The sequence below is a fragment of the Spea bombifrons genome, chromosome 1, assembly GCF_027358695.1.
Source record: "Spea bombifrons isolate aSpeBom1 chromosome 1, aSpeBom1.2.pri, whole genome shotgun sequence".
Lineage (NCBI taxonomy): Eukaryota > Metazoa > Chordata > Amphibia > Anura > Pelobatidae > Spea > Spea bombifrons.
Window position 1 is genome coordinate 59,738,460 of NC_071087.1, and position 119,490 is coordinate 59,857,949.

Below are 119,490 nucleotides of genomic sequence, written 5' to 3' on the forward strand. Positions count from 1 at the left end.
TAATTATGAATTTTGATTACCTTAAAAGTAGAGCAATGTGAGTCTTGATTCTATCTTCAAATGTATGATCTTGTTTCATATGTACATGCCTGGTGATACGCCTCGGTGCTGTAGTTGGCATATAACTCCATCTTCATTCCTGTGGCGCCAAGATGATGGAAATGCCAGCTTCTTGGGGTTTACAGTGCCCATAGGATAAAAAGTTAAGCTCTCCATATGGTATGAAGTTATGGTATGTGCAAAATAAATGGCTATTCACTTGAAAAATATGCTGCACTCAACATGCTGTTTAATCGCAGTTCAAACTTGGTGTGTACCAGTTAAATAAGAACAGAATGCTTTAACTGTATTGTGTACCATGTATAATTACCCATGTTAGCATGATGTTGACTGTACAATAAATATCTTTGACAATGGTCCTTGAAAGGGACATTTCAGGTGGATGATCATGCGTATACTCATATAATATAGGTGCTGTTAAATTGTTCTATAATGGTACAAGTGAAAAGGTAAACCGACCTGTGGAGTTTTAGCTGGTTCCTGTTCCCAAATGTTAACCATGCTAAGGGCATTCATCTTGAGCTGATTTGCATGATTGTCTCCTTGTTAATTTTATTTTTACCCCAAGCAGATATATCTTGGCAGCCTGATAAGACATGAGGTCAGTAGTTTGACAAGAAAGCCAAGCTCTGCACAGGCATTACACAAGCTTAAAATAAAACCCAAGATCTTCATTTTCTAAGAGTATGTTGTTGCGCAAGAAATGTCGAAAGTGACAGATCCAATGTAAACTTTAGAAATTTACACCCCACCTCAAAAAAAAAAAAAAAATGAACACGTGTTTTTGGACTCTTCCCTTCAGCTAATTAGGAATACAGCTATGTGGGCTAACTAAAAAGCTTAATGGAGCTAATTCAAGACATACTGTTTTTTTTTTTTTATAGAAGTTTGCATTTAGTCAAATTTAGATAATTCCATTGTTTTGTGTTTTAAGTATGCTGTATGTATTTAATTCTGTATTTTTTTCTTTACCTCCTCTTCGGACAGCACTGTTTTGTGTGTATTTTTTTTCTTTGTGTAAATATTAAATATTCTTAAGAAACTATGAAATTCACTGCCTGGTTTCCTGAGCACTGAATAAATTGAATGAACCAATACCTACAAATAACTTAACTTAACAAGGTATGTGTGTACATGTGAAAGTGGTTTCTAACAGCAGCACATGCTATTAATAAATATATATATATATATATATGAAAGAAATGACAAATGGAATGGGGTAACACTTACAAATATGAAGAAGAGGACACTCTGTTATATCTGTTTGTTAATGAAGTGTTTATCAACCTTTGTTTCTTAACCAAATGAAGTCAATTTATTCAAGCAAGATTTTTCCTTAGGCACCTGAAGGGAGAGGTGAGGAAGGATGGCAAAGAGGTAGAAATGCTAAGCGTAAATGCTGACAGAGAAAGATAACGAGGAAACAGGGAAAAGATAGGCTAGATACATTTATTTATTATTTTGGACACTGTCTCACGTATATTTTATCTAGCACTGTCACTTAGTAACTCATGCAAGATACCTTTTTATTTTCTTAATTCGAATACACAAAGTACTGCTTGGTCCCCTTACACAGATAAATGTAAGGTTATGCACATGGGGATGAAAAATCCAGGCTGGGAATATGTATTAAATGGGAAAACACTGGGGACGACTGACATGAAAAAGGACTTAGGAGTCTTGGTTAACAGTAAATTTACCTGTAGCGACCAGAGTCAGGCAGCTGCTGCTAAGGCAAATAAAATCATGGGGTGCATCAAAAGGGGCATAGATGCCCACGACAAGGAAATAATTCTACCACTGTACAAGTCACTAGTCAGACCACACATGGAATACTGTGTACAGTACTGGGCACCAGTGTACAAGAAAGATATGGTGGAGCTGGAGAGGGTTCAAAGATGGGCAACCAGAGTAATAAGGGGAATGGAAGGACTACAGTACCCAGAAAGATTATCAGAATTAGGGTTATTTAGTTTGGAAAAAAGACGGCTTAGGGGGGACTTAATAACTATGTATAAATATATAAGGGGGCAGTACAGAGATCACTCCCAGGACCTATTTATACCCAGGACTGTATCTATAACAAGGGGACATCCTCTACGGCTGGAGGAAAGAAGGTTTCTACACCAGCACAGACGGGGGTTCTTTACAGTAAGAGCGGTGAGACTATGGAACTCTGCCAGAGGAAGTGGTAATGGTAAACTCAATAAAAGAGTTTAAAAGGAGCCTGGACGTGTTTCTTGAAAGCAATAATATTACAAGTTATGGATATTAGATTAATAGGGACAGAACGTTGATCCAGGGATTTATTCTGATTGCCATATTTGGAGTCGGGAAGGAATGTTCCCCCTGGTATGGGGCAATTGGCATCTGCTTCATAAGGGTTTTTTGCCTTCCTCTGGATCAACACAGTAGGGACACAATATGTATATAGGTTGAACTTGATGGACTTTGGTCTTTTTTCAACCTTATGAACTATGTTACTATGTCCCACTAGAATTACCCCTAGTAATGCATACTACAGGTTGAGAAAACCTATTGTAAATGTGCCAATGTTTAGCTACTGAATCTGAAGAATAAACTACTTTGATAATTTTAGTTTCACAATTGTTTTTAAACATCTGAATGTTGTATTGAACTTTAATATGGTTAAAGATAAACTTCCAACAGATAAATTGCCAAACCAACACAAAATTGAACCACTTGATTAATACTTATACAAGAATAAAATGAGGTTTACTAAATAGTGAATAGATGGTAGAGTTGTGGTGTCGACTCCCTTACTTCACTATTCATTAAAAAGCGTTTACCCCGCTTCTCTGGTAAGAGCTGGTTGCCCTGTATAAGTTAATGTGTAATCAAAGGTCTCCTCACCCATCGAAATACATTTTACAGGGCTAGCTCAGCCCTTCTTCCTATAGAAATATCACAATTAACTGGGGCATCCTACAGGTGAGGGCAGGAGCAGGCTAGGAGGGGTTACCTGGGCAAATTTTAGTTCAGAGGGAACAAGCACTGAACTGCAGCCAGAGGCAATTAACAACAACTGAGCATCTTGAGAAAGGTGGCCCAGTGGCTTAAATAGTCTCAGCCCATCCTCCATTAATCCTATATATTCCCTGGATGTAGTCTATTTAAGAGATCCTACTGTGCAAGGAATGCATCGGGAAGGCTGCAGACCACGCGGATGACAGAGCAACGGGTACACGGCTACCTGCTGCTTGGGTAAGTAGTAATCTTAACAGTATTGCTGTCATCAGAAGATACTAGGTACGTTGGCTTGTTGGGACAAATAGTGTGGGACGATTTTGGTGGGTGATGTGATTTTGAATGTAATTTATATAGAAGAGTGAGCGCACTGTTGATGTCTAAGTACATACTAAATGCATCCTACAAAGCTTGGTCCTTGAGGACCGTTTACATATATGAATACATCTTAGTTAAAAAATGTCCCCACCGCTACATTCGTGGCAATCGCGTGGGCACTGCTGCTGCTGTCTGCCCAGAGGTCAGAGTAGATCAGTAATAGCAAGAAAGAGCCCTCCGAGCCCCTGGTCACTCATACAGGTTAAAAAAGTGTCTTCAACAGCAATGACCTGGAAGTCAAAGGTCCTTCCAGGGCAATTGTCAGTTACATTTTTTTCCTGTTTTGGTTACTGTCCCAGGTATAACGGTGTGCAGTATCCATCCCAAAATGTGCCAAGCATTTGTGTTTCCGTTAGATTTGTGTCTGCAGTAAGCCACCTAGACTGGTTAGTGGCGTTTCTTTGAAATTCTCAGGTGATGTGTTTTTAAGGGAATGTGTAGCTTATTTTTGTGTTTAGGGGTAGTTCTACCCACAAAATCATGAGTTGCTCCTTCCTTATTCAGCTGTAAAAAAGGGGAAACCTCTTTGCACTCTTATGAGTTGGGGGTCACTTACTCAGGTAGCGGTTCGGCTATGCTTACCTCCGTTTTTTTCTTTTCTCACGGAGCCCCGGGGGGCGTCCTCCTTATGCATCCCGGTAGCGATCCTGTGTGGATCCAGGGTTGTGCGGCAGCTTCGGCTGCAGTAATTCCGCGGTCTTCGCGGAGGTGCTTACGAGGCTCCTCGTTCCCGGCCCACAGCCCAGGGGGCTCACTGGGTTGTTTCGCCTTGGGCTCCGGTTCCTTCCGTCCCGGGGGATCCTCAGAGAAGAGGCACGGCAGGGTCAGACCCTAACCGGCTCTGCCGGTTCGCGCCACCCGGTCTTGTATACTTCCGGGGTTTACACTGCTGCATCACTTCCGACGCTACGGGCAGGTCACGGGAGGTAAATTTTGCAGAGATTCCTGTCCCGTACACCTAAATGCCTCTATAAGAACGCCAGAATGGGTGAGATCTTTCTTTGCTCTCTGTTTTTTGCTTATATTGGACTGTATTTTGCCTTTTCAAGTAGGTGTTGGGCCTCTCTGTTTGGAGGGAGATTTTGGAGGGAGATTTCCTTGTATTATTTTCATTTGCTTTCTGTGCTTATATCTTTGTGTTTTTTCTCTGTCATGTCAGACAAAAATCCGGACATCCCTCCTGAGGCCTCCCCACATAAGAAATCTGTGGGGAAAACGAAACACAAAGCCTGCTCGTCTTGCAAAAAGACTCTGCATGACCCATCGGCCAAAATATGCAGCTCCTGCTCTCGGCCTAAAGAGGTTTCCACGTCCGAATTTACCTCCTGGTTGAAGGGGGAACTTCAGTCTACCTTTGACTGTTTTCGAGCCATGGCAAGCTCCACTCAGGTGCCCCAGCAACATCCGTACCAGCAAGGTCCACCTGTTTTCCTTCCAGATACTCGAATGACCCCCAGTCCTCGGATGAAGAGGGGGAGATTAAAGAGGAAACATTTTTCTTCCCAGTTGAAGAAACAGGGAAACTCATCTCTGCTGTCAGATCTACTCTGAACCTACAGGATGACTTACCAGCTTCAAAACCAGATCCTTTTCAGGGTCACTTTAGGAAGCCGCAGACTGGAAGCCCAGTACACGATTCACTTTCTGCCATTATGACGGAGCAGTGGAAATACCCCGACAGGAGATTCTTCACATCCTCCAGAATCAAGAAGCTTTTTCCTTTTGATAATAGGGATTCTGATGCCTGGGAAGTTCAGAAGGTGGATGCCGCAATAGCCAAGGCCACAAAAAAAACAGCCACTCCTTAGGAAGACCCGTCCCATTTCAAGGATCCCATGGACAGGAGGGCTGAAAATGCCGCCAAAAGATCATTTAAAGCCGCGGCGGCGAACTTTCGTCCAGCTATTGCCATTGCGTCAACTTCTAGAGCAATTAAAGTCTGGCTCCAACAGGCGGTGGAAGACCTCGCAGCTATTCCAGGGGCTGAGCAGGTTGCAAGAAACTTGTCTGACACCTGCTTAGCAGTTGATTTCATATCCGATGCCTCTATTGAATCAGTTCGTTCTTCTGCTAAAGCCACCGCGCTATCGGCAGTTTCTAGACGAGCTCTCTGGCTTAAATCGTGGGCTGCAGATAATGCCTCAAAACATAAGCTGTGCAGCATTCCATTCCAGGGGAACCACCTCTTCGGCAGCGATCTAGATACAATTCTGGAGTCCACTACGGGGGACAAGCACTGGTTACCTCAGAGGAGAGGACTACCTCATTTCTGGTCAAATTATTACAGAGCTCTGAGAGACAGAGAGTCCTACAGGCCTTCATCCTCCAATCAAGACTACCAGTCCTTTCGGGGTAAACCCTACGCAAGAGGTAGATTCCAGAGAGGTATAGGAAGAGGCAAGGACGGTAAAGCAGGGAAGTTCTGATGCCAGCCCGCTTCGAGTAGGGGGCAGGTTAACCTTTTTCATTCATGCCTGGGAAGAGATAACTTCAGACCCCTGGGTTCTTCGCATCATCAAGCAAGGCTATGCATTGGAGCTTACTCACCTATCTGCCCAGAAGTTCCTGCTGTCCATGCCCCCTGCAGATCCTTGGAAAAGATCAGGGTTTTTCTCCACACTCAACGACTTCATCCACGAGAGGGCTCTGGTTCCGGTTGCTCATCGAGAAATAGGAGAGGGAACCTACTCCCACGTTTTTGTCGTGCCAAAGCCATCGGGGAAATTCAGGCTGATCATCAACCTACAGTCGGTGAACACCTGCATAAAATACAACAGGTTTCGGATAGACCTTCGGGATGCCTATTTACATGTTCCCATCAGGAAACTGGGTCTCCTCAAGAATCAAAGCTGCACATCAATCTTCTAGAACTGTTGGCGGTCTGGAGGGCTCTAAGGTTCTGGTCTCCAATCCTGCGCCGCAAGTCTATCAGGATCCTCTCGACAACAACACCGTTGTGGCCTACCTCTCCAAACAAGGTGGCACCAGAAGCAGGCGCCTGCAGACCCTGACCACTCAGATCTGCCGTCCCAGGCTCCGTCTGTTGGTTCCGCCTTGGGACTTTAATCTCGTATTGCACCAACTCACCACTTCTCCTTTTGAGCCTCTAGATGATACCTCGCTGAAGCTGCTTACCTACAAAGTTGTCCTCCTAGTGGCCCTCACTTACGCTAGGAGGGTGAGTGAGCTCCAGGCTCTCTCCAGAGTGGAACCTTTCCTCCGGATTCTGCCTGACTGCATTATCCTCCGTTTACCACCGGAGTTTCTCCCTAAAGTGGTTTCAACTTTCCATTCGGATCAGGATATCGTCTTACCTACCTTATGTCCGGATCCCAAAAATCCGAAAGAGCTGGAACTCCACTCGCTAGACCTGCGGAGGTGTATCCTGTCTTATCTCTCTCGTACGTCTGCTTGGAGGAAATCAGACTCCCTCTTTCTGTCCTTTGCGGGGACCCGCAAGGGCAGATCAGTGTCCAGGGCTTCCATTAGTCGCTGGCTTAAAGACGCTATCACCATATGCTCCATGGGAAGAGTACCTCCCTCCGGCCTGAAGGCACACTCGACCAGATCTGTCTCGACTTCCTGGGCTGAACTCTCCAGGGTGAATCCGTCTCTCATTTGCAAGGCAGCGACCTGGAGGTCGATCCATACATTCGTAAGGCACTACAGGCTGAATCTTTATCTCTCTGACGAGTCTCAATTTGGTCGTCATGTCCTGCAGACTGGAATCCTTCCCTCCCTATCTTGCTAATTCTTCTCCTGTGCCACCTGGAATGGCAAGGAAAGTGAGAATTCTTACCTGGGAATTCCTTTTCCTTGTCCATTTCCAAGGTGGCACACTTTTTCTCCCACCCATTAAATTTGCTTTTGCTTGGCTATTGTTTGTCTGAGTCTATCTTTTTAACCACACTGGGGAGGAAGGGGGAGGTCTCCTTTTTTTATAGTGTCTCCTGCCCTACCTGGTAGGCGGAGCCTTCTCTTCTCCTGTGCCACCTTAGAAATGGACAAGGAAAAGGAATTCCCAGGTAAGAATTCTCACTTTGTGTTTCCTTACTTGTCCCAGGTAGCCCAGCATGCAGCATTCATCCCAATTTAAATTCAATTTATTGAAGGTAAAGAGTTAATCAAAATCTAAATCACCCATGTGAAAAACAAATTGCCCCCTTAACCTAATAACTGGTTGTGCCACCTGTTGCGATCGTTGTCGATTAATTTTTGCCCACTCTTCTTGGGAGAGTATAACCCATTTAAAAATAATTATGCAGTGATGTCACCATCAGAGGCATCATCCAGTTCCAGGAAAATGTTAAAAAAGTCCAAAAAGAATAAAATACAAAATAATAAATTATTAAAATAGCAAGTGCTAAAATTAGCACAGTATCTTCCTTGACATGGAAAGAGTTAAAATAAAAGCATTTCAAATACCCAAGGGGTGTCTAATTAAAAAAAAAAAAATAATGAATGGTTTCATGGGGTAAATTGGAGTGGCCGGGTTCAAAGATAGGGCATAGGCACAGACTGTCCTGATGTGTGCGTTTGGATGTTGGTGTGGCAGAACCTGTCCTGGTGTGTGTGTTTGCTGTGTCAGTGTTGCAGGGTCTGTCCTGGTGTGTGTGTTTGGCTGTCGGTGTGGCAGAACCTGTCCTGGTGTGTGTGTTTGGTGTGTCCATGTTGCAGAGCCTGTCCTGGTGTGTGTGTGTGTGTCGGTGTTGTCCTGGTGTGTGTGTTTGGTGTGTCGGTGTTGCTGGTGTGTGTTTGGGTAATTTTTGTTTATCCAGAGATAAAATGCTCTCCTAACTTTGTAGTCACTTCAGAGGACAAAACTTTCTAGGCCCAGAAATCACTGGGAGGAAAAGTGACGGTTTTGTGTTATTTACTCTATTTCAATCTGCATATTTTATTAAAAAGGATAAGTGGCACTAAATTGTGGCTTCAGGCATTACATGTATGATTACTTTTTTTTAAATTGTACTGATGTACTCCCAATCCCATCACATTACATCAATATGCGTTAGAAAATCAGAAAAAGATGGGCATGGATTGTGGGCTGATTCAGTGGCACAACGGGCCACTTGACTAGACTTGCCCCCCAGGCCTTAGGCTGCCAGCCCTCCCCTGTCCACCCCACCTTACACTGACCAGCCCCGCCATTGACCCTCAATCATCCTACTAATAACAGGCAGGGAGGGAGGGTGGGAAATTCAGGTAAGAAAAACTAATTAAAAATGGAGGGACCTATTTATACAGGACCTCCCAAAGTCCCCTAACCAATGTCCTGTAACGCCATTATCCTAAGCCCACCTCCTCACCCAGTCAAGGCCCCTTTCACTTAGCTACGCTGGTTCCATGGGCTACAATATTCATGTGATCTCATCCAGAGTGTCCCTATCTTCACTGAAAAGCTTATTGAAACCATTTATTAGGATAACTGTTCCTTTTTCAAATTTTAACAATTTAGCCTGCATTAGAAACTCGTTGATAAAACTACAGTTACTTCTTACAGAGTAAGTATTAGTATACTGGGAGAAAAGCGCTATATAAATGCCTGTTTTTGTTGTTGTTATACCCCATATTAACCCCTTCAGTCCCAGGGGTTTTTGGTACCTCAAATCCTGGAGCAATTTGGCAATTTTTGCGTTATGCCGGTTCAGCATTTATTCCCCTTTCCTTCGAATAGTGTACCCAAGTAAACTATATATTGTTTTTTAAAGGAGAGAGAGGGCTTTCTTTTGAAACCATAGTTAGCTGAAAATGTAGGATGAGAAATTGACGAAAACCTGAAAAAAAAAAATGTTTTTATATTTTCCTCACAAAATTAGCACTTATAGGGAACTTACCATAAGGTGTACATTATGTTTTACAAAGCCGTAGATTTTTTACATTAGGTATGATGGGATTGCAACTCTATTTTTAAACAAATAAACCAAAAATACCCACAAAAGTATATATTTCTGTAAAGCAGACAACCCAGACTATCCTATCAGCGGTATTTGGGCACTCTTCATGCAGCCATTTGACCACCAATCACTGTCAAAGGTGGCCACAGAAATTATTTCCTGCGCTTTTTTCACCAACACTTCTTAGTGTTTTGTAGGGTTTTTGGCACAGGGTATGTGTTACGGCAGAAAAATACAGCCTAAATTGTTCAGCCGCTTCTCCTGATTATGGCAATACCCCACATGCGAAGTTCTTTGGTGGTTTTCTGGACATTACAGGGCACAAATTGCACCATGCGCGTTATAGATTCCAAACGTGAAATTTTCACATTTTGCTTTAGTTGCCCTATGTTTTATTTGGGCCTGTTTAGCACCCCCTAATTATAAATACCCCCATAAAAGTATAGCTTTCTGTAAAACAGACAACTCAGAGTATCTCATTAGGACCATTTGGCCACAGGGTATGAGTTACGGCAGAGAAATGCAGCCTAAATTGTTCAGCCGCTTCTCCTGATTACGGAAATACCCCACATGCATAGGATTTTTATGCATATGGTTATTTATGTTTTTTGGCATTTGCAGGTCAAAAACATATGGAATTGTGCCAATTGAAAATAACCTTAATAACCAAAATAACCTTAATTCAAAATGCATTTTCAAGATTTATTTGGGCTTCTAAAAGACCAAGGCTAAATTCTCACTTATTAGCTAAAAATAGACAAAATGGCGGCTTGGGAATGCCAATTATCAAAGATTATGTTTATGCTGCGCAACTGTCTCATATTCTATTGACCCTAAATGAAAAGGCAATTCATGAAACCTGGTATGACTTAGAATGTAAAGATATTCCAGTGAGAGATCTTCAATCTCTTTTTTGGATCCCCAGAAGGAAATCTAAAGAATTTATAAAAACCACAAACAATCCAGTTCTTTTACAATTACTTAAGAGTTGGGAATATATAAAAAAAGATTAGGTTTGGAGACAAAATTATCCCATGCCTACCGTTAAAAATAATTCAAAATCTAAACGAAGATCTAAATTTATCAGACTGGGAGAAAGCAGGCATAAACACGATAGCAGAGTTATACGATAATATAAATATTAAAAGTTTTGCTACGTTACAATTTTCTTTGTCTTCAGTGAACTGCTTTAAATATTTGATGGTAAAAAGTTATCTATCCAACAATTATATATAGAGGATAATAAATCCATAGGACTCCTCATAAAAATATTAAAAGCCAAAGATTATAGGAAAATCCTTAAAAAGTCTATGATGTTGATAAATTCATATAAAAAAGAACTAATTCCCCCAGCACTCAAAAAATGGGAAAAAGACTTGAATAGGGAAATTGATATATCAGATTGGGATCAGGCTCTGAATCTCACTAATAAACATATTCATAATCTCAATTTGAATGAATTACAGTTCAAATTAATGAACAGGTGGTACAGAGTACCAACAATTCTAACAAAAATGTATAAAAACAATATTCTAAATTGCTGGAGGTGTGGAGCATCGAGAGGGGATGTGCTCCATATCTGGTGGAGTTGCTCCCCTATTTATAGATTTTGGAAAAGGATTTCCTTTCGTTTGGAAGGGATTTTTGGTTCCGAATGGAGATTGACCTCAGATTTGGCATTATTACATTTAAATCCCCCTAATTCAAATAATAAAGATCTCCGATTTCTCTTACATTTATTACTATCTATTAAAATAGATGACATCACTTCCTGTGTCTGTGAATCGCAGCCATCTTGTGGATGGCGTAATCTCCCTTCATAAATTCCCGCAGTATGCGAGTTCGCCACTAGAGGGCGCGCGCGAGCAGCAGCAGGACGCCGTGTACCAGGAGGTCTGCCTCTCCTGCGCTTCAGAGGAAGGCAGTGGAAGCGGCCTTGCGGTGGAGGAGGGTCTCCCTCTCCCTCGTGGCGGCTGCTGCGGTGGAGGGGGGTCTCCCTCTCCCTCGTGGTGGCTGCTGCGGAGGTGGCCGTGCGTTGGAGGGGGGTCTCCCTCTCCCTCGTGGAGGCTGCTGCGGAGGTGGCCGTGCGTGGGAGGGGGGTCTCCCTCTCCTGCGTGGCGGCTGCTGCGGCAACATGGGAGCCGAGGGCAGGTGAGTAACAGTACCCCCTCTCAAAAGGGCGCCCTCAGGGCAACCACCGGGGCGAGAAGGGCGTCTAGCGTGAAACGCGCATATCAATCGCGGAACGGAGAGTCGTGCCGCTGGTATCCAGGAACGCTCCTCAGGACCGAGACCTCTCCATTGCACCAAATACTGTAGGCTGCCTTGCTGCCGCCAGGAATCGAGGATGACCTGAGGAGTGCGCCCCTCCGAAGCCCTCCTGGCAGTCTCAGCCGTGGGACGTGCACCTCGGGTAAACCGGTTGCAGACCAGAGATTTCAATAGCGAGGCGTGAAATACCCGAGGAATGCGAAGCGTTCTGGGTAGTGAGAGCTCGTAAGCCACTGGATTAATCCGACGTAAAACCGGAAATGGCCCAATAAACCGTGGAGCCAACTTCATGGAAGGGACCCGGAGTCTCAGGAACCGCGTAGACAGCCAAACCCTATCGCCAGGCCGATACGAGGGGTTGGGAGAACGTTTCTTGTTGGCCTGACGTTGCTGGAGCTGAGCGGTGCGGTCCAGTGCAGAGTGAACCGAAGCCCAGGTGGCACGGATGGAAGCAAGCCTCTCTTCCAGATCTGGAACAGGAGAAACTGGCAACGTCTCTGGGAGAGACTGTGGATGGAGACCATACAGGCAAAAAAACGGAGAGATCCTGGTAGACTCCTGGAGCGTGTTATTCCGTGCGAATTCTGCGAACGGCAGCAGATTGACCCAATTATCCTGATGGTCATTGATGAAGAGACTCAGGTACTGCTCCAGATGTTGATTCGCTCTCTCCACTAGACCATTCGTCTGAGGGTGATAAGCCGAGGAGAAGGCCAAGGTGATGCCCAAGGACTTAGTAAATTCGCGCCAGAACCTTGCTACGAATTGGGTGCCTCTGTCCGACACGATTTCAGACGGCACTCCGCGGAGCCGAACAATCTCTCGGATGAAGATATCAGCCAAGGTGGAGGCATTGGGTAACTTCCGTAGTGGAATGAAGTGCGCCATCTTCGAGAAACGGTCCACCACCACAAGGATCACAGTATGTCCCCTGGACGGAGGCAACTCAACAATAAAGTCCATGGCCACATGAGTCCAGGGAACCGAGGGACAAGGAAGAGGTCGAAGGAGGCCAGCAGGACGAGTACGAGAGGACTTGTTGGCTGCGCACCTAGTACAGGACTGGACGAAAGCTGTAACTTCCCTGCCCCAGTGAGGCCACCAAAAGGTCCGAGAAAGTAAGTCCTTGGTGCGTGCCACTCCCACATGTCCCGAGGTTCTGGCACCATGAAGCGTGCGTAGGATAGGGAGCCGCAAGCTGGGAGGAACATACAATCTCCCTGGAGGCAAGGAATCCGGAGCTTGACCTTGAGAGCGGGTGATGCGATCCAGCAGGGGAGCATACCCCCGCAACCGAATGATGGCAACGACCTTGGTAGAGGGGACAATGGGTTCAGGTGCTCTATTCTCCTCGTCTGGTCGTGTATACATGCGGGATAGCGCGTCCGCTTTAGCGTTCTTTGAACCGGGACGGTAAGTCAGCACAAAGGGAAAGCGGGAGAGGAAGAGAGCCCACCTGGCCTGACGAGGGTTGAGACACTTGGCCGACTCCATATATTGGAGATTCTTATGATCAGTCAGGATCAACGTAGGTACAGAAGCCCCCTCCAGCAGGTGACGCCACTCCTCCAAGGCCAGGATAACCGCCAACAGTTCCTTGTTCCCGACATCGTAATTCCGTTCAGCTGCGGAAAAGTGCCTGGAGAAGTAGCCACACGGATGCAGTGGTCCGCTGTAGGAAGCCCGTTGGGAGAGTATAGCTCCAACTCCCGACTCAGAAGCATCCACCTCCAAAACAAACGGCAGAAGAGGATTGGGATGCCGTAACACCGGGGCTGTCGTGAACTTCTCTTTGAGAAGAGCAAACGCAGAGATGGCCTCGGAGGACCACTCTGAGACATTGGCCCCTTTCTTGGTTAAGTCTGAGAGAGGTGCAACAATCCTTGAGTAATTACAGATGAAGCGTCTGTAGTAGTTGGCGAAACCAAGGAAACGCTGAAGTGCCTTGAGGCCTATAGGCCGTGGCCAGTCCTTAATCGCCAGTACCTTAGATGGGTCCATATCGAACCCCTCAGGAGTGATAACGTATCCCAGGAAAGTCACTTTGCGGGTCTCAAAGATGCACTTGTCCAATTTGGCAAACAGGCCGTGATGTCGCAGACGACTCAATACTTGACGAACCTGTTCGCGATGGGTGGGTAAGTCCGCAGAGTAAATGAGGATGTCGTCCAGATAAACAACGACAAATTGTTGAAGGACGTCCCGAAGACAGTCGTTGATCAACTCCTGAAACACCCCCGGAACATTGCACAGACCGTACGGCATGACTAGGTACTCGTAGTGTCCGGAACGTGTGTTGAATGCTGTTCTCCATTCATGGCTGGCACGGATACGAACCAAGTTATAGGCCCCATGAAGATCCAACTTGGTAAAGATCTGGGCCTCACGTAACCTATCGAAGAGTTCGGAGATGAGGGGAAAAGGATACGAATTGCATCTCGTAATCCTATTCAGACTCCTATAGTCGATACATGGCCTCAGCTCCCTGTTCTTCTTGACAAAAAAAAAAACCAGCGCCCGCCGGGGAGGTTGACCGACGGATGAAACCCCGCTTCAGATTCTCCTTGATGTATGTCTCCATGCCCCTTAGTCTCAGGAACAGACAAGGGGTAGACTCGGCCTCTGGGTGGCATGGTACCTGGAAAGAGATCGATGGGACAATCGTAAGGTCTGTGCGGGGGCAACTTTCAGGCTCCTTCTTGTCAAACACATCTGCAAAGTCTCGGTATTGACTGGGAAGGGCTGTCGCGACAATCTCCGGCATATTAGACACCATGGCCAGTCTAATGGGTTCGGTGCGGTGTTCCCCACAGGTTCGACTCCAAGAAGTGATCTCTCCTGTCGTCCAATCGATGGTAGGATTGTGTGTCTGCAACCACGGGAAACCCAAAACGACTGGAGTAGAGGGAGAGCAGATAACTAGGAACTGAAGTCTCTCGTTGTGAAGCATGCCTACGGAGAGTCTCACCGGTATAGCAGTCTGAGTAACCTGAGCCGGATGAAGCGGTCTGCCATCAATGGCCGTTGAAAAAAGTCTGACAGGCGTGTCTTTAGGCATGGTGGGAATGAGTTGCTGTACACAAAAACGGGCATCGATAAAGTTCTCTGCAGCTCCCGAGTCCAAAAAAGCCTCTGTGCAAACGGATCCCTCAGGCCAGGATACTCGAATCGGCACCGTCATCCGAGTGCCGGTAGAAACAGAGGACAGACCCAGCATACCCAAAGCAGGTGTTACACTATCAGCAGTTGTGTGAATAAATATGTATATGGACACGTGTATGCGGGTGTATGGATGTACATGTGTGTAGATATGCATATGTAGGTATGTATGTGTATGTGTGTATATATATATATATATATCATGTTTCTGTTAATACTAGTTAAATCAAGATGCATGGGAGGTGGCCGGGAATGATAAATATTTGGGAAACCTTTTGTCTTAGTTTAGATAACACTGATATGCGTGATGAAGGGTGTGTGGAAGAAAGACAGGTTTTCGCATAAAATAGAGTGTCATGTCAATAATCAGGTCAGGAGATCTTTGGGTTTTACTGCCCCATGATTGTAAAGACCCCAGGGTGTGGTGTTGGCCAAAGGGAATAACTTCAAAGGGTAACTACGGCAACCACAGGGTCCAATCAGGGATCTCCCACTAGATTCAATTGGGACCCTCTAGTATATCAAGGGACAGGTAGTGAAAGTAAGTAGGAGAGGAGGAGGAGAGAAAGTAAAGAGACAAAGTAACATCACTAACCTGGAGCTCTCAGGGAAGGTAACTATGAACATGCATGTTTGAATATTGTAAATAGGAACTTATATATAGGTATTTGTTGTAAGTCTGTCAATTAATGTGGGGATTATTGTTATTGTACCGTTATTTGTATTGTTTTATATTTGGAACGTTCTAGTAAAAGTTGGTATTGTTGTATCATAGCCGCATTGTGGATTCTTGGATATCCTGTTGTTGTTTCAAAATATTCTGTTGTATTCTGGAAGAAGCGAAAGTTTTCAGTTCAAAAACCTTAAAAGTTAGAAGAGATAGAACAGGGATTGTTTAACTTAATAAGCCAGTGGGTGGGTTTATCGGTGCATATTTCATAAGTGTATCCATATACCCATTCACCTGGATAAGTGTAGTTATTGTAGCTAGAAGACACATTAGCCTTCAGGAGATATATCCGAATACATATTGTGATTTCATTGATATGTGTTTGGATGTATCTGTTGTTGGATCAGTTGTAATCTTAAGCACATAACACATTGATAAGTCTTTTAGATGGTATGCTGTAGATAAAGCATTAATCCATCTGATTGATATTTTAATGACGCAATTCCCTAGTTCCCTCAAAAGAAAACTTAACATTGGCGACCACGAAGGGACTGAAAATCTTTTGTATTTTTCCAGGATCAACACCTAGCTTTGTTGTATGACATTGAAGGGTTTTGGAGGGTTTCAGGCTGAAGCAGCCGACCACCAGTAACAGGGTCACTTTGTTGGTTTATGGTTTAAAATATTAAAAGAAGCAGCTGCATTAAGTTTTGAAGGTGGCAAATGTTGGATAATTTCAGAAGAGCTAGCGAACACTGAAAAGAGGACAGTAAGACCACTGGATGTTTTGTTTTATTTTTGTTAAAAACCCAAAGGTCAAGAGAGCCTGGTTTTTAGTTTTATTTTAAAAGGTGAAAGAACCTATTTTTTTTGTTGATGTTTTGTTTTATTTTGTTAAAAGCCAAAGGTAAAACCCCTGGTTTTTAGTTTTATTTTTTATTTTAAAAGGTGAAAGAACCTATTTTTTTTTTTTTTTGTTGATGTTTTGTTTTATTTTGTTAAAAACCCAAAGGTAAAACCCCTGGGTTTTAGTTTTATTTTTTATTTTAAAGGTGAAACAGCCTATTTTTGTTTTTTTTTTAAAAAGTGAAAGAACCTATTTTTGTTTTAAAGGTAAAAGCCTATTTTTGTTTTATTTTGTTTTGTTGCTTAAAGGAAAAAGCATATTTTTGTTTTATTTTGTTTTGTTGCTTAAAGGTAAAAGCCTATTTTTGTTTTATTTTGATTTTGTTATCCGTAAAGTTAAAAGGACTTATGGTTTTGTTTTATTTGGTTTCTATTGGTTAGCCTATAATCTTGTAACTTTGGAGTAATTGATTTGGTTTTATTTTGATCTTAAATTCGGATTTTGGTTTTAATGCCAGTGTAATCTGGTTGAATAATTAGTTTAAAAAAATTAGTTTGGCGGTAGCTTTGATTTGAGTAAATATGGAAGCAGTTTCACAATTAGAAAGTTTTGTTATCAAATATATTGATGAACACAAAAGTTCAGAGTTTGCTTGTGAGACAAAATTACAAAATGATCCTTGGGCCTATGTCCAGGAGCTTTTTGATACAGAGGTTACTACCTCAAAGAAATTGAAAAAGAAAAATAAGAAAGGCATGGCAGTGGCTAGTCTCTTTGCTGCATGCCTCGCAATGAAGGGCAGATTAAGTGAGTGTCAGCGAACCCTTCAAGAAGTAAAAAAAGAAAATGAAATTGTTAAAAAAGAAAATAGTGATTATAAAGTAATGCTGACAGAGAGCCAGACTGAGCAGAAACGTCTTAAAGACATGCACATCCAGCTCAGTTCTGCGGGGCAAGATAAGTCTATAGACCATGCCCCATGTAGAGAAAGAGAGATTGAGTTGTTAAAATCACTTGTTGTTTTAAAAGAACAAAACATGATGATTCAGGAATTGAAATGTAAACCATCTGTTCCTACGTGTGCATACGTAATGAATGATTGGGAGGAGCCCTACCCAGACACCTGGGACAATGATTCTCCTGAATCAAACAATTGTGTACCAATTGCATTAGGGGAAGTTGTTGACCCGCACAGCAGGGGAGAATGTGCCATATTGATAGAACAACAGAATGTTGAGAATGGGCAGGCTGAGACAATGAAAACCCCTGTCTCCGTAAGAACATGTCTGTTTCCTTCTACAGGAGGAGATGATACAATGTTGGGTTATGACAGGGCAGGAAGAACATTATATAATGCACCAATTCATAATCAACCCTTACAACCTTTAGAAGTAGAAGGCCCATACTGCCCAGGGGAAGATAACACTCCCAACAATCCAAAGTGGGTAAAAAGGTCACAGCCTCAAAACAGGTTTTTCTGGGTTAGACTTGAATGGAAAGGAGGAGGAAGGGACTTTGATCATACCGGGTATCAAAACACTCCTTCCTACTTTGAATTAAAAAAACAATTAAGGGAACTGCAATTGCAAATGCAATCAGAGCAGGAGAGAACAGATAGTACCCACAATGCAGTTCCATCTTACAAACAATTAAGAGAACAATTAAAAGAGATGGAATTAAAAACCCAGGACCAGGCAGGTGATTTAAAGGCTTCCCAGAATCACCTGGTCCCAGATAATCAATGACGGGAACAGGCCCCAAATATGTCACACCTATAACTCTGGATAGGTGTGGGCACCCTCAAGTATCAGCAGTGATAAGGGGCCATCAGTGCAAAATGATACTTGACACAGGAGCTGCCATTTCCATTTTCATACTCCAGAATCACCAGTATCATCAGGGGAACCATTATGTACAAGTCTGCTAGGATCTGATTTTTTTGGTAACCAATGATTGTATGTTGGATTTTACTAACCTCATGTTGTTACAAAGTTCTCCCAACACAGGTACGAAGACCGTGGTAATTCCAGATTCACATGCAATAGCATCCATCAAACTAAATGATGTTAAATATGATTTGTTAAAACTAACAGAGAGCCATCCAGGCAAAGAAGTGTTAGAAGCCATTTTAGGAAAACATTCCAAAATGGGGGATCACTTAACCAAATTCTCTTCCCGCAAGAATCTTTTGCAAAATGTGCATGATTTACTCCTAGCGACTAGGTATAAACAGCAACGTATACAACTGGATGAACTTCAAGGAATCCTGAAAGAGGCTGGAGTGAAGGGTAACCCTACAAAAGCTCAGATATCACGTGAGTCTGTATCATTTTTAGGAATTTCCATCACATCAGATGGTCGAGCAGTGGCGTCAGACAAGGTAAAATCCATCCTTTGTTTACCTCTACCTGTCAGTATTCCTACTATAAGATCTTTTCTAAGACTAGTAAACTACTTGATATGTTTTATTATCAATGGCGCAAAAGTTTTCACACGTACCTGGAGTATGCAAGATAAAGGCACATTCAACAAGTTCACCACATTGGAAACTAAATGTAACTGCTGACTTACTAGCAAAACAGGGAGCACAAGGGGGCGACGTGTGGGAAATGCCAGAAACAAATACTGTGTGCCCGCTGTTTGTGCCGTAACTAAGCTAGCAATTGTAACACCAGATATATCGGGAGTTCAAATACAGGACCCCGAGATTAAAAAAAAAAAAAAATTGACAAATTAACAGTCTGACGTAACAGAAAGGAAAATATAGAAGAGATATAGGACATGGTGATCATATGTCTGCCTGAAAATTTTTGTTTGTCTCATATACAGGAAGATGAGAGCCGTGTGCATCCTGGTCATATACGTGGGCGTGGTCGTATGTCAACAACCCGTCATAAGAATCAATAAAGACAAAGATCCAGTATTCTGCAATGAGGAAGAAGCAGTCTTCCTCCCTGTCTATGTGGAAGGAACAAGAGATCACAAAATCTCTTGGTGGGGGCCTGCTGACAAGGAGATGGCGTGGACCAATGGAAAGGTTGGGGAAGCTTCGACCTACAAAGAGTCACCGTTTTTCCGAATGGGTCACTGTTGCTCCATGACGCACGCCTTGAGGATACTGGGAAGTGGGCATATTATTTTATCGTGAACCTTGGCTCACAAAACGCAGAGCCTCAGGTACCTGGAACGATTTATCTCAGGGTATACCCTAGAGCAAAGTCATCAACTGTCCATGCAACGGTGGCAACAACAACCATGGGACATAAAACAAACAGATCCATGGAATGCCCGGTAACACAGGAAGGGTCCACAAGTGGCCTCACGGCTACCTCCATTCCTGGAACTTTGTATAATAATGTGAAATTCATACATGTACCGGTGGTGTTAAATTTGTCTAAGTGGGATATGGCGGAATTCGGGTTTTGTGAAAGAAGTAATGTGTCTTTGTTTTATTCGTCATTATTAGCCGATTTAGTTTTATCCTATGCACGCAGGACTCAAGATCCCTTCACAGGGCAGGAGGTTTCCCATCTAAAAGGTACTCATAGGCTGAGGAGAGTAAGGAGTCTGGAGGGAATAATTGGGACAGCCACGGGACTTTTTGGGTCAGGGATGTCCATTTGGAATAGGGCAGATTTAAAGGCAATACGGGCTGATATCAATAAATTTGAACAACAAGAAGGAAAGCACGTTTTGAAACCTGTCCTGCAGGGGATCGAGGGTCTTGCAGCAGAGGAAACTTTTACAATATTGAACATGCATGACATAGCAAAATTGTTTTCCAGAACGCAAGTAAAACTGAATGCGCTCATAGAAGAAAACAATCAGAGAGTTACAGAAAACAAAGAAGGGCGAGAGATTGTATGTACAGCCTATGGGAGCTTTGTTTTGAATAAAATAAGTAATATTATAAGGGATATACAGTCAGGGAAAATTCCAGATATATTGAAGGATAGGGACCTCACCCGCTGGTACTGTCCTCAGGGGTACTATAGCAACGGGAACTGTACACCTCTACCGGTAACAGTAATCCGTAATCTGGGTATTGTCACGCCGCATCCGATTGGAGGTGCGCACCCTTGCAGTGGAAATCATACCAATTGTTCAATTAACGGCTTGTATGTGTCTTTTACCATGTCAATACCGATCTTCAACCCAAGCGAAGATATGGTCAGCACGCTGGCATCTGTAAGATCTATCGGATATTTGGAGAAGAATATTTACAAGGAAAGATTGAATGTGCCAAAACTATTGGCGAAAGTTCAAGGGAATTGGAAGGTGCCGAACACAGCATGCTGTGTTAGTAAAAACAATCAGTACTTGTGTCCCTGTGATGTATTCAAGATCATCACTCCAATATGTGGCCTAAGTCAAAGTGAGGTCATAACAGAAGAAGAAAAGATAAAGGGCACCAACAATCCAGTTCCAGAACCCAGAACCAAAACCAGGACGGAAACCAGCACGACAACAAAGATAACCAATACTATAACCGGGAACGGATGCCCAATCCAACTGACCAAATGGAGAACACCAACGGTAAAAGTCACATACAACCATGAAGGGCAATATTGTGTGGTGACCAATGTCGGGGAGTATCTCTATGGGGATCAGCGGTGTCCTATACACAGACCAAATTTTTTCTTTACACCTCATGAGTACACTAGCATTGGGGGGGTCGTTATTACACCAATCCCTATCTATAAGAATGATATGTACCTCGACAGTGTACCAGACAATATCCTACCAAGAAGATATGTCCCTGTATTTAACATCCACATAGACCCACTGTCCCTGAATTTACATAAATTGTTAGAAAGAAAGGATACCCATCTAATCCAAATAAGCAATAATATAGAGAAGGCAGGAGTGGAGTTGAATGAATTGTTACATGATGGTGATGTGAGCTTGGTTTTAACAAATACGTGGATGGAAGTTGGTTTGCGAGGACTGCTAATAGGACAAGTGGTTGTGTTAATGGTGGTAATCGGTATGGTCATCTATTTAAACAAGGTTTTTAAAATCCAAAGACAGAAGATGCAAATGTTAAATGAATTTAGGCAGAAACAATTATTGTCTAATGTGTGACCATGCATCAAGTTGAATGGTCACAAGGGGGCGACTGTTACACTATCAGCAGTTGTGTGAATAAATATGTATATGGACACGTGTATGCGGGTGTATGGATGTACATGTGTGTAGATATGCATATGTAGGTATGTATGTGTATGTGTGTATATATATATATATATATCATGTTTCTGTTAATACTAGTTAAATCAAGATGCATGGGAGGTGGCCGGGAATGATAAATATTTGGGAAACCTTTTGTCTTAGTTTAGATAACACTGATATGCGTGATGAAGGGTGTGTGGAAGAAAGACAGGTTTTCGCATAAAATAGAGTGTCATGTCAATAATCAGGTCAGGAGATCTTTGGGTTTTACTGCCCCATGATTGTAAAGACCCCAGGGTGTGGTGTTGGCCAAAGGGAATAACTTCAAAGGGTAACTACGGCAACCACAGGGTCCAATCAGGGATCTCCCACTAGATTCAATTGGGACCCTCTAGTATATCAAGGGACAGGTAGTGAAAGTAAGTAGGAGAGGAGGAGGAGAGAAAGTAAAGAGACAAAGTAACATCACTAACCTGGAGCTCTCAGGGAAGGTAACTATGAACATGCATGTTTGAATATTGTAAATAGGAACTTATATATAGGTATTTGTTGTAAGTCTGTCAATTAATGTGGGGATTATTGTTATTGTACCGTTATTTGTATTGTTTTATATTTGGAACGTTCTAGTAAAAGTTGGTATTGTTGTATCATAGCCGCATTGTGGATTCTTGGATATCCTGTTGTTGTTTCAAAATATTCTGTTGTATTCTGGAAGAAGCGAAAGTTTTCAGTTCAAAAACCTTAAAAGTTAGAAGAGATAGAACAGGGATTGTTTAACTTAATAAGCCAGTGGGTGGGTTTATCGGTGCATATTTCATAAGTGTATCCATATACCCATTCACCTGGATAAGTGTAGTTATTGTAGCTAGAAGACACATTAGCCTTCAGGAGATATATCCGAATACATATTGTGATTTCATTGATATGTGTTTGGATGTATCTGTTGTTGGATCAGTTGTAATCTTAAGCACATAACACATTGATAAGTCTTTTAGATGGTATGCTGTAGATAAAGCATTAATCCATCTGATTGATATTTTAATGACGCAATTCCCTAGTTCCCTCAAAAGAAAACTTAACACAGGTCTTCTCTCATGTGCTCTCAAACTGTCCCGTTGCACCTGACGCTCGCAGAGACAAAGGTCTATCTGAGTCACGTATGAAATTACAGAATCCAGATCGGAGGGAAGATCTCGAGCAGCGATCTCGTCCTTCAAAGTCTCTGATCATCCATTCAGAAAAGCTGCAATAAGTGCCTCACCAGTCCAGTTCACCTCCGCCATAAGGGTGCGACATTCAATAGCATAGTCCATCAGAGGACGCTCCCCTTGACGAATGTTAAACAGAGAGGAAGAAGCGGTAGACCTCCTGCCTGGCACGTCGAATACGGAGCGTAGTGCGGAGACAAATTCCGAGTAGGAGCAAACTACTGGAGTACTCCTCTCCCATAAAGGAGATGCCCATGCCAGAGCCTTGTCGGTGAGGAGCGAAATAATGTACCCAACCTTAGCCCGGTCAGAAGCAAAGGCGTAAGGGGAAAGTTCGAAATGTATTTCGCACTGATTCAGGAACCCCCGACAGGTAGCAGGATCTCCTCCGTAACGTAAGATTCATAGGAACATGAACCACAGGAACTGGAGTCGGAGAAGGAACCAGTGGGGGCGCTACTGCTGGAGAATACATCTGTAGTCCGGGATCAGTGCGCTGAAGAAGAGTCTGGAGCGCCTGGGCAAACTGATCCAGACGACGATCCATCTCATCCAGACGATTCTCACAGGAACCTTGAAGTCCCACCGAAGCGGGTCTCGTGATGGCCTTCTGATTCTGTCACGTACAAGTAGTTTGGAGACACCGTGGTCAGGTAGGACTCCAGGACAGAACGGTTCAGACAAGCCGAGGTCAGGATTCCGGAGAACAGGATAGCCGGTATACGTAGCCGAGGTCAGCATTAAGGAGATCAGGATAAACGATAAACAAGCCGAGGTCAGGATACAGGATAACAACGTAGTCAGGCAAGCCGAGGTCAAACACAGGAATCAAGAAGGTAAACGCTTTCTGGGTGCTAGCACAAGGCATAGATGACCATCAGAAGGCAAGGTGAAACTGGTCTGAGGGGTTTAAATGGAGAACCGCGGAGGAAGTCTGAATCTCCCATCAGCCCCTCATGACATCACTTCCTGTGTCTGTGAATCGCGGCCATCTTGTGGATGGCGTAATCTCCCTTCATAAATTCCCGCAGTATGCGAGTTCGCCACTAGAGGGCACGCACGCGCAGCAGCAGGACGCCGTGTACCAGGAGGTCTGCCTCTCCTGCGCGGCACTTCAGAGGAAGGCAGTGGAAGCAGCCTTGCGGTGGAGGGGGGTCTCCCTCTCCCTCGTGGTGGCTGTGCGGTGGAGGGGGGTCTCCCTCTCCTTCGTGGCGGCTGCTGCGGAGGTGGCCGTGCGGTGGAGGGGGGTCTCCCTCTCCTTCGTGGTGGCCGTGCGTTGGAGGGGGGTCTCCCTCTCCCTCGTGGAGGCTTCTCCGGAGGCGGCCGTGCTCGGGAGGGGGTTCTCCCTCTCCTGCGTGGCGGCTGCTGCGGCAACATGGGAGCCGAGGGCAGGTGAATAACAGTCTGAAGGAATTACCTGGAATAAAGTTAAAACCCAACTGATTTATCAACTCCAGATGGAAAAAGGAATTCTATCCCAATCAATCTGGAACCAAAATAGATATCATTTTTGGAGCCTATGGATAGACCAAATACAACAAGGCAGGTTAGACTGATAGACGGTCTAAATTAGTAATGTTGATGGCAAACTACTCAATAGATAATATTAAATATTAATCTTGGTGACATTATTTAAGTATAATTAAGGATATGGTCGCAGCAGGGGAATTTTTAACATGTCTGATATGTTTTTGTACTTGTATGTTCTTATTCGTTGGTCTAGTGATAAACGAATATAAAAGAAATGTATTTTTGTATTTTGTTATAAAAAAAAAAAAAAAAAAAGGTATATTTAAAACCCCCTAAATTACAGGCATAGATCACAGGTTGCACACCCCAAAACCAGCCCTGGCGTCCACACTGCCCACACAGCAATCACACTCCTATCATACCCAGGCAACCAGTAAATGCTGGTACCTAGGCATGATGGGACTGTGCTTGCTGTAAGCAATCACACTCCTATCATGCCAGGTCAGCCAGTACATGCTGGTACAGGGTGGCTGTAAGTGATGTGTAGACCCTATACTGCTGGCAGCATCAATACACAAGGAGGGCAGCTAGCTAGGTTTCAGCATGTATTGGCTGACTTGGCATGATAGGAGTGTGATTGCTAACAGCAATCAAAGTCCCATCATGCCTAGGTTCCAGCACCTACACATCCAACCAGTAAATGCTGGAACCTAGGCATGATGGGACTGTGTTAGCAATCACACTCCTATCATGCCAAGTCAGCCAGTACATGCTGGTACAGGGTGGCTGTAAGGGATGTGCAGACCCCATACTGCTGGCAGCATCAATACACAAGGGGGGCAGCTAGCTAGGTTTCAGCATGTACTGGCTGACTTGGCATGATAGGAGTGTGATTGCTAACAGCAATCACAGTCCCATCATGCCTAGGTTCCAGCACTTACACATCCATGCTATCACACACACTCATTCATTCATATACTCATTCATTCACAGATTAATTTCCTCAATCATGCATACTCATTCAAACACCCTCCCCACCCCCTTACCTGCACTGCAGCTCCTCGATGCTGCTCACAGACTTCAGCAGAGGGCGCGGCCCCCTCTGCGTTCTCTGGTACTGCACAGAGGAAGCAAGACTGGAGAGTGATGTCACGTGAACTCTGCTAGGTTCTGCTTCCTCTATGCAGTACAGAAGACCCTCCCACAGGTAAGTAGCAGGGCTCGAGGTGCGGCCCGTGTAAGATCGGTTGCCCTGGCTGCCGATCTTACACCGGCCGCACCCTCTCTCTCCTCCGCATTAAAAATAAATTTCAAAAAAAAGACGCGATTTAAAGTCGCATTGCGACTTTATTCCGAATTCGGCAGGGGGGGCAAGGATTAACCTAGGGGGGGCAACCCCCTGTAGCGACGCCACTGCACAAAGGTCATTGAGCTGTGCTGGCGCCGCCCACGAAAGCTATTGAGCGGCACCAGCTGACTCAATTGTATTTCAAATCTACAGGGGCGGCAGTTTAAGAAGCCGTCCCCGTTGATCCAAAATAGAATTGAGTCAGCTGGCCGGTGTGGCTCAACGACCTCCGTGGGCGGTGACAGTCCCGTTCAGTGAGGAGGAGGATCCAGGACCCCTGCAGCTCTGCGGGGGATCTGGATCCTAACCCTGCTGCTTGGCCGCAAACCGACTGCGCTTGGGCCCCCCGTGACTGGCAGAAATCCAGGGCCTGGTCGCAGTCGCGACCCTGGATGTTCCGCCACTGGCAGGGACTCATCAATGGCAACATTTTTTCTGGGGTATAAATTTCAGGTAATTTACTACAAAAAAAAAAAAATAATGGGCCTCAATTTATATACATGGTGAGATTGGGGGGTGCTCTCTAGGGGGGAATTATCGCCAAAATGTAAAGTGTTAACACGTCAAAGTACCTGGTCTGGGTCATTATTTGGGGAAAAACAAGGTGGATAGAGCAGGATCTGAGCTCCAATAGAAGCGCATAGTGGGCTACTTTACTATGCCCATCATTAGGTCAGGGCCCCAATTTTTTTTATTTCATGGGGGCCAGTGGGGTGCCAGGCCTGGCTTCTGCCGCCTTGGTGAGCTGCCTGACACTGGGCCACATAAACGCTTGTTTGAGCTGCTAGCAGCTCAAAAAAGTCAGGGGTGAACATAGCATTAAAAAAAAATGGGATCACTGGCATCAATGGCCATTGATGCCAGGAGTCCCAATGAAAGCAGGGATTACTGGATCTGCCATATTTGGGGGGACCCAACTTTGTTTAGCGGCAGGTTCTCCACACCTGGATTTAGGAGGTGAAACCTGGTCATCATCATCTGACTTGTCAGATATTGACGCATTATCTGAAGCTGAGCTAGATACATCACATATTGGGTCAATATCTGATGCAGTCAGAGTGGCTTCTTCATCAGAGTCAGTCAGGAAGGTGTAAGCCTCCTCGGCGCTGAACACACACATTATTGATCTAAAAAAAAACTACACTACCTACCCAGTTGCTAAAACCTGACACAATTCCCTCCAAACTGATCTAAACTAACCCTATCACTATATATGTCACGGAGCTGGATAGTCCGACCGAATACCTCCGCTGACTTGTGTTCCCTTAGCCTGGGACAACACACTTTCCCCGGTTTTCCAGTCACTAGCCGAGATTCAGTGTAGGGTATAACCAAAACCGCCCCCTTTATCTGACACCCAGATACAACAGGGTCAGTAAAGGGATTAACAATACAATGGGGTCCCAATCTCCAATATCTATTACTGGCCGAAATCAGTTCCAAGGTTTGGCCGGGGTAAATGTCTGTAGTGGTGGAACTGGGGGAGGGGGAGGACGACATAGTAATGCACCGTGGGGTGGGGTCTGATATTAAAGTAAAACAATGGCGGTCTCTCCCTGGTTGCAGATCCTGGCTGTCTGCCAGGGATAATCACCTCATCAAGTAATGAGATGATATACTGCTGGGGGTAGCCACAGAAGTCAGTCGATAGGGAGGAGGCTGGCTGTCAGGCCTCTCCAGTGGCCCCAGTGATGGGGGGTTCCATCACAATATACAACTCTCTTTTTTTGGTCCCTACCTATTACCTAAAACCCTACTCTATCCTCAATTCCCTCTAACCACCCAACAAACTAATCTAAACTAACCCTAACTGTATATATATATATTTTCATATGATCGTGGGGAGGAAAGTGTTAATTTGGGGTAAAATGCGTAGTGGGGGTACTGGATGAGGTGTTTTTGAATGATTTCAGCAGGAAACACTAAGATGATGATCCGTCTCTCTCTTCCAGATCACAACTACGGAGGAGAGAGACAGAACATCTGCAGCAACAGTCACACAATCAATGTGATTGGTCTTAACAGCGATCGTGTGACTTGGCTGCTGAATAGGTGGCACTCAGGGACTGCCTCAGATGTGGGGCAGTCCCCGAAGGCGGAAGCGGGCCGTTTGCTGCGCACACGGGAGCGCGGCGCACAGGGGAGCACGCCGCTTTGTTTTGTCCAGGATGTACCGTTGCGTCTATAGGTGATCCTTGAGATGCGTTTTATGGATGTACCGGTACGTCTATAGGGGGCTGAAGGGGTTAATGTACTAGGATTAAAAACAGTAATACAGTAAATAATTACTGATGTTGTCCTTCCAAAATAAAATTGTGTTGCCCATTTTACTTTTCGTTATTTTCAAATATAAATGGATTCTGTTCATTGGTAGTTTGAACTGACAATTGACAATAAAGTTGCAAAGGTCCATCTAAAATTAAGAAAACAGCATCATTACAGCATCCTCATTTAACAATGTAATATGTAAATTTTACCATTATTTCAATGAAGCTTTGCGTGTACTCCCACCACCCCTATTATTATTATTATCTTTTATTTATATAGCACCAACAATTTATGCAGCACTTCTTACAATACATATTTTCAAGGGGTATGACAAGACTGGAAATGACAGACTAAGATTAAATGATACAGCAAGAAATAAACAGATATGGGAAAGCTGAACTTGATGGACACGTCTTTTTTTCTAACTATGTAACTATGATACATCAAGTGGGGAGAGTCCTGCTCGCAGGCTTACAATCTTGAGGGAATGGGGTGAGGACAAACAGTGTGGTGGTTGTATCAGGCACAGGGAAGTTCTAGCAACTAAGGTGGTATGCATCGCTGAAGAAGTGGGTTTTAAGATTTTTCTTGAATGTTGGAGGGAGGGTGAAAGCTGAAGGTTTGGTGGAAGTAGGCTCCAGAGAAATGGGGCAGCACGAGTGAAATCTTGTAGATGTGAAAAGGAAGAGGTGATAAGTGAGCAGCAGAGCCTTAGCCCATGGGAAGAATGTAACGATTGAGTAGGGGAGTATTTGTTTATGAGTGCAGAAATGTATGGAGGAGCAGTGTTATGGAGGGCCTTATATGTTAGTACCGGGATTTTAAATTTAATTTTAAAGGTAATAGAGAGCCAGTGGAGCATTTAACAGAGTAGGGAAGCATAAGAGGAGTGGCGTGCTAGGAAGATAAGCCTAGCAGCAGCATTTAAGACAGACAGCAGAGGAGAGAGTCGAGACAGCGGAATGTCAACCAGAAGAGTGCAGTAGTCAAGACTGGAAATGATAAGTGAATGAACAAGAGTTTCTGTGGATTCTTGGGTGAGGAATTGGTGGATGCGAGAGATGTTTTTTAGGTGCAAGCGTCAGGATCTGTCGAGGGACTGAATGTGGGGTATAAAGGAGAAATTTGAGTCAAGGATGGCCCCAGTTATCGGGCCTGTTTAGTAGGAGAGATAGTCATGTTGTTGATAGGCATAGAGAATTCAGGTAGTGGGGTGGAGATGGAAGGAGGGAAGTTTCAGTTAGCGTGACATCCATGAAGAAATATTAGACAAGCAGTTTGTAATACGGGCCATGAGAAACGGAGAGAGATTTGGAAAAGACGGGTAGATTTGGGTATCATCTGAATACAGATGATACTGGAGGCCAAATTAGTTAATTAGATTGCCAAAAGATGAAGTACAAAGAGAACAGCAAAGGGCCAAGGACTGAACCTTGGGGGATGGCAGCCGAAGGTAGAAGTGGTGATGATGTCTTGCCATAGAAGCTGACAGAGAAGGAACAATTAGACAGGTATGAGGAGATCCAGGAGAGAGCTGTATCTCGAATGCCTGTAGAAGCAAGTGAGTCAAGAAGAAGGCGGTGATCAAAAGTATCAAAAGCAGTAGAGAGATCCAAGAGTATTAGAATGGAGAAGTGACCTTTTGCTCTGGCAGAGAGCAAGTCATTGGAGACATTTGTTGGAGCCATTTCAGTAGCGTGAGAGGTTTGAAACCAGACTGTAGAGGGTCAAGGAGGGAATAAGGAAGTTAGTAAGGCGATTGTACACAAACTGTCCAAGCAACTTTGAGGTAAAAGGTAGTAGAGAGATAGGGCGGTAGTTAGTCAGACAAGTGGGATCTAAAGAAGGATTTTTTAGAATGAGTGTGATTAGCTCATGCTTGAAGGTTGTTGGTACAGTTCCAGATAATAGAGAAAAATTAAATAGGTGGGTAAGTGATGGACCAAGGGATGGACATAGAGACTTTGTGAGATGGGGGACCAGAAGTAGCAGAGGTGTACACAAGAGCAAATACAGGCAGGCTTCACATATAAGGGTTTGTTGCTGAGGTACTGGGGTAGCCATGGATGGGGAAAGATACAGAAGAAAAAGATTTGGAATAGTTTAATGGATCAGTGAAAAATTGCCACATAACCCAGTATGGGCATTCCTGGGCTATCAAGCACAGACAGACACGGGGAAATAGGCAATCCTGGCACAGAAACAGGAAATATATACTACAGAAAAAAATAAAAGATCATTATGGAGATCTCTTGGTCCACTCTGTATACCTTTTTGTAATAGTTTGCTGGTTTGCTTGGGCTTCAGTTATTGTTGGGAAGATGGAGGAGTGTATTGCAGGCTTTGAGGGATAATGCAGATTGGCATAGTTTGAGGCAGGTCTCCATTGCTGTTCCTCTTATCTCTAAATAGTACTTGCCACAGAACAAAAAGTAATTATGTGTGAAAATTGATTGCCTCCTATCCAACACAATGTATCATGCATTTGTTGTATATTTAGGGTGTCTACTAATAAAAATAGGTAAATTCATGTCACCCTTCTTGGTGTGGTATGCTGTATAACAAGACCACATCTAGACCTGGAAGATAAGCAGTGAGAGGAAACCTGAAGTAGCAACTCTCTAAATTCATGTTTGGTATCACACATAACATATGAAAGGCCTAAAACTAAGGAATAGAGAGTTTGATTGACATAGTAGCTCAAACTGCCTGTCAAGCTCTTCATCCCAGATATAACAGGATGCACAAGGGGACTGTGAATGCTTTTAATTACTTTTAGGAAACAGTAAGGCATAGCAGTCACAGGAAAGGAAGGTAACATAAACATACATTCTTTATCACTAAATGTTCTCATGCACAGCTTTAGTCAACAGATGGTACCATAATTTGTGGTTAAGATTCCTAGTTGATCTGATATAAACTCAACCTTCATCCAAAGTACCCCGACACATTTCTGTATATTGACATTTTTTTCTTAACTACAATGTCATGGTCATTATCTCAGTGCTTTCGCACAGTACTAGCTTTTGATGGAAAGGCCCTGTTAGCCTACCTCTTATGATAGATGAGATCATCTGGCAGTTGCTCGACATACCATAGATTTTGTGTCTTCTAACTTGTTACCAACTCAATCGCATAATCTGAAATATATGGGCTATATGCTGCAACCCGTGGGATTAACGTATCTAAATTATAATTTTTGGCATTCAGCTCGGGTAATAAACGTATTATGTAAAGTACTTAGTAGACAAATTCCAAGCTTAAGTTTCTTCTATTTATTTAAAATAATGTAACTAATGCTAACTTATGTCCAAACAGCTGTCTTTTACCCAGTTCCAAGTATTGTAAATTTTAGTTGTGATAAAGGAAAAACCCTTACTACGTACTGAAGCCACGCATTACGTTTTTATGCTCAGGAAGTGTGTGGCCAGGCATTTCTATCCAGTGGCCACACGCTGTAGCAGATCGGGTGTTTATGGAGCAATGTTGAGCAGAGGCCCGCCAGTCATTTACCCCGTGTGCCAGATGGCAAGTCTGGTGCTGAGGTTCAATAATTCAACCCCTTAAGGGCAAAGGATGTAGCATTACATCCCAGAGTCTCCTTTCCTTAAACACCATGGATGTAATAGTGTCTTCTGCCTCCTTCTTGTTCTAGGTATCCCAGTGTGAAGCATTAATCTGTGTTCTCGTTAGATTTGTGGTTACAGTGAGCACCTTGAAAGGCAAGTAGAGTGTCTTTGAAATATTCAAGGCGTGTGCTTTTTTAGGGAATATATAGTTTTATGGGGTTAATGGAAATGTGGGACCTCTACTGTGCCTCAAATGATACATGGACAAGTAAGGCGTCAAAACCCAAGTTTGAAAACAGAAATGCACATGTTCTTTCGCCTATCTACTAGACATGTGCAAAAGCAGAGCTATGAGTCATGGTCGCTAACACACAATCACACTAACACACAGACATGTTGTGGAACTAAGTGAAACCTCAGTTTATCTCTCTCGCTCCCCTCTTGTAGCTTCTTTATAACATCTCCACTAGCCACATCTGAAGAGAGGCCCTTGCAAGAATCAAAAGGTATTCAACCTCATTTGGACTTTGCCAGATCATTTTCCTGTATATGTATTTTGAGAACATTGTTTCCTTTTTGGCTAAATGTTGTTATTCTCACCAAGCTTCTTGGTGATGGTCTTGTAGTCCATTCCAGCCTTATCTAGGTCTACAAACGTGTCCCTGACATCCGTGGACAGCTCTCTTGTCTTGGCCATGGTGGAGAGTTTTAAATCTGATTGATTGCTTCTGTGGACAGGGATCTTTTCTAACAAACTGAGATTAGGAGCACTAAGATGTTTAAGATGTTACCTGTATAAAAGACACCTGGGAGCCAGACATCTTGCTGATTGATCAAATACTTATTTTACTGAGTAAAATTAAAATCAATTTATAATTTATTTGAAATGCATTATTCTGGATTTTTTGTTGTTATTCTGTCTCTCACTGTTCAAATAAACCTACCATTAAAATAAGACTGATCATGTCATTGTCAGTTGGGAAAAGTACAAACTCAGCAGGGGATTACATTTTTTTCCTCCACTGTAACTGTATGAACAAAATGAAAAATAACTAAGGTTGCACATATTCGAAGACTGCAGGTGCCTTATGGTAAAGGGTTTTGTCTTATCTCAAAAATATAGGAAAGGTACTATTGGGTGTTTTAATTGCTGCAATAATCAGAAAACTTCATGGATTGGATCAGGGACGTAACTAATAAACACGGGGTCCTGGTGCCAAAATTACCCTCCACACAACTGGTGACACAAGTACACATCCATGCTCACACACATACAATAACATATCCACGCTTACACACACACACATATATATATATATATATATTTATATATATATATATATACACATATATTTTGTATTCATGTATGTATGTAAGCATGGATGTGTACGTACGTGTGTGTAATTGTGTGTGTTTAAATATGTTGTATGTTGGAAAGGGACAAAGAAGGCACAGACCAGTTGTGTGGGGGCAATGATGGCACAGACTAGCTGTTGAAGTTAGGGGGCCCAGGGATTCTTGTTACGCCCCTGATATTTAGTATTGATAATACTTATTATAATTAGGGACCTACTCCACCTTTGGTGCAACCAGGAAATAGGTTTTCACATATGAATTATACATTTTGTACACCTTTTAGAGGATCTGAGGAGAACTGAGCTCATGAAAGCTTAGGTGACATTTTTTTACCACAATTATTTTCAGGGTAGGCGTGTCCCGCCTAGTCAGGGCAGCCCGTCACCGCCATTGTTAGCTATGACATCACATGCCGGCCGGCTTCTTCAGGGGTACCGCTTTTGTTCTTTCCCTCACATTTCCATGCTCGCGTGCAGACCGGGGGCGTGTTCAAGCGAGACCGACCGCCTTCCGTTTTCATTAGCAAATCAGAAGCGTAGACATACATTTGAATGACAGGACGAGGAAACGCAGCCCCGGCTGCTCTTGTCTGCCAATCCCGTCTTATGAAGGAAGACCGTCCGGCCGCCTTCCAAGCCAATGCCGACTGTGTGGAACTTGCGTACAGCGGTGAAGGGGTTGGGCTTGGCATACAACGCGCGCACGCTGTACAACAGACAAAGGGGTTGGTCAGCGGGATAGTAGACGGCTCGTGTGCGACCAGGGGAGGCTGTGGCAGCATGCAAGAGCCCCGGGGGGAGGAGGAGCTGGGAGCACAAGGCCCCCGGGGGCCACCGGTTGGAGGATACACAGAAGAAGGTTCGAGTTCCCGGGGGCCACAGGAAAACTACTTGAAACAAAAGGCTACACATGGTTGCGCCCCCCAGCTGTCTGCACAGGTCCCCCAAGAGCTTAATCTATGCCAGGAGCCAAATATAGCTTCTACAGATGAACAACCTACAGCCATAACCGAAGCCGTAGAAAAGACCGTGAGCCAGGAGTTGCCAGAGACTAAAACTGAGGATTCGGGCACCCCGGGTCCCCAAGAGCCAAGCAATAGACTAATGCATCCTAACCCATGGGCTCTCACGCACATTCTGCCTATAGGTATTCAGGAACACTGCCCGGGACCACATAGCCATGAGTCGGACGCCGACCATATCCACTACCGATCAGGCCAAGATGCTTTAAGTTCACAAGAGCCATCTCATGATGTGGGCCCCCAGGCAACAGGTGTGCACCTAGACTCCCTGGAGCCTCATGTTATGCTAGACTTCCTGGACCTGGTGCAGAAACAACCCAGCATCCCAGAATTGACTCTCTCTGATTCTGTACATCCGGTTGCAAATGAAATTTTGGCCCCGGCAGCTCCGTGCGCTTTGTGTCCTCCTGAAATCCCCGTTTTTTATAGGCCCAGCCCAAAGGAGTCACATGTGCAGCTGGGCCCTGAGGAGCTTCCCGATGAGGAATTCCCTTTGCTCGTGGATCCAATATCTGTTTTGGGGCTACAAGGTGATCTGCAGGAAGTGCCCGACTTTGAAGATGTTGTGTCGGAGACCCCAAGCCCAGAGCCAGAGGACATGTTTGGTGGTATCCCTGCCGGACACCTGCTGCTGCCGGGAGTGCAGAGAAGAGGGGTGAATATGACTGAAGCTGTCCCGGTCCCCAGCTCTGAGCATGTGGCGGAGATTGTTGGGAGGCAGGGTATGTATTTACACGTTTGTGTATTTGGACCCAATACGTTGCCTTTGTGTTGTGAATAGATTGCACGTGGACGTGCTGGATTTTTGTTTAAACAATGTAATATATATAAATAATATACTTTTAACAACACCCCTTTTCTTAAATAAAGTTTGGTCCTGGATCTTGGTTACCATGGTACCCAGCTACTTGTCTAATATCTGCTTATATCACTTCACTTTTACATTTTAGCTCAACTCACGTAGTAGAGAGTAGGAAGTATGGCAATATAAACACTCAATGAATAGGCATGTGTTTTACCAAAATGTATGAGTGCACAGTATAGATGAAGGGAACATATCTCTCTATTATTAATACGATTAATCATAGGAATCTTTACAAGATGTAAAGATTCCTATGGTTATTACATCACGAGTAGTGTATCAAATGCATTAAAGCAGTATCTTTTTTGTTATTGTTTATCAATTATGCTGCTTTATGGAACATGATTTATTTACACAGTCTTTTATAATAGGTGACATATGGGTGGTATGGGTACACATTTCTCTTATGCCTATATGGACCTTTCTGATAAAGAATGGCGTAACTGGATTAACTCACCACACTGGGAGTTAAGTGATTACAGGATGCAATCTTTTCAACACGAGCAGTTTGCATTAAATGTTATTTCAGTTGTAGGGCTATATGAAGTAAATGCTATACACATCTGTATTGCACTTTTATTTTGTTTAAAACGATGGCAAGTTACTATGTATCCAACTGGCAGTGATTGTCTAGAAATTATTTCAGTTCATTAGAGTCCATTGAGCACATGTTTATACAGTAACCATTTCTGCCCACAAATATTTATTTTTTTTTGTTTTTTTTCTTCCTTAATGCATGTTACTAAGTTATGCATAGACTGTCTGTTTTGTGCATGTATATACAGTTATCAACACTTCTCTTCTACGTCTGTTGCTACTTTCATCGGAAAGTAGTTTACACACCTAATAATTTCCTGTTCAATCCCCTAGGGTGCAAAATTAAAGCTCTGCGAGCCAAGACTAATACTTATATCAAGACCCCAGTTCGTGGAGAGGAACCCATCTTTATAGTGACTGGCCGAAAAGAGGATGTTGAAATGGCCAAACGAGAAATCCTGGCAGCGGCAGATCACTTCTCTGTCATCAGGGCAAGCAGAAACAAGAATTTGATTCTTGGGTCCACTCAGGGACCCCCAAACTTGCCAGGTCAGACCACAATTCAGGTCCGTGTACCCTACAGGGTGGTGGGTTTGGTAGTCGGCCCCAAGGGTGCAACCATAAAGAGAATCCAACAGAGTACCCACACTTACATTGTAACCCCCAGCAGAGATAAAGAGCCAGTTTTTGAAGTCACAGGGATGCCAGAAAATGTAGACAGAGCACGGGAAGAGATTGAGGCTCACATCACGATGCGGACAGGTTCCTTGGTGGACATAAATCCAGATAATGATTTCCACAGAAATGGCACAGATGTTTGCACTGATCTTCTTGGTGGTGGACCCTCTAGTATTTGGGCCAAAGTACCAGCTCCTCGCAGAGGTTCTGCAGCATCGCGCAGTGAAATAGGCAGCTCTTCAGAAATCACATACTTTGCAACAGCAAGCAGGGAACAGGACCCAGCAAGCCCTTTCAGGCCAATACTAGGAGGTGGCTTTTCCCTGGGAGAACCACACACTGTTTCTCCTGCTCTAGGTACTGATGATTGTGACTTTGGCTTTGATTTTATGGCCCTGGATCTGAACACACCCACTACAATTTGGTCTCCATTTGAAACACCCAGCGGGAAGCATCAGAACTTTAGTGCTTGCAATACTCAGAGGAGGAACAGTGTTGTGAGTGGTAGCACTATCTCGCCTACACTGCCTGAACCAAATATTGGGTTGGAACATCCACTTGCACGTAGAATACACAGTGACCCAATGAGTGCTACCCCTTGGTTGCCAATGCAAGGCTCGCTTTCCTCCTTCTCCAACAGCACTGGTTATTCCTCGTCTTCCTCTCTGCTTGGCAGCTCTTCTGTGGCATCTGGCTCTCCCACAGACTCCACCAGCTCTGATGGGCAGCGCAAAAGTGCCCGCGATTGTGTTATATGCTATGAGAGTGAGGTCATAGCAGCATTGGTGCCGTGTGGCCATAATCTCTTTTGCATGGAATGTGCTATTAAAATCTGTGAGCGGGTACTACCAGAGTGCCCAGCCTGCCATGCACCCGCCACGCAGGCCATTCGCATTTTTTCCTAGCTGCACATCCGATCCATGATAATAGCCCGCGGAAGCACCTTAGCCTAACTCTGTAACGCTTCTGGATCATACATCTATAAAAACAATTATTTAGCTTTCAGGGTGTAGAAACCAAGACAGACAAAAATAAAGTTGTGAGCTGCATCTTGTGTATTTGAGAAAGTGGAGATTATTACTGTAAGAGATCTATCAAATCATTTAAACTGTTTACAAAACTCCTCTGACATTTTAACAGACACATGTTGATCAAATTGCTCACATTAATTTCTTCCATTTATTTTACACTCCTTAACAGTATTCAGTTTTAAACACGATTAATAAATGGAAAGAGCAAGTTGCACTTATCCTTCTCTAAAGACACACAAAATATGTGCTTTTTATTTTGGAATTGAAACCTGCATGGGGGAAAGGGTGACTCTCTTTACAATGTTATATACCCCTTATCATAGTGCTTTAGAACACTAAGAACCTCAAAAGAAGGTACCTTTATAACACTAGATTCTTAAACATGCTTATCTATGTGGGGGGATGGTAAGACCATTTTTTTAGCTTAAGAAATTCCAGCATTCCACATTGCATATAGGGAATCTGTTATTTAAATTGCATGGTTCATACGTGCCTTACGTGTTTATGGCAAAATAAACCCTTGTGGTCCTATCAAGCAGCCTTAAAAATAAAACTGGCTGGTCCATGCACTAAATCGTGTCATCTTAGAACAGTTTGGAGAATGCTGATTTGTAAGCTTTCACTGAATCTGCTTCACTTCCATGATTGGAATTAAGGGAAAAGCAACACCATTAGAAACCACACTGCCTACCCTTTCCCTGGAGTGATGTTTGACAATTTTGTCTTTGATGTCATGTGGCTAATCAAGTCCACATAACCCAGAAAGGGAAAAACATCTGCTTAAAAGAAGCTGGTATATTAGGATTTACGAAGCATAAGTTGGTGTATCCATAACCTGAACTACAATAATCGGTACATGACATTGTCCAGATATTATTTTTTTATATTTTGATATATTTTATAGTGTTTTTAAGGCAAAAATAGTATTTTTTAAAAATAGAAAAAGCTAGGGGATTTGTGTTGATGGTTAAACTCTTCCGTTTTTTTTTTTTTTTTTTTTTCTTTCAGACTTATAACCTAACCCTAATATGTCTTTAAATATAGCCGCACAGCATAAGTCTCCGTGAGAACTGTAGGCAAGGTGAAGTAAAAGCAAAAGTGTTTGTCTCGCAAATATGAACAAAAACATATACATATACAGGGCAAATATATAGAAGTGGTGATGGTCTTGCTGTAAAAGGTGTCAAATAATGTTATGGAATTTGATGCCTATTTAAAATGTAGAGGAAGGTTATCCGAATAAGATGTGGATAAATGCTTTCTATTAACAAAATAACATGGACCCCTCCTAGGGATATGGTACATAAATATGGTACTTGCAATAGTGTGGTTATAAGGTAGGTTACCAATTATAAACAGATCTTTCTCAATGCCACTTATTCCTTATTGAACAATCTGCTGTACAAACAATAACTTTTAAATAAAAGTAAACTTCAGAGTCGTAATTAAGTTTTAAGCAGTGGATATATTGCAGGTTGTACTACGGAATTTTTGTTTATATATGATCTGAAGATGTGTTATATAAATTTGGGATGTCTCTTGCGGACGAGATCTTGTTTTTGCAGACCACGTTTCATGATCTCACATAGTTTTTAAAATGTAGATAAACAAAGGTGGCCTGGTTCATTTGTATAAAGCCATATTAACCATCTCCAAATTGGACCAATTTTGTTGCGCTGTATTTATGAAGGAGAAATCATTTTGAAAAAAAAATATATTTGAATCAAATGACTGAAGGGTACAAGTTATTTCTCCCCACCTTGAATTGTAACTTTTTTTTTCTTCTCTATAGTGTGTTTGCCCTAACATTAAGTAATATGCATTACTATTACATTGTATATAGGTACATATATATTTAAATAGCCTATTTACATTGACAAAACCCCGGTCTGGGATATACTGTACAAAGAGTTTTATTTTTTGTATTGTTGAAGATTTCTTTAAATAAAATAAATTTACAAAATGTTTTGCGTTTCAGGCACAAGTGATTACAAGTGATGTTATTGAATGTGTGTTACTAACATAATTAGTAAATTTCACAAGAAATACAATTGGGGCCATGTGGGTTTGGTAAAAACACAATGCCGTTTAAAACTCACAAACACAGAGCCTTGTAATGTGTCGTACTGGATCATTTTGCAAGTTTGGACTTGTCCGTCATTTATAGATACTGAATCTTCTGCTCCTGTGACATCTATAGTCTTAGTAGAAATCAAAAGCGGGTCTGTGGAAAGGTGAAATGCGGCAGCTGCATTGGTAACTGGTCACGATGGCCTTCGTCCTAAGGTAATTTTTAGCAAATCCATACTCGGTCATATATTCTTGGTATTCAGTTTTAGGTGAGTGAGTGAGGCTTTTGCTTTTAAAGCTATGTATATCAGAAAAGTTTACTAAGATAGGGTGCAGAACCTGCATGACATTTTCATGTGCTCAATTTTCTTTTCATTCTAAATGCCAAGAGCATGACAAGAATGAGTAGTGGCGATGACTGCCTTTAATAGAAAGAAGTAAAGGGTATTTGTCCTGTGTACAGACAATATTTTATAAACATACTGAAATGTAGAAATTAGAATTGACCTTTAGTGGGTATATCACATGTTTATATGCTTTACTACACAGATCAATCGTTTTTAAATTACTATATTACCTTTTTTCCAGGAATGTGAATGTATAGCCCTGCACATTTGCTGTTTTTTTTTTTTTTTTTTTTTTTTAATTAACCGATGTATTGTCTTATCCTCTAGGTGTGATAGTAGTAATTCCTTGGTATTCTTGTACCGATAAACTATTTGCCTGTAAAGCACCTTTGTCATCAAAGTGAGATTGATTAATGGATTTTGATTTTCCCAGTCAATCCAGAAGATGGTCTCAGAAAGACAAAATAATTTGAGGAAAAGCTATCTTTAATTATGTCATATGTCACAGCCTCTCATCTGCCACAGTGAGTTTGCTGCCTACTACACCCCCAGGTATCTAGGTTTGAAACCTGCTGGATATCAGATCCAGGTACACATACTGGCCATAGAAGTCTCTGTCCTGCAAGTCCTGGCCCAATGGAGAGTAACACCACACATAAATCCCCAAAATGCAGGAACCCCAAATCTGTGCCTGAGCTCCACAGTCTTTAGAGTCTCTTGTACTTTTGGGGAACGTGGTACTCTGTACCAGGGCCCATAGTCTGTAGGAAGGAGGCTGGTACTCTGTCTCCTCCAGGAGCCCATGGCAGAGCGGCTTCCGTGACACTGACCGCAGTGTCTGTGAGCAGCGGGGGACTGAGTTCAAGGACTGTGTATCAGACCCGCTGCCCGCGAAGGCACGCTACAGGTAACGGTAGCACAGTACATAGGTGTGGGAGATATTCTAGGCACCGATACACCAAATATGGCAGTAAAATATACAGTGTGATAAAGTCTTCCATGAACGTCATAGGCAAAATCGTTTTCAAGTAAAGTATAAAAATAGACCAAGAATGTGAGCTCATCCTGAGGCAGTATATTTTATAGAATTAATGTAATGTGAGCTGGTAGTGGTCAGTTTACTGCAGCCTACGTGGAAAACCCATAACAAAAAGGTGGTAGGGTATATGCAAAAAATAACAGGAACATGGTAGGACTCGCAGTCTACGTTATGGTGGACTCCCCGTTGAGGAAAGTGGGCCTGGGTTTCCTGAGGGGGAGGCGACTGATCTTGGTCACTCCTTGTGTTCCAGGAGAGCAGTCCATGTTCTCAAGGTGTCAGCGAATGATGGTGTAGTGATGCTTGTTTGTCCCCCATTATAGCCTTCTATGGGTGGAAGGTCTTCGTGGGTTTTCACAGTAAGTTAAGTGTCTCCCTTTTGTACCGTCAAGGCAAATGGGAATCCTCACCTGCAACTGTGATGCTCTTTCTTTCTTCTCTAGACCAGAAAATAGAAAGAGAGAAGCTTTCTTTTTCTTGGAAGGCTTTCAACAGGATTTTGGAGTGTTTCTCTGGGAATTTTTGCCCACTCATCCAGTACAGCAATTGTGAGGTCAGGCACTGATGTTGGATGAGAGGGTCTGTCTCACAAACGCCATTCCAGTTTTTGCTAAAGGGGATATACCGTATTTGCTCGATTACAAGACGAGGTTTTTTTCAGAGCAAATGCTCTGAAAAATACCCCTCGTCTTATAATCGGGGTCGTCTTATAATCAGACCTCAAATAGGTCTGACTATGAGACGACTAAGATCCAGATCCCCCGCAGCTGCAGGGGACCTGGACCCTCCTGTCGACCCCCGCCCGCCCCACTTACCGCTGCTTCTGAGTCCCCGGTGTGCAGCCGGGGCAGTGTGTAGACAACTTACGCTGCAGCCGGAACGAGGTGTGGCTAGCAGCGGGGGTTGTCTGCGTCCATCGCGCAGACCTTCCCCGGCTGGCAGAGATCAGAGTTGCCGATGCGGGGAATTCTCTCTGACAGTCGGGGAAGGGCTGCACAACCCCCGCTGCTAGCCACACCTCCTTCCGGCTGCAGTGTAAGTTGTCTACACGAACCGCTTAGACATCTATACGCTGCTCCGGCTGCATGACAGGGGAGTCAGAAGCTCCGGTAAGTTTGGGGGGGGGGCAGGGGAGTGTTAAATGGGGGGGCATAAGGCATTTCTGGAGGCAGAGTGTTCTATGAAATGCCTTTTAACCCCCATTAATGCCACTCTGCCTCCAGAAATGCCTTTTTAACGCTCTATATGCCACTCTGCCTCCTGAAATGCCTTAAACCTCCCTATATGCCACTCTGCCCCATAATATACCTTTTAACCCCCTTAATGCCAGAGTGGCATATAGGCAGTGGCGACTCTAGAAACAATATATAGGGGGGGCACACAAGATACCACAGTCAAACTGGGGGGGCATTCATAATTTCCACCATTAAATCATACCACTGAAAAGACATATATATACATATATATATATACATATACATATACACACACACACACCGGTGTGTGTATATATATATATATATATATATATTGCCAATACTTGATCATTCAACATGGGAAGCCTGAAGCCACAATTTATTACGACTAATCCTTGAAATCCTTTAAACAACACAATAACTTAACTCATCCACATATTAACTCATGCTCTCCCTCATTCAGACAATTCATCCACATATTAACTCATGCTCTCCCTCATTCGGACAATTCATCCATTTTAAGAAACTACACCCCTTGGAGCTTCAAATGAGGGGCTACATGTATTTCTAGGACAAAAGTTGAGTGCACAAATAATGATGGAATATGTCACTTTGGCTAGAAAATATGTTTTTCCTAACCATAGCGACGTGTTCATTTGTGTCTTGCGCACTCCAGGTTTGTACTAGAAACACATACAGCCCCTCATTTGATGCGCCAAGGGGTGTAGTTCTTGCAAATATGTACTTTTTGTACCATAATTTAACTTCCTACGTGAGCAGTAATGCCACGTCAAGGCTTCAACCCTAATTACTGATCATTCACACGCCTTTCATATCTCCATTCACTCGCAGAAGCACACACCATTCTTTCCATACATTCACTCGCAGAAGCACACACCATTCTTTCCATACATTCACTCACAGAAGCACACACCATTCTTTCCCCTTACAATCCCAAAGAAATGATGGTAAAGGGAGAAAAAAAAAATCACTTTTACAGCAAAAATAAGTTTTGCAGTAAAAATGCAAGGCGCTCCAGGGATGAGATGGTTACTCACGTACCGCACAGGCTAAATGGCTGATTTTACTAATATTTGCAGTTCATCAGGATTTCAAAAATTGCCTCCCTCTACCGTTGGCTAAATTTAACCCCATGATCAAAGGGATCATGGGATTAAAAATGAGTATCGGCCATTTTTAAAAAGGGAATGTGACTTTTTATAGCTATATGATCGCTGTGGTAACATTGGCTACCACAGTGATCATTTAGCTAGAATACTTAAACTTTTTTTTTTTTTTTAAGTTAAACTACTTTATGTTTAAATAATTTTTGTAACTTTTTTTTACATTTTTATTTTTTTTACTTAATATTTTTATTCTTTTTTAACAATCTATATACCGTTGGAAAGGTGAAGTAAGTACCTTTCCAACAGTATATGTTGGGGGTCTGTAGCTGCTTAGATACCTGAGATACAGGCATCTAAGCAGCATGCCCCCCATTCCTCTGTAACTGACAATTGTCAGTTGTTAATAAAGTTGCGCGGTGACGTCATCGCGTCATTGCGCGAAACGTCACCGGGCGGATCGGGTGGCCCCGGTGATGCCCTTCAGTTTGAGGGGCAGATCGCCGGGGTAGGTGGTGATGGAGGTCCACAGACCTCCATCAAGGTAGGGTAGTGCTAGTGATGGCATGGTGCCGTCGTTAGCACCTGACTGGGACTGCTAGCGACGGCACCATGCCGGCGTTAGCAGTCCAGGGGTTAAAGTCCCATTGCGGGACTGTCCTGAGTGACTCCAAATTCGGCAGGGGGGGCAACAGGGGGGGGCAAGGAATATCTTAGGGGGGGCAGTTGCCCCCCCTTGCCCCCCTGTAGCGACGCCACTGCATATAGGGGTATAAGGCATTTCTGGAGGCAGAGTGGCACATAGGGGGTCAAAAGGCATATCATGGGGCACAGTGGCATATAGGGTTAAAAGGCATATCATGGGGCACAGTGGCATATAGGGTTAAAAGGCATATCATGGGGCACAGTGGCATATAGGGGATATAAGGCATTTCTGGGGCAGATTTTCATAACTGGGGGGGCAGGTTGGAAAATAGAAGGAAATAAAACCAAAATATTTTTCTCAATCATAGCTTTTATTAAAAAAAAATAGTTTACATGAATTAACATTTACTGGTAAAACTTTTTTCCTATAGGGTCGTCTTATATTAAGGCTTTTTCTTTTTTTCCTAAATTAATATTCAGATTTGGGGGGTCGTCTTATAATCGAGCAAATACGGTACCAAGACATTTTGGAAAATGCTATGCTTACAACTTTGTGGGAACAGTTTTGGGAGAACCCTTTTCTATTTCAGCATGACTGTGCCCTAGTACACAAAGCAAGGTCCATAAAGATGTGATGGATATGTTTGGTTTGGAAGAACTTGACTGGTCCGCACAGAGCCCCGACTTTATGCCCATCAAACACCTTTGAGATTAACTGGAATTGAGATTGCATGCCAGGCCTTCTCGTCCAACGTCAGTGCCTGATCTCACAAATGCTCGACTGGATGAATGGGCAAACATTGCCATAGAAACACTCCAAAGTCTTGTGGAAAGCCTTCCAAGAAGAGTGTAAAGAAGAATAAAAGCTGTTATAGCTGCAAAGGGGGACCAAATACTTATTACATGTCTACGTATTTAGAAGTCATAGAAGTTCCTGTTGCTGTAATGGTCAGGTGTCCCAACACTTTTGTCCGTATAATGAATATATATATATATATATATATATATATATATAATTAATTATATATATATATATATATATATATATATATATATATAATACACTGCTCAAAATAATAAAGGGAACACTTAAACAACACAATGTAACTCGAAGTCAATCACACATCTGTGAAATCACACTGTCCACTCAGGAAGCTACACTGATGGACAATCAATTTCACATGCAGACAACAGGTGGAAATTATAGGCAATTAGCAAGGAGTGGTTCTGCAGGTGGTAACCACAGGCCACTTCTCAGTTCCTATGCTTCCTGGCTGATGTTTTGGTCACTTTTGAATGCTGGCGGTGCTGTCAATCTAGTGGTAGCATGAGATGGAGTCTACAACCCACACAAGTGGCTCAGGTAGTGCAGCTCATCCAGGATGGCACATCAATGCGAGCTGTGGCAAGAAGGTTTGCTGTGTCTGTCAGCGTAGTGTCCAGAGCATGGAGGCGCTACCAGGAGACAGGCCAGTACATCAGGAGACGTGGAGGAGGCCGTAGGAGGGCAACAACCCAGCAGCAGGACCGCTACCTCAGCCTTTGTGCAAGGAGGAGCAGGAGGAGCACTGCCAGAGCCCTGCAAAATGACCTCCAGCAGGCCACAAATGATCATGTGTCCACTCAAACGGTCAGAAACAGACTCCATGAGGGTGGTATGAGGGCCCGACGTCCACAGGTGGGGGTTGTGCTTACAGCCCAACACCGTGCAGGACGTTTGACATTTGCCAGAGAACACCAGGATTGGCATATTCGCCACTGGCGCCCTGTGCTCTTCAAAGATGAAAGCAGGTTCACACTGAGCACATGTGACAGAGTCTGGAGACACCATGGAGAACGTTCTGCTGCCTGCAACATCCTCCAGCATGACCGGTTTGGCGGTGGGTCAGTAATGGTGTGGGGTGGCATTTCTTTGGGAGGCTGCACAGCCCTCCATGTGCTTGCCAGAGGTAGCCTGACTGCCGTTAGGTACCGAGATGAGATCCTCAAACCCCTTGTGAGACCATATGCTGGTGCGGTTGGCCCTGGGTTCCTCCTAATGCAAGACAATGCTAGACCTCATGTGGCTGGAGTGTGTCAGCAGCTCCTGCAAGAGGAAGGCATTGATGCTATGGACTGGCGCGGCCGTTCCCCAGACCTGAATCCGATTGAGCGCATCTGGGACATCATATTTCGCTCCATCCACCAACGCCACGTTGCACCACAGACTGTCCAGGAGTTGGTGGATGCTTTAGTCCAGGTCTGGGAGGACATCCCTCAGGAGACCATCCGCAACCTCATCAGGAGCATACCCAGGCGTTGTAGGGAGGTCATACGGGCACGTGGAGGCCACTCACACTACTGAGCCTCATTGTGACTTGTTTTAAGGACATTACATCAAAGTTGGATCAGCCTGTAGTGTGGTTTTCCATTTTGATTTTGAGTGTGACTCCATATCCAGACCTCCATGGGTTGATAAATTTGATTTCCATTGAGAATTTTTGTGTGATCTTGTAAAGATGGAAGTATGTCATACCGTTAGTTCATTCATTCAGATTTAGGATGTGTAATCTTAGTGTTCCCTTTAATTTTTGGAGCAGTGTATATACACACACACACACACAAACAGTACTATTCAAAAATTTTAGTCAGGTGCACTGGCATGACTAGGTGGCCCGATGCGACCCCTTTGTAACTGTCTCTCGTACCGGTTCAAAATAGTTTCGAAAGGGCCCATCCGACCTGGACCGTAAGCGACCCCACTGTGAAACAGAGGCTGCAGGAACGGTGAGAGGTAAGCGGGGGCGGGTGGGATGTATGTATATGTGTTTCTATACATATATATGTATGGACATCTGGCGATTGCGAAGGTAAGTAAGCAAGTGTCTTCCATCTGCTACTCTAAGTTTCTTTGGCTGACTACTGTGTCTATGGTTTCAACATTGCCTGTTTCTTTGTGCTTCTTCAAAAGTTCCTGGAGGGAACACACATGGAAACCCTTGTCTGCCTTGAAATTTCTGTGTCGAAGAGACCTTGCCAATGCAGTATAACTACCTTGTATCTTGTCGCTGTGCTTAGTTTTGCCATGGTGCATGACTTCTGACATGAAACAGTCTTCATCACCTTGTTAGTAAGTTTGGCTGTTCCTCAACCTGTTTTATTCCTCCTACAAAACTGTTTCTGTTTCAGTTAATGAACATGTTTCAACCTACATTAATTAATGATCACTAGCACTTGTTTGGCAATTGTTTAATCATACACCTCATTATATGCCTAGATGCTGTTTTGAAGGCAAAGAATGGGTGGTCGCACCAAATATTGATTTGTTTTAGATTCTGCTTCTGTTCACTTTGTCGAGTTTGCGTTTTTGTTATTTTGTTAAATGATAAAATGAAATTATTTATATGTCTATTTTTGAAATCTTTCTTACTTTACATTTTTTCACACCTACCTAAAACTTTTGCACAGTATTGTATACACACAGATATGGCATTTGTATTGGTTTCCTGTATCACTATGTGGATACACATTGAACTATTAACAATTTAAGAGTAAACTAGATTTACTTTCATTTATTGTTTGGATACTATTTTGCTGGTTTGGAGAACAATTATACTGATCATTGCATCCTTAACTCTGATTATTATACCCTGTGTGCTTTCTTAGCTTGTTTGTCTAATCCAGTTCATTGGAACTATCATACATCTTCAACCTAGCATTGTAAAGTTCTCCTAATTTATCTTTGGACTCTTTTGTAAATAAATGTGCCCTGCAAAGACTCTGCATTTGTCTTTGATGATAATATAAACTTGTAGCTAGGACCCCATCACAGACCCCCAGTCAGAAAAAAATACATATAGAGAACTGCATTGGTATAGGTAAATATTTAGAACTCATGTTATCAACAATAGATGCCAAGTCATGGGACATCTTCATTACAGATATGCTTGGAGAGCTCTGAAAATTTGCTCACATAAGCTTTTTAGAAACATTATTATGATCATATCAGACATGATTACAATGTTGTTTGATTTCTCAAAGAGACTGAAGAAGCTCCACTTATCTGAAAGTAGGTGTGGGAATAAATACACACGACTCTAATCGTGATTCATGTATATCTAAAAGACAATATACAAGCAGATTTCCTGGGTGAGTAGCGTTCAGAATGTACATTCAAGTATCATGTCTTTGAAACAATTTCAGAGCTATTGAGTCCTTTTTCGCCCCATACAGAGACTGACCTTAAGCAGTGAATACACTGACACCTCTGTGGGACTTGTTCTACTAAAAGTACGTATGATACATTTTGGACAGGGAGAAAGTTTTTTCAATCTTCAGATAGTTAAAGTACACTGTTTGAAATGCCTATGATTCAGAAAGCAAGAAGGCACATAGTTTCATGAACTACTCGAGAAAATACATCATTATAGGCCAAAGGGCAGTTGATTCCATCAACCATATCTGTTAGCTACTTGGTAAAATATCCATACTTAAACACCCCAAACAGATATTGATGCTGTCCATGTAGTGCGGTTACATGATTAAGTCTGTGAATGTCAGGGTTCAGCCCCAGCCCTGCAAACTGCAAGGCGTGGCCGCCCCTTTAAGTGGTCTGCCTGGAGTTAAACTCCTCTCCACAGCTTGCTGTCCTGTTTATTTCTGTCTGTATTTTATGTACCTTTGCCCTCTTTCCCATATACATCTCAGCTCCTCACTCCATCCCCTGTGCTCTTTGCCTTGTTGCCTGCCCTTTGTGGCATCCTGTACCATGTATGCAAATCTTACTATGTATATAATTAATGTGCTGTGTATGTATGTTCAGCTGTGTTTTGTTATACCATTACCTTGCCTCCCTCACCTGAAGCCTAGATGACTCACACCTGATCTGATGAACAGGCTTTATATCCCTGCCTCCCAGTAACAGAGGTGTGAGTTCATTAAGGTCTTTGCCATAGTTCGTGCCAGATGCTGGATCTGCCTGCCTGCCTGCTACCCTGCCTGCTACCCTGTCTGCTACCCTGCTTGTCCCAGACCCTTTTGAATACTTATCTGGACTTTTCTACTTTTGTAATATAACCTATAACCAAACAATCTGCTTGTGTCCTTTGTGAAGTTTGTTTCAATCACTGCGTTCTTACACTCCTGCGCTCTGGACTCCAACATCCAGTTAAGGGCTGCAATAGAATGAGCCTGACAGTGAATGATTTGGAATGACCTGGGTTTCTGCATATATTGCTCATTCAATTTGAAAAAAAATTAAATCTGATCGTCAACTAAGTCAAAAAAAACAGACAAACATTGTCTGCTTCATCCAATAGAACCAAGTTGTATGTTTTCATGTCTTTATTGAACACACTGTGTAAACACTCACAGTACAGGGTATAATTGACCCTCTTTTGGCAGCAATAAACTCAACCAAATGTTTCCAGTAATTGTGGATCAGACCTGCACAACCGTCAGAAGGAATTTTACACCTGACTCTTTGGAGTAATGGGTCTTAGTTAACACAAACCCCGTACCCATGTGTGGTTTTGTTTTTATGTGTAATAGACATTGTACGTGGGGTCATTTATATCCTGGTCAGGATAACATGTAGATTTACATCTGATGTCTTATACATTTCCGAGAATGTTCGTTAAATCTTTTATGTATGATATCCACAGTAAATACATTGTTTGTTTTTTCACAGCACAATAAAAGTCAATTGTATGGAAAGCTTCAGCACTACGCACCATCCATCAATATTGGCACCCTTGGTAAATATGGCAAAGAATGCTGTGAACAATTGTCTTTATTATTTAATCCTTTTGATCTTTTCTTTATTAACATACACAAAAGTACTCTGCTCGCATGATTATCAAACAATTGCAAATACAGGTTTATATATAATTTTTTAAAAAAAATATGTGTGGCACAATTTTTGGCTACCTTTTAGTCAAAACTTTGTGCTACCTCCCTTTGCCAAGATAACATCTCTGAGTCTTCTCCTACAATGCCTGATGAGGTTGGGGAATACATGGCAAGGGATCTGAGACCATTCCTCCATACAAAATATCTCCTTCAAATTTCAAGGTGGACTCTCATCTTTAGTTCACCTCGCTGTTTTTCAAGTCAGGGGACTGGGATGGCCACGGTATTTTGTGGTCAGTAAACCATTTTTGTGTTGATTTAGATGTATGTTTTAGATCATTGGCCTGTTGGAAGATCCAACCTTGACCCATTTTAAGCTTTCTGGCAGAGTCAGTCTGGTGTGATAGAGTTCATAATGCTGTGTATCCTAACAAAATGTCCTGGTCCTCTGACAGAAAAACAGCCCCAAAACATTAGCCCTTACCATATTTAACCGTGGGCATGAGGTACTTTTCCATATGGCTACCTCTCTGTGTGTGCCAAAACCACCTCTGGTGTTTATTGCCAAAAAGCTCTATTTTGGTTTTTATCTTAGCATAGAACCTGATCCCATTTGAAGTTCCAGTAGAAGACGGTTGAGTTTGTTTTTGGATGAGAGTAGAGGCTGCAGTAAATGGGACTTCCATTGGTGGGGTTAAATTGAGGGTGAGGGGTGACTCATACCTCTTTTCCCTTTGACATAAGTAAGCTGTCAGACATTCCCTCCTGCTCGTCCTGCCTTGGTTTGTTGGTTATTGTTGTGCGTACTGTTTAGGTCTGCTCATATCAATGTTATTGACGCCTTTTCTGTTTACCTTTTATGTGAATGTTGGTCATTATTTGAGATGTCACAACAGCGGTCTGGTCCCCTGGCTAGTGTGGATTACGGAGAGCATTGGATTATTTGCCCATAGCAGGCTTTTAGAGGCGTGCCCAATGGGTGACATTAATTGGCTGCCAGAGAGGAGGATCTCCCGCAGCGCTGCAGGGGACCTGGATCCTCCTCTCTGGCAGCCTCCTCTCTGGTGATGCGCGTAGACAACCTCCGCTGCTACTGGACACCAGCATGACCTAACCTTCCAGTGCTCGGTCATAGATGCCCTGGCGGAAGTGTCCGGTAGCAGCGGAGGTTGTCTGGACACCAAGAAATTTGGAGCACGGGGGAAAAGACGCATCTGTTAGTCGAGGGGTGGCATATAGGGGGGCGTATAAGGCATATCAGGGGGGGCGAGTGGCAAATAGGGGGGAATAAGGCATATCTAGGGGCAGAGTGGTAAATAGGGGGTATACAGCATATCAGGGAGGAAGAGTGGCAAATAGGGGGTATAAGGCATATCAAGGGGGCAGAGTGGCATATAGGGGGTATAGGGCATATCTGGGGGGGCAGAGTGGTATATCAGGGAGGCAGTGGTATAAGGGGGGGCAGCATAGCAAGCCATGGGGCAGATGTGCAAAACTGGGGGGCAGGTTGGCAAAAAAAGGAAATAAAAACAAAAAATGCATTTTTCTCAATCATAGGTTTTATTAAATATGAAAAAACATTTTACACGTGAATTCATATTTACTAATGCAACTTTTTTCTTATAGGGCAGTCTAAGCTGTGTGCCCTGCCTGAGAGCTTCCAAGCCGTGTGCCCTGCCTGAGGGCTTCCAAGCCGTGTGCCCTGCCTGAAGGCTTCCAAGCCGTGTGCCCTGCCTGAGGGCTTTCTGCCGTGTGCCCTGCCAGTGGGTTTTCTGCCGTGTGCCCTGCCAGTGGGCTTTCTGCCGTGTGCCCTGCCAGTGGGCTTTCTGCCGTGTGCCCTGCCAGTGGGCTTTCTGCCGTGTGCCCTGCCAGTGGGTCTCCAGTTTCAGGCTTGTCCAGCAAGACTTTCCAGTCCATGTGTTACGATTAACTGTATCCTGTTTATGCTTTATTCCACTGTATATACTAGTCCTGTTCCTAAAGAGCCAGCTTTTTTCAATGAAATCTATTCCAGCCTGGTGTGAGACTGTTATCTCTTGTCTGTACTTACCTGTTTCTCAATATGCATCTTGGAGTACAGACAGAGCCTCTGATATCCCCTGCTATTGGGCTCCGCAGCTACCCAACCTGCTGGCCCGAGTCCTGACACACTCCATCTCACCCCACTTGCACATCCATGCTCACACATGCACAATTGCACATCCATGCTCACGCACACACAAATTACACATCCATGCTCCCACACACAATTACATATCCATGCACAAGTACACATCCATTCTCATACACACACACACAAATTACACATGCTCACATACATACACACATAAATACAAACACATATACATACAGCCCACCCCTGCTTACCTCTTACCACTCTTGCAGGCTCTTTTACACCATAGGGTCACGTGACTGAATGTGCCCCCTGATACATACCTGTCTCCTTGTTCTGGTTCAAAATAGTTTAGAAAAGGCCCTTCCGACCTGGACTGGTGCAGTAACATACCCAGATACCAACACACCCATTTACTAACATACACACAAACAACCTGGCTTACACCTGCCCTCGCAGCCACATGCTTACTTGCCCTTAGACACACTTGCCCTAAAACATGTTCAAAACACTCTCTTCACCTAGTTATCTCCTTTTTCCCAATCACTGCCAGTTCCCATTACCTCTCCTCTTCCTGCCCATCTATCCCCTTTCTCACTACCTGCCCTTTTTCTCTTTTTCTACCTGTTTCCCCCAATATCTCCTTTTCATATATCTCCCTTTTCTTTTTTCTGCTCCATTTCTCTCCACCTTTTTATCTCTCCCCTTTCTTCCAATGTCTTACCTTCCTTGCGCTCCTTTTCTGTCTTCTTAATTCCTGTGGTGGGAATGGTGGGGTGTTTATATGTAACCTTGCAGTGAATGCGGCTTCTATATGACATGATATCCAGGCGCTCGGCATCAATTGCAGGCACACATTGCAAAGGAGCGCTTAAACAGAGGTCTGTAGGAACACACGTCATGCTCCCTTTATTTGGGAGTCAAATCTACCTCTGGAGTCAGCCAGCAGGGTGACTAAAATCTTGCTAACTGTTGGAGGTGGCAGTATACTGTATTGTTACAAAAAAGCCCTGCATTTATAAAGCATTTCAGGGAGGCCGTGCAGGGTTTGACCAGGAGACTCCGGGTGAAGCCCCACTGGGGGTCAGTTTATTCAATCTCTAGACAAGAGAGTGGCATTTGGTCACACCCATTCTGGGTAGCCTATCATGGGAAGTACCAGTTATGCCTACTAACAATTTATCAATTTCAGATTCCAATGGAACAACACCTTCCTTATAAAATGTTTTTGTTAACTTATTTAAACATTTTTTGAGTTTGTCAGTGCAACACTCATAGCTTCAGTGCAACACTCCTCAGTGGTCTTCTTTATGTGCCACTGATTGTCTACTTAAGCAGTCAATTAATGGCAGGAAAGCACATCCAATGAATTGCACTTTTCATTCTCACGTGGGAAACCTCACTGAGCCGGAACTGGAGCTAAGTGGTGGTGAGTATAAAATGTGGGCGCAGAAAGGAAGATATGCGTTCCTGCAAGCCAAGTAGTATTATTGTCTCATGCCCTTTAAAGGCTTAGCGTGAGACTAACAGTTCAATAATCAAAATATTGCTATTGCATTCTTATAATCGTAAGGCAATACTTTTTTAATAATCGTTTTGATTCATCACCGTTGTTGCATAAGGAATATGTGCTCTTTCTGGTAACATGGTACAGTCAGCATCTATGCTTCTGCTAAGCACATTGTGATGTGACATCTCTGCATCAAGTCTAATAGCACCAGGATTGCACCTTACCATTATTTTCTTTTAGATATGGTACAGTATAGAGTGTAAAACACCAACACACTGTGTTTATTTTTATTTAATGGCTGTCATAATAAAATATTTTTACAGAGACCAAAAATGTCCAAATTAGTGCAAAACTGTTCCACATGCACCCAGGGGCAACAAAGAGGGGAGGAAATAACTTGTAAATGAAAGGCGGTTGATCAGGATGGGGTGGCATTTGATGCATCTTTTTTCTGGAACACATGCCACATTTTGTTTTTTGTTTATATAAAAAAGGAATGGGGCTTCAACCCTTTGTGCAGTGGTTGGGGAACTATGGTCATTTGTCCTTGCTGCCCTGGTGAGGAGATGAGGGTTATGTTTAAACCCTTTCAGTGCTGGATGTAATGGGCAGTTTTAGGGAAGGACAGGTTTCTTAAACATATGGGCATCTGGCAGTGTCCTCTTTGCTACACTGTGAAAGTGGTGGTTTTTCAATGATGTTTCAATCCAAGGCAAGACAGGCATGAGCTGAATAGGGCTACCACGGTTTTCCAGGTTTGGAGTGTTTTTTTTTTTTTTAAATAGAAAATGAATACCCATGCAGCACCATTGCACAGAATAAGACACTGGTACAGGGAGATCCTATATACAGAGAAGGGGTGGGGTGCAGGCAACTTTAACAGGCCACAGGGATGGGGAAAGGGGGTATTAAACCCCTTCTATAGGGGAACATGGTCTCTCACATTGCTAATCTTCCCACTGCTAGGGTGCTCTTAAGCCCCCACAGAGTGATGCAAGCAAGGGATAACACTCCCTCCTTCAACAACTCTGATCTTGTGGTACAGCAGGGACAGCATTAACACAATGGCACATTTGAACAAAGCCCTTAGTGTGTGTGTGTGTTTGTGCACACCTTAACCCTGTCACTGCCAGAAAGGCACCATTATTGTAGAGCAACAGGCAGAACGCTATGTCTGCTTTGGGAGCACTGCCGGCAGTGACCAGGTTAAATGTGTGATATATTTATTTTCTTTAATATCTAAATTATTTACAGTTTGGGCCTGGGGTGCAAGGCAGTGAAGGGATCCGCTAGTTCCCAAAGAGAAGGGGTAATGGACCCAATTGCTCTAGCTGCCTTCCTCAGGTGAGCGGGTGTCAGATTTGAGTTTAACAAACTCTTTGGCCACCTCATCATTGTTACGCTGGGACAAGATCCTCAATATGGTCAATCCAGTATCATCCATGTGAATGCCTCGGCCAAGTGGAAGCCAGCATGCACAGCTTCCTTTCTGTGCCAGATCTCGCAGTTGCATTACCGCTGTGCCCACTGTTCTGTCTTCACGTGCAAAGCAATAGTCTTTCACACACACCTGTAGTTCGTAACACTCTGGACCATGCTCGCTGCCCAGTGTGCTGCAGAGAAAAGAAAAGAATAACTGCACAATCTAATATATATGGGGATATTATATTGTCAGAATATATTTCTAAGTAATTTGATTTTGTGTTCAGATGTTTAGATTACTGAAGCTCATTGCGACTGGACCTTCATAATATATTGTGAAGTGAGGGAGCTGCCCTGAAAACCCGCAGGCCAACACTCCCTTTGGTGAATAACCTCCACAGTTCCATAGAATGAATCGCACAGAAAAGCACACAGACAGAGAATGCATGCACATATATTTTAAGGTAGATAAGAACTATTTGGCCCATGTGGGACAGAGGGATACTTAGGAGGTATGATAACTAACTAGCCTTAAGTTGTGTGACCTTCTTGCAGGGAAGCATTGATGGCAATACAGTCCTCACAGTAAGTGGTTTCATTACTGTAGCTCAACAATTATTGCAATGTATAGTAATTCAAGCAAAACTAAATAATACTGGCTGTAGGAGAACCTGTGTCCTTGGCAACATAATCTCCAGAACGGGTTCTACTTGCAAATTGTAGGTCCTTGAAACTATACAAGGTAGCAGATGTAAATGTAACACAAAACATCTGATTTCCAATAGCTAAGATTATGTGCAATATAGTAACTAGAATGGAAGCTATTAAATCAGTGTGATATATGTGGTAGACATCTAGTAGACTTGCTTTTGCTCATTGTTTGTTACTCACAATTGGAAGCTCTCGTTGTATTTTGGGGCCCAGCTATTGTTCTTGGACTTTGTAGTGAATTTCCTCTTCTTGTCACTCAAATTTGGACCTATCATGTTTACTTCAATAAAGGGACGGAAAATTCCAGAGGTCTGCCACTTAAGGTCATTGGCTGCTACGACTGAAGTGAGAGAAGCAATAGAAAGGTGAAAAAGGTTACTGTCTGTTTGGAAAGATGTCTCCCTTAAGTTTTCCAAGTCTTCATGTAAGATTTTATATTTCCTTATACTATTTACCCTGATTCTTTGTACAATACATATACTTTACCTTTTACGCTGACCTTGTGTTCCCCTGTTCCTGGGTGAGTGAAGAGCTCTACGTGTATAGAAACCTCTCCCACGGAATCTTCCACACCAGATCCTGGTAAGAGAGAGATAAGAAAGCTAGCATAAATCCAAGAGTCCACATTAGAACCAATGTCCTGAGTTTAACTGCTGGCAGGGTTTGAGCAACACTTCACTACTGGAACTAATGAAGAAGACCAGCCCAATATATATATATATATATATATATATATATATATATATATTTATATATAGATAGATATATATATTTAATCTCCTGCCAGCAGTCAATCAACTTAAAAGGGGATGATAGTTGTCACCCGTAAGGTATGTTTGTTGAAAGCTCTGAGAACCCTGCAGTCTCTGCATGCTCTCCCTTTGCAACATGCAGTTCATTTCTCCTCCCTCCATTTTATTCTTCTAAAATGTTGTGTTGCCAAAGTCTCTCCAGATCCATCAGCGGTTCTGTATGATGTGCCTAAATGACACCCTTGATGGATCCCTATTATCAATGTAATATGGCAGATCTTTTTTTTTAACCAGAAGAAGAGATTCAAGTCAATTCTCACAGACAACTGGACTGAGAATGTTTGTCTTATGGAATCTCATTGAGCTATGCTTGATTAATAAAAACATAAATAAGCAGCCATACCTGGTGATACATTTTTTAAAATGTATCCAGATATCATAATGCAATGCATGCTTTTCACAGGCAAGAATAATCCTGCTGTGTCCTGGGGATATTACATTGTCCCCATCTAATGAGTCCAAGGAGCCAAATAGCGTGCCCACAATGCATTATTGGTAAGAAAAGTGTTAACACTTCAATCCCACTCAGTCAGTTCCATGTGATCAGCAGCTTGTTAAAGTTTATTTTATTAATTTCTTAACTTATTTCCAGCTCATATCAAATATCTGAGCCGTGTTGTGGTTGATATGTGGTTGTCTGGCCCTTTTTTGAAGCCACATGTTTGCTTTTGATGCTGCTACCCTGCATTATCCAGATGTGTGATAACTGGGAAGAGATCTTTATAATTCCAAATATTTAATCGAAGAGGAGATTTGAACATACTTTATGGCGATTATACCAGACAACCTGTTATCACAATCTGCAAATAAATGATTCACAAGATGCCAGTTCAAGTGTTGACTGCCAAGTGGGACTGGAGTTTCAACATGCTGTCCCCTTAACTCCCAAGTAGCCAGACTGAGCAATGGAGGAGTAAAAGGCCCCCAGGTCTGACATAATAGGTCATGCTCCCAGAAACCTTTGTTCTAATGACATACCCTTTTCTGGATAAATCTCTTCACTAAGAGTAAACCTAATACCTTTTCCACCATGGACTGAGAGGGAAGGAGAGGGAAAGACAGACAAAGAGAGGGTAGATGTGTAAGGAAGGCTGTCAGGATTGTACTAAAGGAGGAATATACAGATTTATATATGTTTGAATACATGTAGCATGTACAAATATATGCCATGTTACTATGAAACATGCACTTTTGTGTAACTGTAACTGACTGAGGCTTTAAATGTAAAATATCAACTGCAGTAAACAGACTCAGCTAACCACCATGATGTGGCTGTCATCTATCCCTACAGTTACCATCTTTTATGGGAATAAAATCTGGTCATGTTTATTAGTTAAAATACTGAAAAAGGACCTTCATCGATGGTAGATATGTTTGCCCAATTTTCCACATTCAACTCAACAGTTACTGAATCTGTTAGTGCCTATAGACCTCATGTTAACCTTCTCTTTTGTCTGACTTAAGACTGTTACTCATTATCCTCTACTACAAACCACAAATCCACATCATTAGGAGAAATTATCCTGCACTCAATTCAAATAATATTCACTTCATCAGATAATAAGCTCTTGTAAAATACTATCTATATTTGGTTCTTCAGATGTATGACAATACAGAAAAAGAAGAAAAGTACTTTATGGGCTAAGGTGCTTAAATATAGGCATGACTTGCTGGAGAAAGAAACAATGTGAAAGTTGAAGGAAAAAAATAAAATACAGTTATCCCGAAATGTATGCATATAGGGACACAAGGTATATCACTATTTGGTTATTTGTGCATGGTGACATGTGCTCCCAATTTGAATATGCCTGCTGTTTCGGACAGCTAGAACCACATGAGTCTGAGAATTCCGCCTGCACAGCTGTTTCAGCCTGAGATCTCATCAGTGCAGTATAGTAACAGCTATGGCTCAAGCAGGTAAGTAAGGAAAGTTAAAATTAACCGCACTGCTGCCTGTGAGATACAATCACATATTTTGCAGTGTATTTACAGTCAGCATCCCAGTCTCCATGCTGTAGTCACCTATGCGTTCACCACCCTTATTATTTTGCACTGGGATATGATGTCATATCCTGGTGCGCCTCCTCTCTTAAGGACAGTAGGGTGATCCTTCCCTACTGCCCCCTTAGACCTGGTGCCTGAGGCCTAGGTCTTATTCGCCTAACTCTGAAAATGCCACTGTACGTAATATGTGCCAGTTATATGTGCCAGTTATAGTGATGTTAATCCAAAGAAATATGCATAAACAGTATACAAGATTGTGAATAACAATCTCTATAAACAAGAAGGTTGCAACTGCATACATATTGTGTTTCGATGTACATGTATAGTATTCAATTCGTAAAAGCATACATGGATACTTATATCATAAGTTATAAGGCTGGTGGCCTGGATGTTAACTATTTTTCATATTTAATAAAAACTATGATAAAAAAAGCCGTGTTTATATTTTCTTTTATTTACCAAACTGCCCCCAGTTATGCACATCTGACCCCCAGCTTGCCACTCTGCCCCATATATGCCTTATACCTCTTATATGCCAGATTCCACTGTGCCCCCTGATATGCCACTGTGCCCCCGATATGCCTTATACTCCTTATATGGCAGTGATATCCAACTGAGCCCCCTGATATACCTTTTACCCCAGATATGTTTTATGCCCCCCTGATATGCCTAATATCGATATGCCTTATACCCCCTATATGCCCTGAAATTCATAATACCCCCCATACACCACTCAGGCCCCTCCCCCTCCCATACACCACTTTGCCTCCTCCCCCTCCCATACATCACTTTGGCCCCTCCCCTCCCATACATAAGTTTGGCTCCTCCCCCTCCCATACACCACTCTGGCTCCTCCCCCTCCCATACACCACTCTGCCTCCTCCCCCTCCCATACACCACTCTGCCTCCTCCCCCCTCCCATACTCCACTCTGCCTCCTCCTCCCCCCTCCCATGCTCCACTCTGCATCCTCCCCCCTCCCATACTCCACTCTGCCCCCTCCCCCCTCCCATACTCCACTCTGCCTCCTGTCAGCAATGAAGGTTCACAAGACCAGGGAGCCAGGTAGAGAGGCAGAGTGGCGTATGGGAGGGTGGCTCCCATACACCCCTCTGACTCCTCCTCCCCTCCCATACACCGCTCTGCCTCTCTACCCGGCTCCGTTGCTGACAGGCACTTTCACTGCAGCTTCATAGAAGCCTCAGCGTAAGTGAAGGGCAGTAACGGAGGCTGTCTGTGCGATGCAGACCCCCACTGGCTGACAGAGAGGATGATTCTCTGTCAGCCGGTGGGGGTTTGCGCGATTCGCACAGACAGCCTCCGTTACTGCCCTTCACTTACGCTGAGGCTTCTATGAAGCTGCAGTGAAAGTGCCTGTCAGCAACGGAGTCGGGACAGAGGCAGAGCAGTGTATGGGAGGGGGGAGGAGTCAGAGGGGTGTATGGGAGGGGGGGGGACGGAAGTGAGAGACCGGCCGACAGTGAGGGGAATCCAGGTCCCCTGCAGCGTTGCGGGGGATCTGGATTCCGGTTTTATAATCTGATCTCTGTTTGAGATCGGATTATTTAAGGAGAGGAGTTTTTCAGAGCATTTGCTTTGAAAAAAATCCTCTTTTTATAATCGATAAAAATCGATTCAACTAATCGATAATGAAAATCGTTGACAATGATTTTCATTATCGATTATTATCGATTTTATCGATTAGTTGTTTCAGCCCTAATTGTGTTAACACACACCTGAATGCTCCAGATATAGAGGTGGTCACGCTTGCTGATGATCAATTAATCAAGGACACATTCAATCAATTCATAAGCAGCACATACTTAGCATCTTAATTCCTATAGAAGCAGTAAAGTTGTACATAGTTTTTGCACATGGCTTCCCCATTTTTACGGTGTAATATGTCATGTGTTGTTGTTGAGGCTGTATTTACCTAATTTTTATATCTGCTAAGGAACGTATGATTGTTATTATGTCCTGATATGTAAAGCCATAGAATTCAAACGGACTGTACTTTCTTTTTCACATCACTGTAGATATATTTTAATTATATATATTACATTTTTTATTATGAAGTAATCATTGCATGTTTGTTTTGATGTATTTTAATAGTTGTCCATTATTAGATACCATCTGTGCCTTTACAAGTCTGATATTAGTAATTTTAAGAAATTATGTGTCCAATTGCAATTTTATTTTCCACCCATTGTTTATATTTATGGATATTTACAATCTATAAAATGAACTGTTTCCACACAAATCTCCCCTTAATGACAATTGCCGGTCCTGGCACGGCACGGAAAAGCATGTGCTTTACGACAATTGACGTGCCAGGACCGGCACGTCTTTAAACGGGTGCAGAAAGCGATCTACTATCGCTTTCTGCACCCAAAAAGCGTTGCTGAATGCCTCGACCTCGAGGCATTCAGCAACGCCGCGATCGGCACGAAGGGGCCATCTCTGGCCCCTCCACGGGGCGTCAACATCCGCCATACTTTGTATGGCGGCGGACGCCCGTTTTAAAAGCGTTTAGGAGGCGATCGACGATCGCCTCCTAAACTTAAATGGTGTCGCTGGAATGCCTCGATCAGGAGGCATCCAGCGACACCAAACACTAACCTTTTGATGGGCTGTGACCGCTCCGGAGAGCGGTCACAGCCGCAGCTGCCGGCAATCTTCGCCATCAAGGAAGATGGCCGCCGTCCTGTGACAGGAACCACAAATTTTAAAGTTCGCTAGATGGTCCAGACCATCTAGAGAACTTTGGCTCCACTTGCAGGTTGAATAAAGGTACTGCATTCACCATGCAAGTCAATGGAGCCCAGCTTTCTAATCACAGTGTGATTAGTAAAAATAAATTAAAAAATAAAATAAAATTAATAATAATTAGAAAAAAATAGTAAAAAAACAGTAAAATGTAAAAATCATTTCCCACTGATGCCACTATCAGGGGAACCTCCAAGTTGAAAAAAAATGTTAAATTTTTTTAAAAAAAAAATAATAAAAAAAAAATATATATATATAAAAAATATATTTTTGTGAGCAAGTCCTAAAATTAGCATATTAGCTTAAAACAATTCTCGCATGGAAAGAGTTAAAATACTGGCATATAAAATGCCCGTGGGGTGTCTACTTTTAAAAAATGTATGATTTGATGGGGTAAATTGAATGGGCCAGGTTCAACAACGTCCCAATTAACACGGGGGGAAGGATGGCCACACATCTAATTTCCAATTAGAAAAATGCACACGTACCAAATGTGGCCTTTTAGTTCCCCCAAAAAATGACACACCCATGCATGTGGGGTATCACTGCACTCAGGAGATGTTGCTGAACACATTATGGGGTGTCGTGTGACAGCGGCATATACCAGGAGCTGTAAATTCATACATAAAGTAGGTGTGTGTGGGAAAAATACACACACAAAAATATTACTGCAAACTTTGAAAAAATGCTGGTGGTAAAATGTGTGCATGCAAAGAGTTAAAATACCAGCATTTAAAATACCCTGTGGTGTCTAGTTTTGAAAAATATATGGTTTTGTTGGGCACACTGAAATGGCCCGGCTCAAAGATGTACCAAATAGGGCATGGGCAGTGGATCCCCAAATGCCAAAGTTCAACATTGAAAAAAGCGCATGCCCCAAATGTGGCCCTTTTGCCCCAAAACAGCCAGGCAAAATCATTCATGTGAAGTATCGCTGTACTCAGGAGATGTTGCTGAACACATATTGGGGTGTTTTGTGATAGTGACATATACGAGAACTTTTTAATTCATACCTGAATTAAAATGTGTGTGGAAAACCAAATGCAAAAAAATGACTACCACAAAGTTTGACAAAGACTGGTGGTAGATATGGTGCATGGAAAGAGTTAAAATACTAGCATTTGAAATACCCTGGGGTGTCTAGTTTTCAAAAATATATGACTTGATGGGGTAAATTGCATTGGCCGGGTTCAAAGATACCCGAAATGGCACAAGGGGGGAAGAATTACCAGATTTGGAAAAAATGGCTTTGAAATAGCAAAACGCTACCTGTACTTATTGCCCCATAATGGGTAGAAAAAAGCAAAAAAACATAAAAACATTGGGTATTTCCAAACTCAGGACAAATAGTAGAATCTATTTAGCAGGTTTTTTCATTACCTTTTATAGATGAGTAAAAGATTTTTCAACTAAAAGTTAGAAAAAGTCATTTTTTTCTAAATTTTTCACCATATTTTATAATTTTTTTAATAGTAAATAATATGATACAATCAAAACAATGTCATCTAAAGAAAGCCCTTCTTGTCCTGAAAAAAACAATATCTAATGTGTGTGGGTTCAGTAAACGGGAAAGAAGAAAATTACAGCTAAACACAAGCAGCGCAGAAATGTTAAAAAGGCCATTGTCACAAAGGGTACAAAAAGTAAAATCAGCCTTTGTCTCGAAGGGGTTAAGTTGACATCCTGAAACTCAAAGCAAAGGGCCTTTGTTGTTTTTGGTTCCCCTGCTTTGTCATGCTTCCAAAGTACTAACAATAAAGAACATAGTATTTTATAAGAAAGTTTGTAGCTTTGAAATCTTTAACTATTTTTTTAATTCATAAAAATTGATAAAAATAAGTCACATAGCTACAGGAATTACTTGAGTGCTACTGCAACCATTTATATATATTTATATATATATATATATATATATATATATATATATACATATATATTTATATTTAGCATATTAACTTACACATATATTATGTAACAGTATATATATTATTTTTTATGTTTTATACATTGTTTCAGTCTTAGAACATATGGATTGTTATGCTATGTGTTAATTTTAATCTAAAAAATGTATTTTTTACATAACTGATCGTTTCATTAGGTAATGTGTGTAAAAATGAACATAATGCTAGTACCGTCGCAAAAACCATAAATATATCCACACATTACTTTATGTACTTTCTTTTGGTAATTATGACAAAAATTCCCTTGAAATATAACATCCTGGACATTTAGCCAGTTATAGTACCATTACATCTAGCTCCACAAGCTATTATTGTGCAGACTGGTAGCCCTTTTAGCATTGATCTGCAGGCAACAGAACTATCCAATGTATAGGCTGATTATGCTTTCTGGCAATGTAAATTGCTATGATTTATTAGCAAAAATAACCTCCCAAAACCGAATCACAAAATGATATGATATTATTGCAATCCAGGAAATTTCTCCAGGAACATGTACAGACAGTTCTACAACCAATCTTTGCAGATTATAAAAGGTAATAGCCTGAAGCTGGGGAGAAATTCCTGTAATGTGCATTTTAATGTATCTTAAATCACTATTATTAAATCACAACTATAATATGTTTACCTAGCTACAAGTATGTGGATCTGTTGTTTTAGACAACAAAAGGTGCTTTATTGGGAAAGGTTACATTTTATTCAAATTCTTGCCTCAATTTGTTGTTTTTTTTTAAATTATATTTATTTATTAAAATTCAGCATATTTTATGCTGGTCATAACATATTTAGTTGGAGAAAAAAAGAATACAAAAAAATGACAAATGTATTCAACAAGTATATGTAAAAATATAATGTATGTAAGAAAAATATAACATATAAATTAGCGTTTTGCTTTTAATGGCAATAATGGAGTGCAGGGGGAAGTAGAAATAAGACAGAAAAATATCTATAAATCTTACCTAGTTTTGCAGTATATAACTTTGTGTACGTTCAAAAAAAATCTAATTGATTTCAGCTTCACTATTATTTCACCATAATTTTGCCCCCCCCCTCCTAAATACCATCACTGGACTAATCTCAATAAACTATAAAATGCTAATTTCAAGTTCAGGATTCAAACCCTAAAATCTAAAAAGTCCCAAATAACATCCAGCAATATGTAAACTTGTCTCTGATCACCAAATATCCTGGAAACTGTCCTCTTGGCTCTGACAATTATACCATTTTATATTATTGTAACGCTATTAATTCCTGTGGAATTCTTTCTCGCTCTGTCATACTCTGCCCTATTCATGTCTTCTTGGCAAGATCACGTGTTTCATATGGTTTGTACGTGCCTTCCCAATGTATGTTCTATGACCATGTCCTGTCTCTTCTCCAAAGATTTGCAAGCAATATCTTTTATTGCTTCTCCAATTCAGTTAACCCAATGCAACCCTCATTGGACGGCATACAAATACATGCTACATCCTGTCGGCAGTCTCGACTGTTATTACAGATCTAACATTTGAAGTAGAGTTAAGAGACAATAACATGACCTCACCCTGAGCAGACTGTGTTTGGACGAAGGTTTGGATGAGTGTGTCTGTAGCCTGTGTGTAAAGAGAGAGTGCATAGCGAAGAGACTGCAGAGCTGGACTCTTCTCAAGAAAAGTCTTTTTGAGACCAACACCTCCAGCATGGAAATATTGCTAGGAAAAAAGAAGATGTAAGAAACAAGATCATACACAATGTGTACATCATATATGTATCGCATTAAGTGACAATAAACATAGCAATGGTGTATGCTATTAACGGCACACTCAATCAATAGAGATATTAAATATAGAGGGGTCAATGATTATAAGCCATATTTGAACTATTAACAGCATGTTTTCACTTTCAGTACCATGTATATAAACAATGGTTATCTAATATAAAAAGCAGCCATTATTTTAGGAGATATTTCCCCTATGACTTAATCCATTTTGTGGCCCATTCAATTAGCTTCCCTGATTTTTTTTGGGGGGGGGGGTATGAGTAGTTGGCAAGAATGGCCAGTTTATTGAACCTGGTTTAACAGTGTGCCAAATATAAGTTTTTATTTTGACTCTTTTTTTAAAGTTTTTATTTTTGACTATTATATCACTAGGTTTTTGTTGGGTTTTGATCCCAACAATGAAAATTGTAAGCCTGACTGTTACACATGGTTTGCAGAACAAAATATATGACATTGACAAATATAGTGAAGGCTCAAGTACGCTAAGAACATGATACAGCCATGACACATAGAGTTACACACAATTACCTTAATTGTGTCCAGTGCAAGCTCCACCACTGCACATTGTTTTGGAGTTAGACTCTTTGCTTCCTCCCTCACCATGTGATCCTACAACAAATTGAAATATTTGTTTTCAACACACATGTGTATATATATATATATATATGTATATATATATATATATATATATATATATATATATATATATCACAGAAATATAGATCGATTCCCTCATACCTTGAGCTTAGATAGCTGTCCTAGTTGGTTTGCAGCATTCATAATAAGATGAGACCCCTGTAAGAAATAATTAGCAATTGAGATATCAAACATAAAATAAACATGTTTTATTAAGGAAAGCTTTTTTTAAAAAGGTCCTCAAGAGTGCGTGTGACATAATCACTGAATACTCCATTAAATCTAAATATTTACATTTGTCTACATAGCCTAGTCCTATGTTGTTTATATAACATCCCTATATCGTTCCCAATTCATACCATTGTATAGCACTGCAGAATAAGATAGTGCTATATAAATTAATACATAATACTGAATATGTAACCTTTGTTCATTAAAACAAATCCCCTTTGTTTCACAAATGCACACAATACCATCACACAGAGCGTCTTATGAGGTAAACCATACATATTTCATCAATTTAAATCATCCCCATCTACAAAACTTTTACTGCTTTTGAGTAGTGCTCTTATTTATGAAGATCATATTTTTTTTTCTAACCTATCCCCATGAAATGTTCTATTTAACCACTTTTATTGACCACAACCAATCTCTATCATTCCGTCATTGATGTATGTGATAATTAGCAGAGAAAGAGACGTTTACATAGATAGCAGACAAGACACTGCGGGAAGGGTAACAACTTGGTTTTTGTTCTTCTTTTTCCCCTACCATAATCATTAATGACTTAATCCATCCTAAATAGATGTGTTTATAATAACCTCTTGTGGGCAGAATATTTTTATATATACTTACTATATAAATTGCGATTGATAATAATAATAACACATAAGGAGTTGCCAGGTAAGCAAGTAGGAGATGTAGTTACAACTCATCAACTCCATTACAACTTATGAGGTGGTTTTCAAGAACTCTCCTCAAATTAAATATATAATATGCTAAGGTAACCAAGCTCATTAAGGTTGGCCCTTTAAATTGCATAGTGGAGACGATGAGGGTAAAATTGAACTGTATTTCTATATCGTTTTTTTATATGACAGTGGAACCTCTGCAGCATATGATCCTCATGTCTCTGTAATGCAAGACAGAAGCAGGCGATGTTAACTGTATAAAGTGGACACAGCTAGAAATCGGCAGAACTAAGAGCCACATTAGACATGGAGGAGAAGTGTAAGAGGAGCAAGAGCAGACAGACAGACAGACAGACACACAGTGTCCTTACATCTGCATGGTACGTCAGCTTCACCCTGCTCTGGAGAGAGAATTGTGTGATTAAAATATGTGTGTGGGTGTGAAATACATCTCTACAAATACACATAGAAACTACATACTGACTAGCTGTGCGCTTGCAACCCTCACACACACACACAAAGTCTAATATATATTTATTAAAGCTGCACATTCCATATGCATATTATATAAACACTGCAACATCACAACACTAGTTAACAACAAAACACCTACAGCTCCTCACTCGACAAGTGCACGCTTCATGATAAGTTCTCCACTTCTCACGAAAGGCTTGAAATATCCTAAACTATAGCATGTTTTACAAAACTGAAATGCCATGCAAGCTATATCATGTTCAACACTCGGCAAAGAGTAATATTAAATGGTTTGGTTATCATGGCTGGACAATGCAGGCTTTGCTCATTCTTGCAGTGTTCCGCCAACCTGACCAGCTATACAGTGGTCTTCAATCTTTCAATACACACATGGGACACGTCTGCGTACACATTTACCTTCTCTAGTCCCTTGCCATGTTTTCTCAGCAGCGTTCCCTGCAGAAACATGTCACAGTTGGTCACTGCTCAGGGATATTTGAGGCATTCCCTAGTAACGAAGACTGTTCACAGTGCACACATATGAGTGAAGATGCCCGGGATGAGCAAGTATGCACTGGTCGGGTCAGTATATATACTAGTGGGGTAATTGTTCCATTGGTCAGGTACTGCAATTGTACAGTATTTGCGTGTTTGGAGGCTGCAAACAGTCAAGAAGGGGTTACATATGTGTACTGTGTGGGTGTAAATGAGCATACATAAGTTGGGGAAATGTTTTAAAAAAAATAGTACATTTTTTTATAAAAAAGTCCAAAAATGTAAAAATTGTCCTTTCCAGAACAAATGTATTACAAATAAAGTTTAGCAAAGTTATAGTTTGGAGACAATGATACATGTCTTTCCATATTCAGAAAAACAGAATAAAAACCACAAACATGAGGTGTTTCCAAAATATATTTATATATATATATAATAAAATATATTTATATATATTTTTATATATATATATATGTGTGTGTGTGTGTGTGTGTGTGTCTGTTTCTTTCCATGAGTGAAACTCTGGGGGAAAATGTTTTCTGATATTGAATGATACTTTATATATCCTGACAAAAGTAACGTGTGAGGAAACTTAATAAGAAAAAGTGGGAAATTACAATTGAAAAACACATAACAAATGTGCCGGAAGTGTAAAAAAGATTTAGAACGAGTTTGGTCCATACAAGATCAAGCGATGTTTCTTTTTAATGAATTAACGTGTAAACACCAATTATAAAAGTTTACCCATACTTGTGACAAGACAATGAAATAAGCATGGCACAAGGAGACAGGAGGAGTAACAGCAGAGAGCACAGGATGCTGAGCGGGGCGGGTGTACATATTTAAAAAGGGCAAGCCACAGGGTTTCTACCCTCCTTAGGTGTACTGTTTCCAGCGCCTGCATGCTGTTGGTTTTTATCACAGGAAAGAACCTAGTTCATTTTTTATAACTTTTGTTTGTTTGTTGTCTTAGGCACCTCTTATTATTATTAATATTATTGTTATCTTTTATTTATATAGCGCCAACAATGTACGCAGCACTTCTTACAATACATATATTCAAGAGGTATGACAAAACTAGAACTGACAGACTAAGATAAATCGATATATTAGGTAGAGAGGGCCCTGCTCGCAAGCATACACTCTTTACTAAGTACTTTAATATGTTCCCTTAGAGTTTATCATGTACTGTAATACTTTGCTTATATCTTTCTTTGTGGGAACACATAATTCTGTCACACAAATCACCCTGCTACTGTAACTCTGTCCATCAAAGAACAGGATTATTTATGACAGCTTGCAACTTAAAGGGACAGTTTTATTTACATGAGAATATAGCTGAAGAAGAGAGTGATATATGTGAGACTATGTATAGTTTTTTTTGTAATAATCCCAGCACCGCTATATATTAATGTGAGGAGCTCTGTTAGGTAACAGAGCATGAGGAAAGTGGGAAGATTAAAGGTGGTCTGATTGCAGTGATGTAATAAACAGGGGAGGGCTAAGGTTGAATGCCATTGCTCTGTTGCTAAGCAGCACCAGTGTCGCATTCAAACTTCAGAGGCATTTTTTGAGTGATAGTCTTGAAGAAGCACTTATCTGCTGATATTTTAGGACTCACCTTAAGTGGAACAGCGTGTTTTATATCTGAGACTGACTGGTTTTCCAACTTTAATAATTTACTAGCAGCATGTCAAGCTATGTATAGTAAGGAAAGGATTGAGGAGAGTGGTTTAAGTGGCAAGGGGAAACCACAAGTGTTACAGCTACAAAATGCAGCAACACATGCACCAGCACTGAAAAAGTTAACAACACATAAATACCAGTTGCTGGCTGATAACAGACATGGGAGTTGGCACCAGAACAAATGGTTTGCCAGAGGGCAGAAGGATAGGAACAAGTAGCAGAATCACATAGGACAAGGACCAGCTAACCAATGCCAAACAAAGACGTAGGACATCTACTTACTATCATCTGCACAAACGGCGAGCAGAAGGGGGGAAAGTACAATCAGAAAATCGATTACACCATGCAGCTTAGAACGAGCCGACTAGTCTTCTTTCTGTGTTTTCTCAAATCCATTCTTATGCAGTAGGACCAACCTTCTTCCCTAACATTAGTTATTCTATGGTTTCAAATAATACTAATATAAATGATATATGGGTTTTCTGATACTCTATAGTACTAAAAAACAGTTATACCCAATGATACGATACAAAATTAGACAGAAACTATTATGAAGAAAAATATAAAATTATAAACAGTATAATACTTTTCTTTCCAATAAAACATACAATCGTTTTGAGAGATACTACAAAAAAGGAAAATATATTCAGAAATTTCACATAACGTGTTATTTATTTTGCACTGATAATGTTTACATTTGTTATCAAAAGAGAGATTTTGACACACTTTGTGCTTTTGCAGCAGACAATAAACACAAATGTAAAGCCCCTTAAAAGTAATGGCTATATTATACTCATTTCTACCTGTCCTATTGCAACAAAATACCAAGATGGCTATAAGTGAACATCGCCAGTATAGCTGCTAATAGGCAGCAGTAAAGGAATGACAATGATGAGGTCCCCTAATCTGCTTTCTATGGGTGATCTGTAGGGTTGAAACAAGTCTCTTCAATTAATATTTCTATAGCTTCTTCTACAGTCTGATATTCTATAAGTGTCCTTATAGAATTTGCATATTGAATGTAATACAGAACAGCACATACCACTATTATTTCCCAACTGGAAACATTTATATAGAGAGATGGGTTAATGTGTACTCCTCACACTCTTCTAAAATCTTTTTGAGATTTTCTTTTCCCTTTTAGCCATGATACCAGTTAACTAGAATCGCACATCAGATTACATTCAAGCTTAACCACTAATTCTGAATTAGAGCTGAGCACCATCAAGTATGCAATAAAACTGGTACCTGGCTCACCTGAAAGTACCATGTCTATTTAAAAAGGACTTGGTGACACTAAAGTAGTCAACACTACATTAACAGAATAATCCAATGAATTTAATCTGATGCTCAGGCAAAACATGATATTGACTATACAAGCCATCGAGGTACACCATTTAAGCTTCCTGCTCTGTGCCTAGTCTACAGTGTATGTGTGCCAATCTGTTCTATTCTGTTTACATAGGCAGGCCACAACACTCTGGGTGCCCACTAAATGGTACAGAAATGGCAAACAGGTCACGGATACCCATATAAACACAGTCTCTATATAGTGGCCTGGGTTGCCTACCCATAAGCTAATAAAGTTCATACACCTGGAGATATGTTTTATCCTGGAGGTATTGTGCTTGATACAAGAGATCAAGTTCTCCTAACAATTCACCTAGACATTTTGAAGTGAAAAGGAGAGTTGCCCAGTTTCTTTTCAAAACAAAATGCTCAGCACTGGTACATGAAAGACAATTTCCATACTACCTAAACTGCGGGAGTGCTTGTGAGCTGGCAAAAATGCAAGTTGGCATATAAAAGCATAGGAACCCTATCTGAAAAGGTTTCTTCTTAAAAGCTTTACGGGAGCCTTATTGAGGTCTATTCACTAAAAAGTTGAGTAGTTGCATTCGACTGATGTTCTCACTAAATCTGCAAGTGGTTTGCAAGGGCATGCAACTTTGTGAGTTTCAGGTGAGGACATGTTCCTGAAATGTGAATTCCCTGCATGTATGCTCATAGGCCTAAATTGCTTTCCATGGGAACATTGATACATTTGGAGAGTAAATGGTGTCCTCAGAGAGAAAGAAACACTAGATGACAAGGTTTGTTAACTTGTGTAGCATTGTATTTTGTTATTGCTATGGGAAAGTAATTTCTAATAATTTCGGAGAAAGGAGAAACATCCTTCACTATATTTCAAACACACACCTCACTACTCAACTCAGTACTCACTAAGCTATGAAAAGTTCACCCAGAAATCAAATCCCACACTTTCACTAAGTATTCTTCCCCCTCCCAAAAACGTAAGGAAAATCTATACATGCAGCCAACAATCAAATGAAAAATGTCTCCAACTCACGCACTTTATACCCAGCCTTACTATGGTGCAAAAACAATCTTAGGAATATGTCATATCCTACAATCAGATCCTGCAATGTTCATTGACATGGATATTGGATGTCCAAAACCATCCAAGTTAAAAAAATATATACTATACTCCACCACTAGTAGTAAATCCTCCATTGTCAACATCCCACACACAAAAAGAGGTAATTAGGTCCTAGATTTTACTTGAACATATAAAATAATAATAAGAAGAGCATGTATAATGTATTACCTACTAAATTCCTAATTCAACTCACACACAGCTTTCAGAGAAGTCTATCACATGGAAACGTATCATAATTAAGAGTAATGTAAAGGCTAAATAATGATGGAGATGCAGAATTCCCAAACTAGGAATGAAGTATAAAAAGGGCCCTTACGAAATCCTATAAGAAAATAGCATAGTATATCACTGGACCTCACAAACACTTTGTATTTACATAAATATTTAATTTCTTTCCATGGGAGCCTTTGCATTTGTCTTCTGCTGTTGAGACGGAACTACAAAGATAGAGTTATCAAATATATATGAAGAGGACTTACCGTCTGATCTGTCAATGGTGGAAGGACAATAATCTTTTCCATGGTGTTCATCACTAGTTTCCAGAGCTCCTTCAAAACACGTTTTAGTACTGTTTTTTCACAAATCTTAGCAAACAGAGTCAAGCTAAGGGTAGAAGAGAGATATGAAAAATGAAAAAAGTGGATGAAAGATAATTATGAAGTCTTACCATTATAATTATGGTCTTATAATATGGTCTTATCATTTTCGATATTATCTCCCTTGTCTCTTCAATTTTCTTCCTGTCTGAAAAGCACTATACCATCCCCACATGTAATTCTCCATATAGCTATACCCTTAATCTTCCCCCATAACCTATTTTGACTTCATTTGGTTTTTCATATGCAAGCTTCTCACATGCTGTCCAATGGATCCAGTATGGGCTGTAACACGTTATCTGCATCCTGGGCCACACTGCTACAGTTACTGGCTGGAACGTTGCCCGTGCCTTTCACCTGACTCAGAATTTCCCCCATCTGCTTCACACATTCCTCAATATGTGGCTGGAAACTGGAAAAACATAATTCATAACCCAAGAGTTAATGATTCTGTGGACTCAGTCAAAAATATTAATTTTACTCTACATACTTATATATATACATATATATAGTCAGTTAAATATATGTTGGTTTTCTCTGACCCTATGTTAACTCACCTGGTTGCAAACACACTGCTCAGTTTATCGAGGACCTTGTTAAGTTTCACCTGCAGGTCTTTAAGAATGGCACTGGTTTCAGGGTCAAGCTGCAGAACGCAAACCGAAAATATGATAAAGAAAATGAGATGACTAAAATGAGGATGAAAAACAATGTGGTTGTGATGCAGCAATCAAAAGTTACACCCAGATCTGGAAAGTGAGCGACCATAGACACACTCTTGTACTAGTTCACCACTGAGAAAACATTCATTCCCTGCTAATATGTGCAAACTCTAGCTTGAGTTCTTCTTGGTTAAAGTCAATGTGTCCTTAAACATGAAGGAAATTTTAATAAATTTTAATAAAACTTTAACAAGGTTAATAACGGATCGAGACCACAGGAGAGTAAGATATGGAAATAATGGTGAAAAATGGAAAGGATGAAGACGGCCATTAAAAAGGAAGGACTGACCTCTTTTCCACCCATTGCTTCAAACATCTTCTCCAGCTGAACCCGTAGCTGTTGGATATTATTCATCAGGATACAGGGCTGTATAAAGACAATGAAATTAACATTCTGCAGAAAAAAATATCACCGTTTATTTAAAGTAGGCCTGTTTTATAACTAGCAAGTAGCAACACATCTAACTTAAGGTTTAAAAATGAATAATAGAGAATAAAAGAAGTAAAAGTTGGGAGCACCACTGATATAGCACAATATGAAATTATGAGTAGGGAAAAGGGAATAGTATGCAGCATATTTACACTAATTGAACATATGTCATTTAATAATTAATCACATACCAAATGAATACGACTTGGTAAGGTATCATGTTCAACAATTTAAATATTATGGTTTTCATTTATATATATATATATATATATATATATATATATATATATATAATTTTTTTTTTGTAACTACACTCAGCAAGTGCATTTAGATCATATGAAAGTCAGCAAAGCTCTGTAGATGTTGCCGAACTACTACACTCCACCCAAAATGTGTACACTTAAGTATTTACTGAAAATCATGCAAGCTGTAGTTAAAAAAAAAAAAAAAAAAGCTACAGAATGTCTACTCCAGAAGTGGATGGTGCTTTATAAATCTTTTTGTAGGGACCATAAATCTATAGCCACCAAGTTCACTTTGTTTGAAGGAAAATTCTGCAATGCATGATGATGCAATATAATGGAATATGATAGTATATTGTTCATGTTTTCCATTATAAACTGTTGTTTTGAACATATACTATGGCATTTAAGAGTATGGCATTTAAAATTAAACACATCACCACTTTCTCTTCTTTCTTCTCTTTGGAGCAATACAGAGCAAAGTCTTTGGAGATTATTTCTGCATACTGAAGAAGAATGTTACTGATTGTCTGAAAAAAAGAGTAAGAGAAAGAGGGACAGGGAAAGAACAAGACAGAGAGAGAGAGAGTTAAAATATAAAAATACTTTTTTTTTTACTGCAGCTTTGATCTCCATGCTAATTAGCTGCATCCATCTGCAAAGCTATTTATAAAAGAATTTGGCACTTCCAAATAGAAAGCGCTAGAGAAAAAAATTACATTGTAGACAAGTGCGGGAAGAGAGGTATAGAAAGGGAAGGGGAACTGAGAACATAACAAACGAAAAAGGAAATAAAAAAATCAAAGAAAGGTACATTGTGATCTTGTAGAAATAGAGAATAGATGATCAAATATAAGAGAAATATAGAGGAATTAGCTTTGTTAATACAAATCACAAAATGTGTTATAAAAATGTAAAATATATTAGATTACACTAAAATATTACATATACAAAACACTAGTCAGTATGTAAAAAAATCATCATACCTTTGCAAATCTCTTCATATAGTGTCCCACAATCTGTGGGTCTGGGCATTCCAACTTTTTAATGATTTCAAAACTCTGATTGAGTTGCGAGAAGACATCTACTACAGAGCAGGAGAACAGAGCATGTTCTGAGGTCTGCTGGAACTGCAGGGGGGAAAGGAAAACATGGCAAAAGGTTGGAATACCCTGTGCAAACTCAATTTTCAGTAAAAAAAAAATATTATGTTTCACCCCAGCCTTTTATGAAAAGTGAGATCTCACCCCATCCTTCTTATCCCTTTCCAAGGCTCCATGCAGAAAATCTCTGGACACTTCTTCATTCTCATCCAACCACTGGATAACAAATGGCTCAAAAAAGCTGTAACAAGTAAGAAAGAATCTTACCATGCAGATGCCATAAGGGTTAATCTAAGACAAAACCAAAGACTGCTTAATGTCTGAGTCTTTACATCGTGGAAAATGGGCAGACTAGGTGGGCCGAAAGGTTCTTATCTGCCGTCAAATTCTATGATTTTATGTAATCTCATACTGGAGCTTTCTACATCAAAGGCAAGCAAGTGGATGCTGGAGCATGGTACCAAAGCTTGTATAAAACACTCCTGGAACAATTCTAGAATAGGAAATTAGAACAATAACACAGTTATATATCTTGAAATATATTTGTTGTAGAAGACATACTAATCATGTTAATAAAAGTTTTTTTATACCACAAAAAACAATAAACAGAACTTATTAGTGAAGGAAATTGTCAACACTATTGTATGGAGTGTTTTATACAAAAGGGTACGTCTTCATTCATTTCTTTTAACGGGAAGAGATAACTTACGCAGGGTATTCCGGAACCTTATTCTTAAAAGATGGCAGGTCAGTCACATATTCATTATATAGCCACTTAACCTTGAAGTGCAAATTCATGTAGTCAGCGCTTTTACACAAGCGATGCTTGTCGTGTTCTAGAGAAAAGGAAGAAAGAGAGACAGGTGGAAAACCTGACAGCTCTTTAAACTTCTGCTTAGTGCTAGAGGCCAATTTTAGCCATGTACTGCAGCTCCTATGCTATAGGACTTGTTCCAACTGTAGCTTTAGACCTTTGCTTACGAAATTTAGATGACTCTGACGTTTCAGATAAGATGTGACAACTTTTTAACGTAAGAAGCTATATCTCATGAAAAGAGCAGGGTAAAAGACACATGAAAAATTTTAAGCGTCAATGACTCTTTTTTAGGCCACTTACTGTGTGTTTCTGGGATATGGTGGTGACTGTGCTCACAAGCAAAGAAATAATACATTAGGAAACTAGAAGAGCGTGACTACACATACTCCCCAATATTTCCAGTGTCCACATTCGAGACACCTGTGTTGGGAAGGTGAGTGGGTCTACAAGGCATGGCCACCTGTCTGCCTTTCCCCAGTGGCTAGCTAGCATTCCGAGGAGACCATGTAGGGGCGCAATGGAGATCTCTGCTGCAATATTTTATTTATCTCATATGTGCCTAATTTGCTTCATTTGTCAAGGATGATGCATTGTGTATTTGTGTGTCTTGATTACAACCCTCCAAATTGAAGCATGAAAAGGAAACCATTGGATACATTCACTTACTGAAGTTGGAACTTGTAAGAGAGGTTTGTTTAAAACCATGCACTATGAATTAAAAAAAATAAGCCCTGGTATATTTCTCCTGCCAGAAAGGCTGAGCTAAAGTCATCCAAGCTAAAGAGGAAATCCATTGGTTTTGCTGGTCATAAGAAACAGTGTTATACATTACAAGGGGTGGGGGTGGGGTGAATAATTACAGCAAACTCACCTTCCATAGCATATTTCATGTCTTGAGCAAACAGACTCCACATCACTTCAGCACTGATTTTACCAACATTCAGCTCCTGGGGGAACCTAATCAGATTTAGTGATGGTCAGACGGTTTCTATGAGCCTTTTATTGGCTTTTCATGCAGTTAGTGAATATGTGGGACACGGGTGAGAATAGCTGTCTGCCACATTGTCTTTGGGATTCTATACTGCTGAGGCATTTGACAAACTAGCCTTTTGAGTTCAAAGATACCAGCCATCCCATTCAGGACGGTGGGTCGAATAAGACCAAAATAAAGACAGATAAAGAGATGACAAACTTTTCACGATGACAATATTACCATTATTCTTTCAAACATTATTGGTCTACAGTACTCTCCCACCCTTCACTTACATATTCTTCTCTGACCCTCGTTCAAAACAATTTAGCTTCCCACTTACTGATTTAGACAGGGTGTGTATGAGTTCTTATCCTCTTCTATAATGGACACAATCAATGTGATGAGTTTGGACCAAAAATCCAGGTTTTTGATACTTGGACCTTGTTCCTCAGGTGGCAATTCTCCCTTCTTTGCCTGTAACAGATAGAACAATACATTTGTGTCTCTCAATGGACATTAAAATACCTTAAATGGTGTCATATGCTGCAGATTGCTTTACTTACGGGATCACTTTGATACTCTCTGCTATATAATTCGTGGCAGTTATTGAAGATGTATTCATAGGTAGAGTTCAGACAGGCCTTCACACAATCCTTTACCACCTGACTGGCCCGTGGAGGACTTTGCAACTCTTGTACCTGATCAAAGCGGAAACAAAGCAGCATAAAACAAGCAGCTCCTTAATGTAACACATTTAGTAATCCAAACTCAATACCCATTTTCCTACTCACCTTCATCCTGAAAAATGTAATACTAGTAAGAAGATCAACAGTAGACTTGAGGTCCTGGAGTCTCTCTGGGCTGCTTGCAGGAAAATTATTCTGTAAGACAAGTCATAAGATCCTGAGTCACACTGCACAAGACCTGAGGTACTACATTACTCCACCGTTACAGAAAGTAGCAGTGGTCGGGTTGTGGGTGTTTGATTGGTAGAGGCTACAATGAGGCATGGGGCAAGTAGCCTTTCTGTCATATTAGAATATATTCACAAGTCTGTTTTTTGTATTGAAACTTGACTTGAAACACCCAACGATGTATATGTTGGTTTATTGATGAACATGAGCAAATAGCAAAAACTAATAGAAGTCATGAATATTTTGGAGATGATTCATAAAGGTGTCCCTATGCATCTCTGCAAAGGAAGGCAAATTATAGTCTGGCTATAAAGCTATATTATAGCCATGAAGCCTCTTTCAAAATAGTGAGGCAATGAAAATAAAACCAAGGTAATGTCTTTCAAGTGTTGCTTCTTACCCGGTACATGGATAGGTCAATACGCAAAGAGTTGTGCAGTTGGTCAAGCAGCTTCACAAATCTTTCTTTCTGTTAAATACAATGAAATATAAGGTTTTCAATCAGCATTGTTTCTTATGATTTGAAAGTTATAAGTAAATAGGACAATTATGAATAATAGCATGTTCATCACATGATAATATCTATATAATATTGTTTGATGTAGAATAGCATTTTTATAATGTCATCATTATTACACAGTACTCTGTAATAATTAGAAGCATATAGTCACAGTCTCACTGTATAACAGAACTAACCCCAAAGTTGGAAGCAGAGAAGCGATCTGAGGCAGACACATTGGTGGATGCTGTGGTGTGGGCATAATATGCATTAATATTGGCAAGGAGTGTGCTCATTACTGCTGGTACACCAGGACACATGTACTTGGATGAGAGGCAGGCAAAATGACTGAAAGGACAAGAAAATAAAAAGGAAAGAGATACAGATAGTTACTGGAGAAAAAGTGAGGTTGATAGAAAGTAAAATTCATCCAGTATTCACCTTCACTGGCCTTAATCTACCAGAAGAGATAGTCTCTGATCATTCAGTCTCAATATACTCAATGCACACAACTAATCATTGCAAATTTTGTACTTGTCTTCCATTCCCCCAATTTCCAACTCCGTTGTGTACATGCCCAACAATCCCCCTAACCGTACGTCATGGCCTGGTATATGGACTCCACTCCATATCTCATTGCAAACTCATCAACGATCTCCTGCGCAGTCTCATCAAAATAGACTTTCCAGGCATCATCGCCCTTAGCGTCTGGGATCTTCACGACTCCATTGTTCTGCACGTCCGTTAGGAAATGAAACAAGTTCTAATGGAAAGACAAAGAAGACTGTATAGGTTTCATTACACAATTTGACTTGTAGGCAAGTGAACTGTTGCACTGAATGTTGAAACTGCTTGGGCATGTAGATGAATGGTAAAAATAAAAGGAGTGGAAAAAAACTCATACTCATTTTATACCCACCTCATGTAGACATGTGTACTGTACATGATATGGAGCTACCTTCTCCTCTCCCTTTATCTCCACACTTATGTGCAGTCGGATGGCCCCAGATACAGCAGATTTGTCTGTGCGTTTATCTGGAAATTGAAGATTTTTTTAGGAAAGGGTGCACAGAGTTTAAAATTAATTTGGATATTGAATCTAGCTTTTTAGCTGACCATGTTCCTATTATCCATTGTAGTACTGAATGAATGCAGCAGAGCTCCATTAGCAATTAATTAATTAATAAAATGAATGTTGCCAACATCATTGTCTGTAGCTTCTATGCTGTAGAGTAGTTTCTTTTCATGTTGTTCTCTTTGTTTCTGACTCAGGTATCACAAATGATATTTACTTTTGTCTGTGGCTCACCTAAGTTGTACCACACGTCCATCTCTCCACTTAGGGTACGGACTTCAATGATCGTCTGCCCTAGGAAATCATCAGACTCTCGTTTGAACCTCTGCTTTACTCTTGATTTTATATCATCATCCTCATCCCACACGCGCACCTTGATCCGATCTGAAGAATTGTGGCACTCGCTGTTTGATGAATGAGAAACAAATGTAATAACATTTAACTGTCCTCTGTTTATGTTAAACTTTATATTCTCCGTACTCCAATATAAGAAACAGTCTATGTTACACCATAGACACTGCATTATTGGTTACCATACAAAATTACATGTAGGAGATGTGCTCCATATCTCAACCCTCCACATGACTTCCAGTGTGCCAAGAAACTTACAAGTGAAAATTCTCCTCCCACACGGGGTTGAGGTTGCCATAGATTGTTTTGGTTCTTTTCTTGGTTTTCCCCACCTGGACTGTAACATAAGGATCACTGGAACCTGTCTTATCCTTGGCTTGCAAACCTTGAGCACACACCACTGCAACACAAAGCAATGTTATATAACAGGTGCAAAAACTATTTCTAACTAATGTCTACTGTTCTTCCACTATACCTTCTACATCTACTTTGTCTACATAGTTGCATTTTCCATTTTTGTACCCCCTTCTATTACCCATTCTATTTACCTGTGATGCTAATCTTTGCTGACCATTTAGAGGTACCGTCCAACACACTCTGTTTCACAGCTTTTATCTGCTGAGCATGAGTGGCCTTAAGCACTCCAAACACTTCCTGGATCAGTTCAAAGATCTCGGGCTTGTTCCTTTCTCTGATCTTCATGCGGTCCTTCAGGACCATAATAATATTCTGAGTTCGATCTTCTGCCCCATGTTTTGAGCTCTTTTCCGCTGCTCCTGTACGGATCACAAAAGATGAGGTGTCCAGCAAGACATTTTAGTGCATCCCTACTCTAGTTAAATTATTAAAGGGTGGGCAGTGGCAAAAGCAGTATATAGCACAGAAAGGTCTTAGTTTAGCTGGTCAACATGTTACACAGAATGACTGGCTTATAATGTTTAGCCTTTTATAAAACCAGGTGTGATTGAGGAAGCAGTTTTTCTGGAATTGACATGAGATCTTACTCTGGAGACAGTCAGCATTCAGTAGGTCCTGGCATTTCTCATGGCACTTGACCCCACACTCAGTACAGCGCATGCCTTGCCTGGCAATGCCCCACAGGAGACCCTCACATTCATAGCAGTATGTAGGGGTTGTGGCAGTCCACACTTCAAAGTTGTGGGGGGTGGTGCTGGATATTGGGTATATTAAAGCTTGCAGGGTCTTTTTGTAAACATGGTTTTTCTGTAAAAACAAAAACAACAAAAAACGTGAGTAGTGAATGTTCCACCTTTTCAACCTTCCATTTATGAGTACCTCTTGATCAGTGTTGGTAATGATACTCACTAGCTCTTCGTTGTTTAAGGTGCTTGTTGCAAGTGCGGAGGTTATGCCAGCCTTTCGTGACTGGACCAGGGACTAAGGAGCAAAATGAGTGCTGCCATTAGGACAGGAAAGTGGCAAACTATAGTTACAGTCAACACAAATCTATTCTATGTTTTAAGGAAAAACACTGAGCATTAATGCTATAGTATAACATAAATATTAAATAAACATCATAAGAGCACTGTAGCTTATAGAGTAAATTACACCCGAAAACAACCGTATTGTCCAATAAAACTTTTAAACGACAGCCACAATTGTAAAGACAAATATGCCATACAAATTGTGTATTTTTTGTGCCAACTTTTATTCAACATCTCTCAACAACAAAAGTACCTCGATTTCCACACAATAGAAAAATCATTATTTATTCTTTATTAGCCATATGTGATTTAGCTTTTTAGTAGCTCCCATTTATTTCATCAAGCTCCAATAATAATGTTTTTTTGCACAACTTAATGTAAGCTACAGAAGTTGTAGAAGACAATATTATATCAGCTATAGAAGGTGAAATAAAAATATAAACATAGATATTGACAATTGATTAATCAATTTCATGTCAAGGCTTTTCATTTAAACTAGTTAAGATCACCACCTAAAACTTCTGAATCATTGTACTTACCATGGCCTGTGGAGAACATGAAAGCACAAAATAAAACAAAAAATGCAGTTAGTGAAAGAATTTAATGTGGGTCACATCAGTACTTTCTGTCGTTCTTTTCACCCCCTCTCCGTTTTTTTCTCTTTTATTCCACTTTATTTTGCCCATACCTTACTCCACCAGTGCCTCATTCTATCTTTAGTACCCCAAATCTTCCATATTCTTGTCCTATTCTGAATTCCAACCTACAGCAGAAGAGTGCTCATCTATGTGTATCTTCTTCTTCCTGCATAGACTGCTGCTTCACAATGCTTGCACTGTTTTATGATGCTGAGCACCATATGAAAACCCTGATGATCAGTATCATTAAGGGGTGTGAGCATCATTAGGGAGCGGTGCACCTCTTATTTCATCATGGTGGACACCATTGGGGGGTCCATTAAGGGAGATCTCCTGTTAATGTCGACAAGACCAAAACACCCTCTCTACGGGTTTACGCAGGGTTAAGTGCAGGGGAGGGCTGTCAAGGTGACAGGTGGTCCATTGAGTTAAAGATTTTGGGTGACTACCTGAAGCTTAAGTATTTTATGGTGATTCTAGGGTAGCCACCAGGATGTCTAGAGTAAGAAAGGCTTTAGATGGTAGTTACTTGATTACGTCATCTTTTTATAGATGTTTTATATATTCTCTTTCTGTAAGTGCATTTTGGACAGGAGTTTAGCACACACAGTATATGTTCTCTGCCAGATATCATTTCTGCTGGGCTACTTGCTTGGATTTTCCTCCCAGTCTGAACGTTGTCAGCCCTCCCCTGGTCAAATGTGAGGAGATGAAAGTGTATCGTGATGCCTTTAACAGTATAAAGTGATATTGCCTGGAGTCCAGTCAAAAGGATATTGTTATGCCCAAGATGATGGTGCTAAATATAATATCTAATTATCAGGAATTTTTTTATACATTAATGTTTGCGTTCAACTGATCTATGTCAAAATGTGTAATATAATCATGACGGAAACTCACCAAATCGCTGACCAGAGGTATAGGCTTTCTCTTTCGTATATCTGGCATACTATCTATAATTATGAGACCACCGGCAGGCCTGGGAAAGAATTAGAATGTGTATTTGTTATGTTTAATGATGGATGAGTAGGACCTCCCCAATGAGAACACAACCTATATACAAATCTTTATACAGGCGCGAGTGGATTGACAATTATTTTACATAGCTCTGGTAAAAGGATAAAAAAAATGTGTATACAGAGAACCAGAGCAAAGATACACCATACACATGTTAAACATCAAACACTGTCAAACAATCTTACCCGTCCTTAAACCATAGAGACTTGGACATTTCTCCACTGCCCTCTCCTCTTGCCTGAGAGAGAGAAAAAAAAACATATATTTTAATACATGTAGTCTTTTTTTATTGGGCCAGCATAAAATAGGTGTAACCGTAAAGTTTTGTAAGCTTTCAGGACCTCAGAGGCTTCTTTTTCAGACTGGATGCATGTACAATGCGACTTTACACCTTTTTTTATGCAGGCCCAACCAAACACACAAAAAATAAATAAAACAAACCATGTAATTTGGATATAAAGAATGTTATTTTAAATGGTGCTTTAAAAATGAAATAGTTGATTGACCCTTAATAATGCAAACCTTTATTTTAAAGCAACGGGAATATTATAGTAATTGATTTTCAGCAGGCTGTCACCCTAGTTTTAATTATATGTATTTCTGCATACTCTTTACCATGTATATGACACATACTGTATATGAGCTCATATGTTTTGTCAATTTTTAAAATTAACTTACTGTGCTACTAAAAAAACACAATGAGTCTAGCTGGCTATCCAAACTATAAAGGGTGCATTAGTTAAACTTTCTACGCACCAAACAACTTTTTGTATGTTATAAGCACCATTGTTATCATATAAAATTAACAAACACCTCATATAATTGTTCGTAGTGAGGTCATATACTCCTCACCTACCTGCTCCAGATATCCCTGGTTTCTGACAAGTGACAGAATGCTCTTTGGGAAGAAAGTGCGTGCAGGAAAAGGGTGGAAAAGGGAAGCCGTTCTGAATGGAAAAAATCACAAAATAACACAAAACTATAAAAAAAATAAAACACAAATTAAATGAAATATGAAAACAAAATGCAACAATGGAAAGGGAAAGCAACAAAAAATGAAAAACAAGTGAAGAGGAACCAAAAATATAAAGGGGTTCTGTAAGGGAATGGTTGCGACCACTCATGATGTAGAAACCAAGCACTTCCTAAAACGCTACCATAGACAGACAGGCCACGATTTTTGGCTAAGCCAGCTAGACCACAAGCAAGCCAATCAATAGATCCATTTGTACTTAAGGAAGGATATACAGAATGTTCTTTATTGTCTCCAACATCTGGTATTCAGGTTTATATAGAAACAGAATCTTGTCTGTCAAGCCATTAAATGTGATGTTAAAAAAAGAGATGACGGTTCCACACACTGGAGAGCAGATAAGGAGGCAAAACAAGTCACTATAGCCTTTTTTCTCCTTTCTAAAAATTATATTTGACCTTAGGGTGTACCTCTTGCAACTGTAGCCGTACTTTGTTGAATGCCCTCAGCCAATTGGATTTAGCTCTTGCTGCGCTGGATATCTCTTCCCTGTAACTGAATCCATAACATGCTACATGTAAGATAATGCAACCAATGGTACTGTTAACACATAAACAATAAAAAGTAACCAAACTGCATTCTAAGAAAAGACTATTATTATGCCTGGTTATCCTTGTTCATTCAAAAGAAACTCAAAGAAAACAAAATTCAATTCATACGAAATCATTACAGCCATTATTAGATTTCATCATTGGGGGAAACAACTCATTTTATTTATTTTTGCCTGGTGTGAAAAATACACCCCTTATTCAATGCAGATTGTAGGTTGCGATATAAATGCTATTCGGTGATTTTCTACTTTTATTCAATCACAATATTTGATTGATTTCCATTTGAAATATCTACTTCTATTTGTATGAACCTCTAGATAGCTTTACCTTATCACTTAGAAAATTTGTACTTAGTAGTTCCCTTTAATAAGGCAAACTATGTATTCCTAATGGTGATTTTGTCATTTTTTGCATAATATGTTCATGTCCTGATTTTTCACTACTGTAAGTTTTCATTATACATGCTCACTGGTCCCTTTCCCCACATTTTATCTTTTTTCCCCTCACCTTTCAATTGATGCAGGCTCCTCCACCACAGACACAGGTTCAACTTCAACTTCCTCTGTTGGAACTTCTGGGATTTCCTTCTCCACTGGTACTTCCAGGGGACTCTTTACCTTGCCCTCTGAAAGGTATCCTGCCTCCTCTTCTCCATAACCTAGCTTTCCTACTTCATCCTCCTCCGGTATTTCATCATCGTCGTATACATCACTGTCATAAATACGCCCTCTGCTTTCAGGGTATCCACCTTCATCCTCATCAAAATCGTCTGGTCCCTCTTCTTCATCCCAATTTGGAGAGTCCTTCTGGTAGCTGACTGAGCTGTGACAGGAGTGATAGGAGTCTCTGTCTCTGTCCTCCTCAATTTCCGAGCCTTGAATGCTGTAGTTCTCTGGGTCGAAATCATCACTAAGCTGAGAGGAGCACTGGCTGATATCATCTGATGAGGCATATCGGCTACTTCCCATGGGGCTACAGGGCCAGGGAGCAAGAGCAGAAGGGTGAAAGCAGAAATGGTAAAACACACATATATAACAACACCTGATGCCACTGTGTCATTTACATACACAAGCACACACAATAAACACCTGTACAGTAGCCAAAATACCCCGATTGCAGTCAATAAAGTGCTCTAGCTTACAATTTGTAGTTCTTGAAAAACATTACAAAGATTGTTCAAGATATCCAACTGGCTTGCTTTCAACATTAGTTTTACATATTTTTTTCGACATAGTTCTAGGAGCCTGGATGGTAGTTGTGTTACATGTATAATGACATTAACCCCCCATTGAACACATCATCTGTGTAATGTTTTATGCCAAAAACCTTATAAACAATCTATTCACTAAGCCAGTCTTGTCCACAGCGTCTCAAAGCCTGTCTGCTAATCTTCATAACAGTAAAGGCTTTAAAAGTACTGTATTACGCAAAGAGTACAGATGACTTTCCAATTACTACTGTCAGTATTATTCTAGCATACACAAGGTGTGTAGTTTCATTTTTGGAGGCAACCAACAGATTGACTTGGTAATATGACGAGATGGTGTCTAAGCCTTAAAGGAACTACGGTATTTCTCTTTTCTCATGAACAGAATGTTAAGTTTGTCTTTCTACTGCATTTGGCAAACTATCTTTGCTTCACTGAACAGAATGCTCACTGCTATCCCATGACCTTAACAAATGAACATCCTCAGTCAGCAGCTCCCGATGGTATTAATTCAATAAACAAGTTGTTTTTAGAAGAGTTGAAAATTTCAGCATAAAATGTCAGTATGCATTATTAAAGGGAAAACCCAGTGTCCTGCATATGGAAGATTTCTAATATACATTTTCTACACTACTTTAATATAACTCGTATTTAGTGCCTCTTTCCCAGTGGAGAGAAAAGGCGTTGTATAAATAGCTCATGGTCTTGGAATTAATGTAAGCGGCAGCTGAATAGTAGATGTTATTATTACCCAATTGATGGTTCTCTTTTGTCAACCTCAGACGGATGAAGGGCTGAGATGACCCTGGCATTATTTCAAATCCACTGTGGTGACATACAGAGCCAAAATTATGAAACTTGTGTTGCTGTCTAAATACTTATGGACCTAACTGTGCCCATCATAATTATTATCTATTTCACGATTAAGTAACTGACACATTCCACATTCTATTCCAACTGGACTGTTGGTGTGGACTGTTGGTGTTCCCTGAGGATTGTGGTTGGAACCATTAGGTTAAACTGCTGCTCTGTTCTTCTTATTAAAGTACAGCCTTAAAAGAAATTAAATGTATTCCTTGACTTTCAGTTATATAATATGTCTGTTAAACTGACTCTGGCGTTTATCAGCATGTAGGGAGCCTGCTTGAGACACCTATAATTGAAGCTGCCATGGAAGATGCTTTTGGAGCACACCTAGTGTTCCTAGTTGCCCACGATGTGTCACTGAACATGTGATACCAGGATGCCTGTAAAGGGATTTCTGCATGGAACATTTAAATAATGGCAACTGAATCCATACAATTTATTGAGATATTCCCTTCATTTGATATATTATTCACTCATAATATTGTTTTATATTTTAAGATAACATAAATTCAACCGATTACCTGAGGTCACATGCTTCAAATTGTGTGAGTTTTAGGCAAGGACATGTAAGTTTAAGGATAACTTACATGTCCTCACCTGAATTTCGCAAAACATATACATTTAGAAGCTGGAATGCTTCCTCTAATGTATTTACTGCAATAGGTACCACAGACTTTAACAGTGTCTGTAGAATAAGTTCCAACTAGCATTTGCAACTTGCAGGCAGGGTTTGGGACGACTAAGTGGCTCAGGCACTTTAATGCCTGAACATAAACATACGTGCAACCATGTGCTGGATGTGTGTGGCCACATGTTACATTTTTATACTATTGCACGGTGCAGCTGTGGGTCTCCAGGAGCTGCACACTGCAGGACCTAATCTGCCACCGGAGTGGCAGTAAGGGTAAGGATACAGCACTATTGGTCACTGCCCCACATGGCATTCGCCAGATGGCCAGTCCAGGGAGTCCAGCAGAGCTGTCTGCTTTTTTCAACTTGCATGCACTGAACTGCGTGTCGGCAAGTTGTGATTTTTTTATGTTTTTGAATATGCGAGTAGACAAATTGGACTTTTGTTGAGTTTGTCTTTGCTACTGTAAAATAATTTTTTCCATGTCGCAAGCACTCCCAGTTTAGTATTTGATAACGATGAAAATCTACAGTGTATAGGTGCATCATAGTCATGGATTGTGGCTATATATAAACATTTATGTTAAGAAGGAATTTATGCATTAGACTTACCTTTACAAGAATATAATTCTAAAGATACAAACAGCATTTCATAAACATTATTCATTTGGGTTCAGGATACATTTCACACATGACAACACCAAGCATAGATGCCCTTAAAAACAAATCCCTGGTTGTTTTAAATTAATATGACCAGGATAGAAATTTACTCATCCATTCAACTTATTTATCTCTTCATCAGGGATACACACACACACACATACTTCCAGACATCTACTGACACTCAACACTAACACATCCAGACACTAAAACAACTAGAGATTTAATACTAACACACAGTAACACACACCCAGACACTCACACTTAAATGCTCAGTCAAATTAACACACATATCCAAACACAACCACACTAACTCAGACACAGACACTTACACTAACACACACAACCAGACACTCACTCTAACACAACCAAATGCTCAACACATAAAAGCAGCTTGGGATTCGGGCATGGTTCATGGTAGACATTTTCACAGTTGCTGGACTCAGCAAAGGACACAAACATCCTGGCTTACACTTGCCCTTGCACCCACCCATTTACTTGCCCTTAGATATCCTTGTCCTAACATACAAACATGTTCAAAACACAAACACACACTATCTCTCCTTTTTAATAAATTTTCCTCTTTTTCATAATTTCTTCCATATCCCATTACCTCGCCTCCTTCTCATATTCTCTCTCCATTTCTCCTTCTCTCTCCTTTCTCATTATCTCTCCATCTCTCCTTTTTCTCTTTATTTCTCTTCTTCCTTTTCCCCCAATATTTTCCTTATCTCTCCTCATTGTTATTTTTCTCTCACGCTTTTCTCCCTATCTCTCTCCTTACTTCTCATCTCTCCTCCTTGTCTCATCTCTCCTGTTCTCTGCATCTCTCGTCTTTCTCTATCATCCTTCCTCTTTACTTCTCCCCTTTCTCCGCATCTCTCATTATCTTTGCCCTTTCTCATATATCTTTTTATCGTTTTCCTTTATCTCTCCCCTTATTAATCTCTTATTGTTTTTCCTATTTCTCTCCTCTTTATTTCATCTCTTCTTTCTCTTTATGTCTCCCTTTATTCATTATTCATCTTTTTCTCATTATTTCTTCCCTTTCTCTGCATCTCCCTTCTTTCACATTATCTATCCCTCCTCCCTATCTCTACTCTTTCTCTTTATCTCCACCTTCTCCATATCTCTCCTCTTTCTCTGTATATCTTCTTTCTCTTTATCTCTTCTCTTTCTCTCTCCTCCCCATTATCTCTCCCCTACCTTTTTCTTTATCCCTCCCAGTTCTCACTATCTCTCACCTTTCTTTCACTCCTTTTCCTTCTTCTAAACTTAGTGGTCATAAACTATGGTCCCTTGCGGTGTGTGCGGCTTCAGTGCTGAGATACGACATTATACCTTAGCGCTCAGCACCAATCGCCAGCACACATTGTGAGAGACCTTAACAACAGATATCAGTTTTTATGAAGTAAAACAGTTTCTTAAAAGCTAAACACTTGCAAAACAATTACCACAAGTTACAGGTAGTTAAGCAAATTAATTCTGGTATCTTAAAACTATGACAGTAACACTTAAAATCCTGTAAACTAGTATGAAAAAGTATGCAAGTCTATATAGAAGTTCCAACTTTACCCTATAATACTACAATAAACAACGTTTGAGAAGACCTCATACCAAAGCCACGCAGAAACCTCCTGTGTCTTATCAGTAAATCTGTTTCCTGAGTTTCTGTAAATTATGCTGCATCTTTTTAAGTACCATCCAGGGCTCAAAAAGCGAAACTTTTGTTTTGATATTGTTGAAGTAAAGACCATGTGGATCACACACTGACCCCCAAATGACACAAGTTTTCCCACCCTAAAGCGCGCATGCAGACAGATTTACAGAGGCATACCCCAGGACAGGCCGATACATAGGTTCACTTTAGTTGTATTGATCAGAATAACTGTATTGTAGACTGTTATATACAATATTGTTAAGTATTACTATACTAATATAACGCACTGTGTATCAAATTGTCGATGTGTGAAATTGAACAATATTTTTGTATGTAATTACCGTATTATAAACTAAGGACTGTTGTATTGCATTCTTGTACATGTCATTAAAGAGATTCCCCTTTGAATAGCAACTGTGTGCTTCTAAATATGATGTTTTATTATATATAGTTTTTTAAATAATTACAATACATGGCTCTGTGGATTACGTTACCTTGATGAAGGTGCATATGAACCTTGAAAATACCTTTGTGAATCAGAAAGGAGATGGTGTTCATTTTTGAAGATTTGTTCATATATAGCCACATGTGCTTTTTTGCACATGGACAGTTAATAAGCATGTATTGAAAAGGGTTGGATACTGCATACTGCATACGCATGGGAGGTATTTGGGATATGTGATTTAGGCCACTAGGCTACCCTGCAACTTACTTAGCCCATGACAGCATAAAATAACTATAGTAGTAAATATTCATGGGAATATATTTAATCTCCTGCATCTCGTTAGAATAATAAAATAGAGCAAAATCATATAATAAAGTAGTTAAAAATATAATATAATGATTTAAAATACGTAATATCTACGATTCTGAGGTTCACAGAAACTGCCACTATGGCTAGAGCCTTGTGCTCCTGCATCTCTGCACTCCATGGAATACAATATATCATCTTGGGTAGTGATTGGGAGATGGGCAGAATGCACACTTGCTATAGATTAATTTGGCTCAAAATTGTCTTCTCTTGTTTACAACATCATAACTATTTGCTCTTAGTTTCTACTTGTGTATATATTCACTTGCCTGGGTATAGGACAAGAAAGTTCATTACATAGTCTCCTTTCTTATGATATGGAGTTAGTTCTATGAGAACCATGTTTTCCTCCCGAAGGGTATCAGCCTGTTCTGGCATGTGCATGGGACAAGCACGGCACTTTGCAGCACTCACACTGCGACACCCCGTGACTGACCCACCTATCGGAAAGGTCTAGTGATTGCCGGCTCTCCAGAGAGTGCTGCCGGCTGGTCAGGCGGCTGGAACCGGAGACAGACTCCACATCACTGCGCCCGTTAGTGGCAGAGTCTGCACTATTGTATCGCCTGCCATCCAGGGAAAAAGGAGACAGGTCAGAGGGGGAGTCATACACAACCCCTCCTTCCTGCCCTGCATAATGTATTATGCTCACAAATATTTATCATTAATCAGCAAGGAGGACAAACTATTATTAGTATATTATAGAAATATCAGATATACTGTAGATTCAGTATTACTTTTGTTTGCCAGCTCTACCTGATTGGCCGATGGTCTGAGCAGTCCATCTCACAGCTGTTCACAGAATCTGTGCAGGATCCATGAGAACTCTGTTGCTGACGGATAGGGTACTGATGCACAGAGGCGTTAGGCTGAGCTGTGGAGTAGTAGGGGAGTGGGTTACTGTTGCTGGTCTCACTGCGATAATCACTATCACGATCATCCATGGCACTGTCAGGATCCTCATTATCTGGGAGAGACAGGACACAGAGACACTAGCAGGGAAATACGGAAAGTCGAACTAATGCTTTGTCACCCCACAGGGGCTGACAACTGTAGTAATATTGTAAATTTAGTGAAGTGTTAAAGTAGTTGTTTGGTTAGCGAAAGACTGACAAATCTGCCAATAAAACTCAAGAAATAAGTCAAATACCAATGGAACTTGCCACTGATGAGATACAAGAAAAATAAACTTTAAAAGGAAGTTATCAATATATACTATCCTCTCATACAAATACTTGTAGAGAAGCTGGATGGAAGTTGGAGAGATGGTAACATACACATTTGGAAAAAGAGAGGACGATTTATTTGTAAAGGAACATTCCAGCCCTAATTTCATGTAAAATGCAAATTGGAGTAGCTTCTGCTTGGAGTACAACAATTTTTACTGCACATTAATTGGTACACACATTCTTAAGGCACTTGAGATTGAAACGCCTGTCTCATTTTTTTCATCCTCCTCCTGGCTACGTCTACTCATGTAGAGTCTGTGTTTTATAGCGCCCCCACTGAAATCAATGGGAGTAGCAGCCGCTAACCACATGTATACTAGCTGAACACTGCATCTGGCTGTCACACTTAACTGGATGTTCTACAGCGCACGTGCAGGAACGGTATGATTTTTATAATTAGGTTACTTGTATAGAATTAAAAACGCCATAAAATGAAATAGATGCATGTGACCACCATAAATATAAAAACTATACACTAGTGCAATTATATAGACTAGAGTCCACTGTGCCATCTTGATAAAGCAAGATGGAGGTGCACTGGTATTGTTTCTAAGACAATCATGCAAACTGAACAATGCTAAATCAGCTAAAACAATGCTAGAATGAACAGCTGAACGCTAGGTCTCCATAGTAAGAACAGTAGTATTTCGAAACAAGAGACTTCCGCAACCTCCGAGTCCTCCTCAGATATGCCTGTTATGCCCAAGTTTACTTATGCCAGGCCATACCAACTCCCTAACAGCTTGATTTAATCATGAGTAACCTTGTAAGCATGTTCTGGATTCCTAACCTACTTCCTCCCAGGAATATAAAAGAAAAATACTTACTACGCTGTTCTCCCCAGCCAAAGTAATCAGGGATACCTAAAAGAGCCCAAAATGTAAAAGAGAATGATTACATTCGCTCGTGATTCAAGCAACAGTTTAACATATGCCTTGCTCTTGCTATTTGCCCCATTTTTCTCTACATATCACTTCTAGTTTCCAAAGTCTTCTTTCTTCTTTGTCACCTACAAGCAACAATATTATACGATTCTTTTCAGAAAATATTCACTCTTCTAATTTTTCCCCTTACCATACAATTTATCTATACTTGTTTTTCATCTTAACATCCTCTATCCACTGTTTTTAATATTTCTAACTTCACATCCTGCAGTAAAATAAGAAACTGAGATAATTACATGATATGAATCAAGTGCTATATCTTCAGTGCAGCTCAAAGTTTTTAGGGGCCCTAAGTGGAAGAATATGCTAGTCTCTAACCCCATATCATCTCAAAGTCAAAGTTTAGAGAGTCTAGTTGTTAAAAGAAAAAAAACTGTACGGTTGTATTTCTTAGTAAATTCAAATGATATTGTATGAAAATAAAGCTGTACTTGTACTTACAACACTGGGAACGATGGCTGGGAATAGGATCATCTGGCTCTTCCTGAAACACATACTGAAACAAGAAAACATGATTGGAATATCATATGAAATATATATATTTTTTTTTTATTAACATTTTGTTACAGATACAGATTTATGTCAATTACATCAACTTCACATTATTAGTACATTTTGACAATACTACTTCTTATCTTTGTGTATCTGTCTACAATCATACATTCATCACATGCATTCTGATCACATAAAGTGGTGGAGAGAATTTCTATGGTCGCCCTGTCTGTACGTCTAGCCACTAGTAAAGATATCAGCGGGCGAAAAAATTCTGACTTAAGTCGGGGAGAGAGAGATGAGGAGAGCATATAGGAAATACCTTGCAGCTGTTCTTCACTTCTAGTTACATCTATTAATACATTTGACCATGTAGCCCATATTTGTTTCATACAGCGTTAAATTGTTTAACAAAATAAAGAAATGTTTCTCCATTTTGTGTTGATAATGTATTTGTTTTATAATGTTGTTCCAGTCCGGTATTCCTTGTTGTTTCCAACATACATATCTTAATTGCGAGTAGGACATTAAAGTCTCTTTGGATTTTAAGTTTATAGGGTAGATCTATTTCCAAATTAGCACTAATTATTTGTGTTTTAGATAAATTGATCTTACAGTTTAAATATGAACCTTGACTTGCAATAAGGCAGGAATTGAGGTTTGTGGGGATGTGAGTTGCAAAAAGACATCGTCCGCATAGACTGTCATCTTATAGTTCTGCAGATCTATTCTTATTCCTTCTATCTTATTTGATAAACGAACCATTGCGGCAAATGGTTCAATAGTTAATGTATACAATAATGGTGCTAGTGGACACCCTTGTCGAGTCCCGTTTTTAATATCAAAGTATTTGGAATCTAAATGTCTGCCAGATACTTTAGACTGAGGTGAATTATATAGAGCCATTGTGTTATTAAAAAAGGAACATTCTAGGCCAAAGCCTTTCAATGATTCCTCTAAAAACGTCCAATTGACCCGGTCAAAGGCCTTCTCTCCGTCTAAAGATAGAAATACTGTCAGAGCAGATCTGTGACATACCTCATAAATAAGATTTTGAATCTTAAAAGTATTGTCTTCACATTTTCTACCTGTAATAAACCCTGCTTGGTCCTAATGGATAAGATCGGGCATCACTTTCTTCAATCTTTCAGTATTATAGAAAAGATCTTTACATCTAGATTGATCAGTGAAACTGGTCTATAGTTGTTGATACTGCTGGGGTCTTTCCCTGGTTTCTGTATAGGAGATATTTTTAAATTACGTATGGTATCTCTAACTTCCAATAAACTGACAGGCTCATTTAGCCGGGTCAGTGCGATATTTTTGAGAGGTTTAGTCCTGCTAAAAAGTTCTCATTTCAGGTCTGGTCTTGATCGGTTCTGGGAGATTATAAAGTGAACTATAATAGTCCTTAAAAGCTTCACTGATATCATAGGGTGACAGATAGACTTTATTATTTATCACTATTTTCTTTATTCTTGTTTTACTATTTTTTTTGTTTGAGTCTATTTGTTAAATTCATTCCTACCATATTATTATCATAATACCATTTTTGCTTAAGTGTCATTAAAGCTTTATTATTTTTTTCTCTCAGTTTATCTTTAATGTACATTTGTAGTTCTTTTAATTGTTCCGCTACAGTAACTGATGGATTTCTATAATTTATTTTCTCCAACTGTGCGAGTTTTATGTAGAGATCTGCAGTTCCTATTATTCTTTTATTTTTGGTCTGGGATCCTAATTTTCTTTCAAAATGTTTTCCGCCTTACTTATTAATTCTATTTTATTTTTCTCTGAGCTTAATAAAGATTCCTTAACCACCATTTTGTTCTAGATTTATAATTCTGATTATTCCTAACCGAAAAAAAGACTGGAGCATGATCCGACCATACTATATTCCCAATATGGGAGGACTATATTTTCAGGGTTTTACCATCTGTTAAAAAGAAATCTATTTTTGAATATGAATTCTGTACTGTGGAATAGTATGTATACTAAAGATGATCAGATGATCAGATGGAAGTCAAGCAACCATGTTAAAAAACACTCTTTATTAACTTTCTACTGTCCGTTGCCAAGAGATCAAATTACTGTTGCCACTCACATCATCCTGAACCCGCATGGCATTGAGCTGTTCAAGTTTCTTTGCCCAGTATCGAGCCTCTTCTTCGGGAATATCTGAGTAGAAAAACAAAAATACAGAGTCTCTGGGGAAAATGAAAAAAAAATACAGAAATAAAAATATGCAAATATTTTAAAGTTATAGTAGACCTTTATGACAAGCAATCATTTTATACGCAAGCTTTTCGGTAAAAATCCCTTTTTTAGCTGGACTGGCATAGATTTTGTGTGTCAGGGGGCTACAGCTAAATTGCAGATGTTTATGATACTGATTGGGTACAAGTGTATCCAATTTCTTTAATGCAGTCTGTAAATTTAAGTAAGCAGTGACACTTCACTGCCCCGTGCACTAAATGATACACTGCTCTGAAGATAAACAGTTAAAAGTGAGCTTACCCAAGGGAAGTTCAAATCGGGTGTCGAGTAGTATACGATGAAAGGTTGGGTCTTTGGTTCCACAAATTTCATTATCTGTCATTATGACTTGGGAGTCAAGGGTCCACCATTCTCCTGGTCCCTCCTGTTAAGGACCAGTTAAACAATTAGGTGAGGGACATAATAAACAAAGTTAAAAGAAAATAGAAAATGAAAAGTTGATTAATTAAAGACAAGTATTATACAAGAATCATTCCAAACATTGTAACTCTTACTAGACCTCACACTACGTTATTGTTTGCTGGTACACATTTTGATCAGTTGACAACTTTATTGAAAGTGGGAATATTTTACTAATTTATCTTTAAAACTATGTGCCTTTTTGTACACAACGGCTATTCCTTTGTTTCTCTTCACATAAATAGTTTAATTTGTGCTTTGTAAAGGCTTTCTAGAGTACACATACATGAGAGAAATCCCAATATGCTCTACCTATCAAATGACATGCTGCATGTACATCTGTATGAAAGCTTTAAAAATATTATATTTAAACAGATTCATAGTTCAACAAACATGAGCATTAATATGAATAATAATAATAATAATAGTTAACACTAAGTTGTACCTATGCCTCTGTAGTTCTGTAATCAGGGCAAGACATATGCCGCAGCACTTTAGACACATGAGGATTATGTATACTGTAAGTGTATATACAGGTCAGCAAGATTTCCTAAATCACACCTACTACAATTTATTTATATGTGTACACACTACAGCCATTAAAAGTTTGGGGTCATTTAGCCGTTTTCATGGAAAACTAGGAAATGTCACTCCAAAGTCTGAACGGTGCACACACATATAGGTAATGCATTTTTTTCTACTTTTGCACCTACATGACAAGGAAGAGATGCTTACAGGAAGTGAGAAGACTACAAAAGGTGTGTTACCTCGTTAGACTGTCGAATGTTGCTTAGTGGGATCCATACCGTCCCTATCATTGTGTCCCAGATCAATCCCTTATTCCAGACTTCCACCGTCAGACCAAGGTCTAACCGATTGATCTCGCTGCAAACACAGATTGAATACGTAGGTCAGTCTTAGTTTACCCTGGTTTTACCCTCATTTTTGGTATGGTTCACAACAGATCATACTCACAACATGAAGTCCTGCTCCCAGCAGGGTAAGTTCCCCCGCACAGCGATTGTTGTGCTTTTCACATTTTGAACCTTCAGGGTTACGTAAGCATTAAACTTTTCTGTCAAGGCAAAGAGAAATCCAGACTTAAGGAAGTTCTTGCACAGTTACTTCAAGTGTGTTATTGCCATTTTAGTCAAATTCATTGTATATGACTATTTATTTTAATTATCGATGATAAATAACTAATATATAAGTTCCATGACTGCTGTGTGTTCAGTCATTATCACTTTAGGAGACACTGGTTTATTAATAACACCAACACAATCGCCATACATTCATGATACCTGTAACATGTGCATGGATGTACCAATATCTAATTTACATACCCATAGCAATTTGTAATTAAAAATATTTTACCTTGAGCGCCATCAAATTGCGCTTTTTTCACTGAAAAAAAAAAAAAAGAAAAAGTACTGGTTAGCAAAAGGGTCAAAAATAACGTTTGAGTTACAGTATCCAACGAGGATGTAATATATCTGCAAGCAAAATCTGTCATATCTTACAGATTATCATACCCTCTACAAATTTAGGTTGTAAGCTTTCATTAATGTGAGGAGGGAGCAGGTGATGAGTGATCTCCCTATTTACACTCAGTCACCATGAGTGAAAGCCTAAGATAATAGATGAAATGTTTAGTAAGCCTGTTACATTGTAAAATCCAGATGTATTAGCATTGTTAACCCAAAAAATGATAACTGGTAAACATTTTAACACCCCCCCCCACACACACACTTCACTATGAGTTTTAACAAGACCAAAATCAACAATTTTGTCTTGTAATGTTTTCTCCCCAACTGCCATTAATTTCTAACCCTGCAAAACGTGCGGAAAAAGTTATACACTTTATTTGCTGAAATCTTTCAAACAACATTGCAAGATTTCAGAATCCTTTTCTATTTCCATGGCAACGACCTCAGCATCAGTGCCAGCTTTCTTTTCATATGACAAGTATGCATTCATTTAAATGTGAATGTGAACAAGGCAAATTTTTATGTGATTAAACATTAGCTTTATACATTTCTATTTCTACCATCTCCTTTCCATCTCTTCCTACTCCTCAAATACAGTATATACCATAGAATCTACGTGTTTGGTTGTGCCTTACCCAGTTTTACTCCTCCTAGACAGTTGTTTCTGTTTCAATTATTTTTTGTGTTTCAACCTTCATACTAAATTAATGATCATTAGCACTGTTTGGTGTATATGTGTATATATATATATATATATATATATATATATATATATATATATATATATATATATATATACACACACACCCATACACATCTGTATAACACTGGGTCATAGTGCCACAGCTAAAGTGGAGGGTGGAGGACAGTGGAATCCTCTTTTCACAATTCAGTCACAAGGGTACAAAAAGCATTCAATGCAGTGTAAATATGAATGGAAATAAAGCAGGCAATGGGTATATGCCCTGTAACCACTCACCCGCAGGGGTTGAGGCCCAGAGTTTGTGTGTACATTGCTCCTTTCCAAACAGATAAATATAACATAAAGCAATGTCCGAGGACTAAGCAATAGTAAACACCAGACAACCCATGGGTCTGTAAATAGGCAGTATACTGTAATCAATACTGGAAACTCACGAGCCAGGGTAATCAAAACTGAAGCTATTGTTACTGGTCAAGAATCTGACCAAGAAGCATTTGCATTCTACTGGATAAGTGGCCACTTAATCAGGTATTTGGATACAGGTATCTGCTGTTAACATAACCTATGCAACCTATATGTTCAGTGTCAGTGGCTGACGTAAAATGGACAGAAGAAGTGCGGATATTAAAGTACTTAGTGAGTACATTAATATGCATTCTTTAAAATGCTAAAAATAAAGAAGAATTGGAGACACTAATACATAGACATAGAGTCATGACATTTATATGACATTTTGTGTGGACGATAAAATGTATGAAGACTAAACCTTTCCAGCATGAACATAGCCACAGGCTACAACTCCAAAAGGCCTTTAATATTTATTTAATGGCATAATACCCTAAGGGAAATACACATTCTGTAACCCAACACATTTAAACAACATAAGTCAAATAATGTTTGAAATAAATTGTTACTCAACATTTTACCAAAGTTTAGTACAATGCATATTTCTAGAAAAAAAATTTTATTCCATAGCTGTGAACGCATTAGGGCACTTTCACCTTTTTCAATTGCACCATACTGGTTCTTTATTATTCTGCCTGTGGTAAACAATAGAATAGCTCAGTCTTAATTACCTTGGACCCTTTGACTAATAAAAGTCTATGGAAGAACAGGCTTCATTAGCACCGCTAAGGAGGTTTTCTGTAACAAAATGGAATAAAACCATTTTTTTTGCCAATGTTAAACTACATTTCTGTATACAGCACTGCATGTTATGCTGAAGGAGAAAAATATTTTTCCATGGGCTTACCCCTTTAAATCTATAAGCTGTCTAAAGGCATAATGTGTATAAAAATCAAAAAGTAACCAACAGGACTACCTACATGACATTATCCAGAAAATACAACACTATCCTAACAATCTCTGTGTACATCAATGTAAATGGATGTATTGTAAGCCCTGTATAAAATATTGGTCCTATATAAATAAAACCTAATAATAATAATAAAAATGCATACATCTTCATTTGCAATATTTTTAGTGTATACTAGAAATGGTAATTTACATGGCACAATCTTCCCATAAACCTGTGAATGGTGGGCCCTGTGAAATTAACCTTGCTGGCATAATGATATATTCTGCAGAGCCAACTGAGACCCGAAAAAATCTCTGTGGTCTTTCACAATGCTTAGCAATGTGTGGAAATCGTGCATTCAAAACCCCAGTTTAGTGAACACCATTAAACCAAACTCCTAAAATCCTGAGCACAGTGATAACAATTATGTGTAGGCTTAGCCTACCCTACAGTAGTCAAAGTCCAGATATCACCCAGATGTCTCAAATACCCCTTTCCCTACTTCACCTTGATCTCCAATAAGAGCTTCATATGTTCTAGACCTTCATAGACCCAAATACTTCATAGTGCAGAATCAGGCAAGTCAGTTAACATTTCTTTTTTTACTATTTTAAACCACAAGATGCTGGTATGAGGCTGCAGGAGATGCAAGAGTACCTCTTGGTGATATCACAGAGTGGAGTCTAGCATTGCAGAAGTTGTGTGCTATCATCAGTTTTGGAAGATACCAATGCCTAAACTAAGATAAAGTACACAATGATATTATGATGGAAAAATATACAAAACATTATTGATTAACATGAGCTGGTTCTCAGAAAAGGAGATTTACTTTGTCCCATAACCCATACTGTTACCCCTTACAGTGTATGTCTTGGATGTTCTTGGCTTGTACACTGTATGGACCTGGAACTGAAAGAGTTAGTGGGGTGACATGAGGGACGTAAATAGAAACCACAGGGCCCTGGTGCGAAAATTGTCCCAGGGCCAACTTGTCTGTGCCTTCTTTGCCCCTTGCCTCCCCCTTCCAACATACACTCTGGCACACATATGTAACCGCAGTTACACAAATTACACACGTACACATTCATTCATGTACACACACACAAAATTACACGCCCATGCTCTCACACACACACACACACACACAAGTACTCATCCGAGCTCACACACACAATAACACATCCATGCTCACACACTCAATTACACATTCACACACACATATACCGTATTGGCTCGAATATAGGCCGCACTTTTTCCCCCCACTTTAAGAGTCCCGGCAAGGGAGATTTTTAAAGCACATCTTGCCGACGTGCCGGCAGCGGAGGTTGTTTGTGCTCGCATCGCCACTGCCGGTGAACGTCTGCGTGAACAATCTTCCTTGCCGGTACTTCCCACGGCGGAAGTGCCGGCACCGGAACTTGAAGTGTTATGTGTAGATGTCCCCCGCCGGCCCCCGTGGAGTCTGTACCGGTAAGTCTGGTGTGTGGGGAGGGACATTTTGGGGACAGAGTGGCAGCATCTCTCGGGGGGGATAGAGTGGCAACATATCTCAGGGGGGTACATCTTCGGGACAGAGTGGCAGTATATCTCGGGGGGACAGAAACCTTTTTCATTAAAAAAGCACTTTTTAGGCTGCAGCCTATATGCGGGTGCGGCCTATATCCAAGCCAATACGGTATATATATATACCCACAAACACATATACACACCAACATCCCTCCCGCCCTTGCATACCTCTTGCCACTCCAGCAGCTTTATCTCCAGCAGCAGGCTCTGTTTCTCCGCGGGGTCATGTGACCCCGGTACGCTCCTCTCTCCTCGTACCAGTCCAAATTAGTTTAGGAAGGGCCCTTCTGACCTGGAGTGGTGAGGTGGAATAATGGAAGGGCCATTTCTAAACTATTTTGAACCAGTAGGAGGAGACAGGAACAAGGGGCCGCAGGTGGTTACGCCAGTGGTGACTTGGCTCTGACCATGGAATTAACTTTATTCAACATTACATCCTTCTTATACATGTAACTAGGCATGTGGAACATCTTTAGAATTGTGGGGTTTGGTTCTTCTAGATTTACGTGGAAGAATTGTCCAAGAGCATATAACAGTGCTACAGTGCCCTTGTGTTTTCAGCAGTATTTCTTTATAATCAACAAATCCCATCTTTCATTGTCAAGAAAACAATTTCATTTGATGTACTGCTCAAGCATGTGTATATGGGTTGAAGTCAAGTTAAAATGAGTGTTATAAAAATTTGACCCACCACTGTACCTTGCAGCCCTTTAAATGTCATTTTTATATTTCATGTAGAGGACATATCTTCAGGCTATCACAAAAATAAAGACTGATAAGTTGAAAATATAGAGTGTAAGATGCATCTTATTTTATTTTGCAAAATAAACTTGATAAGATCAGCATATTTGTCAGGTGTAGGAAAAAGCCATGCATACTAAGTAACAAACTGATATTTCTGCTTACAATAAACAAATGGTTTTTTTTGCACACCTACAGTTTAGGGAGACCACATCAGCCATGTTTTCCAGGACACATATAATTTTTACATATTGCTGACCAGGCCAGATGAAGTGCTGCCCTGCAGTATGTGGGGTGTAAAGACTTACCAAGGGAACCAATTATTCAGTCATACATCCCCCCATACTGCAGGGCAGCATTTTATCTGGGCTGGTCAGCAATATGTAAAAAATATTTGTGCCCTGGAAAACATGGCTGATATGGTCACCCTACTTCAGTTGATTATTATGAATTGCACAGAGAGGCAGGGAAATTGAATCACTAGGTTGGAGTACTTGGTAAATTCACTGTTCAGTAAGCAGATTCCACATTTACATGTAGCTTGTAAAAGTATAAATCAAGAGGAAATCTGAAATATAGATTGTGTGTAGTAGGGTCGGCAAGGTGTGTGTACATGGACATCGGTGTTCGGCACCACAATTTGTGGTGTCCGCCACCCTGTCTGCTCTCTCCAGAGACAGACTGGACTGCCTGCCGCTGGAGAAGCAGGGCCGGTCGGGAGATCATGGATCTCCTTCTAATGGCCCGATATAAAGGAAGAACAAAAGGTGCTGGCGGCTGATGCTGAGCGCCGGGGTATGGTGTCATATACCGGTGCTCAATACCAAAGCTGTGGAAGAGGAGATCTAATGAGGAGAAAAGGGAGAGATGAAGAGAAAGAACAGAGAAAAGGAGAAAGAGGGGAGAAACTGAGTAAGATGAGAGATAGGAATGTAAGTCCTGACTTTGTTGCAGCGGCAGGGGCAACAAAATAAAAAATATATTTTTTTATCAAAAAAAGTTTCTCTTAGCTCTTCCACTATAAGTAAAAAAGTACTTAAAAAATCACTACACCTGAACCAAGTCAATAGTAAATATGTAATATGGGGTAATATGTAAAGCATGGATGTGGCTCTCTTGAACATAAATTGTATCATTGTTCAGCTGTGGCACCTACAGTATAGAAGAACATTTATGCCAAAAAAATATCTGGGTCTTTTGGTTATGAAAACCCCTGGGCCTGAAGGGGCTAATATGCATTTTTATTGTATAATATGTAAAAATGTGTAAACATAAAAATTAAAGTACACACAAAAATACATTCACATGCTTGATATTTCCAGTATACCTGTATTTTTAAAATCTAGAATGTGGGTTTAAAATGAATTATATTTTTGCCAAGCAAAGACTGGCAAAATGTAATTATGTTTAACTAATCTAAATTAATCTAATTTGCTATAAATAGTAGTTAATATAGGGATACATCTAAGTGAGAAAGTCAAGGAGGATTTTTTCTGCAGTGTTGGGCAAAACATAAGCTAAACACCTGTTTTTGTATCCACACTCAGGATAGGGGAAATCTGGGATACCTTGGAATAGTTATTGAAGGTATAGAACTGGTTAAATGTTTTTTTCCAACCTCATTAAATATATAACTTTGGATGTTTCACTTTTAAGATTGTTATACCTCAGTATGGCTGTTACAACATAATAATATAATGCTTATTTACAATGGCACCAAAGTTGGCATTACAAATTACTTGACACTGGTATGCTCCTCACTGGTCCACTGAGAGATACATTGAGGCTGGTTATGGCATTACACTCCAGGGCACCAAGCAGGCATTTTTAATAAATATAGTTGAGTTAAAAGTTGCAAAAGTTTCCCTTTACACCAGAAGCACAAATACCCTAAATCAATGGTGAACTCCAGGCTTTAAGTGCTGCCACCAGGCCACGTTTTCAAATACCCCATCTTGAGCACAGATTTGTCAGTATAAATGTATTAAACCACTTCTCTGATTCTCCGGGTCAACACCCTGACGCAGACGTCAATGGAAGTTTCTGGGTAGCCGGAGTGAAGAAGTTCACAGGTATGTTAACATGTCACTGCAAACAATGTCTACAATCAACAGCCAAACAAATCAGAAAAGACCAGAAGTAATCACAGTTTGGTCCTATCAGTAAAACGTCAACTAGACATAATGGGAATTGTGGAATCATGGCTTTCAGATATAATCTGTTTATTTACAAAAGATTAAGTGCTTAAATCCTTCCAATATCCGTACTTGGGATTAAGATACAGACACAGAGACACTGATATGAGTCAGATCCGCATTAAAGCACTATTATATGACCCTGATAATGTATAGTAACATATCATCATATTAAATATATTGCATATTACATAAATAAAAAAGTAATGAGACCTAGATGCGGATTTAGATTCAACCCAGTTGGAGAGGCCCAATTAGTCTGCCCATTTTCCTGATTTAAAGACTCACATCCTAATCAGTCCTTGGTCTCGTCTGGATAGCCATGTGCCTATTCTGTGCCTATCATGTGCATGTTTAAATTCCCTCACTATAGTAACCTCCACCACTTCTAAAAGAAAGCTATGGATTTAAGAATTAAAAGGTAGGGCTCCATGACCAGGCCCAGATTAATTGGATTTCCATGTCCGTGAGTGTAGGAACATCCTAGGGTCAGGTTAGGGAGCCAATACTGCTCAGGGGTGGCGACAAAGGATGGTATTTAAGATGGGTTCCCTTATGTTAGCCCATTGCATTATTTTAAGGGTTTTGTTGAAAGGTATTAAGGCATCGGGTCCCAAGAGAATTGGGGCTAGATTAGCTTACTATGTATTATTTGATGAACATAATATATGTTGCATATTAACAAACTATCCAATGTCTCACGGAGAGACATCAGATATAAGGAAAATGTCATAATTTCACACAGACATCACATATTTCCCAGAAAGCCCATCTCCTCCTCCGATGGGGTGTCTGCTTAGGGTAAGCTACCATCAATTCTAATAAATGGGACATAATCCTGGGCATTGTTCCTTTGAATTAGTAATTCATTTATAGATAATGAACACTAAATGTGCTATGTGCTATTTGCCAAGCTTGCTTTTGGCCAGCAAAGTGCTAGGCCTTCGTTTTGCCTTGCCTTATCTACAAATGCTAAAAAAGTATACAATGCCTCTTGTGCACAAAATATACTTCATGTGAATGACTCTATAGATAAGGTTCTAACCAGGCATTAGAGATACCAGTTGAGGCAGAATTCATCTAGAATATCGCTATCACTTTAACTTAAATTACTGAAAACAAGAGCATGTGGACACATTAATACACTATATGGACAAAAGTATTGAGACACCTGACCATTACACCAACAGGGACTTTTATGACATAGATATTTAAGAATGTATTTTGTTCCCCTTTGCAGCTATAACAGCTTCTAGTCCTCATTTCACACGATTTTGGAGTGTTTCTGTGGGGATTTTTACCCATTCATCCAGTAGTGCATTTGTGATGTCAAGCACTGATGTTGAACAAGAAGGCCTGGCTCTCAATCTCTGTTTCAGTTCATCCCAAAGGTGTTCAGTGGGGTTGAGGTCAGGGCTCTGTGTGGGCCAGTAAAGTTCTTCCACACCAAACTCATCCAACCATGTCTTTATGGACCTTGCTTTGTGCACTGGGGCACAATCATGCTGGAACAAAAAAGGGCCTTCCCTAAACTGTTCCCACAAAGTTGGAAGCATAGCATTGTCCAAAATGTCTTGGTATATCCCCTTTAGCATGCCATGACACAAATGCTCTACTGTATGAATGGGTAAAAACTCCCTCAGAAACATTCAAACATTTTGTGGAAACCCTTCCCAGAAGAGCAGAAGCTGATATAGCTGCAAAAGAGGGATCAACTACATATTAATGTCTATTAATGTCCCTGTTGCTGTAATGGTCAGGTGTCCCCATATCTTTGTCCATATGGTGTGTTTATCCTTGCAGATTTATGTATTTGATGGTTAGTTTCTGAACCCACAGAGTATAAGGTTAAAAAACCCATCACTATCTGGTTTACGGCCACTAAGATGACCCTAAGGCATTACCCAGACAAAAGAACAATAAGAGATAAGCTTATTCTGGTGATCTGTACTCAGGTCAACCTACATTGCATACTCAGTTCTCTGCTGTTCTGGCATTTCATCTCTTTTAGGAAATCATGTGAGCAGTTGTTTTATTTCACGGCTCAGCTGATGCTTTGGAACCCCAGGGAGAGAAAGGGAGGGGAGAGAGATAGGAGGGAGAGATGGTGTTTATGAAAGGAGGGGGATGGGGGTGCTCAGCCTGAGTCTTATTATATAAACCATACCAAGCTTTCTACAGGAAATCAATGCTTCCAGCGGAAGACGAGCGGGAGAGAAAGAATGAATGGGGATTCACGCAGGAGGAAGGCAGACACTGGCATAAGCTGTTTCATGGAAATGAGTCAAATGAACCCTTAAATTCCTGCACGATACTTTGACTTGAAAGAAAAGGGTGCCATTTTTCCGGTTTAAGAAAATTGATATGCTATCAATGAAAATGCTGGAGTTTATATTTTTGGGATGTGTAAGGATAGTTCAATCTAGTTTTTAGGGCATCAGGTTCATAGCTGAGCTACTCTATACATTTAATAATACGTTCACCAGAAGCAAGAGCGAAAAAAATCAGCCTCTACTTTATCTATCCGCCTCTATTCCATCTATATTTGAAAAAAGGTCTTTAATTTTCTGTTCATAAATGGATCACATACAAACTAGCCGAGCCAACTCCAAAAACAGTAGTAGTGCTAATAAATATTCACAAGAAACCTCTAAAACCATAATAATATATATGTATACCTATACATACATATACTGTATATATATATATATATATATATATATATATACCGGTATATATATATATATATATATATATAACAGATCCTTTCTGTCTATTTTGAAACAGTCCCTGAGAATGGATACCAAATATATACAATATATGGCCAGTTGCCCCATTTTTTTCCAGAGAGCTTGGGTGGATCTTCACGTGAAGACAGCCTAAGTCCAAACCGAAATACATTTTCATATATAGATAGACGTAGACGTATATATATATATATATAGCCACAGATGGCTACTTGGACATAGATCCATGAAAGCGATGAGCCACTAATATATATGCACATTATATGTATATATATATATATATATACATATATATATATATACACACGCATGTATATATATATATATATATATATATATATATACAGAGAGAGAGAAAGAGAGAGAGACATACAACAGTCTGCAATATATACCTCCCACACTTGCCATCTGCTCACGTCACCTTTCTATTTTCTATTCATAAATTCTCTGTGCTCTCTGTGAAAGAAGCAGAATCAGCTCCACAGGGGGAAGTGAATGTGGCTGGGGGGGTGCACTAGCAATTGCAGTGTGCATAAACAGGAGCATTATTGTAGGAGACATAGAGCAAGGATCCAGTGTGCAGTGGCTAACCAGCAGTGTGTATGGAGATAGTGTGTGTAGTGAGAGTACCAAAGAACCAGGACACACACGTATGTTGACATGCCGCACATACATATATATAGAGAGAGAGATATAGATCAACACCGAAATACATCTGTGTCAACCAACCTGTACGATAGCTAAATATATATCTATATATATAGATATAGATATAAAGATATAAAGAATATCAGCAATAGATAGATCTATATTGTATAAGATAGATAATCGATGAATATGTATATATATATATATATATATATATATGATATTTCTAGACAGGGATCTGGACATAAGTCTGCATAGATATATCCATTTATATAAAAGAAAGGTACACGCTCACACCTACATATACACCATAACATATACACATAGAGAGACGGAGAGAGGCTGCACACAGGCAAAGGGATAACTTATCTCCCCATCATCTGGCATACAGATATCCTAAATCCATCCCCACCATTTCCAAGACATGCAGTGCCTGTGATGCCTACAGGAGAAATGAAGCATACTTGGCTACCACTTTTCCCTTAAAGGGAATAGGCAGATTAATGTATAGGCAGCACAAAGACAGTCCACCATATTACACAGGAATAACCCATTCGATGCCAAGTACTTCTACACCAGAGATATAAGGAAGTAGTCAACAGGAAAAATGGTCTGGCAGCCAACACCCAACATGCTATGTGGTCCTCACCGCCATCCTTACCTCCTACGCACAGCAAAGACATGGTATTTGCCCTGTGCCTGGCTCAGTCCAACTCCTTCTGGCAGCGTTAGCTGGTCAATGCCTTCTTTCGTGTACAGCTAGTCATAATGATTCTCACTTCCCCTGCACACAGTCTGCCATATGTATGCTTCAGCACCAAGGCTGTGGAGAGCTACTTTTGACGTCACGCTGGGAGTGGAGAATAGTGGGAGGAGGGAAAAAGAGAGAGCGAGACGGAGGTGGGGGGGAAACCGAAGGAGGAGTGAACTCACCTGATTTGCAAATGAATAGGGAAAAGTGAAGGCTAGAATGTTTTAGACGTCATTGAGAAAATAAAAATCGGGGTAAAACGAGTTGAATCGGTCTAACATAACTGGCATAACGTAATGAGAAGCTACACAAGAATGCAGCACCATCTTTGTGCTTTTTTTTATCAATCCATGTAATTGTGTTGGGAATATTGGGTTTATAAAAGCAGGGTTTTGTGGAAAAAGGTGGCAGAATTAACACAGTTCATTTTGTGTACTAGTTTGGTCTTCTTGTAACAAAGTGACAAACAGTAACATAACAAAATCAAAGAAATACCACAAAAAAACATAAAGTGTTGTGTACTTTTTTTTTACAGTGAGAAAAATCAATAAATAATAAATCTGTATTAATATCAGACAAGCCCTTGAAGCAGTGTGTTGATCCCATCTTAAAGAAGCAGTCAGAGGATGATGAACCAAACACCAAGTGTGCACATGATCCCACCTGTGTACCATTAGACTGGGCTTTGAAAAAGAGCTCTAGAAACAAGCTTCTTCTATGGTTCGGTAGTTTCACCTACTGAAGGCGTTTTCAGATAATTTTCCTGACACCTGAAGAACCTGTCAGCTGGATTTTAGTGCGGATACCCTAATCCTTGAAAAATGGCAGACATTTTTACCATCAAATGTCACTTTCCTCTACATGATCTGCAGATAGGTAATTTCCACCACACTGGTAAGCAAAAAGGAGTTACGTACTGATGATGTGTCTCTATGTTGCCTTATTCGTATTTGGGTCCTGAGACCGGGTATCCTGTGAATTTCTTCTGTGAGGATGGCCGCATGGAAGATTTCTGGAACCAATGTGTTGGAGTGATTAGTGCATTGAGTGGCAAAATGAGGAGCATCAACACCGACTCCGATTATGCGCGGAGCTTATACGCTGCTCCCTTTAGTGATAAGTTCATTAAAAATGTATTTGTAGGCTTTGGAAAGACGTGAGGGTTAAGCACCCCAGTTATCATATAGGTATCTTATTAATGGTGTTCAGAGAGTTTTTTCCTTTTGTGCCCTTCATGACCGAGGCTGTTTTAAGATTTCTGCGGTGCTTGTGCTGTAATATTCTTCTCTCTCGTTTAGTGAATCCACACAATAATACAATGTGGAAATGTTAGGGAAAAACTTTTTCTCACTTTTCTTTGAAAAATGATATACTCAGCTGGAAAACCAGCTAACTAGGTTCCACTATTTGTCCTGAGTTTAGAAATACCAAATGTTTTTATGTTTATTTGTTTTTATGCAAGTTATTGAGCAATAGAATAAGTAGCAATCTGCTATTTCAAAATCATTTTTTTTTCAAATCTGGTAAACATGTCCCCATATCTTATTTGGGATTTCTTTGAAGCCAGTCAGTTCAATTCTTCCCATCATATCTTTTTGAAAACAAGACACCCCAGGGTATTTCAAATGCTGGCATTTTAACACTATCCATGCACTATTTTTACTACCAGCCTTTCTCAAACTTTGTGGTAGTAATTTACTTTGTGTTTTTTTTTCCACACAAATTGAGAGTCTGAGAGTATGCAAGAGCGTGAGTGAGAGTGTGAAAGACCATGAGTAAAATTGTGAGGTAACATGAGTGAGAGTGTGAGAGACTGAAAGTGTGAGATAATGTGTGAGTGAGAGTATGAGAGAGCTTGAATAAGAGTGAGTAGGAATGTGAGAGATTGTAGTAGCTAGGTACGTTAGCAATCACACTCCTATCATGCCAAGTCAGCTAGTACATGCTGGAATCTGGGTATGCCTGGGCATGATAGGAGTGTGATTGCTGTTAACAATCATATATATATATTAATATTGTTATTTTTTTGTCCTATTTTGCCATGTTACTTACTTTAAATAAAAGTGTGAGATTTTTTTTTAATGGTGGGGGGTCATATTCGGTTTCGGACAGGTAAATGCTGCATTTTCGGTTTCAGTCCAGAATTTTCATTTTGGTGCATCCCTAAGCCAGACAATGAAGTGGTAGGCCTACACCACATCAATGTTTGGCTTAGTATATAGTGATAGGAGTTATGCTGCACTATTATCAATGTCTGGCTCAATGTATAGTGATAGGGATTACGCTGTACCACCGTCAATGTATATAGTGTTAGGTGTTATGCTGACCCCCGTCAATGTCCGCATCAGTATATAGTGATAGGTGTTATGCTGTACCACCATCATTGTCTGCCTCAGTATATAGTGATAGGTGTTATGCTGTACCACCGTCATTGTCTGCCTCAGTATATAGTGATAGGTGTTATGCTGTACCACTGTCAATGTCTGCCTCAGTATATAGTGATAGGTGTTATGCTGTACAACCGTTAATGTCTGCCTCAGTATATAGTGATAGGTGTTATGCTGTACCCCGTCAATGTCTGCCTTAGTATATAATGATAACAGTTATGCTGTACCACTGTCAATGTCTGCCTGCGTATATAATGATAACAGTTATGCTGTACTCCGTCAATGTCTGCCTCAATGTATAGTGATAGGTGTTATGCTGTACCACTGTCAATGTCTGCCTCAGTATATAGTGGTAGGTGTTATGCTGTACCACCGTCAATGTCTGCCTCAGTATATAGTGGTAGGTGTTATGCTGTACCACCTTCAATGTCTGTGCCATATAACGATATAACGATAGAAGCTATGCAGTTTTAATGTGTTTGTGGGGGGGGTGCCGCATACAGGATCCGCCCCAGGTGCCAAATACTCTAGGTACGCCCCTGCATATGAGTCATGCTGTACCATCGTCTGTGCCTGGATCATTATGTAATGATGGGAGTCAGGCTCTCTTTATTGTACCGCTGCCAGGTTTATTATATAGTGATGGGAGTTATGCTGTACCAACCTTAGTTTTTGGCTTATTATATAATGATGAGAGTAATGCGGTACTACTGTTTGTGTCTGGATCACTTTGTAATGACGGGAGCTATAGTGTACCACTGTTAGGCTTAGTATATATTGATGGGAGTTATACTGTACCACCTTCACGCTCAGTATATGATGATAGGGTTAACTATCAGTGACTGGCTCAATATACAGTAATGGGATTTATGCTGTATAACATATGTCAGGCTGATTATGTGCTCATGCTCACTATAAGCTGCGCTGTATCGTATCTATGTCTTGCTAACTGCATACTGTTGAGGGATATGCTATGACTCTTGCACGTGCATAATGGAAATTTTAGTGCACAACCTCTAGAGTGCCAAAGGTTACTTTACTGTCCCATTGTCCCTAATATCATATTAAGCTCATGCAAAACACTTGCTCACGCCCCGACCAGCACAAAATAAATCAATGATTTCCTTGTTATTTACTTATCTAAATAACCTCTCTAAACATGATAAAATTCACCTGCCTGATATAGATGCTATGCTGCAAATATATCTACCGCATACAAAGTATGTATGGTAGTGTTGGTGGGAACTTGGTGATACAATCCAGTCTGGGTGCTAGGCAGGTCCTGTGGATGCAATGTGGGTGCCAGGGCTAACATGATTCTAAAGGGGGGCTGGCTGGGTGGCATAAATACACAATATAGGGCTGGCTGCAGACAATATGCAAGGGTGTGGGGGCATTAATTCTTAAGGGGGTGCTGACTGGGGACATCATATAATAACTAGGCGGGGCTAAATTATGCTATTTATGAGGGTTGGATAAAATGAGTGGAGCTTTGATGACGCGGTTCTGCCGGCGGCTGATGCGTGGTTGTGCAGCGGGAAGCCGCTTCCCCCCGCTGACACATAGCTCAGAGTCTCCCACTATCTGTGCTCTCCCTGCTATCCTTCCTGTGACCAGCCTTGTTTCCTTTGTCTCCCATCTGTTGCTGACCTTGCTTTGTTGTAATGGATTAACCCTTTGCCTGCTGCCTGCCTTATTGACCCCTGGGCTGATAACTGGATTAACACTTTCCCAGCCACCTTCCCTATTAACCCCTGGGCTGTTAACTGGATTAACCCTTTGCCTTTCGCCTGCCCTATTGACCCCTGGACTGATAACTGGATTAACACTTTGCCAGCCACCTGCCCTATTAACCCCAGAACTGTTCTTAGATTTGCCTTGGGTCTCTCCTTCCTATTGGCCTCTGCACTCTGTTCTTGCTCTATGCCTTTGTTATACCTATTGCTATAAGAGCTCCCTGGCTCCTCTTCTAGCTAACTCCAGGTAGATCCTGACAATGGATGACCAAACACACACACACCAGGCAAATCTCACCCAAAGACACACCATGACAGGTTCTGCCACATTAACACCCAAACATACACACCATGACAGGCTCTTCCACACTGACACTCATATCCGGACTTGTCATTGACCCCCATTTGTGTTTTTTGTCCCCTTGTGTTTTGCCCTCTGCCAGCCCTATGTGTATTTATACCCCCAGCCTGTCCCTTCCGTTAGTATTGATTTATGTCATGCCCACAGCTAGCTCCCTTTGTGAATAATGTCCTATTGATCCCCCACACCCTTGTGTATTGCCCCCAGCCAACTCTGAATTGTATATTTATCCCATTACCCACTGATTTATGTGATGCTCCCAGTCAGCACCCCCTTAAGAATTAATGCCCCTACACCCTTGCATATTGTCCGCTGTTTTAGTTAAGCTTAATGGCTTACGGTTGGCTCAGATAATGATCTGCAGTCCAACTTCAATAAGAATATATTTTTTTGGAAGAGGAACGGAAGGGAATAGTGCCATCACTCAATTGGTTCAGTGGTTGGCCAATCACTCATATATGGTAAGCCCTGAAAGGGTGAAATTTGCCTTTCTGGCTTACTTCATGGCAGCATTCTAATTTCTTATAGTCACTAAGACTAAGGATTTAGGGTTAAGGAGGGTCTATTCAGGGCCTCTGAGTCAAGCCAAGAAAAGAAAATGATGATAAGTATGGATACATTTTCATTTATTTTTTTTACCAATGCAGCTCAAAGCAGATCTGCCACTGCCAGATATCACATTTGTTTCAGTTAAGTACGCTAAATACACCTATGTAAGTGATGTTTAAAGATAAGAACACATACAGTTAGGTCCATGACTATTTGGACAGTGACATATTTTTTGTTAAAAATAAGCAAACAAGATGTGATTGGAGTACAGCTTTCATTTGAGGCTATTTACAGCCAAATTGGGTAAATGGTTTGGGAATTACAGCAATTTTCATACATAGCCCTCCTATTTTCAGATGGTCAAAAAAGTAATCAGACAATTGACTGAGAAGCTGTTGTATGGCCAAGTGTGGGGTATTTCCTCATTTTTTCATTAACAATTAAGCGGTTAACGAGTCTGGGGTGAACTCAAAATGTGGAATTTGCATTTGGAAGCTGTTTCGCATGGCACAGCTGCAATGTGTGTTTAGGATCATTGTCCACACAACTTTAAGAAATGGTATACTTGTGCAGAATAGAGTGGTACTTTTCTCCAGAATAGGCAAGGAATCCGCACACGTTAATATTTCCTGCATCATTTTAAATGGTATGTTTTACACCTTGGTGTTAGTTTCACATACAGCCATCTCCTCAAACATAAAAAATTTTGATTTGTCAAATTTCTGTATTGTTCTGTCCATACTAAATGTTTAAACTCAATATTTTGCGAAGAAGTAGCTTAGAGATCACTACATTTCCATGAAGGAAGCTTACTGGGGTAGGACATTCCTGGTTTTAATTCAAAGAGAATCATATTGGATATTTACCTTGGACACAGTGGCCCCTCGGGGGTCACAAAGAGAACGTACTATTATTGTTTTTCCTGGCTGTCAAATAGAGCTGTTAGATGCACCTCCTAGTCCATTCCAGTGCATGACATCAGTATTTACATTTACATTTACATTAAGTAATGAGTGTCTGTTAATATGTTAAATTTTTGGCGCCTTTTGGGCATAAGCTGTACTATACTGTCAGCTGCGTTATATTTGTTTACAAATGCAATACATATACGCTTTATATGGGGTTTTCAGAGGGTTATTTTTTTTTAAAGAAGGGATTAAGTAGTGGGTGGGATGATCTTTTGAGTATTTATTGGGTGTAAATACCCTTTAGGGTGTCTTAAAAAAAAGTGTGTATCGGAAATGAAACATTGAACTTATTGCCACCTTCATAGGAATATTAATAGTTTTTGCATTCAAATTCCGTGTGTGGTCATGTTGATACATACTATAAAAAAGTAGTATTTAGGAATAGTGACATGATTTGTGTAGGAAAGCAGGTGATCTATTTAGATCACTTCCCAATATTTGTAAATAAAAGCAATTTTAAAAGTGGCACTGTTATAGGATGCCACTTCTGAAACAAACCAGTTCGTGAAATTTATGCCCTGATTGATCTGCCCTGGTCCGCTGTCAGTGCCGTTATTGAGAAGTGGAGTAACAACAGCTCGGTCACAAAGCGGTATGCCGCAGGGGCTATGGAGTGCTTAAGCGCATAAAAATTGCCTATCCTCTGTATCATCTCTGAATACAGAGTTTCAAACTGCATCTGGAAGTAACATCGGTGCAAGCACTGTGCATTGGGAGGTTCATGAAATGGGCTTCCATGGCCTAGCAGCTGCACACAAGACAAAAATCACTATGTGCAATACTAAGCGTTGGTTGGAGTAGTGTAAAACACGCTGCCACTGGACACTGGAGCTTGGTCATATAGTGTATTTATGCAATAGAAAAATAGATTTCAATTTATCATAAGTCCCTCTAGGTGTCACTGTCTGTATGGTTTGGTGTTTACATTTCAGCCTGAGACTAAGCTTTTGTCCTTCCTTTAAATTATATTTGAACACATTTTAAAACAGACTTAAATATATTTATGTTAGGAAATAACTTGCCATTGCCAGCTTATAGTATCCAAAGCATCCATTCACATGACTGGTCCTAGTGTCAATAGCTCTACACATGAGCATAAACACCAGCACCCTAATACAGAGTACATATTTCAGGAGAGGTCCCCTCTTCCATTAAGCCTGAGATAGTTTTGAAAATAACACCAGTGTAAGAACATGGTCAGAATGTCTGGCCATGATGATCGCATCTTTTTGAGAGTTCATTCTTAGGCTTGTCTAAAGACAGGGAATTGTCTATAAGCCGGAAGGGAGAGAGAGGAAACAAAGAAAGGGTTCAAGAACGAGAAACCCCACCAAGGGTGAGTGCTGGTGGGAACAACTAGACAGTTGAAATATAAAAACAGTCAATTCAATAATCTATATTTAACCCCTTAAGAACCAAGGCTGTTTAAACACTTTTGTGGTGCTCGTTTTTAGCTGTAATGTTCTCCTCTCCCATTTAGTGAACCCACACAAGTTATATATTGTGTTTCCAAGGCAAGAAGGGCTTTCCTTAGATACTATTTGTTGGTATCATCTAACTTCCTATATATAAAAAATATATATCATGAAAAAAAATACACATCTACAAAAGTTAAAAATGAAAAAAACTGCAAAATAGATTCTGTTATTTGATTCTATGCATGGGTTTGTCTGAATGTTTGGGGGCTAAAGGACTACATTTGGGAAGTGCATTTTTTCCGATTTTGGTCAGTCTGTGCCTATGCCTTATTTGGGACATCTTAAGAAACCTCTTTGTTATTTGAAATGCTATTAGTTTCCATGTCAGGATTTTTGGGAGGATACAGCACTAAGTTTTGTACTGATGGGGACATCAATGCATAAATATTTTGAAATGTTACCACATTTTTATATATTTTTGTAGCTATTTTTTTTCCATTTCAATATCAAATAATTGAAAAAATATTTTACTAATCACATTGTGATTAGAAAGCTGGGGTCAATTGACTTCTATGGTTGAATGCAATACTCCTATTCAACCTGCAGGAGCCCAGAGTTCACAGGAGCGTCTGGAGAGACATTTTTGGAAACTTTTAAACTCTTTTAAATCAGGTGCCCGCTGCCATAGAGTGTATGGTGGACGTTGACACCCTGGGGAAGGGCCACACAGGGCCCCTAATGTCGATCTTGGTGTTGCTGAATGCCTTGACATCTGTTCAAGGGAAGAAAGCGATCATAGATCTCTTTCTAACCTTGTTTAATGCCATAATGTGCCAGGCACATTGGTCAGTTAACTACCAATGACGTGCCTGGTCGTAAAGGGGTTAAAAAATGATATGTTTTTAGTTTAAAAGCTTCGGCATAATGTTTCTGTCTGGTGCTGTGAACTGACACCAAAAGATGTTTCACCTAAACTGGCTTCTTAGGTATTTTATTATAATACCTAAACATCCTTTCAAGCCTTTACCTCCTTCCCCTTTACATCTTTCAAGGGTTAACTACAAATACCGAGGGCATCATGACAAAAAGCCATGTTACCTTTCCATGTTTGGGTTGTTAATTCCATCTTTAACTGATATTTCCCGCCATTTTTCATCCTGTTCATCCGAATTTACTGGTTGAGCATTTTCCTGGCATAGATGTGCCTGTGGTTCTTGTTTCAGTTTTCACGATCATGCCATGTAATTGCTATTTATTATTATTGATTGTTTTATATCATATATGTTTTATATATATATACAGTAAGGTCTGGAAAAAGATGGACACTGACAACATTTTCATAATTTTGGCTCTGTACGCCACCACAATGCAATTGAAGTGCAGACTTTTAGCTTTAATTCAAGGGGTTCAACAAAAATATGGTATGAATCGTTTAGGAATTGCAACAATTTTCATACACATCCCCTTATTTCAGGGGCTCAAATGTAATTGGATGAACCAATACAATCATACATAAAATGTTCATTTTTAATACTTTGTCAAGAATCCTTGGCAGGCAATGACTGCTTAAAGACCGTAACGCATAGACATCATCAAACGCTGGTTTCCTCCTTTGTGCTGCTTTGGCAGGCCTTTACTGCAGTTTCTTCAGCTTTTGTTTGTGCGTCATTCTGCCTTAAATTTTGTCTTAAGCAAGTGCAACGTATGCTCCATCGAGTTGAGATCAGGTGATTGAAGTTGAGTGGGGGCACCAATCAACTTCGCTATATTAGGCAGAATCTGAGCAGACAAAATATCCGTATATACTTCAGAATTCTTCTGTCACATCATCAATAATCACTAGTCACCCAGTGCCATTGGAAGCCATGGATGCCAATGCCACCACACTGCTTCCGCCGCGTTTTACAGATGATAAGGTATGCATCGGATCATGAGCCATTCAAAGCCTTCTCCATAGATTTTTCTTTCCATCATTATGGTACAGGTTGATCTTAGTTTCATTCAAAAGAATACTTTTACAGAACTTGGCTAGCTTTTTAGATGTTTTTTGGCAATGTCTAATGTGAATTCTCTGGAGGCTTATGAATGGTTTGCACCTTATGGTGAACCTTCTGTATTTGCTTGTGAAGTCTTCTCTTTATGGTAGACTTGGATAATGATATGCCTACCTCCTGGAGCGTGTTCTTCACTTGACTGGATGTTGTGAAGAGTTTTTTCTTTTTTTTTTTTTTACTATGGAAAGAATCCAACAATCATCCACCACTCTTGTCTTCCGTGGACGTCCAGGCCTTTTTGTGTTGCAGAGCTCACCAGTGCGTTCTTTTTTTTCTCAGAATGTACCAAACTGTTGATTTGGCCACTCCTAATGTTCTTGCTAACGCTCTTAAAGATTTTTTATTTTTTTGAAGCTTAAGGATATTTTGTTTCACTTGCATTGGGAGCTCCTTTGATCACATGTTGTAAGTTCACAGCAACAACTTCCAAATGCGAATGCCACACCTCGAATCAACTCCAGACCTTTTATCTGCTTAACTGAAGAAGCATGTAATGAAGGAATAGCCCACACCTTTAAACAGCTTCTGAGTCAATTGTGCAATTACTTTTTGGCCCTTAAAACAAAGGTGGCTATGTATTATAGAGCTGTATTTCCTTAACCCTTCCTCCACTTTGGATGTGAATACCCTCAAATTAAAGCTGAGAGACTGCACTTTAATCCCATATTCATTATTTAGCTGCTACTTGAATTTGTTTTGGTAAACAGCTGAAATAACAAAATTTGTGTCAGTTGCGTAAGGGGCCGCGTAGCCGCAGACCAGTCAGGGTGCCCATGCTGCGGAAAGCGTCTACAATGGACACATGAGCAAAAGAACTGGACCACGGAGCAATGGAAGAAACTGAATCATGTTTTTTCTTTTACATCACAAGGATGGCTGAGCATGTGTGAGTAACATGGCACCGGGATGCATCCATGGAGGCTCTATCTCTCAACTTACAGGACTGAAAGGACCTACTGCTAATGTCTTGGTGTCAGATACCACAGCCCACCTTCAGAGGTCTAGTGGAATCCATGTCTCAACGGTTCAGGGCTGTTTTGGTGGCAAAAGGGGGACCTACACAATATTAGGCAGGTGGTTATAATGTTATGGCTGATTGGTGTATCTCAGCAGCAGGTCTTCTTGGATCTTGTGACTTTTTTTGTAGCTGAACCCACTTTAGCTATACGATGAAATATAAAATAGTAATAATAATAATAATAATGATTACAGCCTAATCATAACAGCCTTGCTATGATTTTGATTATATACACCACTAGGTGTCAGTATATAGTAAGATGATTGACTAATTTGACTAAATTGACTAATTACAGTAACAGTGACCATTTATAATGATTTTTTTCTCTCATTTTCTCCTTTTTGTTATCAACCCTCATGCTTCCGTTATCCAGTATTCGTTTTCATTTAAAAGAGAGAAAGTAATATAACTTGTATTGGTGACATGGAATGGTGGAGATGTTATGCGGCTTAGTGCCGGGGCGGCCCCATACCCAGTGCCAACATTCCTGCCCGGTGACTCAAAGTTATTGAAGTTGCCAGAAAAACAGCTACAGAAGGAGGAGGGGTAAGAGCTAAAGATATGGGTGAGAAGGCTGACCTATGAAGTGGAAGTCCCCCTAGCTGTACTCATGCTTCTGGCATAAGAATCCACTGGTGCTGACATGTGAGCTGTTAAGGGTGGAACATTACTTTGCCAATCAACTAAAACTCCCCTCCTTCCACAAGGATGGCGCTGACGTGGCACTACCACCATTGAATTGTAAGAGGGGTGTGTGGCCAGAACATGGGGAATGGTGTAGGGAATATTACGACTAATAAATATGGCAATATTAATGTAGGACCATGTCCAAAATATTAATATAAAGAGATACCCTATATTTTATTCCTATGTTCTTGTAGATCAGATTACAATTTAGAATTCAAAACAATATATCATACAACTATATTTACTCAAAAATACAAGTTGTTGTTAAAACAAAAGTCTACAGGATAGCTATATGATCTGTGCATTACAAAATATAAATCAGAAAAATGAACTTCGCAACGTGTCAAAATAAAGCATGGCATAGAATACAAGTAAAACATAACGCATTGCATTAACATTCCAGATTCCTTATATAAACAGCATGTGTTCCTTAAGTTTAAAAGGCATACAGTTTGTGTAGCTCCAAATAACAGAACTCACGGGTTGTGTTATAACAGACCAGTGGGTGCTGTGATTTAAAGAGATATTCCCTGTAAATCAAATGTTAATTCACAGTAATCTACATAGCACATGAACATGCAATTTATGCATATAATAGCTTGCTGGTTACAACAATACTTATCTGAGAAAATCTGTGCATCAACAAATAGCAAAACAAGTTTTCATAGATTACAAAAAAACACATTTACTGTTTTAATAAAGTATAAATTATTTGCACTTTACACAATTTCTAGTAGTAGTATCCAATATTACCACCATCGGCACCAAACCAGTTAACTTTTTCCAATCCACTCAGTAACAACAAAACAATCTCATTTTGGAACTGCCAGCTAAAGAAGGGAAAAAAACGTTAATTAGCATGGTAGAAAAATAATTTTATCTCACTGAACTTGTCTGTTACAATGTCACTAATAACAAACATTATCTTATAGTGATCAGAAGAGTGAATCAAATGCTAATCCTCACAGTCTTCTCTCTTTTTCCACTTTTTAAGGCAAACCTGATCTCTACAATTTACTCCCATGGATTAAAACGCTCCAATAAGGATAATGGTTGTTTCCTTTTATAATCATGTGATTTAGCAAATTCCTATACATTTTCCATAATTCACCACCAAGAGGAGCTCTCATCTAATTAATAATTTTAGTTATGGACCAGCAATGAAACTGTTAACTCAAAAATATGATGAAAAGTATATAGAAAAGCCATGAAAGTTTATTACCCATCTATCAAACGTAGTGTTGAGCATCCAATGTTTTTGGTGGAATTGGTCCAGACATCCTGTGTCCATAATACTGTCTATCAAAAGTTTGGACTAATGAACTCTTGACAAAAAATCCCCAAAAAACTGATATGTTAGAATTCCCAAGATACTCTTATAATTGGGTATAAACACAACTAACAAAATATTTGTGAGATATATGTGTAGCTTAATATTGTATGTAAGGCAGTGACAATGGTATCCATGATAAAAAACATAAAATAAAAATATTTTATGTATACGGGATTAAAAAATATCTAGGTATCCTATATTTGTTTTACTCAAGGTTAATATATTAGGCTATAAAATATTAGGAAAAACAAAGATTAAACTTGTCTAAAAAAATATATAACACCTATTTAAATATCACTTAATTGTTGCATACTTGATAAGGCATCTTCTCTGGTGACCACATGTCCCAGATTGCTAGGCGCCCCTCAGTCTCCTTCGTGAGGCCTTTAACTCCGTTGCGGTGCTAGCATGTCATGCTGAGCGCCGGAATATAGTGATAGGTGTAATGCTGTACCCCATCAATGTCTGCCTCAGTATATAGTGATAGGTGTTATGCTGTACAACCGTCAAAGTCTGCCTCAGTATA

At 40.4% G+C, this 119,490-nt stretch overlaps 3 protein-coding genes across 5 annotated transcripts in view; 2 read left to right on the forward strand and 1 right to left on the reverse strand.

Moving 5' to 3' along the window:
• Nucleotides 1–1,110, forward strand: part of MBD3 (methyl-CpG binding domain protein 3) — a 5,928-nt gene extending 4,818 nt beyond the window's left edge. For all 3 annotated transcript variants that reach the window (XM_053461778.1, XM_053461779.1, XM_053461780.1), the window contains exon 7: nt 1–1,110. This exon is cut by the window's left edge and continues 346 nt beyond it. The gene's annotated coding sequence lies outside the window, so the exon portion shown is untranslated.
• Nucleotides 1,111–33,394: 32,284 nt separating this feature from the next.
• On the forward strand, nt 33,395–37,061 carry MEX3D (mex-3 RNA binding family member D). The gene is made up of 2 exons (XM_053455853.1): nt 33,395–34,404; nt 35,415–37,061. The coding sequence occupies exons 1-2, from the start codon at nt 33,441–33,443 to the stop codon at nt 36,662–36,664; spliced, it is 2,214 nt and encodes a 737-aa protein (XP_053311828.1). The 5' UTR covers nt 33,395–33,440; the 3' UTR covers nt 36,665–37,061.
• Nucleotides 37,062–52,938: 15,877 nt separating this feature from the next.
• On the reverse strand, nt 52,939–106,522 carry UNC13A (unc-13 homolog A). Its single transcript, XM_053461781.1, has 44 exons — nt 106,364–106,522; nt 95,693–95,722; nt 95,294–95,393; nt 95,086–95,203; nt 94,160–94,283; nt 93,747–93,820; nt 91,592–91,646; nt 91,034–91,069; nt 89,734–89,944; nt 83,650–84,114; nt 83,002–83,086; nt 81,744–81,796; nt 81,442–81,520; nt 80,443–80,448; nt 79,785–79,856; nt 79,463–79,682; nt 79,007–79,234; nt 78,717–78,858; nt 78,342–78,511; nt 77,952–78,067; nt 77,632–77,795; nt 77,230–77,380; nt 76,934–77,002; nt 76,411–76,500; nt 76,183–76,317; nt 75,960–76,093; nt 75,518–75,603; nt 74,539–74,665; nt 73,974–74,070; nt 73,713–73,856; nt 73,167–73,256; nt 72,344–72,421; nt 71,890–71,978; nt 71,592–71,744; nt 71,216–71,339; nt 68,579–68,584; nt 66,533–66,571; nt 66,013–66,042; nt 64,833–64,889; nt 64,623–64,703; nt 63,879–64,026; nt 55,283–55,375; nt 54,977–55,136; nt 52,939–54,276 (listed from the first exon to the last, which is right to left on the reverse strand). Exons 1-44 carry the CDS (start codon nt 106,383–106,385, stop codon nt 53,991–53,993), a joined length of 5,037 nt encoding a protein of 1,678 aa, XP_053317756.1. The 5' UTR covers nt 106,386–106,522; the 3' UTR covers nt 52,939–53,990.
• Between the last annotated feature and the right edge of the window lie 12,968 nt (nt 106,523–119,490).

Excerpts from the sequence above, each read along its gene's own strand:
- MEX3D (XM_053455853.1), top strand. The coding sequence starts at position 33,441 with ATGCAAGAGCCCCGGGGGGAGGAGGAGCTGGGAGCACAAGGCCCCCGG. Across the intron at positions 34,405-35,414 it reads GGAGATTGTTGGGAGGCAGG|GGTGCAAAATTAAAGCTCTG; the intron begins GTATGTATTTAC and ends TCAATCCCCTAG.
- UNC13A (XM_053461781.1), bottom strand. The coding sequence starts at position 106,385 with ATGTCTTTGCTGTGCGTAGGAG. Across the intron at positions 94,284-95,085 it reads ACATTCGACAGTCTAACGAG|GAGGGACCAGGAGAATGGTG; the intron begins GTAACACACCTT and ends GGTCCTTAACAG. Across the intron at positions 64,704-64,832 it reads GACAGCTATCTAAGCTCAAG|GATCACATGGTGAGGGAGGA; the intron begins GTATGAGGGAAT and ends AATTTGTTGTAG.